The 111,085-nt window shown below is 40.3% G+C and overlaps 4 protein-coding genes and 2 long non-coding RNA genes across 16 annotated transcripts; 2 read left to right on the top strand and 4 right to left on the bottom strand.

Moving 5' to 3' along the window:
* Positions 1 to 19,395: 19,395 nt before the first annotated feature.
* LOC120433153 lies at positions 19,396 to 21,233 on the bottom strand. Its single transcript, XR_005608366.1, has 2 exons — positions 21,115 to 21,233; positions 19,396 to 19,977 (listed from the first exon to the last, which is right to left on the bottom strand). It is a non-coding gene; the product is annotated as an uncharacterized LOC120433153 (long non-coding RNA).
* Positions 21,234 to 29,718: 8,485 nt separating this feature from the next.
* LOC116309563 (cAMP-specific 3',5'-cyclic phosphodiesterase 7B) lies at positions 29,719 to 56,601 on the bottom strand. 6 transcript variants are annotated; one of them, XM_039598883.1, is made up of 15 exons: positions 56,292 to 56,601; positions 52,809 to 52,869; positions 50,468 to 50,530; positions 46,556 to 46,939; positions 42,872 to 42,961; positions 39,653 to 39,816; positions 39,494 to 39,557; positions 39,185 to 39,280; positions 37,600 to 37,700; positions 35,753 to 35,884; positions 35,563 to 35,654; positions 34,987 to 35,131; positions 34,756 to 34,852; positions 34,205 to 34,285; positions 29,719 to 33,167 (listed from the first exon to the last, which is right to left on the bottom strand). In XM_039598883.1, exons 4-15 carry the CDS (start codon positions 46,869 to 46,871, stop codon positions 32,956 to 32,958), a joined length of 1,590 nt encoding a protein of 529 aa, XP_039454817.1. In that variant the 5' UTR covers positions 46,872 to 46,939; positions 50,468 to 50,530; positions 52,809 to 52,869; positions 56,292 to 56,601; the 3' UTR covers positions 29,719 to 32,955. The 6 variants fall into 6 exon arrangements, with proteins under 6 accessions (XP_039454817.1, XP_031582068.1, XP_031582066.1 ...); XM_031726208.2 differs by lacking the exon at positions 46,556 to 46,939; XM_031726206.2 differs by lacking the exon at positions 50,468 to 50,530.
* A 2,208-nt stretch (positions 56,602 to 58,809) lies between these two features.
* Positions 58,810 to 65,268, top strand: LOC116309543. 2 transcript variants are annotated; one of them, XR_005608365.1, is made up of 6 exons: positions 58,810 to 58,916; positions 59,842 to 59,967; positions 61,171 to 61,245; positions 61,375 to 61,421; positions 61,979 to 62,059; positions 63,811 to 65,268. It is a non-coding gene; the product is annotated as an uncharacterized LOC116309543 (long non-coding RNA). The 2 variants fall into 2 exon arrangements; XR_004198635.2 differs by having other exon boundaries at positions 58,821 to 58,916; positions 59,746 to 59,967.
* Positions 65,269 to 69,055: 3,787 nt separating this feature from the next.
* mtfr2 (mitochondrial fission regulator 2) lies at positions 69,056 to 72,962 on the bottom strand. The gene is made up of 8 exons (XM_031726176.2): positions 72,817 to 72,962; positions 71,957 to 72,139; positions 71,713 to 71,817; positions 70,946 to 71,070; positions 70,497 to 70,705; positions 70,074 to 70,380; positions 69,712 to 69,895; positions 69,056 to 69,599 (listed from the first exon to the last, which is right to left on the bottom strand). The coding sequence occupies exons 2-8, from the start codon at positions 72,026 to 72,028 to the stop codon at positions 69,546 to 69,548; spliced, it is 1,056 nt and encodes a 351-aa protein (XP_031582036.1). The 5' UTR covers positions 72,029 to 72,139; positions 72,817 to 72,962; the 3' UTR covers positions 69,056 to 69,545.
* Positions 72,963 to 73,055: 93 nt separating this feature from the next.
* Positions 73,056 to 76,677, top strand: armc1l (armadillo repeat containing 1, like). 2 transcript variants are annotated; one of them, XM_031726178.2, is made up of 7 exons: positions 73,056 to 73,131; positions 73,581 to 73,759; positions 74,934 to 75,025; positions 75,248 to 75,416; positions 75,505 to 75,618; positions 75,976 to 76,050; positions 76,152 to 76,677. In XM_031726178.2, the coding sequence occupies exons 2-7, from the start codon at positions 73,607 to 73,609 to the stop codon at positions 76,344 to 76,346; spliced, it is 798 nt and encodes a 265-aa protein (XP_031582038.1). In that variant the 5' UTR covers positions 73,056 to 73,131; positions 73,581 to 73,606; the 3' UTR covers positions 76,347 to 76,677. The 2 variants fall into 2 exon arrangements, with proteins under 2 accessions (XP_031582038.1, XP_031582037.1); XM_031726177.2 differs by lacking the exon at positions 73,056 to 73,131 and adding an exon at positions 73,149 to 73,254.
* A 1,029-nt stretch (positions 76,678 to 77,706) lies between these two features.
* On the bottom strand, positions 77,707 to 100,729 carry map7b (microtubule-associated protein 7b). 4 transcript variants are annotated; one of them, XM_039598971.1, is made up of 19 exons: positions 100,560 to 100,729; positions 89,727 to 89,897; positions 89,534 to 89,611; positions 88,828 to 88,991; positions 87,694 to 87,811; positions 86,599 to 86,709; positions 85,377 to 85,472; positions 84,150 to 84,269; positions 82,854 to 83,026; positions 81,812 to 81,954; positions 81,437 to 81,663; positions 81,208 to 81,358; positions 80,942 to 81,113; positions 80,174 to 80,278; positions 80,041 to 80,091; positions 79,919 to 79,943; positions 79,672 to 79,798; positions 79,385 to 79,569; positions 77,707 to 78,343 (listed from the first exon to the last, which is right to left on the bottom strand). In XM_039598971.1, exons 1-19 carry the CDS (start codon positions 100,603 to 100,605, stop codon positions 78,333 to 78,335), a joined length of 2,274 nt encoding a protein of 757 aa, XP_039454905.1. In that variant the 5' UTR covers positions 100,606 to 100,729; the 3' UTR covers positions 77,707 to 78,332. The 4 variants fall into 4 exon arrangements, with proteins under 4 accessions (XP_039454905.1, XP_039454906.1, XP_031582035.1 ...); XM_039598972.1 differs by having other exon boundaries at positions 82,854 to 83,002; positions 100,560 to 100,727; XM_031726175.2 differs by lacking the exon at positions 85,377 to 85,472 and having other exon boundaries at positions 100,560 to 100,728.
* Positions 100,730 to 111,085: the final 10,356 nt, after the last annotated feature.

Genomic DNA, 111,085 nt, shown 5'->3' with positions numbered 1-111,085 from the left:
AGGGGGCTTATCTGAGCTGATGGATCTTGAAAGTTAATCAGCATGGATACATGCTGGTGTGACTGATTTGTGTGTACACATTGCTAAGAAGATTATGCAATTTAGCACATTCAGTCGATTAGTCTATTTCTTTATGGGTTTAAAACTTTTAAAATTGAAATTTGGGCAATTTTCCCCACTAGGATCATTTTCTCATGTACGTCCACCTTGCTTTCAGCATTGCTGCTAGATTGTTCCCTGGACCTCTGTGAGCACTCTGCTCTTCTCTATTCACATAACTAAACTTTTGTGTAAAGTATTATTGCATGTGATGACACTATTTTCAAATGTATGCATTTTCGAGCGCGTTTTCAAAACGCTGCATCTTCAAACTAAAACGCATTAGTGTGGACGTAGCCTCTATTGATGCAGGCAGTGCTGTATATAAATCAGAAGCGACAAGAACTTTTCCAGAGACTTTCCTGAACTTGAAATAAAGCAGGTAAAACTGTAGACTTGAGAGCTTGAAAAGAAGGCACTTGACTTCTCAGGCTTCACCCAAGAGGCTTCAAACAACCACAACACATGGTGTAACATAAGAAAGCCACCTCAACAGGACAAGACTCAGCTGTATCCCTGGGAGAAAGGATACCCTTTTGAGAATGCCAAAGTGTTTACATTTTGAACCAAGAAGACAAATAGCTTGAGAGATGAGTAAAGGAGGTAATTTCTTCACTGAGAACGACCATCGTTGAACAGAAGTGGTGGTTTACGACACCGGCTATCAGCCATCTACAATGTAGTGCTGAGATCCCTTCCAGGCATTTTAACCCCCATTCACACCTTGCTTCAGGTGATCTCAACAGGTCACGTGACGGTGGGGTGGGCCAGCTCCTCCCAGAGGTGGTAATGCCCACACCAGAGATGGTAATGCCCACACCTTTTTCACAGCTTGGCTCATTTGATGACTCACATGCTTATTAGTGGATCATTTCCAAAGGGGAAAAACACCTACTAAGGTTTTATTACCTGGGACTCTCCACCAGTTCTGTAATGTCCACTTGATGTTAAAATTCCCACCTTTACAATATTGATTGGTGCAAAAGCAGTTTTAAACTCTTTTTGTCTTCCTTTTCAGTGGGACACTGTACATAGAGATCAGTTATTGTGCTGTAATTTAATAACTTATCCATTTAGATACTGCAAGTTGGACTTCCTGAAAGAAATGCTGACACAGACTTGCTGTATATTAGATTTAGCATCTATGAAAGTTTGTGTCCACTGGAGGTAGGTGGATTGATCCAAATATTGATAGTACTGGTATTGGGTCAATACTAGCACTATAATATTGATATTTTCAGTCTATCTTCTATCCTCTAAGTTCAGCCCACTGGATGGCGTTAAATAAATTGTGTTTTTGGAAATGAAACAATATAACTCACACATGCGCTATGAAAGTTGTCTGAAACTTTTTGTGCTGACCGTCACATGCTTCCAAGTCCAAAGTGGATCCTGTCACGTGATTCCATTTCTCCTTAACCATTGGGAACTCTCGCGTTAACTTTTATCGAGTGGAAAAACGTTAACGTTCATCTTCCAGCTTAACTGTGTTTATATTATTCTAACCATAGCTGCGTAGCTAGCCGTCATTATATACCAGCTAGTCCAACTTAGTTTCCTGTCTTCATTTATGTCAGAAGTGAGAGCAGAGCTGTACGTTTAAATTTTTAGCAGAGCTGTACATTTACATTTACATTTTTTCAGAAATCCCTCATTTAAAACATGGTATATTATGTTTACGTGGAAACTAGTGAGCTAATTATTTACTTGGTATGGGTTACTAAAATTCGCAGTATTGCACAGTACTAGTTTCCACCACTGGGGGGAAAAAACCACTAAATAGAGTTAAGTTGAAAATTTGAAAAGTTATTATTCAAGCATTTTATACCCAAACAAGTTACGCAGCTCAAAATTGCAAATTACTTCAGAGAAACTCAAAATTTTGACTTGCTGACTTTTTTTTCTTTACATTTTTCAGTGGCACAAATGAACTTCCATACTGATCCATTCGAGGATCTGAATTTAATCTCTTTATTGATTGTGCTGTTGGAGCTGACTATCCAGGAAGTTTGTGCTTCAGATTTGGTGAGTGAAATTTGATTAATTTATCACTATGTCATTTAAAGCTAATTGGCAGATACTTGTGCGTTGCATGCATGTACGCATGCATTATGTATCCAGCTTGCTAAGCATGTTTTCAAGTGTTAGCTCATAAATTAGCACTCCAGCCAGAGTAGAGCCACAAAGCTTACGCTGATGTTTCAAAGTGCTGAGTTCGGGTGACATCACTGTGGCTGTGACATTCTCCGGATTCTGCTGTTTTTGCTCCACTCAGAGAGAGTTTAAGTTTAAACAGAGAGTAAAATGTACAGTGCCTTAAAAGATCCAAAGTTTTACAGAATGAGGTATTATGACTTATTTTTGCTTCTTACAAAGGCAAACAGTGAGTGTGTGGGTTACAGTGAGTAATGTGTGGAGTTTTATATTTAATACTGCAGTTAACCTTGAAGAGCACACAACATCAGTGCTCTCATATATTAACTTCTGTGTCAACAGTGTCAGGCTATGTCCACACGTACCCGGGTATTTTTGAAAACGCAGATTTTTCTATGCGTTTGCACCTTTCGTCCACACGTAAACGGCGTTTTCGGTCACTGAAAACGGAGATTTCTAAAAACGCCTGCCAGGGTGGATATTTTCGAAAACTCCGTTTTTGCATTTAAGTGTGGACGAGGAAAACGAAGAAAACGCAGCGTCATAGGTGTGCGCCTTTTTTGACGTCACACTGTGCCTCACGTTATTGTTTAGGTGAAATGAATTTCTACAATACTGTTACTGTTAATTGTACTCTCTGCAGTGTTTAAATGCTTGCATATACACACACAGTTACTGTCCCTCCACACATACAACTCGGTTCTGCTTCTATGCCCCATCTTTGTTTACTATTTCCCACCAAGGCTTCTAGACTTCTGATTGGCCAACATTTCTACACGGTTAGGACTATATCGCCACCTGTTGCTTTGGCATGTTCCTAGCAGCGTTTTCCTTCATTTCTGCGTTTACGTGTGGACGGGATTATTTTTTAAAACGAAAACGGAAAATCTCCGTTTTCAAAAATACCCATGTACGTGTGGACATAGCCTCACTGTGGACAAACGTCTCCGGGTGTATTCCAACCAGAAACCCTGGATGACTTCCAGGTCCTGCTGAAGCAACGTGACGCCGCTTTTAGATCCGGTGATGGTATGCATTACAGTGCAGCCAGATCTGAGTTGAAAAGAGGCATCAGAGAAGCCAAGGCAGCGTACAAGAGAAGGATCAAGACCACTTCAGCAACAACAACAATCCACGACAGGTATGGCAGGGAGTTCAGCACTTAACCAACTACAAACCTTGCAATACCACATTGACTGAGGGTAACGCGGCGCTTGCGGAGGAGCTGAACCACTTCTTCGCACGCTTTGAGGTGAAGGGACCAGAGGCAGCAGCAGCAAAAACATTGGACAGCAGCAGCAGCCCAAGCCTCATAGTGCAGGAATATGAGGTGAGGCGCACACTGAGGGCAGTGAACCCCAGGAAGGCTGCCGGACCAGATGGGGTAACCGCAAGGGTCCTTAAAGAGTGTGCAGACCAGCTGGCTGGGGTCTTCACTAAGATCTTCAACACTTCACTGTCCCAGTCCTGCATCCCGCCGTGCCTAAAGTCAGCCACAATTGTCCCACTGCCAAAGCGTACTAACGTTAGCAGCCTCAACGACTACCGACTAGTTGCTCTAACACCTGTTATAATGAAGTGCTTCGAGAAACTGGTCCGACGTCACATCATGTCCTGCTTGCCACCCAACCTCGACTCGCTCCAGTTCGCATACAGAGCCAACAGATCAACTGAAGATGTCATTGATACAACGCTCCACACCACCATCTCTCACCTGGAAGTGCAGGGAAGTTACGCCAGGCTGCTCTTTGTTGACTTTAGCTCTGCTTTCAGTACGATACTCCTGGACAGACTAATAGTTAAACTGCTGGAAATCGGACTTCCTTCTACCACCTGCTGCTGGATCAGAGACTTCCTCTCAGACCGTGTACAGAGAGTTAGAGTGGGGCCTCATCTTTCCTCAGCCCTCAGCCTTAACACCGGCTCTCCACATGGCTGTGTACATGACTGTGTTAGTACCCACCCAGACAACGCAGTCATCAAGTTTGCAGATGATACCACCATGGTGGGGCTCATCTCTGGGGGAGATGAGACGGTGTACAGAGCTGAAGTTCAGAGGCTGTCAGATTGGTGTGTAGATAACAACCTGGACCTCAATACCAACAAGACAAAAGAACTGGTAGTTGATTTCAGAAGGAGGAAGTCTGAGCTGCAGCCTGTCAGCATCAACAGGGAGTGTGTGGAAAGGGTCTCCAGTTTCAGGTTTCTGGGTGTGCACATAGACACAGACCTCCAATGGAGCTCTAACACCTCTGCGGTTTTAAAGAAGGCCCAACAGCGTCTCCACTTTCTGAGAATCCTCAGAAAAAGCACACAGAAAGGCACTCCAGAGGGTCATCAATATGGCCCAAAAAATCATTGGACATCCTCTTCCCTCCCTGAAGGACCTGTACAGCACTCGCTGTCTCAAGAGGGCACGCAGCATGGGGTGTTTAAGCTGCTGCCGTCTGGCAGGAGGTTCAGGCTGCTGAGGTCCCGAACAAATAGACTAAAGGGCAGCTTTTACAACAGGGCAATAGCCCTGATCAACGCAGATAGCTGACCTGACTGGCTACCTACCTGGACTTACCGTTAACAACAGTAAAAACAGTAATAATAATAATATTTATATTTATAACAAGGTGCAATAATAATTAATGTGCAATAATAACAGTGTGCAATACACATATACTTCTTCTTCTTTTTTATTACTAAGTTATTATACTGTGTTGTGTTGTTTGTGTTGCCTTGTGATGTGTCGTATCGTGTCGTGTTGTGTTACATGTAGTGCCGACGTAGGACAGTTTTCCAATTTCATTGCACTATTGTACTATGTATGACTGTGCAATGACAATAAAGAGTTATCTTATCTTATCTTATCTTATCTTAACAGTATCCACCAGAGGAAAAAATCACATTACGTCTTACAGAAAAAAAGATGAAAAACTACAGTAATCACATTACATTTTTAGTAGCACTTTAATGTAACATGTTACTGTATTAAATTCAGTAGTTACAGTACGGTTACTGTTATGTACCGATGTTACTTGTGTTACAAAGGTTTTTCCGTTATCTCGATGCCGTCTGGATAGAAAAAATAAATAAATAATTTTTTTTTTTCTTCCTGCGCTCTACTATTAACTGATTTCAGTTTGTGTGCTAGCGAGAGAAAATGGTGGTATAGCCTTTGTTGAGTGGAGATATGGCCATTACTTTTAATTTTGTTTCACAAAAAGGACAAGAGTGTGATGTCAAACTGCGTCCAGGACAGAAAAAACTGCGGCTACCTCCAAGCATCTTGCGCAGACAGCATGCTAGCGCAAAGCTAGCGAGGAAGAAGCTGAGTGAATGTCGACGCCAGAAAAGCACCCAGAGCCTGAACTTCAGCAGGTAACAAAAGCAGTTATGAGCAGTCAGGCTTGCAGCAGTGTAGCCCCTATTACTACCTGTTCGTGTTTCCACAGTTGAATTTTCATCTTCAGTTTGTATTGTGGGTTTTGTCCCCCTATGTAAAAACTCAAACAAATATTTTATGTGTGTCCTCATTAGGATAGTGTTGGTGTGTGGAACTTAGCTTAATTTTAAAGAGTAACATGAAAGTAATGTAATGAGTAGCGTAACGAATTACTTTTAAGAAAACTAGCACGCAATGTCCAAAACATTACTTTGTTTGAGTAACCACCCCAACACTGGCTTATAATGCAACAAGAACATTAAGTAGAATTCGTGGTTTGACACCGAGCGGCTCATTATCCTGCTCTCTCCCCCCACATTTCCTGTTACCATCCAATAAAGGTGACACCCCCCCCAGTATAAAGTAGTGCTGTAAGTAGTGCTTTGGTATCAATCCAAAACCCATTAAATAGAAACAAATAGAGGGGGCGGTATTGCCGATATTAGTAACGATACTTTTAACTTACAAAGGCAGCATATGAAGGGGAGAGCAGTGTGTTTTTAACTGTCTCTGACTTCTCTAACTGACTTTGGGTCAGCTTCTGTTCTTTATATGCACTATAGGCTATAAGTAATATAAGTGTGACAGTCAACACAAAAAAAGTTGGAGGATAGAAATAGAATGTGGATCCTTTTGGGCTAGTATTGATCCAAAACCAATACCAGCATTGGTATCGATACTATTGTCATTTGGATCGTTTTTAATATAATCACTGATGAACCAGCTAAGTCTATATAATGTGTTCTTGATCCGAGACGTACCACGATAAAGGTCGATGGGACTTTAAGTAAGTCACTATAGAGTTTAAGGTTATTACAGGTTAACTCATTTGCTTTTTCATTTTATTGAGCTCCAAAGCTAGCTGTACACGCATGCACACTCCGCTTTACTAACATGTGCTGTGTGCAACTGGTGAAGGCAGAAGGTTTAAAATGTAGCCGCAGTGCGTGTTTTAGTTTTTTTTTTTTTTTTTTACATCACAAACTACTCAGTAACAATGTGAGCCTGACACCCAGGGCACGCCTTTAAATATAACAATATAAAATATTTACCTTACCCAGCAGGTATTTAAGTTGTAGAAGTCACACAAAAAAAGAAAAAGAAAGAAAACACAACAGTGCATTACATCCAAACCTTTTTATTTGATGAGTTACACCATCTGACAACAGCTCGAGTAAAACCGAGGGACATTATACACACCTTGAAAATTTGCTTCACTCACACACACACTCACAGTCAAAACCACAGGCTTCACAGTGTAGTTATCTGGATGCAACACTGGGGTAGTGTGACCAAACAACCAAGCAGAGGCGCCTTAGCTCATCAGCAGAAAAAGAGGGGGGGGGGGGGTGTTGAGGTGTATCTGTGTGTGTGTGTGTGAGGATGTGGAGAGTGTGTGTCTGGTGGTGGTGGAGGGGGGGCAGGATTCAGGGTGTTGGGAGCACAGCCGTGCAAAGAGATAAGAAGTTGTGGGATTGTCGAATCGAGAGACAGAAGCAGAGAGAACAGATGGATATGTAGACTGCGTGTGTGTGTGTGTATGTGTGTGTGTGTGAGAGAGAGAGGGTGAGAGGTTATGCTTTGTTTCAGTGTTGTCAGCATTAGGAGTTTTGAATTAGGGGCCCTACCACTAAAAAACAAGAACAACAACAAAGAAACAGCACAAAGATATTTATTGTTGGGATGCAGTTCAACACAATTCACACAAACCTTCAATTTTAATAGAGATGTCTCTTTTATACACCAAAAACAAGGCACAAAGCAAAACTACATAACAAAAACTAAGCTGTCACATTTCGGACTTTCATCTGATTTGCATACGTGTCATATTTTACATGCATAACAGCTTTACCACATAAAAGAGCGACACTCTAATGAGTTTTCCCCAGAAAGCAAGTTTATTACCTACATCTGTCGGGTTAAGCCCTTATCCACTCACCACGTACCATCTGCTGGGTGCAGCTCTCTACCTTACTTTTTTTTATCAAAGAAGCCGTTGGGGGTATTTCCAGTCCTTCCCGGTGTTTTATCCCTGAGAATTCCAGTACAAGCTGGGGAAGGGTTGAAGGTGAGAGGTCGGTGCTGGATAATATTCCTTGACAAAGACAAGAGTTTAGCGAGTAGGCCAGAGCCTGAGTGCTTCTCCTCATAAAACTGATATCCAAATACGTGGTACGGTTTTTAGTGTCCGCGTAGCGCATGCGTGTTAGCGCCATCGCATCGAATGCACGGACTCGAATTATTACAGGGAAACGCAACACTCAAGCTCCGTGGCTACTGCACATCCTGCTTGCAGTGTACTCACACATGCAAATAGGCAGATAAGTCTCGCACCTTTTCTTTTATGCACATGTACAGTGGTGCTGTACATGAAAAGAAAAAAAAAGATGGCGGGGTGAGAAACAACACAGCAAAAAACAAAAACAAAACTTCACAACATTTCGCACAGCTTCACACCCAAGGCTCTCTTCGAGCGGCCACTCGCGTATTCTCACCAAACACACCCGCAGCAGAGCTCAAGTAGCTGAAGTAAGCAAATTTTCCTGGTGTTGCTGAAACCAGCTGTGTGTCTTCCCTCACGCAATTACTCAGACACACACACGTGTGCGCAAGTACCTGTCACTTCCTGTCTTCGTGAGGTCACAGTCTCGATCTCACACCTGATGGATGTCGGGTGCGCTTGTTAGGAGTGGACACGGGGGCAGTGGAAGTAGAGGGAAGCATGACGGGAAAGGGAGAGAGAGAGAGAGAGGAAATGAGACACAGCCGCGTGGTTGGTTTTTTTTTTTTGTTGTTTTTTTATGCAAAAACAATCACGACTCAACCTGGTCGCTCTGCCAGTGCGGCGGTGAACAGATGAGCAGGGAGGCAATGCTGTCGTTCGGTTAAAACACTGCTCGGTTAAGAGTTTTGGCTGCTTTTATTACCGGTACCTGCCCGTGGAGAGCTTTCGAGAAAGTGTCTGAACGTAGGAAGACAAAATGATACTGCAAATCTCGGCGTGCGCTCTCGCGTCTGTCTCTTTGTGAGCGCGAGGCGGCTTTGTGAGGGTACATTTGGTTCAAATTATTTTCTGAGAATGTGAAGGGCCCACATCAGATGCATGTGCCACACGCTCCTACACATACACAGACACACACCCTGTCATAAACAAAGGGTCCTGTGGGAGGAAGTGTGAGAGAGGGAAAGTACCTCATCAAGACAACAACAACAGCAGAGGTGTAGGGAGTGACAGCTGCTCACTGAGACAGACATGAGGGATCACCTCTGTACCATAACAATAAACACAACAGGCCACAATATGATTGACTTGACTCTTGACTGACAGACCTGCACACACATCTGAAGGACACATCTGAGGGAGGGCTAAAATGCTACTGGGGGTCTTTTGCACAGTTTTGGACACCTGTTGTAATTCAATTGGATGCAGGGAGGTGTGTGCTGTCTGAGAGACAGTTTGCTTTTCTGTCCATGTTAAGCTGTTATTTTTCTATGGAAACTGACATGTTAGCACAGCAGACCACAATCAAATGATTATTTTCTAGTTATCCAGGGACTAAACCTGAAAAGAAAACTGAAGCCACAACAGGAAAGCCAAAAAACCTGCAGTCCCGTGATTGGCCACTGAGAGCTGAGGGTTGGGTAGCTCACATAGATGGTATAAAAGATGGATGTAGGTTATAGGTCTAAAAAAAATTCCTAACCCTGGATTGTTTTGATTGGCCATCCATCAGGGTGGCTGTGGCTGAACCCAGGATCCTCCAAACCTCATTTTAGAGTATCCTGGAGCAAGATACCGAGCCCCAAGTTGCTCTGATGCATTTATTAGAAACAAGCTTTATTGGTCACATACACAATGAACAAAAAGCATTTTTTACCAGTCCTTTTATCCCAGCAGGTCACAACCAGTTTAAAATTGCAATGATGACGACGGCAAAAGTGGTCAGTCCGAGGTTTCCTAGCACAATTCACTGATGACTAGCGATATGATGATGGCTCTGTCTATTTTTCTTTTAAATATACTTTATTTTTGCTGACAAACAGAGTATTAAGCAAAAAGGATTTAGTCATTTCCTACTGTCTGTTTCCAACAGTAGTTTGTTTCCTACATAACATAATATCTTTATAAAAGCAATCAAAAAAATAATAGTGAATCACTTTTGCATCACTTTATAAAGACGAGACATTGTTTTTTTTTCTCCCCCTCTGAATGTACTCTAAAAAAAAGTATTCTTTTATTTCATGTAAGCATTACTAGTATAAACAGACACCGCTCTCGGTCAGACACCAGATGTCTTCACAAAATAACAAAGGCTGGGACATGCTCAGTGCTGGAACTTGTAATTGTACAGGCGCAACACAATGCAAACACTTTTTGTTGCATAGAAATGTTGCTTTGACCTTTACTACTTTAATTTTTTTAGCTGAGGCCATGCTCTTTTGTGCATGAGCAAAAAAAAAAAAAAAGCCCTGCCCAACTCCACCCATCCTGAACACAAACCACACAGACACACACACACACAAACAAGCACACACACACACAGAACACCTGACCACAGTAGGTACCCCTCTTGACCACAATTCATTGCCACGACCACACCTAAAGCCCCTGACTTATTATCAAGACCTATGGCAGTGCTAATTTAGAATTAGCACTAATTTTGCTAATATAGACTGAATATAACTGCTTTGTTTTCATGGTTGGTATAGATCACTATCAGTCACCGGTTTAGTCATTCATCGATTACTAAATTGATAAGTGAAAGTTGTGCTTTTCCTCAGGGGAACTCCCACACTCACATATGCAAACAGGCACACACCTGTCAGCAGGGAAATCACCTCCATGGGCATGTCCAGAGATAAGTTGATTATTTATTTTAATGCACAAAAATGGGAGCAATAAAAATGGACAGGAAACCCCCGTCTGTTATGTGTTAGCACTTAAACGGCGTAGAGGTATGTGTCCCGATTAGGTGGTCTTAAGTGTTATTGTGTGGCACGTTAGTGAAGATAAGTTGTAAAGTACAGGTGTGCAACCCTTTAGAGAGATAATTTGCTGGGCGGGGAGGAGCTTTTCATATGCAAACGCACTCGCACACACATGAGTAAGAGCATCCAAGTAGATAACCTGGTGGCATTCAATTTAATCACCCAGAATGGCATTGTGTTTTTTGACCCACAAGATAAAAATACTTCCAACACACGCAGCGTGTTAAACCAAAATGTGTCTAATTCTCTTTGACAGAATCATCCTGTTAAATTGACTTTTCTAATAATCTAAAACCTGTTATCTTTTTTAGTCTGTATCAGTTGCTCATTGTCCATGCCGTTTTATTCCCACACTGTTTCGAAGCTGGTCCTGGAAGCAATCAAAATATAGGCTACCCCTGGGAATACATACGTTGTGTGCCTGTAACATCCCCTGTCCAATGAGGATTTCTTCTGTCCTTTCTTAGAGTTCAAATCACACAGAGCATTTAGTCAGCATGGGGAAATTTGACAAGTGTCTTGAGTGGGCGTCATCATCTCCGATAGCTGTGTCAGAACAGGAACAGTTGACAACAGGAAGTGCGGACTGGATCACTAAGAAGTTCAATGCTGGAACTAAAGGAGTGAAAATTCTGAAAATTTGAAAATTACCCTTCAAAGTCGTCTCCCTGTGAAAGTGGCTTAGTTGAAGTCCTCTTCTGACCTTGGACCTTTAAAGGCCTTATTTAGCCTTCTGTTTTGAGTCTTTGTAGCAACTAAGATGCAACCTACATAAGTAGCTGACATCACTGATGGCATTTGTGCTTGTGTGTGGTGCATTAAGTGTTTTAAATAACCTGGTGGTTGTGTTACTCTTCGGGGGCGAGCATATCTGTCTCTCAAGTTTTTCCGCTTCTTTGTACATTCATTCCCTCACATCCATTCCAATAGTTTCATCAGTCTCTGGCAGGGAACTTTCAGACTTTTGTGAATCCTTGGATAGATAAATTCAAAAACTGCAGCAACAAAGTAGCCTGAAATTCACAAGAGGAATTGACAGCACCAATTAGGCCAATCACAATAGCTGCAGCCTGCATAGGACTGATGTCAACATTCATCATGTAGTTACATTTCTCAGGAAAAGCACATCATGTTACATCGTAGGTTGTAAAGTGTAGATTTCCCAGTGAAGCATAAATCCTCAGAAAAACAAAAGAAAAACATCAACTTCTGTGTTATAATGACACAGTTTTTATGTTAATAACACTGCGTCTGCAGGCACAAAGATCAGTGAGTAGTTTTCAAAAGACCGGTCCAAAGTCATCTCATCATTTCAGAAATGCTATGGTTTTTGTTTTGTTTTGTTTAATTCTCTTTACAAGGGGTTGGGCTCATTGCATTCATCCGGTGGGGTTTCCAATGTGGAGCTCAACTATAATGTCCACTGAGCTGCCTGACTAAGAACATGTGGTGCAAATGACTTTAACTGTGGTGTCTGTCAGTGTGCCTGCTTGCAATTTATTTGTCTCTTTTTTTGGCCACGCAAACATAATTTTCACTCGCCAAATTGGAATCAGCAATCGCTTCTGGTTCATATCAGTAGTAGGCTGGAACTAGAGGACACATCATATTAGTTTTAGTTTTCAGTCACAGTTTGGTGATGTTAATATGACAAAATTACTTTTTAAGGCTTGTTTACAGGTTTTGTGGTTTAAACGAGTCTGCTGAAAGTCATACAGAAAGTACTCTTTGTTAATGTTAACGCTAAGTTACTTAGGTAGCAGCGGCTAAAAAAAAGAAAAAAAAATGAAATCAGGCAGCATGCAGTTTTGGCAAAACTAACAACTGTCTGCTAGAATGAGGAACTGGATTTTTCCCACCATGGTGTGAAATTAAGAGCCCTTTTTTTTTAGCCATATTTTTAACGTAATCATGCCACTGTTGTCATTTTAAACTATATGTTGTGTGCACAGAAACTGGCAGCGCTTACCCTCTTATGAATTGAGTGTCAAATGTGTTGTCAAAGCACAGCTTTACATGTTTACTTTGTGTTTTCACAGCTCCACTTCTACTTTGAGGGTTAAAAATTATGTTTATAAGTAGGGTAAAGCCACATCTGCTTAAAACAACATACAGACCCTTTAAGGTTTGGAAATTGTTCAATTAAACTTGAGATATTCAAACTGAAACATAGAATACATGAATATATACCTCAGAGTTAAATCCCCACTTCGAGGGGGTTGGGGCCAGAAACCAGGCTGTTCCTGAATCAGCCAGAGGCAGACGTTTTCTGGGAGGCCTTGGTGATGATTGCAAAACAGGAAACACGAGGCCTTGATAACTCACATATACAAGGGCAATACAAAAAATGTGTGGGCATGTTGCTTAGAACACTGAGAGATGGGGTAGAGTGAAAAACAGTGAGTATATGTGCCACAGCGACATGGCCCTATCTGATGCATTTGTCTACACACCTCAGTAAGTACAGGATATATACGGGTGTGTGTGTGTGTGTGTGTGTGTTTGTATGCAAGCTGTGAAGCTAAAGATGTATTTAGGGCTTCACATAGCTGCCAAAAATGATCATGTGTCATTAATGGTACGGGGGCTCTTAGCTGTCAGTCACACTCGAGGACTAAAAAAAAAGTGAGAAAAGAAAAAACAAACACATAAAAATGGAAAAACATTGAAAACAAAAGAAAGTGTCAGCAAAATGAAGGGCGCTTATTGAGAAGGATGTGTGCATTCCTGCTGTAATCTCTCTGTGTATGTATCTATTACTCTGTAATACACACACGCATTCAACACTCTGCCTTTTCCGTGAATGCGGGACAAGACAGAACTTGCACACTGGCCCGAGATGACTTGAACACGCACAATACACACGTGTTGAACCGGTCAGACAGCACTTATTAGCACTTCATCAGAAACATGATAGGGTTTTGTCATGAGGGAGCTATTCTTCTACATCCTTGAATATTATACTTATATGAGGGTAACACACAAAACTAACCCCTCACATCAGGAGGTTAAAAATTTCCACATTCTTACCACGACTACAAAGACAGGTGCACCTTTCTTTTTTTTCACCTGTACATTTATGGCTATTTATGGGGCTACTTGTGTGTTTAAGCTAATGGTTTACATCTTGCTTGCTATTCTGTCACACAAACAGCAACCTTAGGATTTTCTGCCTTCTCATTGCCTTTACTTCACTTGAAGCGTAACAAACATCTGGTGCCTTGTTGCAGTGTTTAGGAGCTTCAGTTATTGTAATCAATTGAAATAGCTCAGACAACCTCAGTGCATTTAAGTGTGTAGACTTGGTCGAAATGACATTGCCTTGTGGATGCCAGAGGTCAGAAGAGACCAACCAGACTCCTTCGTGTAATAGAATATCCATCCCTTTATGACCACAATGACCATAGTGGTCCCATCTTCTCACGGCTGCTTCCAGCATACTGCACCATAATACAAAGCTCAAATCATCTCAAACTGGTTTCTTGAACACAACAGTGAGTTCACTGTACTCAATGGCCTCCACAGTCCGATCTCAATCCAATAGAGCACCTTTGGGATGTGGTGGAACGGTAGAATTCCATCATGGATGCAGCAACTGTGTGATGCTATCATGCCAATATGGACCAAATTCTCTGAGGAATGTGTCCAGCAGCTTGTTCAATCTGTCCCATGAAGAATTAAGGCAGTTGTGATAACAAAAGGTACTAGCAATTTGGTACCAGCAAGGTGTACCTAATAAATAAACTACCCATGTATAATTGGGAGAGGTTACATCAGTTGTACTTAGTTCCAGCACATTTCAGATTTGAAGGCTGAACAAGAAAAGAATTGACAGAAAAACACTTCACAGTCTAAAAAAGCTAACAGGAAAAAGCTACAATAGTAAATTTGGTAGCGTCACTGCTGTCAAACAGAAGCTCAGGAGTTCACATTCCTGTCTGGGCAAGCTTGTTTAGGTCCCGGAATAACACATGTCAGGTGTTTTAACACAAGTGTTGTCAACTCAAGCAAAGAAGTAGATTTAAATAGTAATTTAATCATCAAGCATTACGTTGTGTTATTGCTATTTAAAAGGTCTTTGTGTTCGTCTTTTCACTGCAGCACTCGACTTATTTGGGTGTGAAATGGAACGCCTTTAACTTCTTTTCAAAAAGGCTTTTATTGTGAAACATTTGCAGGCATACCATATGCCACAACAGCTGTACAGAACTATATTTTCCCCCTACTCGTATTTGGAGATCGGCCTTTGTTTGTGCCAGCTATGCCCCCAGCTATCACCAGAGACGAGACTTGAATTGGCTACCTGTTTTTATCCGAGGTAGACAATTTATAGGATAAAAAGTCACTGCTGAAAAAGTCAAGAGTGTGAAGCTGCCGAAAAGAGATGAAGCTATGTTTTTTTGGGTGGCAAGTCAACAGGTTTTTTATATTTGTACTTGCATTGTCAAATCCTATATAAGTAATGCTGTTTCTTTATTATGATCACAGTACAGTAGTTAGAGTAATTATAAAATGCAGATATTGAAGATCCACTAGTCCAGTCCCGAGCAGACGCTGGATCTTCAGATAATATTGATCTAAAGCTGAAGATCTGGCATAATGGCAAGGTTTTGTTTTTGCAATAAGGGGAACTTACAGTAGACAAAATTCTGTGGTACTAGTGTTTGTGTGTGTGTGTGTGTGTGTGTGTGGATTGAGGGGGTTCTGTGAAACAGGATGTAGCCGTGCAAATGCCTAAAAACTTTTTTTTTAACTTGTGTTTGCACAAGAGATGAAGCAGCAAAAAAAAAAAGAGAGAGAGATCCTTTACTGTAACCCTTAGGTCCGTGTTGTGCTCATGACGGGGACTTTACCACAATTTGTCTTGCACCCCGTCGCTCAGAGGACCGAGAGAGCGCCCACACATAAAAATCTCAGTTTGAGATTTACTTTAACATAGTGTAATGTAATATTTTACAAACATGCAGCTGAAGGATAACTTGCCAAATCAACACAGTCAAATGCAAAACTATGCAAATAAGATGCAAACAGTGAGTCAGTCCCATAATGGAAATTTTTTTGGGGCACTATTGTGAGTGAGTAAATAATGTGAGCTTAGTCTTAAGGTTCCAGCTATGGTTACACAACAACCCAGGTTAAAATAATGAGATAGCAGACTGTTTTTTTTTCTTTTCTCCTAAGGGAAAAGAAAAAAAACACTGTGGTTCAATGGATACACCTAGAGATTGGACTTTCTGGATGGCATTTGCATGTTCTCTTTGTGCCTGTATGGGACCTTTCTGTGTACTCCGGCTTCCTCCCAATCCCACAGTCCAAAGACATGGGGAGATTATGATATTACAAGGAATGAATATGAACTTTGTCTCGTCTATGTTTTGTTCAGGGGTTAAGAAAAAGAATCCAGTTGGAAGGATTTTCCATATTTCGACCATTAATAAACAGCTTTTAAACATGAAAACAACTTTGTCAAGCTATGTTCAAGATTTTATCTTCCTTCGATGTTTACTGAAATCACTGTCCTAGGCACAACAAGGTTATTATTATAAGCAACTTCTACTAGTCATAGCACTGTGCAAACGTCTTTAGCTATTTGTGAATTCTTTGTATTTTCCTAGGAAAATGACAAATAGGTGTAGCAGTTTATTGAAGCAGAGTTTGCCCAATTCTAACAAGGTTGAAAGTCAATATATGGCGTGACCACTTTCATTCTTCAACACAGCCTGAGCTCTCTTAGACAGCTGTCTTGTAATGTCTTTAAGCATTCTTCAGGAATAGTTCTCCAGGTTTCCTGAAGGACATTCAAAGCTCTTCTTTGGATTTTGGCTGCCTTTTGTTCCCAGACCGTTCTCACTCCCGAGGCGTCACATACCGACGATTTCTCAGGTGTTCCATGGGAACCCGAAAGGCGACCTTCCGCGTTCCTATGCTACGCGCCGGGTTGTGGATGAAATCCAGTAGAACGATGGTCCTGCGGTAATAGACGTTCCAGCCATGTGTTCCAGCCCTAACCCTAACCTTGTAAAATTAACGTACATGTGTAGATTCATTCCAAACGGTTCTCATGTTTCCTCATTTTTCCAATCTTGTAATATAGGAAGTGCCTGGAAGCGTAATATACTGACGATTTGTCACCTAGTGTAAAATGATACGCTTTGGGAGTGAGAACATATTGCACTTGAATTCTCTGTCAAAATGATCCCACACTGCTTCAACAATATTAAAGTCCAGGCTCTGGGGAGGCCAATCCAGGACTGATGGTGTTTAATTGTGTGTTTTTGACAGCCGATCTTCCAAGAAACCATTTCTGATGATTTCTTAAGGGCTTAATTTCAGATGCTGTTCATCTGTTGTAGTTTTTTTTTTAGATCTACCACTTCTTCTTTTGTCCTCCACTTGCCCATTTTCTCAAAAAAAAAAATTTAGGCACGCACCCACAGTGTCGAGTTTCAACTAATAGCTCTTTGGGAATCACTTTGTTAGATCAAAATATTTTATGCCATCTAACTGTTTTATCTTTGGCATTTTTTACCGATTCAACCAAATAAATGTGAACAAATGATGTGTTTTTGTGACAGTCCGCTAGTAAACATACAGTTTAAATATTGATTCTTTGTTCAGTTGTTTTGTGTAGAGACAACACTGAATCATCCCTTGAGTTAGGAGCCTTTTTAAGAATGATTCATAATTAAGTGTCAAATTGCTTAACAAATAAAAACATCCCTCTCATGATGGTCAGTTCTAAGAACTGGGAATGAAAATGAGTGAAAAAGCAGTCAGTATCCAAAGAAAAACTTTGAAGGACATTTCTGTGGTCTTTTGTGGTTTTCATAGAAACTGTTGCTCAACTATTGCTCAAGATCACTTTAAGTGTGACTCCTCGGGAGAAAACATAAACAAAGAGGGGTTGCTTGAGAGTTTTGGAAATTTCTGGTGCTCTTTTTTTTTTCTTTGCAACTGGTGCTTTTAATATTTAATTAATATTTTATTATTTCAATTATGTAACACTGTTTTTCTTGTCACACAGAGGTTGGGTTGGGAGAGAGGGCAAAAGTTCAAAATCCAGGTCAGTCTCAGTTAGAAACAGTGCTGTGGGTGAGCGAGCACTTGTCACATCATCTTCAAGAAGAAGTCCCTCTGTCGATGTACCTAAGTTCTGTGGTACAAAAAGCATTTAGAGGGATTAAAGATATAATATACTACTCAGCGACAGACTTAGCTCAAAATAATTCCCAAGCGTGTTCCTTAAAAGAGCAGGAAGAGGTGGTGAATGAAAGAAATCCATCCAGATCCAGCTGATAAATGAAGACCAAGAACAGGTTTGACAGCTCTGACTCAGTCCTTCCAACAAAGGCAGCCATGGATGGAGGGAGGCAGAGGGAGAAAGAGAAAGAAAAAAAATGTCACATCACTGGCAATTCCAGGTATATTAGTGGGTCACATGGACATATAAACCACACCCAAGTGTTTTTCTTTTTTCTATGAACGCGTTTCTATTTGTCTTAATGGCAGTAGCAAAGATCACTTGATCATTAACATTTGATCATTTCTCCGGCAACTTGAGAAAACCACTTGGCATTAATGGCCCATGTCTGAGCTGCACACGCGTCACCAGACAGTTATGAAAACGTTGTGGTCCAGAGGTGGCCAGCTGATGCCTATCTAGCGGTTTTTCTCATGAATCTGGCTCCTAATCCGTCCGCCTGCCAATCTTGAAATGTCAGATGGTCTAATGTAAGTGCAGCACACTGAAACGTGCCCCCACGTTCTCCCTTGCAGCCCTATAGTATCTTACATCTACCACCACGTTGATTTCCTTTTTTTTTTCTTTTCTTTTTTTTCTACCTGGACCGAAAAACGCCTGAGGTTTTTCTCATGGGAAAATCTTGGAGAGGTATGTTGCTCCGTGAGCAGGGAGTGAGAGTGGAATCCCGTTCTTCAGGATTTAATCTCACTCCCCACTCATGATCCAATCCCAAAGTCTTCATGACGACCGGCATCGTGTCCGAACACGCCGCAGATGTTAGGAAATTCTTGCTCAGCCGGATTCAGAGGTTTTGGTTGCGCACAGCACCTTTCCACTACTTCTCGTCTTTTGACTTTTTCTTCTAGCTAATTCCATGACTCACATTTCTCTTTTAAACGCATCCATCTTTTTATCTGTCATTTTCCTCAACGCAGCAGATTTGGACTCTTCCATACAAAGAAGACACCTAAATTAAAGCAATCAAGACAACCCTGATTTCTTTGAATAAAATGCAGCGTGACAATGCAAAGTGTTTATCATGAAGCCTATAATGGTAAATTATTTACCAGCGTTTTTAGCTAAGAAGAAAAATAATTGAATTTAATTGGAATTAACTGGATAAACAGAAGAAAATGAAAGGATGGGAGTGGAATTAGTAATGGAAAGATCCACTATATCTACCTGTACATCTGCTGCTACACTATACTTATCAAACTCCCCAGTCAAGTCAAGTAAGTCACATGACTTTCAGTAAGTCGGATCACTTCAGGAAGAAAACAGCTTAGACAAGGAAGTAATGTTTCCCACCTATAAAATATATGATAAATGTATATTTGCATGTTTTAAAATGCAGAGAAAGACCGTCTGACGCACAGGGTTCAATTCTAGATGCATGCGAATCCTCATTGTGAAGAATGTAATTCTCGAACAAATAGGGGAAGAAAAAAAACAACAGGTAACACCCAGAGACCCACAATTTGTGCTTTTTTTTTACCCCTGTTTTATTACCATTAGAAAGTACATAAAAAGCATTTTATTTGTGACACACATACAGGTGCAGATTCATCAGGGCCAAGGACAAGGAGGACACAGCAGGATCGATCCATCTTTATATTAGTGGAAAAACTGTTTTAGAAGTAAATAATAAATGTGTATTTGTTATGAGAAAAAGTAAATAACAAATAGCCAGCAGGCCTTATGAAGGGAAAAAAATGAGATGTCACTTTTTGCCAAGCCAAATTAATCATTGGTGCACACTGGACTTTACTCTGAAAGCTGCATTTGCAACTTAAATTGACTTAATCTATTTAAATTAGACCCTGCACATGTGCTACATTTGAAAATCCAGTTGTTTTTCTTGTATTTTCTTTCCTGCACTGCTTATTGTGTATGCGCGAGTGCTTGCAATAATCTGATTGGCAGCTGGTTTGTTTTGCCTATCAAATGCTGTGCCCCCACTCCTGTCTCCATGAGATAAATAAAAGGGATTCTGGTGACCCCCTCTGCCACCATGAGGTCAAATGTTCCCCTTGACAAACACTGGCTCCTGACGAGGTATCTGAAAAACAGAGGAAAAAGTTTGGAACAATATGACTTTGCATGACATAGTGTCAATACATTAGATTATAGCGTTTACACCTGTTTAGATATATAGGGGGAAAAAGGGGTCTGCTGTGAAATAAGGAAGCTGGGAGTCTGCTCAAAGGCGCTGATGGTGTTTTTTTCTGTTTACACGCTCCGAAAATGAAGGAAGTAAGTGTCTGAAGAAACAGAGCTTGAGAGACAAGTTTAAGGAGTCAGGAGAATGCATTTGTGTGCACTGGAGGGGGCAGGTCACACAAATGCACGCACACAGATGAATAGTGTGTGACCTGCCCCGGGCGCACCTGAAACAAACCAGGATGTTTGTGGACTAGATAATATTTTCACTCACATCGGTGTTTTACAGGACAACACTTTTCCCCGAGAGGCAAAGATTAATGTCTAATTCATGTATGTGCGCATTTTTTTATGCTCCAATGCCCATGTGTCTTTGAAATCTCACATCAGACAACATGTGTCATAGTTGTCATAGTTTCACTTTTGTGTGTTAAAACAGATTTGTTTACAAGTAAGGTGAAGAATTTGGTATTAACTGAGAAAAATAAAACCTTTTTATTAGTGTGTCCCAAAGACTCGAAAGACATGAAAGATTTTTTCATATCAACTTCCTTATTCCACTTCTCCACATTTCCCAGAAAGAGAAAATGAAACATAACCAGCTAAACAATAAGGAAGATTCCTTGTGTGTGTGTAAAAAAAAAAAAAGCCACATGTGCTCACACACACACACACACACACACCCACACACACTAAAAATGCTGAATTACATTTCTTTTTTTGTGTCGTTTGTGTGTTTTGTGCATATTCTAACATTGCCTGGATTCTCTGATGCGCATTATAAAGAAGAATCGAGTCACTCGGCAGCTGTTGGACTTATTTTTGTCATGCTTTTAGTTCAAATTTTCAGCATGTGCAGCAAATTGTAAAAGAGGCAAAACACACTCAAATCCCTAGCCTACTTACAAACCCCCCTTCAAAAAAACAGGTTGGCAGGCGATTAGATTCAGCAGTCGTGTGTCCAGATGATTCCAAAGACGAGAGGCTGAAAGCAGGGAAAAGAACGAGGAGAAAACTAGTTGGTAAGCAGACTCACTTGGACATGGCACAACCGCCAGGGTCCTTCCTCCATCACACACAGAGGCAAACAGCAGGAGACCAAACGGTTCTCTCGACAAGTCAAGTTCGACTGAACGGACAGAAAGAGAGTGGACAAGGAGGAGACAGCAGGAAGTGAGCGAAGAGATGCATGCGCACATAAATAAATGCATGCGTGTTTGCAGACTAACATGTACGATGATGATGCAAGCAAAGCAGTGTTGCCATAGCCACAATTACACATCACATTTGTTTAGATGGTGTTTTCTGGTGTGTTTCAGTTAGGTTTTCTTCTTCAGAAAAACATAAATAACATATAAAGGAGCCGTCCCGTAGACAAGGCTCAGTCGACTCCACCGCAGCTTTACTCGTCGCAGGAGAGGGAGGTTTGTAGAGGTTCTATTAATAGTTTGGAAGCTGGGAAGTAGCTGGTGAAATTAAATAAATTTAAATGTTTTCAGGGAAGCAGTTGGATAAATGAGAGGGAAGCTTCTTTATTTTATGGTGTAATCATCTCACAGAGAACTTCACGGGAGGAAGTTCGACACAGGAGGAACAAAAGCAATATCAAGCTATTTTAGATGTGTCGCATAAAGTAATAGGTGTATCCCTCTTTGCACACACGGACACACACCTGCAAAAGCAACACACGCACACACACACAGACACAAACACACACACCCCATGGCACACGCACAGAAGCAAAAGAGGAAATTCTCGTTCAATGAGCTGAACAATACTTGACATATCTTGATATATTTTTACTACACACTTCCCTTCTTTGTGACAACTTCCCCACGGTTTTCACTACCAGGGAGGCTTACTACTGCACATGAATGAAGAAAGATGTACACACACACTCACACACGTGTGCGCGCGGAAGGAGAGAGAAGGAGAAGAGAGTTGTTTTGCAACTAGAAAGAGGAAGGTACATGTGTCCCTCATTCTTTTGTGATGCAACACGAGCACACTCAGTGAGCACACACACACACACAGCCCTTAGTTCTTATCCAGACTTGCATGCAAAATTTTGTAAAGCCAGTCCTATCGCTTGGGAACATTTTCATCGCTAAAAACAAAAACCAACATCATAATAAATAACCCAGGCAAGACCGCGCAGCCGGAGGGGGGCAAGACGGAGCATGAAGGCAATAATCCCTCTTTCGGTTCACGCTCATCTGCGCACACACTGACCCAGCTCAAGGTGTACACTCCCCCGCCCACTCCCTCGGTCCGCAGTGAAATTTGCATTGAAGTTTGCAAGTCAAATGAAATGCATGGGAAAGTAGCAGTGTTACTTTAGAGAGCAAACTTCCTCAGAATTCCCCCCTTTTCCTCAGGAGACTCCCAAATTACATCCAAGAAAAAAGGGGTCAAGTGAGATTAAAGAAAACTGCTAGAAAAGCATGTCATTCTTTGAGTGGCCGGGGGGAGGTGACTCCGATTTGTGCGGAGAAGACGCACTTGCGCGTATGTTAAAATGGCACAAAAGCGAGCCGTGTGTTATTTGGAATTGTTCAAGAGCAAAAACACTATATTGATGGTGAGAATGAACCTCGCCCAAGTTAGCCCAAGGCAGATTCTTGAAATTAAATTGCTGTCGCTGTCATTTGTTGCACATGCTGATGCATTGTGGATAACTGGAAATGTTTGCTGGAGGGGTCAAGACCTCCGTGTCCTTTGCTTTGTTTTGTTTCTGTACTCTGTCCACTACCAGTATGATGGAGACCCTCATTGCAGAGTGAGAGGTTTTATTGAACCCGATGTTTTCAGTGTGCACATTGGAGTGCGGGAGCTCATAAAGAGACTGTGATGTTTTTTTTTTAAGCAGTTGATTAGGTTGTATTAGTCAGGCTATGCTACTGTGCAAAAGTCTTGAGCCACCTCACTTTTCTTTATATTTTGCTTCCATGGAGCCAAAATGATCATTTTGCTCTTGAGTAGGAGTTTCCAGATTTTTCTGTGGACACTTGCTGCTTTTTCACTCATTCTCAGTTCAATCCTTGTACCTGACCATTTTCAGAGGATTGTTTTTTTGTTTGTTGAGCTACTTCACATTGATCTATGAATCATTAAAGCATAATAAAGGCTCCTAACTCAAGGGATAAACTGCAGTTGTGTCGACATGTAACAGACAACTTTGTTACTGTTGCAAAAACACATCATTTGTTCCCATTTTTCCTTTAGTTGGATCTGTGACAAATGCCAAAGATTACGCAAACTTAAAAAGTATCCTGAAAAATGAATCAGGACCTTCTGTGACTGGTGACTGTCAAGAAGCGATTCTTAAGGAAACGAAACAGAGAGAAAAGGCTGAAGTATGTCAAAGTATAAGAACTGGATGGAAAATCAGTGGCAAAAGGTCTGATGGAGTGATGAATTTGAGATTTTTGGTTCAAATTGTCAACAACAAGTGTCTACAGCCATCTGTAAAACACAGTGGAAGCTCTGCCATTTTTGGGGCTGTATTGCAGACAGTGGTGTTGGGGAACTTGTCAAACGTAATTGAATTACAAACATAGAAAAGTACAGTTAGGTTTAGATTCACCATGTAATACCATGTGAAAAGCATCTGATTCATTTATCAGCATGACAGTGATCCCAAACACAGAGTGGAACACTATCCGTCATGGATTGGTCTCCCAGAAACCTGATTTCATCGTTATTGAAGCAGTATGTGGGATCATTTTGACAGAGAACAGAACTAAAGGCAGCCAACATCCAAAGAAGAGCTTTAAATGTTCTTCAAGAAGCCTGGAGAACTATTCCTGAACACGACTAAAAGAAAGTTCAGGCTGTGTTGAAGAATAAAGCTTTTTATTTCTCTGTCACCATGACATAATCTGTCAACCAATTACAGCAAATGTGCAATCTTGTGGGACTTTTGTGTAATCTTTTACAACCAGTGTCAAACACACACAAATATAGTACTTTGTGCTGTTGAAACTGATGTTATGCCACACCAAAAAAAGAAGAAAAAAACAGGGTACTTTATTTTCTTTTGTCGTCTAAACCCGAGGCCTTGTTGACTGCAGAAATTACCTACGGAGTTTACAGTTATATTGGCAGGATGGCTAAGCATTTTGGTTATTTTGATCATAAACAATAACACACTTACATGATCGTTATTTACAAGTTAAATATTTACATTTAAGAGATAAGCTGGACATTTTTGAGCCACTAGAAGGCTTTAGCACGTAAAGGTGGCATCTAGTTGAGTCTAAATAATCTTGCCAGATATTTGTGATGATATCTAATGCAAATGTTAGTGATGATTTGATTATTTAACTGTTTTTCCATTATGTACAGCAAAGTATTTCAGCTTCATTTGCCGTTTGTTTTTTGTCTTTTAGTTTCACTTTGAGCCATTTTCTGGATAAGTGGGATAAAGGCTGCCCAGACAAGATATGCAGCATTGCAGTTAGTTCCCCCTTAAAATGAAACATGCCTACACTTTTTTTTTTTTTTCACACTGATTGAAGATTTCAGGTAAAGTGTTTAAACTGTATTTGTTTACATGCTTCAATACATTTAAAGAAAAGTGTGACGAACACATGCATTTTTTACATATCTGGTTATCTTATCTCTTTAGCAATTGTTTGGGTAACATACTGAAAATGGATGTCTGGTATGTCCTCAGTCAGCGTCAGTGCAGGAAGAACAGAGGAACAAACAAACAAAACGATAACAGCATCAAATCATTTATATTGTAAAATCTTGCTTTTGATGGGTTTATGGGGACAGTGCCAATTCTCTCTGACTAGGGTGTTTATATAAGAGATTATATTTGAACTTATAAAATGATTATAAACAGAAAAAAGGCTCTTTGTAAACTCACTCACAGGTTGCAGCAAGATTGTCAAAAGTAATGGCAACTTTACACGTGTAGCATCTTTATGCGCCTAACACAGAAGATATAAACGGATATAAACATAGAAACCTTTGTAGGTTTAAAAGGCTTTAGGACTTGCACAGCTATTGAGTGCAGGCCTGTGTGAATACAAGAGGTTAGAGAACACCTTCAGCTAAACCTAGATATAGGAACGCGATTGCAGATGATGACAGAGCAACTTAAACTTAACTTAAAAGTGAAGCCGACGTGATCGTCCTGAAATCTGCAGTTCCCTAAGTGGCCACTAGAGGCTGCTTCCAGACGTGAGTAAATCCTCATGACATGTTAAAATGCTCAAGTTTAGCTGTGAAATCGAGACGTTTACAGCAGTACAGAAAAATGTTTAGCTCTCTAAAGATAATTTTGCCCTTCTTAAAAACTGGGCTTAAAGTTGGAGCAAGTAGGGCATGCCCACTTTGATTGTACCCATACAGGCGGCTAAATTTGGCTAGGCTTCACCTGTTGAATCACTGAGCTGGACTTCTCCACTGTCCATTATCCAGCACCTCAGTGGTGCTGATGCACTGAAATCATATGAGAAATATTACAACTTTCTGGATGCACAGATGACTAAATAAGCTTTACTTTTAGCTTCTTAATCATTAGTTTATAGCTGCAGCTTGCTAACCAAGCTTGCTAGCATAGTAATTAATAAGTCACCTCTCCCAAAAAAACAGCATTTTAGCAGCCAGATGCTGATGTGAAGGGCTCACAAAGCAGCGGGTGATTTATTTTGGCACGTCTGTAGTTCATAGTGTATATATCACAATCAAGCTGACCTTTAATGAACTGCTGAGTCATGGAATCTGTAGTGTGACATCATGCCCGGTCTGATTAGAAAATGACAGCACACAAACAACGCTGTGGCTCATTGGGAGAGGGGAAGAAGGATCTAACGGATCAGAAGGAAGATCACGTTAACGTGGATTTGTGAGGTATTAAAAAATGTTTCAGGGTTAAAGATCATGGGGGAAAATCAGTCAGAAAATTGTTCTAAACTTGTATTTTCCGTGTTGCCAGCACAAGCAGGAAACACACACATACAACAAAACAACAACAACAAAAGAAAAGAAAAGTTGACTTGAGATTCTGGGGTGTGTTAAGAGGTTTGAAAACCTTTTACCCAATCGCACTACAGAACTTGACTGTGCAAACCCAAAACAAACATTACACATCCCCCAAAAACTAGACAAAATAAACACGGCCATGCATGGCTTAATCCACAACTAGACACCTTGTTTACAGGAGCAACAATATCACTGAGCCCGTGTAATTGTGACTTTGATAGCGATATGATTTGACTAATGATGCAGATCTGGAAGAACAGGCCGAGCAGGCTAAGCTGTACCTGCAATAACAAGAGGAGGCATGAGTCAGAGGAAGCTGCACGTCTTCCCTCAGCAGGCCACGGGTGGTGGATGCAGTAAAGGAGGGGGAAAAAAATCGCAATGATTTCGAGGGCTGTTAACAACACTTGAGTATAAATAGCGCCATAAAAACTTGTTGACTAAATATTTGAGCGTTTCCATGATGGTTGGTAAGGTTTTTTGTTGGGTTTTTTTTTTCTTTTTGAACTTTACAACCAGAAGATGGAAATGAATTGGGCCAGAAAAAAAAGGTAAAGGTCCAAGGTCAATACCAGGTTACAGAGGTGAACATCATACATGTCAACCAGCCAGGAAACCATACGCAGCCCACTTATACACAAAAACACTTTCACTGCACTCACTCACGAGCTTTCTGTGAGCAGACCCCTCATAGTGCAAATCGGGCTGCAGGCTCCTTGCGTGCCAATCCTCTGCTGAGACCTGCATTAAATTGTCTCAGAACAAAAACAACCAAATTACATTAACATGTACCGCTTAGTCTTCATTTGTTAAAAGCTTTTCATCCACCCACACGTTCTTACACATATTTGCAATATGCAAATGTTTAAAAAAAAAGAAAAAGAAAAAGAAAGAGGCCAACAAATCCAACTCCTGAAACACACACACACACATACTAAATAATAATAATAATGATAATTATAATGCTGAGCTCACTGTCCAGCATGCAAACACACAACAGGAGAGGGTAAAATGCGGCAGGTGTGTTCCCACTGTGCCTCCGGGTTGGGTATTATTTCATCAGATACACATATCTACACACACACACACACAAAGAAAGAGAGAGAGCACAGTCAGAGGTGCCAACAAGTTTGGCTCCTGGTTATTGATCATGTACTTATTTGTTTGCAGTGTGTTTTGGGGCCTGTGTGGGGGCGGCTCATGTGAGAGACGTAAATACTGCACAAAAAAAGAAGAAAAATGAACCCTTTACTCATTCCACTACACAGTATGTTTCATGGAAATCACCCACTGCACTGAGCTGCAGTTTAAGGACAGATGAAGTAGAGTGTAAACCCCCGAAAACATCGAGATTGCAGCAGATTTTAGCTATGACCTCAATGTGATAGCTGTTTTCTTTCAAATCATTGCAGGCAGATAAAGTGCATCGGTAGGTTTACATTCAGGTCTCATTGATTCACGCCCCGCGTATTATTTCATGCACATTTCACCACAGTGGAGCCCCCTTTGCAGCCACATTGTAGGGGTGCAGCGATCTGTTTATGGCATGCTCACAACGTGATTTAAACGAGAGAGGATGATACAGCCGTGCAAAGATATCTGATAGAAAGCGCGAGTGATAAAGTTCGAAAGGTTTCATTCGCGATAAAGCAAAGAAGGGGCACGATAGGCTGAACTACTGAAGTGACAACCGTGTTGGTCCTTTGTGAAGTGCTTCAGAGCTCTGAGGAGTGAGAGTGAGCACATACAGTAGTGTACAGTATACTTATTATGCTTCTGGTGTGTTTATGCAAACTGAGAACAGAGCAATATAAAGGGTATGCTGACCTTTCAACTGCCTTTACGGCGTGGCTTGAGGCAAAACTGAAGAATGAATGTGTCGTCTTTTGTCTTTCAGAGTAAATTTAAAAAGACAGCGTCGCATCACTCGTGTTGGGGTGGGGGTGACTAGAGGAGTTCCTCTTTTCATAAAAGTGAATATAGACTCATTTGGTCTGTATGATGATAAATATAGTACGTGAGTGAGTGTGACAGTGGGTCAGAGTGAAAGAGTGAGAAATGCTTCTTTTTTCTTTTCTTTTTTTTTACAAGTATGTGCTTCTCTCTGCTGCAGGTGGACAAAAACCAACAAATAAGCAAAAAGAATGCAGATGCAAAGGTTGGAAAAGATCACATGAACCTGACATAAAGTCTGTTTAAAGAAAGACACAAGGGAAACGTGGCAAAAAGAGCTTACGGTATATAAAAAGGTACTGACTAACAACAGGAGATTAACCCTTTCAGCAGCAGTCAGACACAAAGTGAGACAAGCGCTGAATCCGAACACCGGGTTTCATTTTTCACTTTCAGCACACACATCCTTCACTCTTTATCTTACAGCCGGGAGGCCAAGCAGGAGCTGACTTTACGTTTTTTTAGCTCAGCTTTTGCCTTTTCTTTTCTGTGTTTTTTTGAAAAGGCAAATGAAGGTGTATCCCATTTAAAGCGGCAATCACGCGCGAGTCCAGTCGCACACTTCGGTTGATGGACGCTTTTGCCAGCTTTGCATTTGGAGGTAGATGGTTATCAGCTCGATGAGGTAATGGAGGGGATGTTTTTACACAAGGAGGGGTAGAATTTAAGGGGCAAAGAGGGTCTCTGTTTGCAGTGTCAATATTTACAGTGACACACACAGAGGAGGAGCACTGACTGTGGCAAACTGTCTGTGTGTGTATGTGTGTGTGAAAGAGAGAAAGAGAGGGAAACACTCAGAGGAAAATACCAGCATGAATGGGTGCCTGATGTCATGCTCTAGTGAACAGATCATGTCAGAAACACAGCCTCTATCAGCATGTCACCCAGGCCCGGGCCACTCTGGAGTGTGGCGTTGGATAAAGATAAAGTTTAGAGAAGTGAGCCAGGACGGCGTAGTGTGACTGGCACCGACTGACCAGTGGACTCTGTGTGTGCGCTTGTTTTGCTTTGCAAATTTGAGATATGCAAATGAGGAGAACACAGGCCGCCTGTAGCACCTCTCTGCTGCTCATTACTCTTGGTACATTTCCGTCCTTTCCCCTGTTGTTCCAGCCCGTATTTACAGCACTCTCGTTACTCTTCCCTTTTGAATACTAAACCCCCCACATTCATTTTCTTAAGGCTTGTTCGCCCTCCTCACACATTGCATAGCTCACGTTCTCCCGCCCCCTCTCCCTCGTTTTTCTATTGTGCGAAATTCACAAGAAAATAAGCTCGATTATGCGGTAAACACACCACAATATCACATTTTAAAAGTCTAGGCTCTTTCATCTTCTGTCTTTGTCGTGCAACTGCGATAAACACGACTCCATGCTGCTTGATTCTGCCCCATCTTTTTTCTTCTATTTATTTATGTTTTACATAAGAGCTCATAACCCCGAGCCATACCTACATCCCATAAATCATCATGTTGGTTGTCTGGTTAACAACTGTAGTCATACTGTAAACAAAGCAGCAGACAAAGGTGCCCTCATGTCATTGAAGACTAATGGCATCGCATCACAACCAGTGAAATTGATTTGTCACCATCTAGTGGTCAACTGTCATTATTACAGCTGCTAAAACTCCATTTAGTCCTCCCTTTTTCTTTTTAGAGCACAAATACACATACAGAAAAACTGATACCTCGTATGGTTATTGAAAATCTTTTATTATATTGTTCACAGTGCTCAGAGGGTGGTTGTCAGAACACAAATGTACAGTCGAGCAGTCAGAGGACCCATCAGACACCCCACCCTTCCATATAGAGACTCTTGTTTAGACTGCATGACAGACATAGTGCAAACAGCTCTTTCATTTCCAGTTCCCTCTATTAGTGATACAGGATATCGAGAGCGTTATGTGAAAGGTTTCATTCAAAAAATATCCTGTTAAAATTAGCTGCTGTGCTAATAATTATGCGCTGTAGTAATAATAATTAGCGTCCAAAAGGTAGCTCACACAGAAATATGAACAATTAAAACTGAGAAGACTCCTTTTGCAGATGAAGAGCATGCAATAGAAAAAGATCCAGATTTCACAGTCAGAAACTGACCGGGAACTTTAAGCTAAAGAATGAGGAGTACTAGAAGAACTGAGAATGGAGCTTATATATTGAAGTCTTAAGCACTGCATTCACTTTCTCTAGAAATCATTAGGTTACTGCACTATACGCAATGAAGGACATTCGATTATTGGAGAGATTAAAATCTGTGGCGGCATTATATTTCTTTTTTATTTGCAAACAGTTAATCGGTTATTGCTGATTGCGGAATACCCTCAGAGGATGTAAATCAGAGGATTCACAGGACACGTCACAGAAAACGTCCTGTAACATGTTGCTCTACAAGTATATGCTATATATAAAGTATAAAAAACAGCTGGGTGTGACTGTTATTTTAGAGAATCAAAATATAAATTCACAGACTTCCTTTTCGTGAGATATATTTATGGTACTATCGATACTATAATTACTCTGGCATATAGACATACAGTACATATAATAGTAAGTAAAGTTAGTATGGCTCAGTTACCCTGTATCAGTGCTAATTCTGAGAGGTATTCGAATACAAGGCAGTCTGAGGCCTTCTGTCTGGACTGGGTCTACAGTATGGCAGTAACGTGTGACTTAAAAAGAATTCAATACTGTTCAGGTAGCATATTTATATGTTTTTTCACTCTGTATTCATGGTAAAAAAAAACAGGTTTGCTCTCGGCAAAGGGAGCTAAACTCACAAATGAAAACGAGGCTGAATTAGTCGGTAAACTTTCTCTGCTGTCACTTCATGCAATCAAACAGGCCAGTGTGCACCAATGCAGTAATTAAACCTTTTCACAGGTGATAACAGTGACATAGGAGCGCACGCCAAACAACAGTGCGAGTCTGAGCAAAGCCAACAGAGTGCTACAGTGAAGACACGTTAATAATTTACCCATTAATAACCAGAGCTACAGATATGAATACGGCCTTTTTCATACAACTCGGCCAGTGACTTTTAACTTTATTGCACATTAAAACACAGCTAGCGCAGCTTTAGAAAAAAAAAAAGACATCATAGAAATGTCATTAATCTTACACTTTCTGTGAACATGTGATTACTGGAGCTTTAATTATGTTGTACAACACATTGTGTACAGAATATACTGCGTGTCGGCTGGGTCGATGGAATTGTAAAGCTCCTTTGTAGCTCAGGAAAACCTGGGCATCTGTAAACACTGCATACATGTGACAACCCAAACTGTATAGAACCAGAGCAGAGTGCTAAAAAATAGACTGTTTAACAGCAGTGTGTTTGGTACTTGGACCAACCAGTATTTACACACATTTTAATTTTTATGGATGACTTTCACCATTGACATAATACATATTATAAACACTATTTAAACCATATAGATTTTTAATAACTATGGCATATACTTCTCTGTAACACTGCAGAATAAATTAGAATTAAGAGGTATTTGCAGTTACTAATTGGCCCAAGTCTCTTCATGGCATACACTAAGACAGGATACTGTACCAATTACTAAAGTCTGAGAGAGGTAACAAAGCAGTGAGATGATGTGTCATAACGGTATATGGGCACCTTGGCCTTGTTTATCCGTTGTACGACCTAATCTGACCCCGATAGCGGGTGAAAGATCAATCAGGAAACAAGCTGCTACAGCACTGTGCGTGTGTTTCAGTATATGCTGGTATGGCTGAAGAAAAACAGGCATACACTGTAAGAAAACTTCTCCAAAAAACAAAAACAAAACTCCTTACACAATATGCTTCACAGACAGACCAAGTTGCTGTTAAGGCTTTGTTGTATATGAGCTTATAAAGTGAGGTTAGAAATAAATGCACCTATAAAGTTGTTACAAAGAGTGACCGTACCCTGTAAGTAGATGAACACATTGCTGAGATTTTGGCATGTGAAGTGCTGAGGTTGTATACCACAGTATTTACACAGCGTAACATTGCATGAAGACAAACTGGTTGTTTTTTGTTAAAAAATGGCTCTCGTTTGCGTTCGGCGAGTGAGCTCGAGTCCCAAAAAAAAAGCATCCACCTGACGGTCGGTGTTCAGCATCTAGCGCCTGATGCCACTTTTGTGTATGTGTGTGTGTGCGTGCGTATAAGTCAGAAAGTGTATTTATCATCTGGGTCACTCTTACAGGTTAAAACAGAATACATGTTACAGTTTACAGTACCTCGACATACCAACTTAGTGCTTTTAGTTAAAAACGCACTTCAGTGAAAAGTAGACAAGTGAGACACTTGATTGAAAAAGCATCCAACAGGAGTGCAAGCAGTACAAAAAGAGGAAAAAGTGTAAAGAGCTTAATATATACCGTCTAAATGTTTAAAAAGCATAGTATATTTGATATATTTATATATTCCACCTATTTTTTCATCGATTTTACATCATGACTCCAGCACAGTCCAGCTGATTTGTATATAATTTGGGCTTTTTAAAAATTCTTCCAGTAGCATTGCACAATCACAAACTAACATTTGTCTTCACTCATCCTCTTCTGCCAGACTTTTCATTCTGTTCCCACTTTCCTCGGTTAATTTGAAGCACATATTATCAACAGGTTATTAAGCAAGGCATGACTTTGTCAAAATTTGCATTAATTTACTAAGATCATCCATCCTGACTGCGTAACTGTGAAAATCTCCCTCCATTTTCATCATTCCTGCAGCGCTACAATTCTCTGCTCCAGCAGAGGGACCCATTTCTCACGTATCCAAGCCAAACTCTCATCCAGTGCTCCCACTTTCAGAGCCGTGGACAAAAGGCTGTGGGAGCAAACACCCTGGAGGACACAACAGGGGAGTTGAAAATACTCCTTTCCTCCATTTATAAAGGAAGATGAAACACCCCGTGAAACAGGAGGGAGATTAAGGGATGTCCGATCCCTCTCCAACTTCTCCTTCAGGCTCCTCAGCTTGGGAGTGGCTTTGCACGTCTGAAGGTGTGTGAGCGCATCGTAAGCTGCTCCAGTTAGCTTTGTTCTTGTGCAGGTGATCCAGCATTGTTTGGCTGAGCAGGCTGGGCTCAGTGAAGCGGTGCCACTCCTCAAATAAGGGCTCCACAATGTAGGAAATAAAACCTTAAAACACACAGACATCTTCTGTTAGGTACACACAGTATGGCATTAGCAAACAGGGCGAAAAGAAAGCGCACTCCCTTTGGTTCTAAGTTTTTCCGTATCAGTACACAATAAAAGAAAAATCTAGCCATCACCAGGTCTTAAATGTAGGTAAATACAACCTGAGATGAAAAAAAAAAAAAAACATGACATATTACACCATCATTATTGTTTTAACAAAGCTAAGCCAAAATGCAAACGTAGGGTGATTCAGTATCTTATAGAACCATCTTCAGCAACAATAACTCCAGTAATTTTTTTTCTGTGTGACTTTATCAGTCTGTCACATCACTGTGGAGGAATTTTGGCTCGCTCTTCTTTACAATGGTGCTTCTGGCTATTGAGGTTTGTGGCCATTCATTTATTAAGGTCCTGCCACAGGTCTGGACTTTTACTGGGTAACATCTTGATTCTTTTCTTTTTCAGCCATTCTGTTGTAGATTTGCTGCTGAGCTTGGGATCACTGAAAAGTTGCACGACTCAGTTTTAGCCCAGCTTTAGCTGACTATAGAATTGGTCGTCTCAGTGACTCCAAGGTGCCCGAGTCCTGTTGCTGGAAAAACAAGCCCAAATGATCACTCCTCCACCACCTTGCTGATATGAGTGTGCTGTGTTTCATTTTCTCCTGGCAACCTTTCCAAACAAGCCAAACTTGTTTAGTCTTTTTCTGACTGAACTGTCATGAACTTTAACATCTCACATGCTAACTGAGGCCTGTAGAGTCTGAGATGTAGCTCTTGGGTTTTTTGGCGGTTTTCTGTGGAAGCAGTAAAGATATACTTAGCCCTTTACAAACCGCTTCTTCCTTTTTGGCTTAGTTTTTGTTTAACAATTGATGACACAGTGAAATATTTGATGTTTTGTAGTTGATCAGATAAACTGTATTAACTCCTGATATATAAAACCTTAGAATTAAAGGGGTTGTGCTTTCATTTATTGTACATAGAGAGCCCCTGTGAAGTGCAGTTGTGTGTCTGTGAGTGCACTCTAGAGCTCACCTATCTGAATGGCTGGGACAGAGTCAGACTGTTGGTTGCAGAGAGGACTGATCTCTAGGTCAAACTTCTTCTCCAGGTCACCTGCAGGTTAAATGCCAGAACTCAGAAAACAGATACAAGACATAATGAAGAGAGATACAGATGTTAATCTCTGTATTGACTGCTTGAAATTGTTAAAAAGCAAAATACTGTGTATAGACTTCAGACACAGTGATGTCTTTGCTTGCAAAAATGACATCCCTGCATAACTAGTAGGCTGTGGTGGCTAAATTGAGTACATTTATGATAAAACAACATATATTTAATTTATCCCACATTTAGAGATGTCCTATTTCTTTTCTTTTTTACATCAATATGAAGTTTTGCTAGAATTTTTTAATTGCTTTGCAAGACAGAAAGAGTATTGCTGTTATTAAACAATGAAATGATATTATGAAGAAATGCAAATTTGGTTTTTAACACTGAATAATAGTGAAAGTATGAAAATACTCAAAGAGTCACTGATAATTTGAGAAAGCCTTGACATAAATTGAGATAAGACATCTTCTCACCCTGTCTGTAGAATTCCTCACACACCCTCTCGCTCCACTGCCTGCTCAGCTCCCAAACCCGACACGGATTACAGATATCTGCACACTTGAGCGCAATCTGCAGATTTGCAAATTGAAAGAAATGCACATATACGGTAAATGTAGACTAGGTTTTCATTCAAATTCAGCTTATATAATGAAGCTGAAGTCACAGGAAGAATTGCTGTGAGAAATGGAGACGGTGCACTATACCTGCAGTATAAAGTGTCTGTGTGAAGCCAGCTGAAGATCCAGGTCCTGGTTGTCCAGATGTTCTCTGAAGGTCATTAGGAACTCATTTTGTCTGTTTATGTCTGTAGCCAGGATGAGAGAGCCCAGCCGCTGTTCAATGTCCCGCCTGCAGAAAAGAGGGAAGCGTCACCAAGATGAAACAGCAAAACATGCACTTTCAACTCCACCTGTAACCGAGCAACAACTGTTTTTACAATAACTTCCTACATCAAGAGCTCCTTGGTTGGCGCTCACATACTGAGATTGACCTCTGACCTTCTTGTGAAGGCTCAAAGACTCATGGTACAAAGAAACAAGAGTAGCAAAAATGCTTTAATTGTATAAAGTAGTACTTCCCTCCAAAAAGACTTGCATAGTGGACTTGAGGCTCTCAGTCCAAACACAGATGGATATATATTTTAGAGCCATTATATTGTGCAAGTTAAAGTTTAAGTCTGCCTATTGTCCATTTAAACCAATGAAATTTTACAGTAGTTAACACTTAAAAAAATTTCCAAATCAGCCTGCTATGCTGTATTCGTGTTTGTGTGTTCTTACGACATGTCAGCAGGCAGGTGGGACAGCAGTCCCGACTCTCGCAGCATGCCCACAGTAGATCTCCAGTGGTGACTCTCCAGCACAGATGTGTTCTAGACAGGACAAATAAAAACCAAACTGTGTTTCAAACAGGCCGAGACACAAGGCCCTTCATCCACACGCTGACATCCATCTGCAAACTGGTGTGTACCTGGTAGAGTGATGCCAGGTGGTGTCTGGTCTTGATGAGGAAGGGCTGATTGACTCCAGGATGGTCCACGTCATGGGCAGCTGCTGCCATCAGACCCAGGAATACGTCCAGAGGACTCAGATGCTCTGCCAGCTACAACACAGCAATGTTTGTTCCTTACACAGGAGGAAGACTTGGACTCATTTTAAAGAAATTTTAAAGAAAGCTTCTTTGCTTGACGTACAAAGGTTGTGAAAAGACACATGTTCTTTGGAGAATAATACTAAGTCTGACGAGTGCCCAGTTTTCTTATTACAGCCACTTGTTGGGTCTGTTTTTACAGTTGGTACTTACAAAAGAGGTTCTGTGTATGAGATTTTAAACATTCATGCAGTGGCATAAAAAAAACAAAAAAAAAAACAGTATCTGCGTATTGAAGTAGCTACTGGCTACACCAGCTGTAGTTTAGGAGGTAGGGCAGATCATCCACTAGTTGGAAGCTCGGTAGTTTGATCTCTGGCTGCTCCAGTCTGCATGCCAAAGTATCACTGGGGTAAATACTGAACCCCAAGTTGCTGTCTGATACCTTCAATGAAGTGTGAATGTTGGATGGAAAGCACTTCGGTGTAGAAAAAACAATGCTTGCATGAGTGGATCTAAAGTTCATTTGTAATCTTTCCATAATACTCTTATTCTACAATATTTTGATTATTAAGATATGTTAGTTATTGTGTTGCTGTACCCTGTTTATTAGTAGGTTCTAAAATATATTTTACCTTTAAGAACTGTTATGCAATTTTTAAAACATTTGTAAAATGAATAAAACCTCTAATGTTAATCTTAAATACTTCTGTTACATTGAACTAGAATTAGGAAAAATTTAGTTGCCAAATTAAAGTTAACTTTTTTGACCTACGACTTCTCCTCCATTACTTCTGTTTTTTGCAGGATTGGGTCAAAATCGTCCTTTCAATACTAAAAATGGTATCAGGTATTTTCATAGGTATTGGTACGGAGTTGAAAATTCTAATATTGTGACAACCCTAGTCAGACGTTGACACAAATTTCCAAGAAACCAGGCTAAAATATGTGTTTTATAAATTCACTCAACTAGAATCATTCAAAAGAGAAGGCAACAAAGGAAATCCACTTGTTGGAAGCATTGTGTGGGCACTCTGTAATATGTTTTTTTTTTTTTTCTTCAATTTTTTATGTGGCCTGATGACTGTAGCACTTTTAAAAACAGCTTCTTAGACTGTAGATAAAATGCGTGTGTGTGTGCGTGTGTGTCTACACAACGTGAGTGTTTTGGTCTGTGATTCTTGTGCTTTACTGATTCAGTAGATCTGAATGTGGTGCTAACTTTCATAGCACCAGCCTAAAAATATTACCTGCTGGAGAAAACAAATTGTGGATCATGCCATTTAAAGTACTTGCAGTTAAAGCCTAGATGCATAGCATAAAGCATAGCCTGTAATCATACAATATTGACCTCCAGGCCTGTTCTTATACAGGGATGTTTGTTGTCTATGACACACCGGTGCACATGTGCTGACTGAATTTCATTCAGGGCTTTTAACGAAATAGAAGCATCACAAAGCACTTCGCAGAGCAAAAGAGGACACAAAAGCAATTACTGAAAAAGGGGAAAGATGCAGAGAAGCTTAATCTGGTCAGAGGGCTTTGGAGAGTTCTCAGGGCTATGGATTGATGTGTCGTTGAGTCTAAGTGAGCGGGAATTATCCCTGAGGGAACAAAGCTAATAGAATATGTCAAGGAGAAGCTTAGCCTGGTGAGGTCTTACAGTGTGAGTATGACAGACAGAGAGAGGCAGAGCGCGCGTGTGTGAATACAGTATTATTCATTACCTTGGGCTCCTTTAGGTAGCAGTACATGGCTTGAGTAACATCAGCAGCATGAACAGCATTGTGATAGGGATTTTGGGAGTGGTAGTCCTCCTGCACCATGCCTAGCAAAGAAAAACACAAGGCCAAACCCTGTGAAACACGACTTTCACACCACTGACCTGCACTACTGTTTTGACTGTTTCACTCTCTATTTGATTTTAAGGGTGTTTTCACACCAACAGTTTGTTTACCCTGGTCCAAGGGTGTCACGTCCGGCCTGCGATACAAATATATCTGCTAGATAGTTTCATATGTCAATTATTAATGGTCTCTTGGTATGTGGGAGCTGAATCCTCAGCCCAGTTGAGAATCCATGCAGCCAGCAGTAGGGCTTTATTTTGATGGGCACACCAAGCAGCCAATCACACGTTATGCTGCATCCCAGAATGCAAAGTGTACCTAGCTACAGAAAGATATTTAACTCAAATAGGCAGCATACCCCAGGTACTTGGCTTGGATCATAGTCACACCATGGTGTGGTAACCACATTCACACCTGCACAAGCAAACTGCACCGCGATAGAAAAAAAACAGAGTTTGATTTAGAAGGAGTGAACACAGTGGGTGATGTGTTTACTTCTTAGCAAGTCCTATAAATGGGTAATTAGTTTTTTTAAATTCTGATGACTTGCAATGTCTTTACTGCGATCGGTTTACGAACACAAAGTCCAGACAATGTCTGAATCGGGTCAGCTGGCATTGGAGATGATCAGCTTAAGACATAATCTCACTACAGGAAATGATAAATACTTGTTTGTTGTGATTTTACCACACTACTTCCTGCATTATCTTTACATTACACCCAGCAGAATCAGACATCACACTGACTTGGACAGTACTAGCAAGCTGGTTGGTTAAAGACTATCTGATGCCTGACAGGTTAGTCTGGTTTACTCCAGCAGAAGTCTACAAGTTTTCAGGGCTGCAGAGCACTCACGAAATTGTCTCCACAGTAAACAACAGTGCAGTAAGAATGTTGCAACATCAAACTTCTCACTTACTCTGTTGGATCTTATAATTAGATAAATAAATAAATGAGAGTGAAAAACTATATTTTGGCAGGGCATTAAATCTCATTTCCATTGTGCAAAAATTCATTTATACTTGAACCCATAGATTGTGTTTCTTTCCTCTGCTGTGTGAAATTACAAAACAATGTTGACTGTGTGCTCTGTTGCCATAACAACACGCAGCTCATTGTTACTCTGCAGTATCTATGAGGTACCATTTAGCTTGCTATGGTTACTGGGTTAATATTCACTTACTACAGGAATGTGAGGACTATCACTTTGCCCAGATTTGTTGCTGGTGCTCAGAATCTCTTTTGTAATGATTTACTGGTTGAGTAAAAGGCAATTGTGAGTTTTCCTTCTCAGCTTTCAGTCCCGCCAAAATGACATTGCAGGCGCACTTCATAGTAAGTAATGTTTCTATGGAGGCAGGAGAAATAATTATGTGTAAGGATAGCAGTGTTTTAAAGCTGAGAAAGTGTCGAATTCCTAAAGTCGGAAACTTAGAAAAACTATTAACACTTTATTGCAGCTTACCAAGAAACCTGTTAAGTTTGACCATGTCCAGCTGAAAGTGGTGAATGAGATCGTAGACATTGAAGAGATGGCACATCAGCGTCACCAGGCTGTTACCTAAAGCACACAACATTGATATTCAAAAGAATTCATATAGCTCAGATCAGTAAGTCCACCAAGTTAAAAAAAATCACCTTTTACATTTCATATGGAAAAACTTTATACAGAGTTTGTGCTGGAAGCATGCATAGAGTAATGGTGGATTGTATCCTGTACATGCAGGTCAAACAAGTTTAGGAAAATAACCAATTTAATATTAAATCATCTCACCGTTTGTAAGACGATCGAAGAGGAAAATGTCAAAGTTCCATGTGCCTACTTTTGATAGCATGTGCTAGAAAGAAAGAAAGAAAATTGTCAGACTTTATCTGTTGGGAATATGTGTATGGCTTTGACTACATATGAATATGTGTGTGTGTGTTTTCTCACAGCAGCTTGTCCCAGGTAGTCATCATCAAGTAAGTGTAAGGACCTGGGGGTGTGAGGAACTAACCCCCTCAGCAACCTAGAGGCGTGGCAGTATCTCTGGAAGCTCAGGAGACGCTTCACCTTTCTCCTGGTGACGGTCTCTACCTCCCCCTGTTGGGCACTGGCTTAAATTACAAAAAGAAAGAAAATGCGTGTTGTGTGAATAGCTGCAACACGTTTTCTACACAAATGGGTGACCTACAGGATTTAAATGGTATGCTGTTCTACAGAAACCAAGAAGAGAAATACATTAGGTAAAAACCCGTTATCACGAAGGGTGGGAATTTCAAAAATAATTTATTCACCAGGAGGTATTTGCCTACTCTTTGAAAATCCCCTCTTCCACCCCTGCTCAAATGACTGGGCATAGTTGTGGTAGACTTGTGATATGAGTTTGCACTCGGCCTCCTTCATGAAAGCTGTGGTTGTCTCTGGCTTTGCATGCTTTTCCTGTTTATACAGTAGCATCTAATTTCACAGTGGCACACGTTTTACTGCTTTGTTTTTTTCTTCTTGTTATTGTTTCATCATGCTCAGTAAACTGCTTACAGGCACATTGCTGCCACCATCTGGCAGTAGTAGCCTATCACATCCAACCTGATGCCAGTAAAACAAGAGAAATATATATATGTTAAAATGAGAAGCACTCATAAAAACTGTTTGTTTTTACCATGTGTTGTTAGTCATTAAATGTATTTATAGCTGAAATAAACAGCTTAGTAAAAAGCAAAAAAAAGTGTTCTGGGGGCCTCTGGATGTCTGGAGTTTTGATCTCCTCCATACCTGCTTCATGCCCTGGAGGACGGGGCAGTGGCCCCCACACCCTCTAGCAGATCATTACATGAAGGAACCTTTTAAAAACAAGCGCGTTCATGCTCACAGGTGTACACACAGGTGATCACACACACAAACTACACCCTTTTTGGCTCCTACCTCAAAGCACACACTGCGCTGTCGATCTCACGTGCTGCACCATAATGTTTAATATTTAGTATTTACTGTCATATTCCCATATATCATTGTGATCTTGTTTATTACTCTCGTTTTCTTCTGCTTGCTTTCTTTTTTCTTTCTCAACAGGTGATCCAGGTGATCGATATATGTATTTTTTGTCTGCTTATTCTGTTGGTTTTGTTTTTGCCCTTTTCCCCGTCCCTCTTCTCAGGTTTTTTTTTTTTTCCTTTCCTCTTTCTTTCTCCCTTTCTTTCCACCAGTCAAGTCTGTCCCGTATTCAGCAAGTGAAAATAAAATAAACAATAAAGGTGAATCAAATGGACCATTACGGCAAGGCTGGGATGGTCCATTTGGTAAAGTAAACCGTTGGGCATCTTTCTTCGCCTTTAGACAATAATTCTGATGGCAAAAGAACCAAACGGGACAGGTTAAAAAAAAAAAAAAAAAAAAAAAAAAAAAAAAAGGAGGGGGAATGTCAGACTGTTTAAAAATTAGGATAGCTGTGCCATTTTTAGACAGTCTTGTCTAGAAGGCCTTTGTGGTTTACAAGGACAGTATTTTGTAATTGTTATGTAACAAGAAAAAAAACCCTAAGAAATTTGAGCACTTTCTTAGGTTGACATGACTAACACTGCTTCACCCTGATGTACAGTTAGGTAATTTTTTTGAACAATAACATTGTTTGGCCTCTGTGAACAACATCAGCGGATTTTAAATCAAAGAACGAAAAAATAGATGTGATTAAAGTGCAGACTTTCTGCTCTAGTATAAGGGGGATAAAAAATTGTGCATTCATTGTTTATGACTTACAGCCATTCTTTAACACAATAATTTAATTCAATTCAATTCAATTTTATTTATACAGCGCCAAATCACAACAACAGTCGCCTCAAGGCACTTTATATTGTAAGGTAGACCCTACAATAATACATAACAATTGACTGACAAGCAGTTTCATGGACAGATGAGGCCTGTTCCCAAATGAAACAGACAATATCTGGAGTTGATTCAAAGAGATGTCAGGGCAAGTGAGAGAGGCCAACATTATGCTGATAAAACAAACTTATCACAGAAGGAGCAAAAAGTTTAGGAATGGCTAAATCTACAATCTGGGACATTCTTAAAACGAAGGAATACCAGTTAAGTAAAACTCGAAGGCCTGAAAGACCACAGAAGACAGTTAAAGTGGATGATGATACAATTATTTACATGGTTCAGAAAAACAACTTCACAACATCTAACCAAGTCATGAACACTCCTGTGGAGGAGGTGTATCATTGTTTACAACAAGGTGCAAACCACTGGTAAACACTCAAGAACAACAAGGCCAGATTAGACTTTGCCAGAAAACATCTAAAAGAGTATTCACAGTTTTGGAAAAGAAAAAAGAATCTTACAGGTGAAACCTTGGACCAGAATGATGGGAAGAGAAAAGTATGGAGAAGGAGAGGAACGGCTCATGATCCGGAGCATACCACATCATCTGTCAAACATGGTGGAGGTAATGTTATGGCATAGGCATGTATGGCTGGATGGTGTTTATTGATGATGTGTCTGCATAATAGAAGCGGCAGGATGAATTGTGAAGTGTACAAGGCTACACTCTCTGCTCAGATTAAGCCAAATGTTGCATAAATGATCAGACAGAGCTTCACAGTGCAAACAGATAATGACCTAAAGCAAACTCCAAAAACAACCCAAGAGTCTCTCAAGGCAACAAAATGAGATACTCTTCAATGGCCAAGTCAGCCACCTGATCTCAACACAACAGAGCAGCTTTTCAGTTACTAAATACAAACCTGAAGGCAGAAAAACCCACAAACAAGCAACAACTGAAGGTGGCTGCAATAAACGCCCGGAAGAGCATCCAAGTGATGAAACCGTATCTGATGATACTCATGGGTTCTACACTTCAGGCAGTCATGGGCTGATTTTCACCCAAGTATTAAAAATAATCCTTATATTGCGTGTGATCTGCAAACAATTAATGTTTTAATTGATTAACATTTGTTAAACCCTTTGAATGAAAACTGAAAGTCTGCCCTTCAATTAAATGTTTGACTTAAATTTCACTGTGTTGTACCTTTTGGTAGGTGTGAATATTAGACTGAAATACAGAAACAGTCAAATACACTTTATTGTTGTTCCAAGAAAATTTCATTTTCCAGTGAAGTATAAAGGAGAATAGTTTTTTACATGTATTTAAAAAAAAACGAGGAGCCTTACTTTTTAAGATTCGCAGATCGATCAACGGGTAGGAGCCTCGTCTCTCAGCCAGCAGCACACCAGCATGACCAGTGTTCAGCCTGCCATCAGCTAGATGGAGAGAAGAAAGAAAGAAAGAGGGGGGTGTAAACGAGAAACATGAATAAAGAAACAGAAAGATTTGGGATTATGTTTTCGTGCTGGCTTTTAGTGGCACACATACCCCATGAATAATAAGTCAACGTTTCAAGAGGAAGCGCGGAGACGGAATGAGAGCAAACAAGGGGCTGACGGCAATGGCAATTTTATTTATATAAGACATTTCATTGTAAGTACACTCAATGTGCTTAGCAGAGATGATACAAACAAAAACCTGTGTGGGTTTACAATGCCTCAAAGCAGTGAAAACGGCAAAATAAAACTTTACAAAAAACAAAAAACAGAGCAGCCAGAAGGGTTTTGGGAACAGTGTTGTACTTAAAGTAGATAGTCAAGATAATCAGCCTCATGGATTCAGATTCAGATGTTCTTAGATTAGCCCCCATGAAACAAGAGGATCCTTGATGACACAGAAGAACCAGGACATTGTGCATCTCATTTGGGTTTGCCAGAGGAAAATGGATTTCATGCCACCTTGCAGCTGTAATGGTTCACACTAACACTTTGCCTTTATCAGATTATTATTGCCTTAACTTTGTGTGTGTGTGTGTGTGTGTGTGTGTGTGTGTGTGTGTGTGTGTGTGTGTGTAGTTGAAACTGATGGTTTCAACTGGTTTAAACATTAATTTGATTTAATCTGAATCAAATTTCAGGTTTGTCTTACAACCAAAGACTAATTGAACCAAAGACTAATTGAAAGACCTGAACTTTTTTCTTTTCTGGTATAAAACAAATTGATTTCTTTGAAGAGCCCAAGTCGTTGTCTTGATTGCCACTGTTTACACAGCTGACAAATGTTTTCTGGGGAACATATTGATAAATGCCAATGGATTTCAAACAGCAAATTTTCTCCTGAAAGGACATCAAGTGTTTCAGCATACTGTGTGAGCGCTCATCCACAGTCTTGAATAGCCTGAGAGGTCCCCTTCTGGGTTTTCCTTGTGGTGTGAGCATCTATCTGATGGAGAAGGAGCACAAAAGCTAAACAGAGACTCCTAATACTTCCTCTGTTTAGCACTTTGCAATTCACACACTCTGAGGCCAGACAGGAGACACAAAAGAACTAGGTCCTAAGTCACAGCCAACATGCACACAGATAAAATTTGCACTTGAATAAGCTAAGGGTAAACTGAATAATTTACACATCAGTTGTGGGGAACTGGAGCGTATTATATCCCTAAGGTTGCCAAATCACATCACCTCTTTGAGTCTTGCTTAGGAGATGCTAAAAGCAACTGAACTACCTGTTAATGGGGTTTCAGTCACTGTGGTAACGCCCTCAAGTTGCCAGATCTTGCTATGCAAGTTTAAGCTGCCGAAGCGTTGGAGTTTGCAGGTAGATGCTGTGTTTGCATGTGTGTGTGTGTGTGTGCTTTGCAGGAAAAAAATATATGGCGCAAATGTTATAAATCCTGATTTATACATGTAAAAAAAACAAAAACAAAGTGCTGCGGGGAAGTGACTCAGCCTGCTAAAGCAAGGCAGAGGAGTCCCACTGGCCTAGTTTTTGCAATAACAGGAGAATAAGGGGAAGGCCTCTTTGCTCTTAATCCTGTGTTCTGATGCGCGAGGAAAGGAGGAAATACATCTTCTGGAAAAACACCGCAGTCACAGATCATCCTCCTTCTAACTCAGACAAACACAATCACACCAATTCCACCCCCACCCCTCTCTCCCTCTATTCAAGCTGCAGTATTTTTCATTCACATCATTCCAAGTTTTCATTTTCTCCCCTAATTTTTGGCATCTTTCTCCACATCCTCCTCCCTCTCCATTAGTGCCCTCATCCTTCGTTCCCGTTCAACAACTACACCCCATCCCTTCTCAATATGAGCCATAATTTCCATCACCACCCGCTCCTCTTCTCCATCCCCCTTTCTCCCCCTTTTCCTTTAACTCTGTGTGGTAAAATAGGTCATTGTTTCCACTATGCGCAAAACTGGGTCAGTTCAGATGAAAACGTGAATCAGTCGAGAAGTGTTTTAAAAAAGCGGCGACGCACATGCGCCTCGTCATGCAGACCGTGCTGTTGTGCGCATGCACGCTTGCAAATGAGGTTAAATCCCTGATTCCAAATACAAAAACAAGATCGCACACTTGGCACATATCGCCCACTCACGCGAGCAGACACAGGGGAACTGACAGGAATACATTCACTTGGCTTCCATGAATCTGTGGGTGTTTAGGGCACAAACTGTACTTTGGGGCTGTTCTCAAATTTTAACAGATGCGTTGCTGTCATATGCAGTGCCAGCATTAAACCCCCCCAAAAAACAACAACAAAAGGAAAAGCACGTTTTAAACACATGAGATGATGATGATGTTTTCTTCCACCAACAGCTGCTGCTTTATCTGAATACACAGATAAATACATTGAATACACAGAGCAGATACAGTAAAAACCGACTGGTAATGCTACCATTTTTCCTATTTTGTGAGTATGTGCACTTCTACTTCATTGTCTTGCTAAGACCAACATCCAAATCCACAGGATCAAAGTTTATTGTGTATTTTTAAAACTATCCATCTGTGCTTTGTGACACTTTCTTTAAGCCCTTGCTACAGTAAATGTCACAATGACTCACAATCACCACTGACAACTTATCAGCAGTGTCTCCACACATTTGTATGTGCTGTGATCAAACAGTGCGCAGATAGCCATTCACCCTCATTAAGAAATCGTCGCATGCATGAGGTCATCACAGGGAAAGTCACCGACAGAAAACAGTATTTCTCCATTTCCCCCTTGCTTGAGTCAGCAAAGGTAATTCCCCACATTATGAATCATCGATTCATTATTAAAAATCCACGCTGTTCCAATTTTAATCATCAGATTATTATGAAAATATTTTCCAGTTGCCATCAGACTTCAAACCTGTTAATTTTCCTTAAAAGGTCAAGTCTCACTAAACACTGATAAGACAAACTGAAGATATCGTAGAAAAAGCCAGAAATTAAGCCGAAAACACTTCTAAATGTCAAAAATAAATATTCAATACATAAATACTCAGTCAACGTAAGTTTTTTGAATCACATCCTATGTGATACTGATGCTATGCAACTTTCCAATGCTTTATTACTGTGATTGTTAAATATAAAACACATTGTCCTTAATTGCTGGTGATGCTGAACTTCGTTAGTAAGAGACATAGGCTTGATTGATGATGTCACACAGACAGCTGCAGCTCAGCAGATGGTAACACAGCTTTATTTAATGGACGCTCTGGCTTTACAGCCCAAATCCCTCATTTCACTGTCTACTCTACTCAGCTGTCTGAACTACTCTGAACCGCATTTCGACCTGCGTGGCGTACGACCACACGCGCATGTAAGCATACGGCCTGAGGAGTGCTTGTCAGAGACAATCTGTCAAATCTGTCTTGTTAACAGTGAAAACATGGCACGGACTCAGAAGCTGAATATTTAAATAAAAAAATGAAATGCATTTGCAAAACCACAAAAAAACAAGACCTTAAACTAATTTCAGTGCTAATGTGTGAAACTGAGACGTATGAAATTTGGCTCTCTCAAACTTGGACGCATTACCTTCCACATGTGCGCTCCTGTTTTCTGTGTCCAGCTTTATCTCTTCTTCCTGCTCCTTTCCTGATTCCATCCAAGGACTTGCTTGATTTCTCTCTGGCCCCTGAGAGCCTCCCTTGCGTGCTCTCCACGCTGCTCTGAGTTGCCGTATAAGAGCTGGTAGCTCCAGGGCTAGCGAGAGGCCACCACATGTAACAGGAGGAGTCCTGAGAGGACCCCAAACTGGAGAATGAGGAGGCTCCTCTGGACAGACCCCAACATCAAGACCGGTGTCCCGCATCCTGAGATCTGGGCCCCAGAGTCCCTCTAGGACAGGCATTCTGATACCACGCAGGGATGGAAGGATGGATGACAGGTGCACCAAAAAAGATCAAACTAAAGCAGAGGCTGAAACAGAGGACAGGGTGAGAAAATATGGTGGTGTTGACAAATAAAGAGGGTGAAGAAGAGAGAAGGTAGAAGGAGAAGCTCACTGTCAGGTAGCCATGGGTGAGGAGGAAGGAGTTGTCTAGATGTAGGACAGTGTAACAGAGACTGCAGGGAGACACGGTATCAGTAAAAGGAAAGTCAGTCGAACAGAAAGAATGAGAGCATAGAGGTGAGGCCTGACAAAAAAGAAACAAAAAGTGAGGTGCCGTGAAAAGCCAAAAGACAAGAGAAGAGAATCGTTGCGTATCCCTCTGTCCCAGAGCCACTGACAGTCTGCTCCTTCCTTCTGCCGCATTCTCTCTTCCCTCTTCAATCTCACTCGCGCCAACCTTGTTGTGGAGTCTAAAAGCCCCTCCTTCCCCCTCTCTAAGCTCGCTCACAAACCGTCTCTCTCTGCCTACTAGCCCAATGACAGACCAATAGGATTGTGGGAAACACCGTCGAGCTTCGGTTCACAGCTTCTGTCACACGGTGAGAATAGTGAGACCAAAGCTGTTTGAGGTGAACGCAGGATATATACACAGAGGCATCAGTCCCCCGAATTCATTTTCACAATAACAGTAGTTCAAAATGTTAAGTCTATTTTTACAAATTTAGCATTTAAAGGCAGACAAGACTATAAGAACTCACTGCGGGCCTACAGTGAATCATTTTTTTCAATTATTTGCATCATTGTTGGATGGAAACAATAGAAAATACTACTAATATTAGATAATGTCCATTCAACTTCCAATGCATCAAATTACTTTAAAAAAAATTAAAGCAAAGAGAGATATTGAAAATTACAATAACATAAATAGAGGTAGTAAACTCAACCAGACGGTGGACGTTAGTGGTGAAGTGAGCCATTAAGCTGAAGAAGGAATTCTATTGGGCTTGGTTAGCTTGTGGGTGTCTGAAGGCAGCTCTTTGGTACTTGCAGGCCAACTGTGGCTCTGGTAGTAGCTGAAGCAAAAACTCTGGAGCGGAGGTCTTTGGTGAGCATGACTTTTGGTCAGCCTTGAAGAAATTCGGACAAAACGCGAGGTGATGTCAACTTAGGCTATAGTCAGGATGTGGAAGGAATAATTTTAGGATTTCTCCAATCCCACTGACACAGATTCTACAAAGGAAGCAAAATTAGGGGGACGAGGGGGCACTGAGGTCACTCAGGGAGTTAAACAACTGTTTTGTGGCAAGGTGGGTGGATGAGATTCACCCTGAGTTCTTTAAGGTCCTGGATGTTGTAGGGCTGCCTTGATAGACATTCCTCGGCAACATTGTGTGGAGATCTATGGCAGTGTCTCTGGAATGGGTGATGGTTCACATGTTTAAGAAGGGGAACTTGAGAGTATGCTCCAACCACAGGTGGCAATCACAATGTTCAGCCTCCCTAAGAAGGTCTGGGGCAAGGTACCAGAGAGGAGTCCATCTGTTAGTTAAACCTGAGATCCAGGAGACACCATGCAGTGTTTGTCGTGGCCATGGAACGCTGCACCAGCTTTTTAACCACTCAAGGATCTTGAAATTCCCAGCTGGAAAAGGGTGGCATGCACACTCCAGATTGGACGGGTTGTTGCCGCAAGTGGAGTTTTGGGTATCTCAAACTTTTGTTCATAGGTGAGGGGAGAGGAGAGCAGGAAATTGAGAGGCCAATTGGTACTGGTCTGTTGTAATGAAGCGAGAGCTGAGCATTAAGGCAAAGATGCCAATTTACTGGTCTTTTTACATCCCTCACCATTACCTATGGTCAGGAGCTCTGGGTAGTGAATGAAACTATGAGACAGTGGAAATGCACTTTCTCCAAAGGATGGCTGGCCTCTATCTTACAGATAGGATACAGAGTTCATTGTGTTGAATCTCGACAGAGCATATGGAGTAATTTTTGTGTCATTTTACAAGGTTCTGTCTCCAGAGTGGGAGATCTTTCTTTAAATCATCAACTCTGACATTAAAATTTTTTTTAATTATTTATTTATTTACTTTGGGCAAACTTAAGAAGTTGGGGATGGGATTTGTATGGCACAGGACTTGGTGCTAATAAATATTCAAACACAGACAAGAGGGAAGTTGTCACTGATTACTTTAGCAGAATATTGTTTAATGGTGTTACCACAAAAAGCAAGCCACCTATCACTGCAGCCTATTACATATTGTGTTTTCTAATCAGCACACTGTGTTGACAGTGAATATTACAACTAAGTGGACCGATCACCTGAAAGAGTTTGCAATCTGCGTCATCAGCATATCAGGAGCTATTTTAAGATTCCCACCCCTACGTGCGCATAGTTTATTTAACTCTTATGCATACAAGCTCTTTTTTACTAATGCCTTGTTCCCAGGTGCACTGACTCAGTAACAATGCCACAGGAGCAGGATTCAACAGAATAAAATTATAAACTTCTTCTGCTCGGGGGTAAAACGGGGTGCACGCTGTGAGTCACCACTCATTAAGGCCTCACTGGCACAGGAACACTTGGGTGGATTTGCTGTGATTTATTGGCTCTGAATTCTTCAGTCCAGGTGACTAACCAGCCCTGGGCCAAAACACAGCAAGGATTTTTGACAGTGGCAGAAGAAGATTTGGAAAAAAAACCCCACTTAATTTCTTAGAAGATTTTCTGTTTTAGAAATGTTAAAAGAAAATGGAGAGTTTTCAAAATTAAAATGAAGTCATTCAAATTCGCTACCTAATGTCCCTAAACTAAAGCTAACTATCTGGAATCCTTATGTCTTTTCAACCATTATAGACCTGGATTTACACTGCAAATTGCCTGTGCTGGACCTAAGAAGCTGGCAATGGCAAAATTGCTGGGGCCAAATCTAGAAACATTGTTGTCATTGCCTTTGGAAAGACTTCTTGCATGAAATTCACTGATGACTCACAAGTGCAGCCTATAAATTCTGCCTGTCACGACTTTCTTTTACTAAATAACAGAATATTCAGTTCTCAAACCTACTGAAATGTAGCCTGGTTCTCATAAGGAACCAAGGCTGATGAGGCTCCTCAGCATTGAAGCCCAACACTGGGCATCCTTGATAAATTAGATCACAAGGTTGCTGGTTATCAGTTGTCTCTGTTAACTCTGAGTTTATCCATCCAGCTTTTCAGAACCATAATAGTGAGATAAAAATGTGCTAAAAGCAGAAAACTAGATCATAATGACAGCTAAAATGATGTAGATATTGTTGTTAGTATTTTAGTGTGACTAGCTCCCTAAGATGTTAGAAGCTCTGTTTCTGCAGGAAAAATGAACTTTCACATGGAAGTATCTGTTACTCGTTATCACCTGCTACATTACTGAAAACATATGTATTTCTGTGGCTGCTGAAATCTATTAATCTGAATAAATTTCAGTGAATGTAAGCCAGTTAGATATAGCATGTGCTCCTCTTTACATGCACTTCATTTGGAGGATGCACTACTAACAGTTTTGGTTTTTCCAGTGGAATTGTTTCCTTGAGAAACGGTCACATGCAGACAAAAGTTTCAACACACACACTCACCCTCACACACACATGACAGGAACATAGCCTTGAACGCCACGTATCACTTGCAGGGAGTTCATTCTAAGAAATCACGAGACAAAGAGCATTAAGATAAAAGATACATACTGTGAGAAACTGTGTGAAGCAGACAGTGAGAGTAAATGCAGAACAGAGTAATTCATTGAAAATGTATCATTGTTATGTGCAGAGCATATAGTTGTTTCATTGTAGCTTAGATCAGCATTTGGTATTTTGTGTAAAATGTATTTTCTTGTTGGCTGCATTTGTAGTTTTTCTCTGTGCTTGCACCAAGAATCTAACTATATTCACACCAGAAACAAATTTTCCCTTAAATATGGAACATTATTATGCTGAGACTAGTGACAGCCTTTTTCAGAGGATTGAACCCTTGACTGTCTATATGTTCACACCATTCATTCATGCAACGGCCTTAAGGAAAATTCTGCAATTTTGGCAAATATGAAATGTAATTACCTGGACTTTAGCATAAACTGATTATATCTGAGTACTCAAAGGTCAAGGTCACAGTGACCTTATGTGCATTCCATCGTTGTGGAAAAGGATACATTTACATTACATCTGGCACAAATGTCTGTGTCTTGCTGCCATAAACATTGCACTAGTTGAATTAATATTTAATTAAGCTTGAATTAATTTTTAATTAAAGGTTACCTTGTACCAGATAAGAAAATCTGTGCCTTGGGTTACTCTTTTTAGCTCGGTTGATTGGAACGCTAAATCTCTGTAGCCTAAGGAGAACAGTAGAAATGCCTCTTTTACTTAAACCACCAGCAAATAAAAACATATCTGTGTGTGATAACTCTCTGTTCAAGTCTGAGGTGTTCCTTTTAAGGCAGAATGCTATATCAACATTAATAATACATACTTTAGATTTTTATTCAACTCATATTTGAAATCATTTGTAATTCGTACAGTGAATTTTAGCAGGTTGCTCACTCTCCACATATGGCTTCAGTCTGTATTATTGTAATGCATTTCCAGATCTCTGCACGACATGTAAACAGCTTTAACCAGAGTGCCATGGTTTAACCAGTCATTATCTATCAGATAGACACAGCTCATACACAACATGTGCACATGTAAAAAAAATAAAATAAGGGGAAAAAAAGATGTGAACAGTGTACGTTTCGTAGGTTTTCTAATAAAGATCACTTTATATGGCTGGACACCACTGACTCTCTGTCCTTTAGATTTTTGAAGGAGACTTGAAGACTGGGTCTTCTTTAATTTAATATGATTTATTTTCAAGCCTGCGCTCATTGAAGCAGCAATGTCCCCCACATGTTGTCACCAACAGACTTAAAAAAAAGAATAGCTGATCACACTACAGTCACACGGTCAGAGCAGCATGCAATAATCGACAAACGTCTCCTACATTTTCTGAGAAAGACAAAGATAAAATCTTCTCTAAATGATTTTATTGATCTCAGGCAAACTACTGAAACAAACAGCGACCTATAAAGATATCAGATAAATTTTTTCAAGCATTTCTCCGTAAAATTCAAGCATTGTCAAGGATTTCCCGCACAAACCATGTGAAGCTAAAGGGGGTCAAAGTCAGAGCTGTGAACAAAAATCACCTCGGCTGATTCACTGACTTCTTTCAGGTGTCTTATTTTCTTTAATGGGAACCCCTTTCTAATTTTGAGTTTCAGTTTCCCTAAGAGTACTGTCATCACAGTGTCTATCTTCTGCCTACTTATAGCCTACAGTCATTAAACCAGCCTGTACCCACTACCCATCATTTAGATAGATAAATCGATAGATATAAGGATAGATGTATTTTAAAAATGTTAAATAATACAGTGAGTCTTAACAGGAGACAACAGTGAAAGTGTCACATTTAGCAGCTTTCAAGAAATAGTGCTAGTTGTGTTTTTATAACAGTTACAATGACATTCATGGTGTAAGGGGTTAAACGACATCAGCATTTGTATTTTTAGACACACTGTTGTGGCTACACTTCATCGTCTCATCCCCAAGGTCTAAGACTGTAGTTATGATTAACAGCTATATCTCCTCTCAAGACAAAGCCTTAAAAAACATGGCCTGAGCAGGCTAAGTCCTGCATATGTTGGACTTTTTCACATTGTGTATTGAAACCTACAGAGCTGAACAATGTAGACAGTTTACAGAGATAGCGGAAATATGCATCCCTGTTTGACATAGAGATTATTCTCGGCCAAAGGTCAGTGAAAGCCTGAAACACTATTACCAAATATCTGAAAACACTATCTTCTACCAGAATACAGCTGACTACATATGCTGTATTTACAGCCTTTTGCATTGATGGAATCGGGTCAATGATCGTTCTTACCCAGCATGCGAACCTGTATGGCATTCTGCTCCCAACTTTTGAAGGCTACAGCTCCACACCTCTGTGACAGAGAGGAATAGGGAAAAGGGGAAAGGGAAAGAAAGGCTGACATTAATATTACAAAGGCCAAAAATATGCACACTGCTATCAATGAACTGTGTTTGGTGAGAAAGGAAACTGTGCTAAAAGCCGCAGTGACCCTACGTGTGAAGCCACAGACGGTTTTCACACTGGTGTGCCACCCCTGCACTCTTTTCCCACAAGCCCTCACTTAAAAGTAGGAGAAATTCTAAATGAACAGTTATAAATTGAAATTGAAATTAAACTAAAAATGAACCAAAAATTATCTATCTATCCAACCATAGCAAATAGCAAATATTTCAAGAGATTTTGGTCTACTTTCATCACATCAGGACACTTCCTGTGTTGGGTGCTTTGTCAAACTGAAAAAGTAATTTAGGGAAGGAAGAAGGGTATTTATTTAAAGATTATTATTCATCATAGTGAGTAAGAGAGGGTAGGGGCAATCAGTGACACTGGCATGTGTGCTTCCAGTAGCGACATGTCTGTGTTTTGGCCAACAACGCTAAAAAGTGGGTCAGGCGGCATACTGGCATACACTGGCAATGATTTTCGCATTAATCACATGCTTCCACATGGTTGGCCCTCACGGCCAGGGGTCTTTAGTCATCTTTTTTAGTCATTTTCTATCAAAGGTGTACTTGTCTCTAATTTAAATCACATGTTTTGTTTGTTTGTTTGTTTGTTTAATAGTGAAAGATGGAGCAGATAAGACTCACAGTACTGTTCTTCTCAACTCTCACCCTCCAATACCTGATACTATTACACTGTTAGTATCGTCATTGGTACAATGGCAAGTTAACATTAAGTTTACAGTTAAGAATTATTTTCACAAAAATGTCACAACCCTGAGTTTGTGTAATTGTTTTCAATTATATATTCAGAAAACTTTACTCTCACCCTCCAATTGAACTTAGGCCTGAGCTGAGAGTTTATGACTCTCAGCTCAGATTCTACTGTCCCACTGGAAGTTTTTTTTTTTTTAATTTTGTTTTGTACTACAAAATGTCAAAGAGTCCCTTCAAAGTAATATGAATGTCAAAAGATTAAAATACCATGACTGTCTTATGAGTCAAAATTGATAAAGCCTGCTAGCAGTGCCACATCTGCCTGTGTACCCTGATCTGATGTCAGCTCTTGAGTATAATTAAAACCCAGAGTCCTGTGCTGTAGATCAGTCAGACACAGCTCGGTACATTTCCCAATTGAGGTCATCTATTTATAATAGCCAGTAATGGCTATAATAGTTATAATGGCTTGACATCTATGTGCATTTTGGAAACGGGTGAGAGGGGACTGGGTACAATGTGGGAACAAACTACATACACACACACATATATATTTTTGTGTATATATATATATATATATATATATATATATATATATATATATATATATATATATATATATATATATATATATATATATATATATATATATATATATATATATATATATATATATATATATATATATATATATATATATATATATATATATATATATATATATATATATATACACATACATACATATATATATATATATATTTATATATATATATATAGATATATATATAGATATATATATATGACTGCTTTCAGTCATATATATATATGACTGTAAGCAGGTACCCTAGCTGACCTGACAAATCATCTGTTATCCATTATTAAACATGTTCTTTCTTTGTTACTCCTTTAGAGGAAGACAGTCATAAACATGTACCTTGAGTAGGAGGATTTACATCTGATTTAGCGCACATTGTTTACCGTCAAGCAGGAAACGGGTGGAAGGAGGCAAACCAGAGGCAGTGACTGTTCGCTCATTCAGCCCACGTGGTTATGGCATGTTTACAGGACATGTCTTGTCATTTTTTTCCATGATCTCTATGCTCACATCATTACTCATTTCATCTGGCCAGCTTTCTAGTTTAAGTCTCTCTCTCTCTCAAATGCTTATGACTAACACAGCTTTTCACTCTCCTGTACATAGCGGGGAGTCAATGTTTTGTTTTTGTTGATATTTATCCCCCATCCGTTTTGTGCTAGGGAAACAAATGGCAATTTGAAGTGTTTTAAATTTTCGTTACACTATGTTTATGTTTGAATATTTAGCCAGTACAAAATGGATGTGGTACAACATATGAATGGTTGCATCTGTAGCTAAATGTCCACATGGGTACTAACAGATCAGTGACAGTCATGGATACAGATGTTGGATACAGATGTTTAAAACTTTTCATATATACATCTGACAAATTTCATTAAACCCTGAAGTGGAACATGGTCAAAGAAAAAAACATATTGAATGTTAATGTTATGGAGCAGTTTCTTCAAAAGTTTTTATGGGCAGGGTCTGTGCAGGCATCACTTGTACTAAGTGATGCATGTAATAAAAGAAATAAGCAGTGTGCATAATGTACTGTGAGGTCTATCAACAATCAAATCAGCACCTATTCAAAATAACAGAGGGCAGACAATAGTAAACATCAAATCAGGGAATTAATTTTAACAATGGCAATTTAACAGAAACTAACCCAAATTCACCAATTACTCAATAATATCATCTACCAGACACTTGCTGGTAGAACTACAATGCCACACAATCAAGAAGTGGGAACAGCTAAACCATCTTCCCCACAACTGAGTAAGCTCCACGCTTCATGGAAAACCATGAGGTGGGTTACAATGTTCCTGAAATAACTTTTATTGTAAAACTACCCTCTCTAATAGGCTACAGACCCTTTAGTTAGGGTTAGAGTTATTTATTTATAAGGTTAATAAGGTTAAGGTTAATAATTTTCATGCACCTCTTTACCCATACCTTATGTAAATAATTTATGCATATTCAATTCAAGTATCTGATTAGACATTTATAACTGAACATCTTATACTTAACATACATGCTGTGGCATGTCAGCAAACACCACAAGCAAACCCAGCCAAAAACAAGTCCACTTCACATCTTTCCCCTGCTTGCGTGTGGTCTGCAGTGTCCAGGCTGCAGATTGACTGCTGTAAATCTGTCAGTACACTGACGTGACACATGGCAATAATACACAAGGCCGAACACTGCAGCAAACACGGCGTACAAGAACAAGCCTGCACCAATAAGTCTTTACCACAAAAAAAACACACAAGGTCATTATTGGCTTGCTACATGTCGTGAAAACATTTAGCCCATATGAGAATACTAGCACGCTCATCCGGTATTAATGCAACGCCACAGCATGCACCATAAACAGTATTCGCTCACTACAAAAACTCATTTTAGCGCCAAAGACTGTTCACAGGTCGTTACGGTGTAACGGCTTTCTGTCGTTAAGGCCTATTACAAAACAAGTCTGTCTGTTTAGAGGTACGCAGCCGACACAGCTGGAAAAAAAAATCACAGTCTACGTACCTCGACCATTAAACAGGACATTTAACCATCGTGGCAGCTCGCAGATGACAAGTGAACGCTACGGAATCAGGCGCGTGCGGACTGTTTTCATGTCACGGGGGAGCTCAGGAGTTAACCGCGTACAGCAGGACGAAAGGTGACTGAGTCCGAGCTGACACCTGTTTTAAAGCAACTATTTCATCCTCCTCTCGCCGTTGCCCCTCATCATACTCGCGTGGTAAAGACACTGTGGGCTTTTTAAAAGGTGAAACCCAAGTTGCTGTTTTCCCTCTCCGCCCCTGCCCGCGTGCTGCTGCTATGTGTGTGTGTGTGTATGTGCTTGGTGAGCCGCAGAGGGAAAGGAGGGGAGGGGGGACGGGGCGGGTCTTATTGGGAAAGATCCAATCAGGACTAGGATACAAAACTTGCTCTAATTACGATTGGTCGTTATCAAATAAACAGTGTTTTTAATTTGGAAAAATGAGGGTGAGTACTACTACAGGATACTACACAACACAATAAAGCAATGCAGCCCAACCTTTAGTTGTTTACTGGAAAAAATAAGAGTATATATATTTTAAACTAACAGAGATTTAATAATTGCTACACTACAACTACCACATTATTTCACTTTTATAAGTAAATGGATGTCGTTTCTGTGTTAACTCTATAAAACAAACGTCCCCGTGTAGTTCGCACATGTTGGTAATCTTAAAGAACAAACAATCTGGTTGTTGCCATTCAGGCCACGTTTAAACACATCAGTCAAAGTATATTTCAGCATGCTGAATGCTGACATCTAGTGGCAATAAATCTCATGCCACTGTAAAACTTGTTTATTTCCCCTTAAATGGTGGAAGATTTGTAGGAAAAATACATTTGTGGGTTGAGCAGCAGAGTTGAGTATGTGAGCTGCATCCATTAAAAATTTGGCAAAATTTTCCCTGCCATTGCCAAACAGCTTATTCTGCTATTGAGTCTTGTTTTGAGTTTCTTTTTGAGCTTCAGCTGCCTGACTAGCAGCACCTGTGAGCATGGACCCTGCTATAGCGGTCACTTGTTGTCTGCTCCAAGCATGCCATATTTGACTGATCTGGATAGGTCCCGTGCCATAGGACAACTTCAAGCTGGTGTTCTGTGAACACAAGTTGCAGCATTGCTTGGAGTGAGAGCAAGTACCATCTCCAAATTGAAGACCAAGTTCCAGATAATGGGAGATGTCAGAGGCAAGCTGCAAAATTGGTGTTCTAAAAAGATGACACCACAGGTTGACTGTTTCAACTGTTGGCACTTAGGAGCAGTAGGCAGTCTTTTACAGATTTTCAGGATGAGATACTGAGACAATCTGGAACAGACTGCACACAGCCAGACTCATAGGGCTGCAAGGAGGCCTACCATGACTACTCTTCACCGCCAGGACTGTTTGCACTAGTGTCAGCAACATATGGAGGAAAGTTATGAATCTGGACTCTGCCTACAGCAGCTAGATCGTACAGTCAGACTGTGGAGAAGACCAGAGATTGCAATGATAGGGTCATAGCTTTTGGTGGAGAGAGTGTGATCATGTTTGGCAGCATCTCCCTCACTGAAGAAACAAGGCTTGTCGTCATTGGAGGCAATCTCAATGAAGAAAGATATCGAGATGAGATTCTGCAACCAGTGGCAATCCCATGGCTGCACGGTCTGGGACTGAAGGTGACACTCCAAGATGACAAAGTTCGGTTTATCACAGACTACCTCCAGAATTTGGAAGTTGAGAGGATGGAATGGCCTGCCTGCTGTCCTGACCTCAAACCTCCCACACATTTGTGGGATACTGTGCTATTCACCTCAGAGTGACAAACAGAAACACATTGGCTGACTTGTGAAAAATTCTGGTTGAAGAACAGGATGCCATGCAACTGGGAAAGCTAGGAAAACGAACCTGAAATCATAACACGCAGGGTAAAACACAGGGGAGACATGCAGATGTAACACAGACGGACCAGTGACAAGCAAAGGAAAACACACACAAGCACAGAGGGAAATGAGGAAACTGCACACAGGAGGGAGACATGGCTAGACCTAATTAACATGTCGAGACAGGGAGGCAGCAAAACTGAATACATTGACATAAGACACAGACCTTCAAAGTAAAACAAGAAACACACAGACGTGGGACACAGAGTACACAACACAGAGCACAGGGAAGCCAAATAACAAAACCTAAGAACTAGAACTCAGGAAATACCACAAAACTAGGGAGCTAGATATACTAGGACAGAAACAAAACTGAAACCTAACAACCAGGAACTATAAAATATAATAGAAACAGAAAACCATAATTCACAGACTCAAACACACCCCAAAACACAAAAAACTGGGTCAAATGATCCAGGACCATGACAGTTTGTGTCCTGTGTCACTAGTAAGGCTGCTTACTAGTGAATTTCTATTTTGTCTTTCCTATTAGCCAAGAAGTTACATAACAAGAAAACAAAACAAAACAGAAGAGTAAATTTATCTGTGCTGTTTCCATTTGTATTTCTGCCTTATTTTAGCAGAGCTGTCCTCCTCATCCACAAACACCCACATGACATTGGCAAATGAAGGGATGGCTATGATTCTACAGCGGGGTCGACATATTAAAGGGCACAATTGGACAAGGTGGGATTACACACTATGACACAGCACACAAGAGAAACGGGAGACATAAGTTAATAATAATTAATAGTTATGAGTACCTCAAAGAGTTTCCCATTTTGTGAGCTGTCAGCTGTCTGTTGTTTACAGCAGAAACAGAAGTTACTAAAGAATCCAAAAAGGGGTAATGTGTGACAAAGGACCCATTGTTTAAACCAACAGCACAGTCAATGATAAAATTAACAACAATATTCATGAGTTGTTGAAATATAACAGCTGAGTTGAACAAACCAAAAGGTATGATTTGAAGGCCAGAAGGAGCGATAAAGGCTGACAGACCAATAACTTTGTCTATTAGCCAGACAGGCCACCTACTCGATTTTCCTTTTCACTCTTCCATGAACTTAGTAGAAAACATCATGAGTTTAAGGAAGACTGTGTAGGAGAATTAACTATCATTCACAGTTAACTTGTTGTCGAAAATTCAACATGTATCAGCAGGATATGGAAACACACTTCTAAAGAACATTTCATGATCTGCAACACTTTGGCATATTTATTGATTGTCTTCACAAACAGTGTGAGGGTGCATGGCTATGAATTGTGGAACAGAATTATCTTCTTTCCTTTCATAAAGAATGTTTTCATGTGTCCTCTGTTAAAGAAGTTAATAAAGAAAGCATTTAAGCACTTTTCCTAAAAATTTAGGGAATTTGACCAGCTCTTTTTATGGACTACCATGCAGATACTTCTGGGTCACTTTACTTAGAAATAGAAACTTTCATGATATCCTTTTGTGTCGAGCTGACATTTTCTCCTGCGCCTCCCATAACCATCTGCAAAACTCTGACAGTTTGTTTCAAAGGCAGGGTTCTTCCTGTTTACCTGGCTGACACACCTGGAAGCTACTGGTAATCAGCTCACCTCTGTGCAACTGGTTGCTTTACAGCTGAAGAAATCCCTCACTTCTGGGAAAAGGAGCATAACCTGGAACATTAATGGAGACATGGAGCAAACATGAGGAGACAGGCTGAGGAAACAAGGATGAAACACAAGGAGAGGAACAAAAGAACAGGTAAGTGAGACACACACACAGAGAGGGAGTGAGACACATAGGGAGATCACAGACAGGAAAGAAAAAATCAGACAGAGAGGGAATAAACAAAGACATGACTGGGGAAACATAAACTCAGAGAACACGACAAACTCTCACAGGAAACACAAGGTTGATACAAAGGTACAAAAGGAACCTGACTGAAGTAGAAATACAAATAAGCTCAAAGACACAGACTCAAAGAACCAAACTCAAGATTAAACTGTATAAAGCTTGAACTTAAATCATCTTCATAATGTAAAGGAAAGAATCATGAATTCAAAAATAATAACCCAGCACTCTGACACTTCCTAAACAATTTGACTTATCAACTACACCCTACTTGTGAGACCAAAAAAAAAAAAAACATGCTACAGATGCAAAAATACATGCAAATACATACTGAAGTCAGCTGGCTTCTTCCTGAACTTTGAAGTTGCTATTGATAATTACAAAATGACTCTTTGAAGCTAATATATACATCTAATCCTGCCAGTGACGAAGGCTATCTTCTTTTTCTCTTATTTGAGATACTGTGCTAGTGTGGACCTCAAACCACATTCATCGTACTGTACACTGTTTAGACAAAAAGAAGACGTGCGTTTTGAGCTAAACTAAAGTGAGAGTGAGAGACTGTGTACACTTCATTTGAGAGCACATGTTAAATAGTGCATCTTCAGCATAGAGGGAATACCTAGTTAAAAATCTTGTTAAAAGTTAATAATTTTCATAAAAAGAAAATAAGTGCTTTTATATTTTTCAGTATTTAAACATAAATTGTGTTTATTTTGTAAAATACAAATATATGCTTTCAATAGAAACAGAAAACTAAAACATAAATTAAAAAAATATTAGGAATTAAATGGTTTTAAAAATACTAAAATACAATAACTAATAGTTTTGCATGACGAGCATTCATGTACATATATGTCTGTGAATAGCATTCATTTGTGTCATGAATAGTTAGAAATGATAGCGCGTCAAGTATGTACATGCTGACGTACTTCCGGTACGTCAACGTGAAAAAACCAACGCCAAAATGGATGCCATCGAAGTTTCTGTTGCTGTTCCACATGGCTCACATGTATGGTTGAATTTTAGCCTAAAAAAGTATTTGGTATTATAATATAACCATTATATAATATATTTAACTCCATAAAGCTTTTTGTTGTTGTTTAATTGCAGGTTGAGTTTATCCTTTTGATCAACAGCAAACGATCACCCGTTACGCCAAATATGTTTACTGACGCAGCCCACGAAGTAAGATTTCATAGGGTTTAGCAACAAACAGACAACATGCTTTTCATAGCAGTATAATAGCACTACAATGCGACACAATGTGATATGAATCATTTGTTTTTTGTTTGTTTTCCTTTTCTTGCATTCCAGGAACCGGAACCGATGGACTGGACTGCTTACGGTGAACAACCAGGCCGGTAACTTACACACTTTTCTACTTACATTGTCAGTTTGTGGACTTCCTTTTATTAACAATAATAATAATAATAATGATAATGGATTGGATTTATGTAGCGCTTTTCAAGGCACCCAAAGCGCTTTACAATTCCATTATTCATTCACTCTCGCATTCACACACTGGTGGAGGCAAGCTACAGTTGTAGCCACAGCTGCCCTGGGGCAGACTGACAGAAGCGAGGCTGCCATATAGATCAACAATATTACATTATTGTTGATCTATATTCAGTATCTGTTTGTATACATGCTAGATGTATAACCTTTTTGTTGAACTAGCATAAACTAGTAGAAAAGTAGAAAACTAGTAAGCTTAAAATACTCTGCAGAATTAAGCAGAATTAACAGCTTACAATAAGCTTTTAATTCTGCTTTGTAGAATAGACTAGACATTTAATTTTTAATTTTAAGCAAGTTCCATTATGTACTGTTTAAAAATTAATATACAACAAACTGTTATTGCCACTGCTTAAATAAACAGGTGTTGTGGTTTATGCATTTGCCTTTATTTCCCATTCAGTGCTGCCGGACCATCTGTCTCCTCCATGGATGACGACATCACCCCAATGGAGATAGACTAAAAGGTTCAGCATACCAAAAGGTAAAACATTTTTTAAAACAAGCAAAATTTCAGTTGTTTTTCTTGCAATGCCCTTTTTAAAATTCAGACTCAAAACAAATTCACCCGTAAACATACTTAAAGAACTTCATTATGACAGTTGTGGAATGTCGGATCCATGTTTTTGCATAAATATAACGGACAGTGACACCTTTTGCTTAGTTTCAACTTTGTAAACTCATGGATATGAAGTTAAGTCATAAAGATGTGACTGAAGTAGGCTTTGCAAATTTGGATTTGGAAGCTGTTAATGAGAATTCTTGACCTGAGTAGAAACTTTCAGGAGTGTCTAAATCAAAAATGTAATAACAAAGAAAAATCCTATACCAACATTCACAACATGTGGAATATTTTTGTTGAGTCTATAATCACTAGACAACTTAGTGAATGTGATGCTGTATGAGGGTTTACCCCAAGATATTTTTCCTAACCCTCATGAACAAAAGGACCAGATTAGACTTTGCTGAAAAACATCTCAAGAAAGATTGCCCAGTTTTGAAATAACACTGTTTAGACAGATGAAACCAACATTTGTAAAAGCTTGTAAAAGGAAGATTAGATTGCAAAATTATAAATCCAGCTAGGTACAGTACGTATTTGTACAATGACACAATCTCCACCAAAAAGTCATTGGTAATACATATCAGACTACATAAATTATTTTAGAATTATTTCAAGAAATCCTATAGCTACTTTTGGGTACTCCCTGATTCATCAGAGGGTGCTGCATTTTTTATTTCACAGATTTTTATGCTAGATAGCCTTCCTGATGCAACCCCAAAGGAATTTGTGTCTCATATTATCTAGCCATCTTTAGTTGCTGCTTGTTTGTGGGTCTCTCTGCCTTCAGTTTTGTCTTCAGTAACTGAAAAGCTACTCTGTTAGGTTGAGATCAGGTTCACTTGCCCATTAAAGAATATATAATTTCTTTGCCTTTAGAAAATCTTTGGCAGCTGTTGCAGTTGCTTTGGATCGCTATCCAATGGCACCATTAAGCACTGCTCCATCAGTTTTGCTGCATTTGGCTTAATAAATCAATATAAATTAGTGGCTGGGTTCCACTGAGAACCACGCATACCATAACACTGCCTCAACCATGTTTCATAGGCAAACATCCTTTGGAGAATATCACCTTGCTTCTTAGTAATTCCGGTACAGATTATTATTGGTTTCATCTCCCCAAACACGTTTTTTTTCTTTTTCTTTTTTTCAGAACTGTGCAGGCCCATATAAATGTTTCCTGGCAAAGTCTAATCTGGTCTACCTGTTCTTTATTGTAACCACAGATTCCTTCCTTGTTATAAACTGTCTCTATTTTACTTCATGAAGGTGTCGCATGATTGTAGTTTTTGACAGTGATACATGTAACTCCTAAAGAGTGTTCTTCACTTAGTTCAATGTTGTTTTTCTTAACCACAGAAATAATTCTGTGATCACCCACTTGTATTCTGTGGTCTTCCAGGCCTTTGGGTGTTACTGACTGGGTCAGTGCACATCTTTTTTTAAGAATGAACCAGACTGATTTGGCCACTCCTTTGGGTTGTGTATAAATGGCTTTAATTTCTACAAAAGTTAATGCAATACTTTAGCTGTGAATTAAAGCTATGGATGAATGGATGTATGGAATAAGGGATGCTCCTGATTGTATTTGGTGGCTTTTCAAATATTTATGTATCTGACTATATATAAACAATGTTATGATGTTTCTTTTTTCTGTTTTGTATTTCTCACAGTGAAAGAGGAGGATGGCAATCATAACATTTCTACTTGGGCTGTTACAGTTGATCCTGCAACAATTTTGTTGTTTTTTTGTTTTTTTTTAGATAATTTAGTAATAATTTTTAACTTTAATAAGTTAAAAATAACTTTAATAAGCTGATGTAATCAAGTGTTACTATAAAAGCAAGTAGAAGTCAATTTTTTTTTTAAATGCAGCAGCTGATTTCTTCCTGTTGGCTTTCACTGGATGTCTGCCTCTGCTGTATTTCCTGTCTACTCGTCAAACATTTCTTGGCTGTTCGCATAAAAATGTTATGTTCCAAAGTTTGAGTATAGAGTAAATAACATTTGGTGATAATTTTAGCTACATATATATCAACTAGTTTGCAAGATAGTTTATTAAAAAGGCAGTCAACCCACTTTAATGCCATTTTTCCTGCAGATTGAAATGTGAGGCAATGTTTCAACATGACTATCTCAAAAACTATTACAGATAAATGCCTGATGAACACCTTTTTACTGTCTCATTATCATAAAAAAAATCTGGATTTTAAATTTGGTCTGGATACATCAAAAAATTATGAAATTTAAGCAGCCTATTTCAGTGCACACTAATGAAAAAATACATTGGAACAATTAGAAGAAGACAGTGACAATTTCTGAATTATATGTAGTTGAATTTACTGCAAAATAAAGCAAATATCTGAAAAAATAATTTTGCTAAATATGAAACTGATTTTACCTACTTAATATTTTAAGGCAACACATGCATATATTTTACATCACATCTAGAATTGTTATAACAGTGTGTGGAAAAAATGGTGTGAAAGTGGGTCAACTGACCTTTTTTATTAAAAAATGTTTTGATCAAATTTATCAGTAATCATTATAAATGTAATTGCCCTAGATTTTGAAAAAAAAAGTTTTAAAGTGGATTGACGAACCTTTTTTCACAAGAATATATCTTGAAAAGTACTTGTTATATGAACCTAAAATTACATAGTACACATTACATATTTTGTACATATTTTTTCTCCAAAGACATTACACAGATTTGGGACCAATCAGGAAAAATAATCTTAAACCCAGCTCAAATTAATTATGTTTTTTATGCTATTTTATAAACCCCTTTATAAATCTGGATCACAGTATTAAAACTCAAATAAAATACTTTTCTTTGGGGAACTTAAGCTTACCAAGGGTATAGGCCAATGGTAATAAGAAATTAGATGATCCAATATATATGTCCAAACTGAACTATATGTCTATTCCAAATTGGAGAATGTTCTAGAAATTTAAATAGATTATTATTTTTATTCTAATTTGAGTACAGTTTTTGAGATGTTCATTTTCAAGCATTGCCATATATAGTATCTGATATGCATTTTTTTCCCCTTTTTTTGTGACAAGTATTCTATATGGTTTATTTTTCGGTATTGTAAAATTCAACTACATATCATTCAGAAATTAAATTGCTGTGAACAAACATTGGACTTTTTTTTCATATTTTAACTCGCCAAAACTTGATGGTAAAACACGACAAGAGAAAATACAGATTTTTATCTTTAATGGAGTTTGAAATATTCATGTTCAAACACTGAACATTGATGTGTTCTTAAAGAAGACCTGAAAGTGGGTCAGTGGAAAGTTTTTCCAAAAAAATAAAACTGATAGGATATTATTGATGTGAACCTGAAATTTCACAGTACTGATTATGTTCAAACACCAAAAAATCTTTATGCAAATTAGAAATGGTCAAGCAGGAAATTTTCTTAAAATTGGCTGATTTGAGATTGAAACACCACCTTAAACAATATTTATTGGTCTATAGGCAAGCTGACTTCTGTCAATGATAAAGGGATTTTGTAAATCCTTGTACTTTAAACAAAAATATCTAAAATATTGAAACATTTTAAAAGCGGTAGGGCAATAAACAAAACCATCCTTCTTTAAATCAATTTTTTTTTTTAGCATTGCACAATTACAAACGTGCACTTCCACTTCACACAGAAAGTTTGTAACACACTTGTTTAAACTGTAATTTAAGGCAAAACTCAAAAACATAATTCTGTAATTCTAGTACAACACCACAAGCATGTTAAGGTGTAACAGAAAAATTACTAAAATGTTTCATAGCAAAGTAGTAAAGCTCAATGACCAGACAGCAGCTATAGTCCCTCAAAAGTATCCTTCAACTCAGGAGAGTATCCAGAGGAGCACAGTTAGCAGTTATTCCAGTGTTTACTGACTCTTGTAAGACCAAAGGATAGTTCTGATGCCCTCTACTCATTGGCATCTGTGTTTTGTGTGTTCACCATTCTCAATATGGTCTCCCTAGTGGATCCTTGGGTTAGTGTAATGAACCTGTGTTTCACAACGTTCTCCTTTGCATCAGCTGAAAACTGAGGAACATATAAGATTCTGGGTCAAAACGTAATTTAGTTGGCTGAGCTGAATGTCTCAGATTCTAGGGAAGTCAGGATACCACTACAAGTATCAGATTATATGAAAAGTATCAAAATTATGCATTTTCACCACAGAGAGAAATATCATTCAGCACATTTCTTTCTTATCTCCAAAAATAAACAGACATCCAACCCGCTGGTGAAATATGAAATATGTTTGCGTAATTCAGTTTTTTGTTTTTTTGAACAGGTGTAATTTTATTTCAGGTGTCCATAATATCTAAGGCAGCGCATCAAAATGTCAAGAGGTAGATTAACATAAATTCAATGAGAAGAATGAAGTCTTTTGAGATATACTCACCAGATCTTTTGGGATCCTACGTAGAACAGTCAGAGCAAATACTGCATAATACTGACAAGAGGATCGCACTTAAAGCAAGAAGGAACATGGCATGGCAGGATCTACAGCAGGTACAGTGGCTTGCAAAAGTATTCGGCCCCCTTGAACTTTTCCACATTTTGTCACATTACAGCCACAAACATGAATCAATTTTATTGGAATTCCACGTGAAAGACCAATACAAAGTGGTGTATACGTGAGAAGTGGAACGAAAATCATACATGATTCCAAACATTTTTTACAAATAAATAACTGCAAAGTGGGGTGTGCGTAATTATTCAGCCCCCTGAGTCAATACTTTGTAGAACCACCTTTTACTGCAATTACAGCTGCCAGTCTTTTAGGGTATGTCTCTACCAGCTTTGCACATCTAGAGACTGAAATCCTTGCTCATTCTTCTTTGCAAAACAGCTCCAGCTCAGTCAGATTACATGGACGGCAATTGTGAACAGCAGTTTTCAGATCTTGCCACAGATTCTCGATTGGATTTAGATCTGGACTTTGACTGGGCCATTCTAACACATGGATATGTTTGGTTTTAAACCATTCCATTGTTGCCCTGGCTTTATGTTTAGGGTCGTTGTCCTGCTGGAAGGTGAACCTCCGCCCCAGTCTCATGTCTTTTGCAGACTCCAAGAGGTTTTCTTCCAAGATTGCCCTGTATTTGGCTCCATCCATCTTCCCATCAACTCTGACCAGCTTCCCTGTCCCTGCTGAAGAGAAGCACCCCCAGAGCATGATGCTGCCACCACCATATTTGACAGTGGGGATGGTGTGTTCAGAGTGATGTGCAGTGTTAGTTTTCCGCCACACATAGCGTTTTGCATTTTGGCCAAAAGTTCCATTTTGGTCTCATCTGACCAGAGCACCTTCTTCCACATGTTTGCTGTGTCCCCACATGGCTTGTGGCAAACTGCAAACGGGACTTCTTATGGTTTTCTGTTAACAATGGCTTTCTTCTTGCCACTCTTCCATAAAGGCCAACTTTGTGCAGTGCACGACTAATAGTTGTTCTATGGACAGATTCCCCCACCTGAGCTGTAGATCTCTGCAGCTCGTCCAGAGTCACCATGGGCCTCTTGGCTGCATTTCTGATCAGCGCTCTCCTTGTTCGGCCTGTGAGTTTAGGTGGACGGCCTTGTCTTGGTAGGTTTACAGTTGTGCCATACTCCTTCCATTTCTGAATGATCGCTTGAACAGTGCTCCGTGGGATGTTCAAGGCTTGGGAAATCTTTTTGTAGCCTAAGCCTGCTTTAAATTTCTCAATAACTTTATCCCTGACCTGTCTGGTGTCTAAATCCAATTGAGAATCTGTGGCAAGATCTGAAAACTGCTGTTCACAAACGCTGTCCATCTAATCTGACTGAGCTGAAGCTGTTTTGCAAAGAAGAATGAGCAAGGATTTCAGTCTCTAGATGTGCAAAGCTGGTAGAGACATACCCTAAAAGACTGGCAGCTGGAATTGCAGCAAAAGGTGGTTCTACAAAGTATTGACTCAGGGGGCTGAATAATTACGCACACCCCACTTTGCAGTTATTTATTTGTAAAAAATGTTTGGAATCATGTATGGTTTTCGTTCCACTTCTCACGTGTACACCACTTTGTGTTGGTCTTTCACGTGGAATTCCAATAAAATTGATTCATGTTTGTGGCTGTAATGTGACAAAATGTGGAAAAGTTCAAGGGGGCCGAATACTTTTGCAAGCCACTGTATCAATAGCAACATGAAATGAAATTTTGATTAAGAAAGTGAGAAAAGAGAAGAAAATAACAAGGCATCCTAAATAAATGACAGTAAAAGTGACTATAAGCTGACAATTACTAGCAGGATTTCTATTGTAATGAACATTTTTTTGTGTTAGACTGTTATTATTGGTCAACCAGTGTCACTGTGTGTAACCTGTGGAAGATGCAGTGCCAGAAAAAAGTAAGCAGCTTCCTCTTATGAGTGTGTGAGAGGTACCCTTTCCAACATATTGCTACAGCCCTTGTCAAATGCATGCCAGTAGAAACCTAAAGAGGACGAAATTGTAGTGTACAGTTGTCCCTCACTATAACGTGGTTCACCTTTCGCGGCCTCACTGTTTTGCGGATTTTTTTTTTTTTGTGCAATATTGCATAATTTATTTATTTTTTTTACTGTGCATTGTGTTCTGCGTCCTGATTGGCTGTAGACCATTTTAATCAATGTCAAGTTACATTAATCTTCGATCGCTAGCAGTGTGACTCTGAAGTGCTGTACTGTATGTTTGTAAGTTTTCTCCACAACAAAGTCGACTAAACGTTGTCACCTGCGGGTGCCTTCAGTTTCATTCTATAACACTGCACTGATTTTTCAACAAGGTTTGAACTTTGAGATGGCTTAAACAAGAGAGAAAAGTGTGAAAATGTTCATGCCTGTCTGAGAAAACTGTATAAAGTGTGTTATAAATTGAAAAATTAAGATAACAACACTTTCATCAGTGCACTTTAACTCTTTAATAAAATAGAAATATCCCGCTAACAGTTGCATAGAACAGAGCTATATGAATCTCAGAATCCACTCTTACAGATTTCACTTGGTTGAGGTAAGAAGGTAGGGCTCACAAAGTGAAACATTAATGCAGGCAAGCTGCACCGCGTACCTGAAACTCATTATATTATTTGCTTTAAAAGGTGGTTTGCACAAACATATTGCTAAGAACAGTTAAAACAGTTAAGACTCCAATGACAAAAAAAGGCCTTTGTGTACAAACCCCTTTGTTTACAGCAGCTTATAAACATACACATTTTAACATAGTTAGCACATTTAAAATCCCAACAGACACAGAAACAAGCACATTGTAGTCCATAATAAGACAAAGTAAGGACAAGCAAAAACACAAGTCAGTAGCTGCAGTAGTAATCCGCTGTGAGGCACAACTGTAGGAGCTGTTGATGCTGATGGCATGTCTGATGTCACTCTTCAATGATGTAAGAGGTGGCGGTGTCCCCGACTACGCCGAAGGGGGTGAGGAACCTGCAACAGAAGAGGTGTCGGGTTAGGAACTCTGCTTTGAGCACATCATCACAGGGGGTGGACAACATTTTTAAACTACTCAAAGATCTCAGCGCATCTGTGGAAAACAAACCTTAGGTGACTCAGGACTGCCGAAAGGTGAGAGCTCAAGGGAGTTCTCTTTGTCAGAGGAAGTGTTGTGGCGGAGATGGGTGAACTTTTTCTTCAGTGCTTCAGCAATAAGAGCTGCCGGGTCATTAAGCAATGCCGCACCTCCTTTACTGCGCCTCCTCTTAACTGGTGTGCCCCCTGGAGATCTGCAAAACAGAATGAATATGCTTTGTCATGGGGGAAAAGAAATTAGCTTCAAATTGGAGGAAAACAAGCAGGGAAACACCAGGATGCAGAACTACAATGAAAAAAAGCATTCTGCAGCTTCAGATATAAAGGGTCGCATTTTTTAATGATTAGTTTTCTCTAAATCTGCATGCTTACCTCTTCACTGAGCGCAGTTTAACATGATTTAAGTCCTTTAGAACATCCAGCATAGAGGGCATCCCTTTATTTTCAGAACCCTTGCTGGAGCCTGACTCCTTGGTCCTGTGGTGACCCTTATCGAGATCTTTCTCATCCTTCCTTTCCTTTGACCCAGTGAAAATGCTAGGGCAGGGAGGAGGAGGGGGTGGTGGTGGTGGTGGTGGAGGAGGAGGAGCCACATGGCGAGGTGTGGAGGTGAGCGCTGGAAGTGGATGGGAAAGGGAAATCCCAGGTGAGGCAGGCTCATTTGGGGATTCAACCAGACCTAAAACACGATGAAAGATAAAAAAAAGAAAAAGAAAGAAAGAAACACACATGGTTGGTGTTCTGAGAAGATGAAAGCATCTTGAAAAATGGGACAAAGACAAACATATCGTGTACCTGAGGCTGGAGGAGCAGTAACTATCAAAGCAATCTGAGCTTGCAGTTTCAGCAGCTCGCTCTCCAGCGCTGTGATCTTCTTCAGAGCTTCTGGATCAGGCGTCTGTCTTACAGGTGGCCCTCCTCTCTGAGCTCGTATGAATGCTGGTTCTGGACATTTCATCACATCTTGATTTACAGTACTTCGCCTTACTGGAGGTAGATGGTTCCTACGGAGACCCCACATCATTCGTATACAATTTTAGCATCTTACAGTTGTCTGGACAGAATGGTGAATGCTGTCTTTTCATCTTCTTAAACATAGTCAAAGTAAGTTTCTTGTGTAAATGCAATGGCATTAATCACGTCCAACAAGACTGCCTAATGAGTGAATTTGTATTTTTACTTTTATGAAATTCAGGGATCCAGGGAGGGTGATTTTATCTGTGCTGTGTCAAATTTGGTTTTACCTCGTTTTAGCACAGCTGTCACCCTCATCCTCAAACACCCACATGACATCAGCAAAGGAAGGGATGGCTGGTGTGTCCACAATGGGCTCGACATATTCATGGTGCCTATAGCCAAGTAAAGCGACCTGAGGTGACAAGGACAAGGAGGGATTACACTCTGTGACCGAGTACACATGAGAAATGAGGGTCAACAGATTCTAAAAATAGTTATGACAATATTAACTTCTTTCATAGTGAATCCCTGATTATATTCTATTGCAGACACAGACAGGTGCTTATATATCAGCCTATGTAACCCAAACCTATGTCAGCTCGAGTAACCCAAACAACAACAACAAAAAAAACCCAACACTGATGATTTAAAATTGATTTAAAAACCAAAGGGTGATGTCACTGTGGCTTTTTAAATCTCTTATATAGTGTATGGCAGTAATGCATAAGTGTAAGGACAGAAAATAAGTCTTTAGTGTGGGGGCACAGACTGCTATTATTGTTATTATCAACAACATGGACAACTGTAGACTGTGCAAATCAAAAAAAATAAAAGAAATAGTTTTCGCTTGTCAACATGTCAAATGTTACATTGATCAACTGCAGCTCTTGATTGTTTTATGCATGTACAAGAGAAATGTATTGTTTTCATTTCAAATGGCCCTTTGTGTTGTATATTATATGCAACAGTGCATGCAAGTGTATGTACTCATTTAGCCAGCAGTGCTGACTGGGTAAAGTCAAACATCTTTCGTAAAACACAGATTGTACAATACCTGAAACTGGACTCGTGGTGTCGGTGCCAGTGGGAGATTTGATCCAATCATCCGCACAATGCTGCGATACTGACCGCACATCGGACTATTCCACACTGGAACCAGCTAAAATGCACGATGCCACACACAAGACAGAAACATAACGTCAGATTTAAAAGTTCACTGATTCAAGCAACCCGCAGATACTTCAGGCGTTTGAGTATTGCAAAACAAAAGAATGACACAAGTGCGTCTGTGCACATACCACGTCTGGAGGAACACCAAAGTACTCCAGGACGAAGCGCAGCACATAAAGAACATCCTCTGCTAGGGACATTGGAAGGACGTTTTCTTGCACCAGCTGATGACTGCAAAGCTCTGCTTTCTGCCGAGTGTCTTGGTGGGAGGCCAACACAGAAAGGATGTGTCTAAGTCACATGCTTGAAACCTGAAGCAAAACAACAAGAACAAAAAAACCCCCAAAATAACACATATGTAAAGTAAAATAATCCCTTACAGTAAAAATCACATATGAAACCAACAATCTTAGTAAACAAATAATGTTTCAAATATTCATACTAGGAAAAATAATAACAATAATAATGACTATAGTAATCTGATAATCAGTGACCACCCATTCCTTCATGTGCCCCTTCTCTGCAGAGGAAACACCACGACTCTCAAACTTTTAGACTTACAGAGTTTAAAATATAACGAACGCATGGGTTTGTATTGATAACAAAGTAGCTTGGGACAGTTAGAGTTAAATAGTGGGATTATCAAGGTAAGAAAAACGTTAAACCCATACGAGAATGACCAGGACACAACCCACCGGAGCAAAATGAAAGTGCAGCCAACGGTCGGTTGCTGCCATCACTGATGCTCAGAGACAAATGTCGGTCTCTACTACTGGATGCTGATTCGGCAGCAAACTCTCAGTGTACCCGCACACTGGAGAGAGCATGGCTGACTTTAGGTGTAAGTTACACAGTGTTCTACCGTTCTGAGGAGTGGGGGTAGAGAGGCACCGCAGTGGAAAAGCTGCGTGGATCATCAAAATTAACGTGCGTGACACCTCCGGGATTTTACACGATAAAAAGAAAAAAAACATATAGTTGCACTTACCGTCAAAACGTGAATTAGCAACTACATTTCTCCCAAGCCATGTTCCCAGACGGTACTGTAAACTAAATGATATTCACCGAGAATCTGCACCTTCCCTTTTTTCACTCACGCGTTCACATTAAAAGGAGTCTGTAAAGTCAAATAACGCTGCAGCAGCGAGACGTCTTCTGGTTGGCTGTGGATACAGAAGTAGCAAGCGCAGCCAATAGGGGTGGGCGACTTTGCAGCGTAAGCGGAGGCTAGTCGACCAATCGGGTGACACGAAAAGCCTATCACCAAATTTGTATTTTTGTGCACGAGCTGCTTCTGCCCTGGGTAAGAAAACATTTAGCTACAAAACTACAGTTTAATTATATCTGTGATATATTTTTAATAGGATAACAGTTAAAGCGATTCCCCAATATCTGGTTATGAAGATGGAGCGAAAAAAGAGGAAATGTATTTTTTGTGAAGTTTATTTAGCTTCTTCTCCGAAAGTAGTTAGCTAGCTTCTTCGGCTATCCACATTCTTAACGGCAGCGCAGCTGCTTGACGTGTTAACATTAATCCGGCCTGTATGAACTAGCGTCGGCTAGGTTTGACAATGTTGGTAGTTTTGAAACATTCATTAGGAATTGTAGTATGACCTCACACCGGACAGTTATGGGATAGGAAAAGCTATTTAACAGCCGCACGTTCTTTACCTAACACTCTCAAGTAGATATTTTGGCCACCACATGCCAAACGTTGAGAATGGCTAACTCCTTTTTAAATGTATTTCCCAGTTGCAGGTCCGATAAAGTTGTTAAAGATGATGGATGCACTGTCGGTGGTGAGTCAGCTCCGGGACCTGGCTTCTGAGCCCCAGAACCGCGAGGTGATAGTCCAGGATCAGGGCTGTCTCCCTGGGTTGGTTCTCTTCCTGGACCACCAGAACCCAGATGTCCTTTTTGCAACTCTGCAGGTACCTTATTGGAAGGGATTCAGATTATTTCTGAATTTCAATTATTTACATAGTTTTAATAAAATTTGGTTGCTTTTTGTTTTTAAGAGAGAGACCCGTGAAAGTGAAGGCTTTCATAATTGGGTACAGGGTCAAGGCTGGGCTGGAGCCTGTCCCAGCTGTCATAAGACTAAAGGCAGGGTACACCCTGGACACATCTATTGTGTGGCAGAACTAAACATAGTGACAAATGTTCATGCTCACATTCACAGCCACAGCCAGTTTAGGATCGCTTATTAATTAGAACCCCAATTAGATGTAGGATTTGTAAGACCGAATATTTGGAGATTTAAAAGTCTGATATTCTGTTATAGCAACCAATTTTCTTTCTTTCAAACAAACAAACACAATGTTATGGGCAGCTATTTGTTAACTTCTTTACGCTCTACTTCAACTCTGCTCAGATCCAACTGGCTCATGTTTGTGATATTGTGATGCAAACATTATGTTCACTGTTAACATATTGCTAAAAGGGAACTTTCCTTTGAGCAGAGTGCCATCTAATGGACGAACGATGCAATGTCAGCCCTGAAAACAAAGTTGTAGGGTTTGTTTCTTCTGCCGCTTTACATTGTCATTTTTAAATGCCAGTGCATCAGCAAATAGCTAATGCACACTCCACACAGAAAGGCCCCAAGCTGACAGGGGGATTTGAACCTAGGACCTTCTATCTGTGAGATGCGGCGCTAATTACTACACGACTGTGCATCACTTAACAGACATATTTTCCATTGTTTCCAGACATATTGCCCATAATGTGATTTTTACAGTGGTTGATCATCCTGATACAGCCCTCTCAGGGATTTGTCTCCTCATGGTCCCAAAGAAGGAATCTTTGATGTGCTATGTGAAGGTTTAAACCCCTACACTGTGAGCCTCTCTGAAAGCAAAACATAAATGTGATTACGTAGAGGCGACCCATCCATGCAATAAGTATACTTACTTAATTCCTTGGGGGAGAAAAGTCTCCTGTAATCTATATTAGGTGCAGGTTATATGAAGCATGTAAATGAGTGATATGATACTTAATCTAAAGTTGATGTGCACTGGTAATACCACTGTTGTGTATTATGTGTATTGTGTGTGTTGTGTAAGCATGGCTGTACATGAATCCTTTGTGTTATTTTGTCTTCAGACCCTACGTTACTTGGCTGAGTTATCTGCCAACATCCCCACCATGAAGAATGAATTGGGTATGATGGTGAGCTTGGAGAATCTTATGGCAAGGTGACATACCCGTGATTACTTTTACCTGTGGATGAACACATTATTTCCTTTGCATTTTCATGTGGCTGTATGTAAAATTTACAGTGATACTTGGCAGCTTTTTCACTGCATAAATTCTGTGCCCTTTTTTTTTTTTCATAATAACATAGTTATAAGTTTGTAATGAAGGTGAGGGTTCAGCACCCCAAAGCACATGATTAAATATAACCTTTCTCCATACAGAGATGGTCTGTCTGTTGATATCACCTCTTTGGCCAAGGAGGTTTACGATATTCTCAATGCACCTGCTAATCCTCCACCTGAGAGAAAGAAAAAACCCCAGTTCTTTCTCAATTCTTCCAACAAGAAGGCCAAGTCCATCACTCTGCATATCCAGGGCTTGGACAGCTCTGTAAGTCGACTGCTTTTTATATACAGTTCATTTATGTAGCTGTTATAATTGCCAGTAAGTTTACTTATGTAATCTCTCTGTCATCAAGCATCGAGGTTTGTGCGAGGAAGCTCTTCTGAAGGTCAAAGGAGTGATAAGCTTCACTTTCCAAATGGCATCCAAGAGATGTACTGTTCGCATCCGCTCAGACCTGCCCACTGAGGTAACAAGCAAAGACAAACATTTACAACCCAACATTTTACCAACAAAGTTGGGATGCTGTGTAAAATGGAAATAAAATAAAAGCCACATTTTATTCACAATAGAACATATCAAATGTTTAAAATGAGAAATTGTACCATTTTTAAGAAAAGGTAATTTTTCATTTAATGGCAGTGTATCCAAGTTTGTGTGGGTGGGGGCATGTTTGGGTACAAACAGTCTGTTTTATTAGTTTATATGTCTGTTATTCTGTCAAAGCTGCTGAGAAATGCCAAATGCAGAAATTTGTGACAATGAAAAAAAATCCTTTTCTGAAGGATCATTAGCCTCACACTCCTCCCTGATGTCCCATTTGCAGAGTCTGGCAACAGCCATCGCTGGCACTAAGGTGTTGTCGGCCCAACAAGTGATAAAGAATGAGGCAGGAGAAGAGGTGCTTGGACACTTGAATATACTTTCAGTAAAGAATATTAAGATATGGAAGTGTAAGTTAAAATTTAACTATAATTTTTTTTTTAATAACATTGTCTTCAGGTTTATATTCCTTTAAAATCATCTGGAGTGGATGTGCCGCAAAACTCAGCCCTGCCGGATTACCTCCCAGAAGAAGAGGAGAGCCCTGTGAGGGAGGTCGATCGAGCAATTTCCCGCACTACAGCCAAGGAAGATTCCAGCGGTAGCTGGCTCAACGCTGCTGCCAGTTTCCTTACAAAAACATTTTACTGGTGAATCAGTCACAGGGAGGTGCTTTTAAGACTCATTCCAGTCTATTTAACTTGGATGGACATTGTTGTGAGAAACCACAGGTCTGAGTCCTGGCTTCTACTGTATAGTCAGCGTTTTGGGCTAGATCTTTTATTGTTTGAGCTGACTGGAAACTAAAATGCTTGAATCATCTGTCCTCATTCAGTGTAAATATTTCTTTCAAATCTGTTTTTAAAATTTCCATTTCCTCCTAAAATGTACAGAAACTGTTAACAATCCCGACTGCTTCTTTCTGTCCTGTTTTTAATTGTTGCTGGTTTATTCTACAGAATATAAATGTTGTGCTGTCACTGTACTCTGTTCTGTTTTCTTTCTTGGCTAAAGAGTTTGAAAAACAAAATAAGGCAAAAATAGGTAACCAGTTCAAAAAGTTTAATTCATTTGAAGCAGTACAGCTGCAGCAGTTGTAGAGAGATTTTAGTTTTACAATGATTCAGAGAGCTCACCTCATGCTCCCTCTCAAGTAAAGGGCTATATTCAAATCTTTGTGGTAGTAATAAAATATACATTTTTAGCATCAAATATAAACGGCATGCCATGTGTACTGCTGGTAATGTCCTGCAGTACATAATCAAGACATCTGAAGTTTATTCTTTAGTGGTACTGTTAGTGCTCAAGTCTGAGGACCCTAATGCAGATCATTTGTAGGAGCTGAGTGAAAATGAAGTGTAATGGCCTGGATCTAGAAATTTAGTAATTTCCACCTTTTGTCTTGCCATAGTGAGAAGTGGTATGAATTATGAGTTGTGTTATTTATAACTGTGTGACACACAAATATTTGACGATTCATACTGAATTCAAGAAAAGCCACTGGAGAGTTTGGGCAAAGGGCCAAAGCAGTTGAGCTCATGAAGCAAAGTGACATCATTCCTTCTACACTATGTTAAGGCCAAGGAATGTCATAATTAGCAGCATCTGTCAAATCCGATTATTTTAACAATATCAGTAAATTCATTCAATCCAGTTTGGATTTACTTGGCCAAAAAAGTGGCTTACAGGCTGTGACAGGGTTAAAATGTGAATGAATGAAAGGGCAGAACTTTATAATGAAGCACATGTTTTTGTAAATTTGAACATAAAGACAATGACGACAAATCATTTTATCTGTACAGCAATTTAAAGAAAAATCTGAAGTTTATACCCTAAATTCTCAGTTTTCAGAGGACAGTATGTTCATTTTTGTCATTATTAAACCTAAAGTCATAATACTCCAGCACCTGTTCCACCCCAGTAATAACCTAGTTTAAACACTGTAGAAACAGCAAAATATATTACATGACATACCTTTTTTCCATTAGTCTTAATACAACTTCATGCACTGATATCATTCCTGTAGCACACTTTATTTCTCACATTTCTGTAGAAATATTACCTTGTAAGAACCATAAGGTTCCAGTTAGAGACAAAAATTCATAAACAAAGCTAGATTGGAGCCTGAGCTAAAGTCACATCACTGATCACAATCTGTCTACAGAAAAATAGTTCAAAAAAGTTCAAGTATCACAGCTGCTGACTGACAGCTGATCTTAGTTTTTACATTTTTGTCAGTTTCTCATTCACGCTCTCAATCACGCACATCACAAGACTATACAAACTCAATGCCCTCCTGTGATTTCAGGACATTCATTTAAGAATCAGGGAAACCTGTGGCTATACACAGAACATACATGATGACCAAGTGTAATCATGTTCAGATACAGAAAAACAAGCTTTGCCTCAAAGAGTGCAGGATGAGGGAAGAGTAATCTCTCTCAGGGATGCCCTTGCAAGATGTTTGGAGACACCATCTTTGGGAACAGTGCTATTCTGTCACAGGAGAGGAAGAAAGGAAGAATCTAGTGCTGAGAGTTGTCCTACTGATTCAGTCCAACAGCTCTGTACTTCTCCACCTCTCTGTTTGACCTCTCCTTCATGTCTGTGGGTGTGGAATCGTCATGTTGCATCAGGGCATCAGGCAACATCTGCAAATCAAAGGAACAAAGAATTTAAAGCACAGGACACATAATACATTTTCTTTATTCACTTCCTTGTAAATAAAATATGATCTTTCAACTTGCAATGCTTGAGCTACTATATTGAAATTTCTACAGTCATGAAAGTGCACTACTAGGTCTTCATAATTGAAATGAGCTTCTTGGTATGAAACAAAAATGAATAAACAAAAACAAACTGAAAAACAGAGCAGTCTGTAGCAGGGATGAAGCCATGTGAGAAACTTGGACTGTTGTGGAGGACTGCACCAATAAGCTGTACTCAGGTCTGCTCAATCAATTCTGTGCCAATAGCTTATTGATGTCCTTGTTTCTCTTAAGCCTAATGGGAAAATTAATTGCTCAGTGATGCTCGAAACAGTTCTTCTTCTTCTTGTTAATTTTTTTTTTAATTTAAAAAAAGGTGAATATCTTCAGAAGCTTATTGGTGCTCTCCACAAATGTCCCAGTTTCTCATTTGGCCCCATGGGAAAATTACACTTCTACTTCAACATAACTGCTTAGATACTTTGAAAGGCCACAGTGATGTCTCTGTACATGCTTTAATTTACAAGAATTGATTGAAGAGTTACTCTGTAAGACTAGTGTTACACATAAAGAAGAAATATTTGAGAAGATGCATCCCGCCCTGGGTGTCCCTTCCCGGTCTGTAAGACACCCTCACCTTTCAAAGTCCATGCGAAAACTCAATTTTTTGGTAAAATGTGATGCCTCAATCTGAGATACCCCTGATGACATCACTCTGACACTGCTGAGGTTTTTTCATAGAGCTTGCAAAGAGCCCACCAGAGCCCCCGAAGACATGTCACAGAGGTTTATAGAGGACATTATTCATCAAGTCAGGTTTGTAAGAGACAAGATGCACACACACCAAGAAGTGACCAGAATGAATGACAGTCTCTGTAATTTTATCAAAAGGAAACTAAGAGAGGAAGAAGAAGAAGGGGGTGGGGAGTAATGGGATACAAATGTAGGACCTAGTGGCCAATCAGAGAGTGGATGCCTTCTCACCTGCTCCCTGCTGGGCTGATATATCATCTACTCTGCTTAGAGGTTTCAGTAGACCATTCTCTGAGAAGGCTAGGACAGGAACTCTGTCATCCTCCTGCTGTTGCTGTTGCTCCTCCTCTCCTTCAGGAGGAGACAACCTGGAATGTGAAGGCAGTACAAGCACCTCTTCAAACTCCCCATTCTCCCTAAAAAACAAAAAACAAACAATTTAAAAAAAAAATAACAGTGTCAGATCTGATGACATCACAAGCAGTATGGCTGTTGTATTTCGTGGCTGTTGACTGTACCTCTGGTCAGGATGGCTCAGTGCTGTGTTGCTGGGGTTTGGGGTGGGATCTGGTTGGCTTAAGTTGCCGTTACTATTGTGTGTTGGCGTCTCAGTCGCTGCTGACGCAGCAGGAGAGGCTGGGTTCACTGATGGTGAAAGAAAATCAATCTGGTGTCAGGAACAACAACTGCAGAGGATATCTTTTGACGAAAATCTGAAAGATATATTACTGCAAAGGTAATTATAAAAACGGTATATTAAATTACCTGCATTGTCTCCATTTCTGACCTTCTGTAAATGAAATGAAAAAAAGGAATTAATACTCAAAGATTGTTCAGTTGGATAGTTGTTACACTTTTGTTTACTCCATTTTCCCTCCGGTCTTTACCTTTTCTGTTGTCTCTGAACGCCGTGTTCTCTTCATGATCTCCTCAAGACGCTGGAGGGTTAGAAAAAAGGAAAAATACTTTAATGTACACTCCACCTTGCAATTTATGCGTGTATATGTTAGGTCATGTTACCTTCTTTCTCTCCAGACGTTCAGCCTCCTCTTTCTGGAAGTGCCTCTCTCTCTCCTGCCTCAGTCGCTCCGCCTCCTCTCTCTGTCGAGCCTCTTCCTCCTCTTTCTAATGTACAAAAAAGACTTTCATCTTATTATTAGGTCCATAATGCTCCAACGTGTTCTTGCCCTCGGGTGTGTAGCAGACATATCAGAGATATACATAGGATGTACTCTCGCATTAAAGCCTGGATGCACCTGGAGCTGCAATGATGGGCTCTCAGATATAAGAGGCCTGTTTTAAAGAGCTTCAAAGTGTGATTTAGGAGGCTGGAATTGGGGCGAATACATAAGCAGTACATTTTTTTAGCCTGGAAAGTACAGTTCATCTTCCCTTTGAGAGCTTAGGGCAGCACAATATATTTGGTTAGGTTTAAAAACAGACTTTTCCCTTTTGACAAAATTAACTCTGCACATTGAAAAATTGTGATTCCTGCCAATCAGTGCCTTTACATTGCCAAGAAGCCTTTTACAAGCATCCATATGAAGTTTGGGAGTGAGACATGTCTCATAATTTGCCATAACCTGGTGCATCATTGTAGTTATGCTAAAGAGAACATCTGTGTGTGTCTCTGCATCACCATCAGGTCTGTATTTGACACCCTGGGAATGAGAACAGGCTGAAAGTTCCAACAGCAGACCTGCTGATCTTTGTAGTTAGCTCAAAATGCCATTTGTGGCAACCACATAAAAACAAAACAAGTCAACATAAACATCTGTAATCTCAGACCTGTTTCTGTAGTCTCTCCGCCTCTTCTCGCTCTTTCCGAAGTCTTTCTTCCTCTGCCTTTCTCTCCTCTTCCTCCTCCTTCTTCCTCCTCTCCTCGGCCTGGCGCTGAGCCTCCTCTTCTCTCCTTGCTCTCTCCTCTGCCTTTCGGCGAGCCAACTCCTCCTTCGCTAATCTGGTGAGACACAACCAAGTCAAAAATGATGCAGCCTTTCAGCACTACACATTCCCTCTCATGCACATGGTCACGCACAGCCCAGCCTGCACACCTTGCCTGCTCCTCTTGTTGCCTGCGCTCCTCTTCCTCCCTCTCTCTCTGCTCGCGGGCCAGCCGTCGTTTCTCGGCCAGGATACGACTCGCCTCCTCCGGGTCTGTGGTGCCCGCTGAAGGCTTGTGAGCTGGTGGACTGCTTACACTCTCTAGAAGGCATCATAAGAGTTATGCTGACCAGTGTAATAAACTGTAGCTGTGAAACAGGTTAGAGATTCATAACTCACCACTGGTTGCCGTTTGCTCATTCGAGCTCTTGTTCTGACCCAGTGGCTGAGGTCGAGGCTGAGGAGGGCTGAGGACCTGCTCATCATCCTCCTCTCCTCTGGTGGGGGTTGAAGGGTGGGAACTCTCAGGTGTGATCCTGACAGGACGAAGATTTCCAGGATCTTCCGCCCCTGGAGACTTTAGTAACTTGGGGGTTGGAGGGCGCCCCACTGGTTTCTGTGGAGGTCTGTGAGCAAAGGAAGTGTATTTTGAATGAAATAGTCTTCATTCAAGTATATTAGTAAAATAACTGCCACATTACATTTCAAATAAAACTGTAAAACTCAATTTCAGCTCCAAATATTCCCCATTTATCAAATGTAATATCCACTGACCTGCCAGGAGAGGGTGCTGTCACTTTACCGCTCTTCTTGATCGGGGAAGAGGAGCGCTTGCTTGGGGGCAATGAGAGAACAGGAGCAAATGGAAGTGTCAGGTTGCTCCATGACTTCCTGACATTGTCACGGTCTTTTTGCCGCTGTTGGTTCAGGAGATACGGTAAAAACAAAAGACAACATGGACGAGTCAAAACAGGCAGTTTTTTTAAAACCCCACCAAGTAAGGACCCAGGTAAGCAAGCAACACATTATCACCAAAACTTCTCTTCAAGAAGAATGTCCTATAATGCAATACAAAAGTAACTGGATGGTTTAGAAGATACCCTATAGATAGTAGCCACACAATATGATGAGTAACAGGATTAGGCTTAGATTACCTCTGGCACCAAGCTCAGAAACAAAGTAAGAAAAAACAAAACACACTTAACAGGTCACAAAATGAAAAACAGTCTTTTTAATTTGGAGGAAAAAAAAAAAAAAATTACACTGCATCCATTATCTGTACATTCTCACTGACCTTGTATGAATGGCACACCAGCGCTATTCTGGAGCGGGTGAGAGTTATCAGTTCACATGCACAGTGATATGTTAGTGTGTGGGATGCACGGCATACAAGGGGCTTTCTTTCTCAGAACTTAATGGCATAATAAGCTGTCACGAAGCAGATGAACAGTGGATGCAAGTGTGTGATGACAGATACTCTAATCTATTGTTTATATTGTTTGATCAGAAACATAATCAATTTGAAAATGACAAAGTTGAAGAAGTAGAAGAATTAAATGGCTCATGTTACTCGGTGCTTGAAAAAATTGATTTAAAAAGTTGATTCACGTCAATACTTTCTGTAATAGCAGTAGCAGGAAATAATGATATGTTATCTAATGTCAAAAAATAAACTATCATATGACCTAATTTTTTAAGAAACAGACAATCAGTGTAACCGTCTCAAATGGTCTTTCCCTTCAAACAATAATCTGAGTTGCTTTTTGTTCACAAATATTATTTCCCAGATATTTTCTCATGGGCTGATGAAATCTACCTGTGTTGTTCCGGTTGTCCTCCTGCGCGGGGTGTTTAAAGACGAGGAAGCTGCGTCTCTGCTGAGGTTCCTCTCCTGGCTGCGACAGTGAGGCAGTGGCTGTGCCTGCAGGGCCTTGAAGGACATTGAGCCCATGGGGTGGCAGGACACTGAGCGAGGACACACAGGCATGGCTAGGGTGATGTATAAGGTGGGAGTATACAGTGTTTTTGAAGAAGGTATTGATCGGGGTAGTGTGAGAATTGGTAGGACACCAATAAGTGTTGGATAAAATGGATCACGGAGGAAAAAAGATCAGGAAACAAAGACAGGAATGAGAAGGAATCAAGATGAATAAAAAAAATAAATAAATAAAAAAGGAAAGCCATGGGTTTGAAGAAGCCAGCGCAGGATTGAGAGGAATGAGGAGAATATTTATGGTAGGAACAGAGAAGAAAGAAAGAAAGAAAGTATTAGTGCTACTAAACAAAAGTGCAAACAGCTGCGAATGTACTGCAACCATCACTTGGCACTGTCTGACAAAGACTGTCTATGTGATATAAAAATAAGGATTTGGTTGGTTGATTAGGGTTAGAAAAAAATTAACAGAATCACCGTAAAAAACTTAACACAATACACTTAAAGATATTTAGATCAGGAATGGTTTGCCAGACCATTACTTGCTGTAAACAGTCCCAGTGTTGGAAGCATTTCTACTTTGTCACCCAGTTAGAACAAACTATAGATAACCACACATTAGACCCATAACCACACAAAGCAAGCAAGCACACGGAAACAACAACATCTAAATACATGTAAGAAATGCACTTCACCAACTGAAGATGATGCTGAATGTATAAAAGAGGGCAGAATAGAAAAGAGTGAGTGAATTCAAGTAGTTCACCTAGACGTTATTTCTTTCCCTTAATATAAACAATGATGGGACACACACAAATGATCTAAAATTCCCTGCTGCTGTGACAAGGCATGGCATCAGCAGAGGAATATTTCCTGAACAGATCACTTTATTTGTTTTGGGGGACATATGTGCATGTGTGTCTGTGTGCGTGAGCTTTGGGTGCCTGATACACGTTGTTAAAGGAAGTTTCAGACAGTGTAATGCTTTAAGTCCACGCAAATCTGATTAGCATCCGAAACTGCTTGGGTCAAGAGACCAAAACATAAAAGAGTATATATACTCTAAAAGTAGAGGCAGTCTGTTTTAATAAAACCTCTGCCTTAGATCAAGATTCTCTTGATCTAAAGAGCCAAAGGGGCTTAAATGTTTTGTTTTATAAAATCAGTGTTGTGTGTTACCTGATTGGTCTCCTGACAGACTCACTGCACTGCGGCTGCGGGCCAGGTAGGAGTGTGTTGGCTGCTGCAGGCGGTTCACCATGTTGCTCTCCCATGGCGTCAGTGGAAGGCGGCGCAATCCTGAATAGACGCATGTGACATGTGAGCTTTGATAAGAGCTACAACTACAGACTACCCACTTATTTGCCTAAGCAACCACTCAAAGCAGATTATAAATTATGCATATTTACTGCATTTTTCCCCTCTCCCAACACTGTCAAGCACTGCAGCTTAGAAAGAAAGGGAATTTGTAAGCATGCACAGACTGCCGTGTCACACCTACACCTTCATGCACCTGTTTAATTATGAGAGGAAGCAAACACCGTGGTATGAAGAGCAAACAAAAGGGCAAAGACAAACAGTGTGAGATAAGAGGACACATTGCATTTTTAAGAAAATGATCTTTAAGAAATTTCAATTTATCTGGGAAATCATTCAAGCAAAAAGCTTTTAGTTTACCTCAGGTAGTTCAGAGAAAAAGGCTATTTTAATTAATTAATCTCCACGACAACCTGATAAGTAAGCCAATTAAAGGAGATCCAGCACAGTATGAGACAAAACGTGCAGTGCTTTGCAGGTGTCAGCATGCAGGTCAAAGATACAGCTGGGCTGAAAACTGTACCAATAAATGAGTTTTTACATTTCTATCACTTTATATCTAAAAACGTTCGCGTTAGAATTCACTGAGTGATGCTTCACAGTGCCTCAGTGTACAGTGTCTTCTGATAATATAATAATGGGAACAAGAGCATAATTATAATTTTCTGACTAATGTGGGTGCCAATTTTTCGGCCAGGATAAAAACAGCATACAGTGTTCCCACAAAAACAAAAAGATTATCCTACTGAGGATTAGAGAAAAGGGTCACGTTAGAGGGGGGAAAAAATCTTGATCCCTCAGATGAAATGCACAAATGCCAACACGTGCGTGCTGGACTTCGGGCATTTGTTTCAATAATCATACTATATATTTATACATAAAAAGATATTAGATCAGCTTGTCATGTCATGTCACGGTAGGCTTTCCAAATCAAAGTTTCTCTTGTCAGAATATTACATTTAAAATTTTACACTGACAAATTTCTACAAAAGTAACAGATTATTTTACAGTTTCCAGCCCAAGATCTTTTTTGTTGCTTGCAACACAGTCGGCACAGTATAAGAGACCAAAAAAATTCCCACAAGAAACCTGTGTTTTTCTGTTGGCTGGTCTTTCCCTGATGTAGGTGGGGTTTGGACTGAGCTTTGCATATGACAGGGGAGGAGACTGTTCTCATCTGTAAGCCTGTCAGCAGCATACAAACATCAAATGATGCATGATCCGATGGTTAGACTTCAACAATGACTTAAGTAAAAGCTCAAAGTCAGAAATTTGTGGGTTTTTTTGCTGATTACTTCATGCAAGGATTCATTTAGGTCTGATAACATCTGAAAAATAGACCAAGTCAGTAGTTTGTTAGCTTAGCATAAGGCTAATTTTTTTTTTTTTTAAAAAAGCTCAGTTTTTTTTCAGTTTTATTGTTCTTTTTGTCTTCATTTTAATCAAATAACTTCTTATTTTATTTTGTTTATATGTCACATTGTGTTGGGCGTGTTTAATGGTTTCTGTTTTGAAGTGTAGCTTTATTGTATATTTGGGAAAAATTTGATTTCTTTTCTTCACCTAAAAAGTATGTGTCCAATTAAAGATACAGTTATTGATGTTTTTAGGTTATTTCATAGAAAGAAATGATACAGTACTCATAAATATACATTCATTAGTGTGTAATTACATCTTCTAAGAAATTGATGCATTCTCGTGAACTTAGAATTAATCCATTTAAAATATACTGGCTACTGGTTTGTGGAACCCTCCATATTTCCCCACCATATTGGATACAGTGACCAAGAAGGACACCTCCCTTCTGACTAATCACACTTTACCTATCTGGCTAGAGACCGACCACATATGTAGCATGCCAAAGGCAGAAGAGAAGCTGCAGACATTCATGTCATGGAAGGACAATGGAGGAATAAGAAAACAGAAGTCTTCTGACATCTAGCAGTGAAAATTTTTCCGCATTGTAATAATATTTCATCTTCTTCTGTTAAGAGTGTTAACTGATTTAAGTTTGGATTCTAGTGTTTCTCTTCCATTCTTTAACTAAGCTATGCTAACTTCCTGCTGGATTTAGCATCATATTAGCCAAATGGGAATGATATGCTACATAATACATAGTTTTAACATAAAAAGTGTGTTTCAGTCGGGTAAACATCCCAAATCTAATTAACTAATCACAAGAAAACAATGAGTGCTTTACAGCCTGACTACCTCATAACAATGGCAAATTATACAAGATGGAGTCAAAGGCAGACCATTGCCAGTGGATGTAATGAACTGTATTTGTGTGTGTAATGGTTATATTTATTACCTCGATCTGGTGAGTGCAGGAGTGTGGCAGAGGAGGAAGAGAGGCGCTTGGTAATGACAGGGTCTGTATGCTTGGATAAATTCATTGTGGACACTGAGCGCCTGTCAGCATCTAGAATAAAAATTTAAAAAAAAAAAACAACCATGAGAAATGCATATCAGTTTTATACTGAATTGGTGAAATTTAAGGAGCGAAAAAGGGAAGAAAGAGAGCTGAAGTCAGTCATCTCTCTGGGTTTCTCTATTTTGGTTAATTCAGGTTAGATATGAAAAACTACCAACTTGTTGCTAAAACAGGAAAGATATTTAAAAACAGATTAGTGCTAAATGGGTCTTATGTCCTCTAAAATAAAACTAAAATGGCTTGAGTAAATGATCCTGTGCCTGGGGATATAACTTTACGTCACACGTGAACTGCTACATGCGAGTGAAATAGCAAAACTACATGTCGTGCCATTCACACTGGCCTACATGAACACTAATGAGAATGAGCTAACACAGTGCTGAACAGTTACAGTGCTAAAGCCAGCGTTCTAACGCCAGGCAGCTAACCCACACGGTGCTTTTATATTCACATTGGGATGTCATTCCGTATCTGTAGTAGAGACTGAAAGCACTCTGCATGTGCTCCAGTCCAGCAAGGTCGAGTGGATAGAGGAAAGCTGACTCGACAAAACCTGGGCCAGGAGGGGAAAGGACAATGGCAGAGAAAACAAAGAGTGCAGAGCAGGTAGAGAGCGAGCCGAGAGTGGGAGGAAGAGAGAGAGAGAGAGTAAGTCAGGGAGAGAGAGAGAGAGAGATTGAATTTGAGAGCAAGGGGGGGAGAGAGAGAGAGGCAGAGAAGGGTGTGAATACGCAGTAACAACAGAGGGCAGCGGATCTGAAAAGTTCAAATATAAACATGGCAGAACAATACTGACACGCAGAGGCAGGCAGACATATTTATACAAGAGAGGCACTGACAGAGACACGCATCAGGTGTATGAGCACCAATGCAGAGGGGAAAAAAAATGACTGTACAAATGACTATGTCTATGGTGTGTTGTGCTGTGTGTTAACAGGTATTGTGTTATATATGTGATATAGGTAAGAGTACCAGCTGTTGTGCAGGGAGTGTTTGTCTGCAGAGTTCCTCCCCAAGACCAACGGTTGGGCTTCTGTCTGGTTTTCTGGCCCTTCTCCATAGTCCTGCGAATCACTGCCTCATGACGAGCCTACAGTCAAAACAACGAGAACATCAATGCCAAAAAAACAAACAGCCACCCGACATACCAAGTGCTAAGCAAATTCTCTTTCTTCATTTCTTCTGAATGAATAGTGTTTTGACTGCACCCAAAGTAGCAATACATGGCAGATAGGTTGGCATTTCTCTCATTCTATATGCTGGTGCTAAAGCTAATGCTGAGGAACCATAGACACTTTCTAGGCTGTAGAAATTGGAGTCCACTGAAAGTTGAGGTACGGTGGGCATCTGGTGGCCCAGTAGCAGTAGTAGTAGTTTCCCTGTTCTCCTACAGTCCTTGTTTCTAAATTTATACCATTCCCATAAAATGAAGACTTAGATCCAAACCTAATTTCCTACTAAGACTTAACTCTACTCGTTGAAAGCCTACAGAGAGTAACCATTGAAGCGGTTTGAACTGAGTGCTTTCTGTCATATTTCAGGCCTGCTTAGAGAATAAAATGACTGAGTGCATCAAAAGTTAGCTACCCTTGGAGAAAACCAAACACATTTTATTGCTATATACTGAGATGTCAAAACTCATACAGGTGAGGTTGTCAAATATCATCTTTATGGAGTAAAAAGTTAAAAACCTACTGTATCAATAGAAAAAAAACTATCCAGATTTATTATTACTATTTATGCAAAGTCATCAACATGTGCTGCTACAGTGTCATGTTACAGATCTTTGACACATCAATGTTCTAGTTCACTAAATCAACAACTTAATTAGAACGTCAACTAGCTGTAAAGTTAATTACTAACTGCTGGACAGGAAATCTATGACTACTTGACAGATGTGCAATTTTTCTTTACATTTTTTTATACAAGAAAAGAAGTGGTTAAACACACAAATGCAGTATCCATGTTGCCCCATCCTCCCTGGATGGGTGTTTCAGAAAAAACTTGGAAGCAGGTAGCAGGTAGGAGGTTAGCCTTTGTGTGTTCGCGAGTGTAACAAGTAAAACACTCAGGATGCACAGTTGTGAACGAGGCGAGCGTCAGTACCCTGTCTTCCTCTATTTTTTGCCGACGTTTCTCCTCCACGGCAGCCCGTCTCTTTTCCTCCTTTACCCGCTGCTCCTCCAGCTTTTTCTTTCTCTCCTCCACGTGTTTCTCATAGTGCTGCCTGGCTCGTTCCTCACGGGCCTGCCACTGGGCCTCCTTGGCAGCTGGCGCATGTAAACATAATAAACAATGTGTTTGAAAAAAGAAAACAAAAACAGGCAACTTGCACACACACGAAAAGCCTTACAGCAGTAATGTGATGTGTCAGCTATGGATCATATGACAAAGCTTTAGCTCTCGACACAACGCAAACGCCTCAGCCCCTTACTTGGGACCAGAGGTACGACCAGTGTACAACAGCGTGAACAAAAACACACTTAAAACATGAACAAATCGGCAATGACTTCCTAAAAACCATCTGCTGTATTATATTGGTTATACTGACACACACACACACCCCCTCTAATATCCAAAACACCAGCCTTTCTGAAAGCTGTCCCATGGACTGTCCCATTATGTAACACTGAATCCATGGCAACAGGCCGCCTGGCTTGAACCTAGCCTTTATGTAACAGCCAGAGAAACTGGCACTTCACCACAGCTACCAACCAAGTTCAGTCACAATATGTTGTGGGAAAGACAAAAAAATAAAACCCCAAAAGATAACTTTTATTCTACTCTCTGTCAAATGCACAAGAACGCTCACCATTCTGTTTCTCACGCTCCTCCCGGCGCTCACGGGCCAACCTAAGTCTCTCGTCAATCTTGTTGAAGAGCAGCGAGTCTGCGGCACAAACAACAGTGAAGAATGTTAAAGGCCTGACAGATAAAACAGTCAATGCTGAGACACGGTACAAACTAATTTCACTGAAATATATGTTAATGTATGTGGGACTCACCTGTTTTGGTGCCAGCATTGTTACTGGGGCTGTTGCTGTTGGTGGTGCGACTAGGTGTAGGAGTGGGTGTAGGGGTCAGGGTGGGAGTGTAGGTCTGCCCAGAGCCCGCAGAGCTGGGACGGGTAGTTGAAGACACGGTGCCATCCTCCGACTTAAAGTGAGAGTACGATGCTGCAAAGAAGGACAAACAAGTGTCACATGATAAAACAACAAAAGAAGAGACAAAGTGGGAGAAAACACAAGAGATACAGAAAAATACAAGATAATAATTGCACATTAGGAAGCACCATCAGAAAGACTTTCTACAGCTCCTCACCCAGAGCTGTAATAAATGTTTTCCCACTAAATAAAACCCATTCACCAAGACTTCAGCTGAACAAACTGCTGCTTAAAATTAAAATGAATATATCTGACCAAATGCTTAAGAAATAGCAGTTTACCATCAAAAAATTTCAAATGCATCAAAAATCCATCTCCAGAGAAAAACTACCAGAGCTACGGTTAAAGTTTACATCTCACCTCTGTACCTGTATCTACATCCAGACAACATTTAGCACAGCAGAAAATGCCTACAGTAAACCAATGGCACAGAACAGATCAATGAAAGTCAATGGTGCACTGTAGAAGGACATGAAATGATTTGGGTTTATTTTTTGTAAATTATATATGCAACTCATATACAAATAACAGAAATATTCTGTTATCTGAGACCACACATGAAAATACTAATTTACTCCATGTGCTCTAAAAATTATGATGTGATCATCAAAGACAGATTGTATGAATTGAAAAGTGAAGTTGAACATGTTACGTAAAAGAAAGGCGTGTTTTATAGGAGGTATGAAGGGGACAAGCACGGTGGAGAAAAAAAAATGTCTGCAGGTGGTCTACGCGGCATTTTCAAGCTTTCCCGAGTCGCTTAACAGAAAAACAAAATGCAATAAAACAATATGCACTTCACTGTCTTCCTGCTATTCATAGATGTGGCCATGAAGTTGCAGTGTTTCCACCAAGCTCACAGCTAGGCTACTGATTAATTGCACCATAGGGTGACTCAGCGCTTTCAGGTTAGCTTCCTGGACACAGAGCGTTATACTGGCTCTGATGCAGAAACAGATGAACCAGCTGCATAAATTTACACGGGTAGGATTAGAAAAATTGTATACTATTCATAAATACTGTAGGTGTACTAAGCAAGCATTCAACACAGTCCTTTCCTGTCTGTGGTGATAAGAGAGAGACTCGTCAGTCTCCACAGAGACCAATCTGTCCCACAAACCCAAAGACCAAAATAAATCATCCCCCCTGACTAATCTGACAAACTGAAAAAGATGGACTCCACTTTAAATATCACACCCATCATGCCCTATTAGACATGAGTCTCTCTCACTCACCTATTTATTTTCTTTACAGAAAGAGGACAGGATGGAGTACAAGTTTCATATCTAGAGTTACAGATGGAAATCTGTGTCTTAATGAATTTTATAGTTACATGAAATTCACAGTAAACACTGAATCATTTCTCAACATCCTGGCTTTTTGATTGATTTCATGCTACTAATTCCTTCCAGGCTTGTTTACAGTACTGTGAAAGTGTCTCATTTCTTTATATTTTGTTTCCAAGCAGCCAAACTTGTCAATTTTAAAATGGTCTTGAAGTGGTTTTCTCCAGACTTTCAAAAAAGTTGTGTTTTGCTTTTTTGTTTTGGGTTTTTCCACTTATGTTCACTCCAATTCTATTACCTGGTCATTTTAGAGGTTTGTTTGTTTGCTTGTTCAGCCACTTAACACTGAACTATGAATCGTTCAGTTTTAAAATCAATTTAAAACTGTATCTTTGGGGACTTTTTACTACCAGCTGGTAATAAAAAACACAGCCTGTTCCTCTTTATTTGAATCTATAAAAAAAAAATAAAAGATCATACCAGTCTGACAGGCATAAATGAATATGTTTGCACTAATAAAACTGCTATTAGCCAAAAAGCTTCGCATATCCCAGCTTTTTGTGCAGTGAGAACAAAAGAAGTGGCAGTCCTAAAAACAAAACAAAACAAAACAAAAAACTACACCAGATTAATAACAGATGAAAATTACAAGAAAGCTTGCACAAACCTAATACTGTATTTCCATTTATGTTTGCATGTGTTCTATTGACTCACTGCAACAATTTCCCATTTTCCTAGCAAAATGTAAGGACTTGAGGTGTGGCTTAAGATTTGATAAAGACCAAGGACTGAGTAAAAATTTGAACCTTCTTCCTCCTAAAAGGTAAAAGAGAACATCAGTCTGAACACAAGTTCCACTAACTGCTACTTTCAAATGCCTTTTTTCATTTGCAAGCTGATCAGTTTTAATTTATTAGAAACAGTTTCCTCCTTTCACTTTATTCTCACTACACTTGGTAATTTATGATATTTTGTTTTGCAGAAAGTCTTATGAATCTAAACTGTCACTAACGTCTCCACCCAAACACCTCAAGAGGTTTTTAGGACCAAGGATGTGAGAGCATAGCTGCAGACGGATTGTATGTCACAGTCTATGGAACATCTACAAAGGTGTGTACACAAGCATTCATAGGTCTGCCCTGCCTCGGGTAGACTGGCATTGGAAGTGGTTTAATATAGGCTATTGTCATGAGAGGAAAGGCTGGACTGGGCCACGTAAAAACAAGTCTGGTCTGTCTATTCCCTTCCCCTGAAATCCTTTTCCTCAAACAAAAGATTCAGTTCATTGAATGATGAGGATAATACACTGAAGTCAGATACTTAACGAGACATACGTGAATGGGCTTTTGGGTAAACAAAAAAGATGGCTTAAATGAGATGAAGTCTGAATGAAAGGCCAGGAGCCCCTGCATATGCATTAAAAGGCAAAGTAATGAGCTTTTTCATTTATACAAGTTGACTTCAAGTTGACATGTTGTGATGGAGTGGGCGTTTTAATGATCCGAGTGGACTACCGCACAATGAGCCAGTAGGTGACTGTCAAAGACCACAACCAATTTCTTTAATTTGACAGCTTAAATTGATGCACTTCACTTTATTCAGCTGGGAATACTTAAAACTACATAATAAGAAATAATGCTTCCTAAAAAAGTCAAGACAAGAGAGAGACACTTTCATCCCATGTGAAATTACACAACACTGGCAACCCGTCCAGGGTGTACTGCGCCTCTCGCACCCAAACTGTAATTAGAACAGTCATCTGTAGGAATCTAAGTATGAAAAGATTAAAAATTGGTCGGTTTAATCAATGAACCACACTCTCACAGAAACATTCAGAATAATAAACAAGAAGCAGAAAAGAGGATTGCCTGTTAAAGCATAAAAATGACTGGACTAAAAGCACTGAAAATGTGACATTTACAATGTGGCCCATATTTACACAACTTGATTTACCTCATAAATATTTACTGTAACTCCTAGCTAGATGTCCTTCAGAGCATTTGCAGATAAAAGTAAATGGAGAACGAATGCATTCCTTCAATTCCTATACTTTGAAAAAGGTGCATGCATGTTGTACAATATAGTTACGAAAAGGAGTTAAAGCCTTTTACTTATAACAATCAGTGGAATTTGATAACAAGCCTAAATTTATCTCCACATCTCTGGTTCATACGTCTTCTCATTGTTTCCTTTGTTCAAAACATTTTTCCAGATGACGCAGTCTCATCATAACATCGCAAATCTGCACTGTCTGTGTTTTTTCAGCTGAAAATATTACAGAAAAAATACTAATATGTTGGACTTGTGCAGCTTATATCCTCTTACTGCGTCTCACAGACTCACCCATCTGTTGTAGAGGTCATAAACCAACAAACCTCAAATAACACCGAGCATATTTGCTTGTGAGCAATAGACAGCAGCTTAACAGCCTTCGCAAACACACCAAAGTCAGTTTCATGTGTGACATAATTCCACTTCCCAGTAATAAATGTCTGGCTACACTCATGTCCACCACCTTTTGCTACACTTTTATATAAGATTCTTTCATATTTTCAACCAACTGTCAACCAGGAACATAAGAATCTACACATACTAAACCTGAAGTCCTAAAAAAGTCAAAAGAAATCCATCCAGATGTACAACATATTTTGGTTTCACTCCACCTGACTGGATTTTAAGCAATGTCTTCATGAGTATGAGTTGTTGGTGTTTAAACCCATATTAGGTTAACACATATCCTTTTGGATGTTTGAAGCCCATTTAGAAAAAAGAACATGGCTCATCTGAAGTGACAGCAAACACTTGTATTAAAACTAACAGCATGGCAACATTTTGACCTCAAATTAAATATTCTAGGACAAAGCCAAATCAAAAGCATACTGATGCTGGTGCATTTGTAGCCCTGTTTGTTCCCAATCAAGTACCTTGCACTATATGAGCGTGCCAGCAAAACTTTAGGACACAGTGGTTATGGTGCTGACCAAAAGGGCTAACCCCCCCCAAAACTTGCAGCTAAGTCCACAATTTCAACTCCTAGCAGATAGGACCTTTGATGCAAGTCATCCTTGTCACTTTTTTCTTTTCTGTGCCGCTCAGTTTAAATAAAGGCAAAACAAAATTCTGGGTTTAAAGCACAAGGCTTTACCTGGATTGTGGTTCATAATTCCAAGACTGCACCTGCTGAGCTCTTGGCAAGCATCCCACTCTGACTAGTCGAATTGGAGGACCAGAAACCACATTCCTACTTCTTGAAAGCATCTTTCACTGAAAAGAGTGACCCAATGAAATCCATGTTGCAATGGCGTGGAGGGGGGGCAAAGAAGGCAGTCAAAAGAAATCCATCCAAAACTCAACTGTTTCCAGAGTAAGAAAAAATGGGAAGTGAAAACGAGAGGGTGAGAGAAAGAGTGAGAGGTCAGCTGTGGTCGGTGTCACTGCTGCTGAGAGCCAGTGTGTGAGACAGGTTGTGGCAGCTCTCCAACCCCCATCCTTTTGTCCATGTGTATGCATGTATATTTGTGTAACAAGAGTATGTGTGTAACAGAGAGTGAGACGTGAGAGTGTCACCGTTTAATCTGCCCGCCCCTCCCTCCGTTCTTTTGCTTGCATGTATGTGTGTATGTGCATGCACGCTCCCCACCCCCAATCTATCTGCATTCATTGCCAGTCAGATTAAATGGTCAGAGTTAGCGATTAATGCTCCGCTGTCCAGGCCAGTGGATAGCACGATGTACGGCTCCTTTCCTTCCCTTCCCTTCAGCCTGAGAGGATTAGCTGCTGCTAATGCTAAGCTAAACTGTAAGCCCCAACCACCAGAGAAAAAAAAAAGGGGGGCAGGGATGGGAGTGTTCCTTTATAGCTCTAGGAGAGGCACTCAGGCCTGGGTAACAGGTGCAAGAACGCTGGCTTCTGCTTTTTAGTACAAAAAGCTACACTCACTGCACGCTGCAGGGACAAGCTGCAAATCGGATCATGAGAGGAAAACTATCATCCAATATTGGAAAATTTTACACGTTCCCTTTCTAAAAAGTTTTGTTAGTACAAATTTTTGCTCGACAAATTTTCACTGACACTAGAGTATGCATACAAACCAATGCTCTCAAATAATCTTGTTTACTATTAACAATCAATGGCAAATGAAAATCCACACACTTCTTATAGCTCCATCAACCATTTGACTTGTACATGAGTAATGAAGCCTGTACCATTACTGAGAAATTACAGGCTAAGGCCAAAGTAGAAGGAACTATCTGAGACAAAACAAATCAGTTTAGTCTAACAGTCATGTGTTGCATCAGTCCAATCAACAGCACCCACCATGTCTTCATAATAAAGATAACTGTGAAAAAAAGCAGCTACTTCACAATTTCAGACTTCACAGTAAACCCAGCAGTTTGCTCTCCTTCCACCTGGTTTCAGTCATATCTTACATGCATGTTTGCTCCATGATGCAACTACACATCCCTCAGCATAAGATGGTTGGATTCAAACAGGAAATGCAATTATCTAGAAATGATACTAGCTACTTTTTCTTGTTCCTTATATATAATGTGGCATATGCGAGATTTGTAGAGTCAGTCTGTAATACTACACTACCTGAAAGAAAACATCTAGCTTTGTTCTTTCTACTAAAAAACACTGGTCACAGCATCATCTAAACATTAGATAAGGCACAAAATTAAATCTAACACTATATCTTTCTGAATTGTGTGAAAGAGGAAAGCTAACGTGCGGCACATTTATGCCTGCTCTAACTGTAAACAGCATCCCGACTGCTCTGCTTACTAATGCATTTAGATCACATGTACAGTGAGCCGCACCTCCATTCTCATCTGCAGTCCTTGAGTCAATCTTGCCCTGTCAGCTGATTTTCACTCACACAAACAGTAAAACTGTGCTTCCTCATCACACCTGTCAGGCGCCTGTCTCTGGATGGCTGCGCTTCACAGTTTTAGAGGAGTTTTCCTTTGTAAAAGCAAACTGTGCACAAATCAAACACTTACTACATATTGCTAGGGGTATCAACTCCTACCTCGTTATTAAACATCATTAGCGTTGCTTGTAGACACATTTGTCTTTAATGGACCACATTTTCAGATCTTTCTTTAAACTGCTGCTGTGACTCTCTGGAGTCTGGTTAAACATCTCTGTGCCCCAAGAGCTTCTCTGCCCCAGATAATGCTCTCTCTCACTCACACACACACACACACACACACTTTAACATTTTAAGTCAGCTCAAACATCACAGTATTTAAGGGAGAAAATGTAGTTTACACTGCTCTCGTTTTCTTTACTCATTTTCATCCATACCTTTTTTCTTTCTCTTGCAAGCATCTCTTCGTCTCTGTACCTCCTCCTCCTCAGTGATGGTGAAAAGTGCCGGGATAGCTGAACGGTTACTTCGCTTCCTCAGCCTCCACTTCCCTTGCAAACACCCACCTCCACCTCCTCTTTCCCCACGTCCTTTACTATCTGGCATTGCCTACCCTGTTGCTAACCCTTGAGCCCCAGCCTAACTCACCCAACCCCGTCCCATCCCACCCTGTGATGCTGGGTGAGGATGGGAGGTGGGGGAAGAGGTCTGTCCTGAATGCCAGAGGATGGTGATGGACGAGGTCACCCCCAAAAGCCACCTTCTCTAAGACGTAGGTAGCTAATAGCTAGTGCTAACAGCCATTTTCTTCAGGTTGCTGCTCTGTCTTTAAGACAGCAGGAAGAAGAGACAGAGAGAAGAAGAAACATGAGTAAGGTGATTGGGGAAAAAAGGCAGTGTAGATGGAGGAAAGTAAATGTGGTGGATGAGGGAGAGCGTGGAAGAGACAAACAGAGCAGCTCACTGTGCCAAGTCCATACTCCCTGCGATGGCATAGAGAGAGTAAAACAGAGTGAGAGAGTCTCTTGTAGGATGAGCTCTTGCAGTCTGGCTTAGAAAAGAAGACTTAATCCACAAGACTGGCTTGGTCGAGAGCTGTAAGGATTGTGTTTCTTTTGACTCCCGAGATGCCGCCTCTGCTGTCACTACTTTTACTGCATTCCTTTTTCTCCTGCTTCAGCTCTCCCTTGCTAGGTCTATTGTGTGAATGCAAACTTGTCAGAAGAATCATATCACCCAGGCAGTGACTGCACAGAGCACACACACACACAAACACAGAGTAACTGAGGAGAGCGGGGTTTGTTAAAATATTCAGTGCGAATCCAGTGGTGGAAGTTGAGCCGGTGCCGGCAAAGGGTTTCCCTGACAACAGCAGCACATGGACCAGTGACGCAGTGGAAGTGAGAGAGCAGAGGACGGACACGCTTTAATGTGCTGTACACGGTCACACACACAACTAGGGATGCACACACCAAATCAAATATTGCAGTACAGGAGCTGCTTCTGTGGAAAGGGTGTGTACAGAGAGCACATGGTATATAGCCCCACCCCACCATCCACTTAAAGAGCCATCAGTCATTTAGGATGCTACGGCGATGTACGATGAGTGAGAACATTCATATTTTGCTGCAGCTTCACAAGGATGCAGAAGGAACAACATGCAGCACATCAATATTTAACCAAGGAGCATTATTGTAGTTGCACTGCATCTACAATAATGTTGCAGTGCAACTTTATTGTTGCTTGGCTCTGAAGCCAAATTCAAAGGTGACACAATATGGCAGATGCAATGAAAGGGAGGGTGAAATAAAAGGGGGAGTATTTCAGTCTTTGAAGGCCTGCATAGTAACAGTACAAACACCAGGCTCAACATGTATTACTGTTAATGCATCCTTGAGCTAAACTAATATGGAGATTAGAGAAACAAGTGCGATAGCTTGCATGCTGTGAAAAGCAAAGCAACGTAGCCACTAAAGTTACAACTCCACTGCTTCTTTTACTTTATATGTACATAAGCAAAAGCATTAAGTGTTTCCTAAAACAATTCCAAACCACTACCTTTTCCACTATTCCTTTACTATATAAAGGAATTCAGGACAAGTCCTGCTGTGTCATCTCCTCAGAGAGCTCACACTTCACAAATGCACACATTCACGAAAGAGCAATCTGATCTTTGTCCCTGCAGGACTGAGCATTGCTGTAATCCTACACTCAGACTTTAACCTGATAGGATGGGTAACACACCCTTCTCACACCTAGTGAATGTGTGTGTTAGACACAGACATTTGAAGAGAATGAACATTTGAATACAGTAAAATGAAAGCAAGCAAGTGAAAAAAAAAGATTTAGTTTATTGTTAAGTTTAATTGCTAACCCTGGGTCTGACATGTTGGGGGTCCTGAATGACATAATGTTTGACATAGTCTACAATTAAAGTAAAACAGCCGAGTTGTATGCAAATTAACCCAGAAATATTGAGTTAAATTTCTAGAAAATCCCATAATGTGTGGTGGATGGCCAAACTGAGAGCGAATCTCTGGGAAAACACCGCAATCACCCACAGAAGTAACTTTTTGTGCAGGCAGAATGCAGGGCAACTCATGAACAAAGCAGCAAAAAGGATGATTTGGGAGCAGGTAGTAATGACAGGAGATAAACCACATCTTAGGAACTTACTTTCTGATTGGATCAAAGCTGCAGTACCTATTTATAAATACAGAGTTAACAGCATGTATTAATGAATCTGTGAGTTGCAAAATAAATTTAAAATATTAATTCTTTCTTTTAGTGTCTCATCCTCTTTATGTCACTGACTCTTGGTGGCTTTAGTTGCTGTCTAACTGCAGGTCAAGCTAGGTCAAAGCAGGGGACATTTGTGGAACAGCTGAGCTTAATGCTATGTAATCCTGAAGCAAATAATCTCAACTCATTCAAATCAATAAAAGGTCATGCCCACTGTGCACCCATTCTGCCTACGATATAGTTGTCAGGGCTGCTTGTATCGCAGTACGTGAACATAATCACTCTTACTGTAATTCATGCAGCAACAATTCTTTGAATACTTAACTGGGTTCCAGGTCTTTATAAAAGCACTGGAATACTGTTTATGTAACTTTCTGTGTGCTATAAAGGACTCTCACACCTATCCAAACCCTTCATCTAAACTAGTCTGCTTTGTATACATTTTCAAGGAAAACTGAGTGAAGGTGCCGACCTTTGCCTGGATGCACTGTGGATTAACATCAACAGATACTTTTAACTTCTGAAGGCAGCTTTATGTAAGGGACACACATTTTAATAAACACTGGGATTTTTGCTTTCCACAATAATTAATTAATAATACACCACACATCTTTCAGCTTTTCATGGATTTTGAAATTTTCTTTTTTGAGACCTGGAAAGTAAATGTACCCATCTCTAAAGCACTTTGGTCAGCTTCTGTTTTTTCAGTGCACTATTGCCTTGAAATAAAATAGATGCAATAGTCAACAGAAAAAAGTTCAAACATTTTGCATAGTGCATAATTAACTTTTTTTTATTTCCAATTCACTGGACAGAAAAAAGTATCGATCTTTTCACGCTAGTATCGATCTGATACCAACACCAGGGTTGGTCCAGATACTATCGATATTTGGGTCGATCCGCCCACCTCTAGTTATTACGGCTCTGCCATTAGGAGTGAATGGGAATCACCTGCTATATCGTTACTATTTGGGGAGTGGTTAAAAGTGAAGCGAAGGGGTGTAAGATACGGTAGATCTCTGCCCTTTGGCAGCCAAAAAACCCAACACACTTTACATATTTTTTCAAGATCACAGATAGGTGACATTTCCGGAACTGACAGACGTACAGTTTGTTTGTTTGTATGTTTGTAACTTTTATTTCTCCAAAGACATTATACACACATAGACCAACAAGAGACCTAGACCTACCTACAAGCCAAAAATGCACTTACAAGGCGACGTGGCCATTTTAAGTTGTAAAAATGAATAACGAAAGTACAAATTATTATGTTTGGGGTATTAATAAGCCAACTCAAAGTGCAGAAAAAAAAAAATCCACCTGCGAGAGCCAGAGAACAAAGCTGTAGCCTAAAGACATCAAAACAACCCGCGGCTCACTTTCATTAATTCACCTGTCACGTCAGCTGAAGGTGGATTTCGACGAAGTGACAAATTGTAAGCAACAGGTGTCTGCCGAAGCTCATAATGTCTACCAGCCACAGGAACACACAGACACACACAAAAAAGGGTAAAACAAAAAATATTGCAGCAGCTTACGTAACAAGTCGTGTTTGGTAAACGTAAAGTAACCGGTTGGGTGAGTTGGTTGATAGTTAATCCCACTCCCGTGACCGACCGGCTCCGTACTCGAGTCTCTCTGTAACTCAGAGTCAGTGTTCAAAAGCAGACCCACTCAAGCACCCTTCAGTACTTCACACAACTGTTATTCCCCCTTAAGAAGAAGAAAAAAAAAGTTTTGTCAAAGTAAAGTTTCCTGTTGGTGACAACTCACCTTGGGACTCCGGAGGAGATGTGTCGCTGCCATCCTGGTCCGCCATTTCTCCTGACGTCAGCTGAGAGGGATCAGCGGCAGGAACCCGAGGGAATGATCCTGAGACACACCGGGACCGGGGCCCCTCCCACGGACAGGTGGAGGGGACAACGAAGACCAGTATCAGATCAGCAAAACAAACTAGAAACTAGTAAAAGTTACATGAATGTGTAATGAGTAAACTTTAAACTGCGTGATTTAATTTAATTCGGACTGCATAAACCTCACTTAGATCCTGAGCAACATATAAATAAACTTTTAATTGAAAAACTTTTTTTTTTTTTTTTTTTTTTTAGTAAATCCACCTAAAATTACCCTGAGTTTGAAAGGGGAGGTTTAGAAGGCTGAAAGAGGCGCAAGCGAAACAGGGTGCTTAAGATGAAGTTATACTGACATCTGGTGGCAGTAAGGCAAAGTGTAGCTCGATAAATGTTGAAGATAAAGCACATGCTGTTATTCCAGACCTGTCATAGCTGGTCAACGTAGAATTTACGTTTTCAGTCAAACTTACACCATAATACTTTTCACATGTCTAATCAGTCATTTGACTAATCAGAAGATACCATATTAAGAGTTGGTATGGAGAAAAAATAATGAAATCTGAGGCGTTTTGGTCCGCTTTTCTACGTTGTAGAACAAAGAAATGAAAGATATGACAAAAATGACTTTAATAGCTGAAGATTCTGGCTTCCTGCATTTTGAATGTGGGTTTATTTACCTTATTTTTGTTACAGCCTAATTTAGTCTTTCAGGTTAAGAAAATAACTAAAAGTTGGATTCTGTTCATTACAAACAGTTTTATATATGTACCACACATCTGGAAATAGCTATGCCTTTTAAACTGGCAAAACACAAATCCAGCGTTTTCTTCTTCAGTGCACAACAAATATACGGCACTGCCAGCAGAGGGAGGCCTCGTCTTACATTACAAATATTTGATTCATTAAAATTCTGTGCTTTTGTAGGGGTTTAGATCTCTCTCGTTAGGTTTTACTGATATATCAATAAATAATTACTATAAATCACAAGGTCAAACTAACTGCAAATTTATGTCTGGATAATTATACCTGAACATTAGTAGATTTTTTTCAATTAAGCCACAAATTTTTTGAGTCATTAAAAAAATTAAACAAAAAAAAAAAAAATGCAAAAAAAACGCAGACTCATTTCATAATCACAACATGAATAAAACACTTCTAACCAGCCCCGCTCTATTTGAGGATGGCTTTACTGTTCCTGGCTGAATCCATGCCAGTCTCTGCTCATATCGCTGCTATTTACCAGACTGTGCCGGCTTAGCCCCCTCTCTGGACCCTCAGTAAAGTGCCTGCTGATTGGTGCGCAGAAAACAGCAACCATGGCAACCAGCTGTTTGGCAGTTTCTCTGTTGGAGGAGATGTGGAGGGGGGGAGTGGGGGGGGGGCACGTTAGCCTATAGGTATACTCACATACTGACAGACAGACATATAAACACACACTTCTGGCCGCTTCTGTGGTGTCTGTGAGGGTGAGAGCTGCAGCATCATTTTTTCCAGCTATCTGGTAGCTATATTTATCCAAAAGGTTTGACCCAAGACGCTCAACACCCTGTTTTTGTTTTCAGTCTACCACACAAAGGCACCACACGCATCTCTTAAATTACTGTTTAAGTCATGATGACTGATTTATTTAGCTTGTGTCCTGCTTTTCTCAGAGCCCTGAAAACTCAGTATGGGATGGGTGGTGTTCAGGGTCATGTGTGTTCACATGTATATGACAAAAGCACCTCAAATTGTTTAACCTTCAGATTCTCACTACGTAGAAAAATGACTCTGATTGCTCATTCACATGCATCCCACTTCCCTAAAGAGCGGGGGACATAAAGGATTGGGTATGTATGTCTGCGTGACCTAAATGTGGACAAGATTTGAAGCGACTGGTTCATTCTAGACGTTCACACTTAGAGATGCTGATCCTCTGCTGATTAATTCTCATGGCTCTTCATCCACGGCTGTAATCAGCTAAGGGTGGCTGCTGGGAAATAAGTAGATCGAGGAACCGATTAATGTTGAGGACAAGCTTTTGCCTGTCATTTTGATTCATTTGTGGTCCTATGGGTTTGTGTGTGGATATAGAGCCAGTAACATCAGGCTGGCAGTAAGTTCACTTTCTTGATTAAGAAGGTTGATTTAAGAGGAAGGATCAACAATCCAGAACAAACGGAAGACCCATGAAGACCCATGGTTTTTGATATTTCTTTATTTTCTGCCACATAAGCAACAGTCAGCATAAAATCTGAAAAACACATCATCTACTGCTTTTGTTCAAGTTTCAAAATTGACTTTGCCTAATTAAAATTATGTAACCCGGTGAAACCAGCACACACAAGTCCTTACACTGACCTTGAATGTTCAACATTTGACAGAACGGTTTGACTTATAGTGACGATATATGTTTTTGATGGTCCTTTGACAAGGACAACTCACTTAACCCAAGCTGCTTTGAATTAGCCATCATGCCACAACACTGTGCTACTTTTCCATTTGTATTTATAACCGAATGAGTCACTAAATAATGAGGTACCGGTAACTGCAGTTCTGAGTACAGGAGAAGTTAGTGTTGCACTTCTACGAAGTGCTGAGAATCTGGGATGTTATGAGGTAAACAATGCAAAAGCTGCATAAGTTTATTTCAAACCAGTTGGCAGAGAAATGCTCCTGTGTTGAGGATAGTAACACATCACAACCTAAAAAACACATAACAGATGAGCAATGGACACTCACAGTTTAACTGTGAATTTCCACACAGCTCCCATATTTATTTTCTTGTTTGTAGCACCGCTGCAATTTTTTTAAAGGTTATTGTTTGTAAACTGTTGGTTGTAAAGTGACAGACAGGAAATCCATTATCACAGAGAGGGGCTATGATGTCATATATATATTGGTTGTGCTTGAAACAACTACTTTATGTGGTATGTATTTACCTGTTTAACACAGATAATACATAATGTATAAACATTTCTTCATTTAAGCGAGAAGGATCTTATGCGATGTTTATAGAAACATCCCTGGAAAGGCTCTTACAACACTAAATGAACATTTTAAAAATGTAAATAAAAACAGAATACAGTAAACTGAATATCTCACAAACCCATATTTTATTTGCAACAGAACATAGAAAACATATTAAATATTTAAACTGAGAAAATGCACTATTTTAAGAGAAGAATAGGTTCATTTTGAATTTGATGGCAGGAGCACGTCTCAAAAAATTTTGGACAGGCTCATGGTTACCTCTGTGTAGCATCACCTCTTCCTTGAACAACAGTCAAAAATCATCTGGGAACCGAGGAGAGCAGCTGCTAGACCTTTGAGAGAGGAATAACATCCCATTCTTGTCTGATAGAGGATTCTCAGCAGTCCTGGCTCTGCGTTTTCATATATTTCATTTTATGATTGCAGGCAAGTAATTTTAGCACCCAGACTCTTCTACTGTGAAGCCATGTTCTTATAATAGATACAGTATGCTGCTCAGCATTGTCTTGCTGAAATATGCAAAGCCTTCCCTGAAAAAGACATCGTCTGGACCTGCATATACTTTGCAGCTTTCATAGCGCCCTTTCAGATGTGCAAGTTGCCAATTCCGTAAGCACTGATGCACCTCCATGGAAAATAAGGACTTTCAAAGTAATAACAGGAATTAACTAAAAAAAACCCCCTGAAAACTGAGACAGGGCAATACAGTTGGCATGAAGAAATGGATAACCTAGTGTCAGAGTCCAGCTTGACAAATAATAAAAGAGACACCACTTGGACCAAAACGTACAAAATTATTGACCAAATAAAGCAGAAAACTGTAGTACTCCATGAGGTTTGCTAATCGGGGTTCTTGGTGTGTCAGTATCTGGGTGGGTGATTGCATGCTAAGAATGCCTAGTGTTGCATAGAATAAAATCTAAAACAACCAGGCCAAAGCTAACCAAACAAATAACACAATGAATTGTCCCCCTGAATGGAGAAGAGCTGAAACAATCAGCTCTTAAATGCTTCAAGGAGACTGGTCAGGTGCTTTCAGTTGCACTGATTAACCCCGCCTACCAGGAACCTGCAAGACAACACAGAGGGACATACGGGGAAAAACGGGAACAACAAAGCCAACCGATATAACAAGGACCTCATGTGTGTGTGTGTGTGTGTGTGTGTCTGTGCACTCCTTGCACTCCTGGATTTTTAACTCATGCCTTTTGTAGTTGTTTGTAGATGATAGTGAGGTCATGCACACCTTTGCAACAAAGCACATTACTGTAGCGGTGTAATTGATGTTTTATTGGAACATACTTTGATTATGCTGGAGTTTCATAACTGACATGAAAGCACATGATTAACCATTAATTACTTCTACTCGCATATCTGTGTTACCTTTGACTTGTTTTTTTTTTTCTTTCACTTTTGGCTCTTGTGACTTTTAAGTCACCATCTGCCTCTTTGTGTCTGGCGCTGCTTTTTCTTCTGTCACTCTCACTTTATTCTCATTACTTTTGTAGAAGCGGGCAGAGAGACAGGACCATCTCTATATAGTAATAAACTATTTATGACACTTGCAAAACAAATGAAACCAGCAGGTTTAAGTAGCTCTGCTGGTTTAACTTGCCATGGGACAACTATGCTGTTGTTTGTTGGCCATTGTCTGAATTATGAGGAAATGTGGGTCAATCTTATTTTTTTCCCTTTGATTAAATATTTGTCTTTTATTGTTTATTCTAATATTACTCTTTCGGATTAAATTCTATTGCTGTTATTTGTGCACTTGTAATGATGCACTAAGCATGTATTCTACCTGGTTTGCTTAATGAAAATAACCTCTTTATTTATCTCCATCTCTACATAATTCACTAGAAACAGATGGCATCATGAAGAATGATCTGTCCTCCCTCCTGTGGATAGACAGATCACCCACCAGGATTCCCCCCATGTTGTCTAAATAGACTTGGCCTGCCTAAGCGTGCGCACACACACACACACACACACACACACACACACACACACACACACACACACACACACACACACACACACACACACACACACACACGTTCACTCGGCTGTAGAGTACATTGGGGGTGTGTGTTTGTGTTCTCATATGTTTATGAGAACTTTTACAGCTGACCAATCCCAGCCCACTGAATGAAAGGGCCAATCACAACAAAGAAAACAAGCCTAAAAAAACAAGTAGTTCATGCACAAACAGGCCAGCAGACATACGGCTTCTAAATAGTGCAATTAAATCTAAATCCTTGAGTTAATCCCCTGGGTAGTCGCAGAAGTATTGTCTATACTGTGTTTATCATTAAATATTCATAATACTCATCCATGATGATAATATCTAGCGGTTTACATTCTAATGAATTGCAGAAGATGCACAAATGAGCATAAATGGTCTCTATAATTATGTCAGACATCTTAAGAGTCTGTCTGCTAAGTTATTATTAATGCACAATAACATTTTGACTCTCATCATTCTACAAATGAGTATACACTTATCAATGTCATTGCAAGTAGCAAGTGTGACCTCCTTTTAGCTCCAGAACTGCCTTAATTCTTCATAGCACAGATTCAACACGGTGGTGGACACATTCCTCACAGATTTTGGTCCATATTGACCTGATAGCATTACACAGTTGTTGCAGATTTGTTAGCTGCACATTCAGGATGTGAATCGATATCTGAGCTCATTTGAGTATGCATGCTGCAGCAGAAACTGAGAATCATCATTCATTTTCAAAACAGGCTCATTTCTTTAGGTTTAATGAACTTGAGAGGTGTTATTTCACATAACAGACATCAAACTGATTTGAACCTAAATGGGGGGAATGATAACTCATAAGACAGCTCAAACATAGTCCATCCATCCATCCTCATCCGCTTTATCCGAGATCGGGTCGCGGGGGCAGCAGCCTAAGCAGAGAAGCCCAGACCTCCCTCTCCCCAGCCACCTCCTCCAGCTCATCCGGGGAACACCAAAGGCGTTCCCAGGCCAGCCGAGAGATATAATCTCTCCAGCGGCCCTGGGTCTGCCCTGGGCCTCCTCCCCGGTGGGACATGCCCGAACACCCCACCCAGGAGGCGCCCAGGGGCATCCTTGTCAGATGCCCGAACCACCTCAACTGGCTCCTTTCGATGTGGAGGAGCAGCGGCTCTACTCTGAGCCCCTCCCGGATGGCCGAACTTCTCACCCTATCTCTAAGGGAGAGGCCAGCCACCCCGGAGGAAGCTCATTTCTGCCGCTTGTATCCGCGATCTCGTTCTTTCGGTCACTACCCACAGCTCGTGGCCATAGGTGAGGGTCGGGACGAGATCGACCGGTAAATTGAGAGCTTCGCTTTTACACTCAGCTCCCTCTTCACCACGACGGACCGGTGCAGCGTCCGCATCACGGCAGCCGCAGCACCAATCCGTCTGTCGATCTCGGCTCCCTTCTCCCATCACTCGCGAACAAGACCCCGAGATACTTAAACTCCTCCACTTGGGGCAAGAACTCATCCCGACCCGGAGTGGGCACTCCACCCTTTTCCGGCTGAGAACCATGGCCTCAGATTTGGAGGTGCTGATCCTCATTCCCGCTGCTTCACACTCGGCTGTGAACCGTTCCAGTGCGAGCTGGAGGCCCTCACCCGATGAAGCCAACAGAACCACATCATCCGCAAAAAGCAGAGATGAGATTCTGAGGCCACCAAGTGAAAGCCCTCCGCCACTTGGCTGCGCCTAGAAATCCTGTCCACAAAAATTATGAACAGAATCGGTGATAAAGGGCAGCCCTGGCGGAGCCCATCACCCACCGGAACGAGTCCGACTTATTGCCGGCAATGCGAACCAAACTCTTACAACGGTTGTATAGGGATCGAATGGCCCGTAGCAATGGGCCAGACACCCCATACTCCTGCAACACCTCCCACAGGACACCCGAGGGACACGGTCGAATGCCTTCTCCAAGTCCACAAAACACATGTAGACTGGTTGGGCAAACTCCCATGCACCCTCAAGTATCCCTGAGAGGATAAAGAGCTGGTCCAGTGTTCCGCGACCAGGACGAAAACCGCATTGTTCCTCCTGTATCCGAGGTTCGACTAACGGACGAACTCTCCTTTCCAGCACCCTGGCATAGACTTTCCCAGGAGGCTGAGGAGTGTGATCCCCTGTAGTTGGAACACACCCTCCGGTCCCCCTTCTTAAAGATGGGGACCACCACCCCGGTCTGCCAGTCCAGGGGTACTGCCCCTGATCTCCACGCAACATTGCAGAGGCGTGTCAACCAGGACAGCCCTACAACGTCCAGAGCCTTCAGGAACTCGGGCGGACCTCATCAACACCAGGGGCTCTGCCACCGAGGAGTTGTTTAACTGCCTCAGTGACCTCGACCCCAGAAATTGGCGGGTCATTCCCTCATCCCCAGACTCTGCTTCCTCCTCGGAAGGCGTGTCAGTGGGATTAAGGAGGTCCTCAGTATTCCTTCCACCGTCTGACAATTTTCTCAGTCGGCGTCAGCAGCGCACCGCCAGCACTATACACAGTGCAGGTAGAGCACCGCTTTCCCCTCCTGAGACGCCTGACGGTTTGCCAGAATCTCTTGAGGCAGTCCGAAAGTCTTTTTCCATGGCCTCTCCGAACTCCTCCCACACCCGAGTTTTTGCTTCAGCCACTGCCCGAGCCGCATTCCGCTTGGCCTGTCGATACCTGTCAGCTGCCTCTGGAGTCCCACAGGCTAACCAAGCCCGATGGGACTCCTTCTTCAGCCTGGTGGCTCCCTTCACCTCTGGTGTCCACCATTTGGTTCGGGATTCCCACCACGGCAGGCACCAACCACCTTGCGGCCGTAGCTCAATGCAGCAGCCCGGCAATGGAGACACTGAACATGGTCCATTCGGACTCAATGTCCCCAGTCTCCCTCGGAATGTTGTTGAAGCTCTGCCGGAGGTGTGCGTTGAAGATCTCGCGGACTGGGGCCTCTGCTAGACGTTCCCAGCACACCCTCACTACGCGTTTAGGTGCACCGGGTCTGTCCAGCGTCCTCCCCACCACCTGATCCAACTCACCACCAGGTGGTGATCAGTTGACAGCTCAGCCCCTCTCTTTACCCGAGTGTCCAGAACATATGGTCGCAGGTCTGGTGATACGATTACAAAATCGATCATCGACCTGCGGCCTAGAGCATCCTGGTGCCACGTGCACTTATGCACTTATGGACACTCTTATGTTCGAACAAGGTGTTCGTCAAACATAGTGTTTTTTTAAATTCCCCCTTTCTCTGCTTGTGTTCTATGTCAGTTCATTCAGAATTACAGTTAATTATATTAAGTATACCCTTAATATTATTTTATTTACAGTGATGTTCAGTTAGCTAAGTTACATCAGAGGAACATCTTCCAAATAGCTGCTTTTTACGTTGATACTATGAGTACATTTCAAAGCCTGTACTTTTTTTTAAAACTTTTTCTCAAGTAAAGGCGTTGAATCAATATTTTAAGTTTTATCAGAGTATTTTTAACGCAACTATTTCTGCTTGTAATAACGTGTTAGAGATGTTCTTCTGCATGCCTTGGTTGTAATGAGTGCTTATTTGAGCTGCTGTTGCCTTCCTATCAGCTCCAAGCAGTCTGGTCAGTCTCCTCTGACCTCTGGCACAACTTCTGCTTCTTCAGAACGTCTGCTCACTGGATGTTTTCTCTTTTTTGGACCTTTCTCTGAGACGGATGTGTGGGAAAATCCCAAAAGATTAACAGTTTCTGAAATACTCAGACCAGCCTCTCTGGCATCAACAACCATGCTGTATTGAAAGTCTCTTAAATCACCTTTCTTCCTCATTCTGACAGCTTGATTTGAACTTCAGCAGGTCATATTGATCATGTCAACATATCTAAATGCATTTGGTTGCTGCCATGTGATGGGCTGATCAGATATTTGGGTTAATGAGCAGTTGAAAAGATGAATATAATAAAATGGCTGGTGGTTATTTTTAAATGTCTTTCCTGCAAAAGCATTCATCATTACAATTAACACCACTTTTTCTATGTTAGATATATTTAGATATTGCATGTTTAACACAGCCGTAAACCTTAAATTAAAATATACTTATTACTCATACAAATTGGCCACTTTGGAAACCATGTTTATTTTTTAAAATATACGTGGGCAAAATAGTGAACCACAACAAAACTGCTCTTGTGTGTAATCTGAAAAAATGTGATCGAGAAGGCACTGTATGTATAACACAAACCAACAAAACACTGTATGAATTTCTGCTCATTTGACCTGTAGGTCAAAGTGGGAAGTGCAAAGCAAGAAATAAGGCATGGGAAGGTCACAAGAACTTCTTCATCCATTAAGTACGTCTGACTGATAATGCTTCTGTACATATATTGAATTTTAACTACTTTTCAGTACTTTTTTAAGTATTTCAGACTGTTGCATTATTTCTTCTAAAACATATTGTGTAAGCATTACAGTGGTGCAGTTATTAGCACTGTTGCATTGATGCATGATTTTGAGTTTGAACCTCTTGCTGGCTACACTTGCGGGGCTTTCCTTTGGGTACTCCAGCTTCCTCCAACCAAAGATGCATCTTCATTTAGCAGTTAGAAAATGGATGAATGACTCTCCTGCCATTCCCTAACATACAGTGGATACTATTTTTCTTTATACTAATCTCATCCATACCAGCTAATATATTTTGAACCTATTCTTAGTAAAACTGGTGCACATGTACAACAGCAGGTCATACTCATTCAGCCAAATCAGCTCTTGGTATTTGCCTTGAGCCATAGTAGTAGTAATAGTAGTCAAATGCGCAACATTAATATTTCAAACAAAGTCTGTGTGCGTTTGTGCACACTCACATTTTTTATGCTTAAACAACAAGAGTTGTAACATTTTTCTGGAGTGGAAAGTCGAATGGACTCGGTGTAGTGAAATTAAAGAGTTTTCCCATAACATGCATTGCAGGATTTACCACGCACACACATGCAGACTGTGTAAGTGGAACACGTGCGTGTGTGTGATGTAGTATTTATAAAGTGCAGAAAGGAGGTTGTTCCGAGAGATTTGGTTGTACTTACTGTTGAAGAAGAATAAAATATTCAGTAAGCATCCAAAAGTTACTCAGATTGAGGCATCACTATCTAAGCCTCTTCATGCATTTCTTCTTTTTAACAGGGTTGTTGTCACTGTGCATCAGTTAATCACAGTAATGAAAACAAAAGAAACCTGCATGCTGTGCCCTCTTTGCACAGAATGTTGGTCTAGTGTGCAAAGGATGACAGAGAGTCATGAGGGTAACAGAAGAAAACACCAACCCCCCATTTTTGTACTCCCATTCGGTGGAATAAATGATGCTGTATGACTGAATTGCCTGTCATGTGAATGAATGAACAGGCTACAGCGGCGTTACTCCCTGCCCCAGCATTTCTCTGATGGTGCTGTTAGGTTCCACAGCAGTGGGTACACGATGGGATCTAT

This window comes from Oreochromis aureus, linkage group 15 (genome assembly GCF_013358895.1).
Source record: "Oreochromis aureus strain Israel breed Guangdong linkage group 15, ZZ_aureus, whole genome shotgun sequence".
Taxonomy (NCBI): domain Eukaryota; kingdom Metazoa; phylum Chordata; class Actinopteri; order Cichliformes; family Cichlidae; genus Oreochromis; species Oreochromis aureus.
Note: the sequence above shows the minus strand (reverse complement) of the source record. Positions and strands in the feature narration are given on the sequence as shown.

Coding starts and splice junctions, on each gene's coding strand:
- LOC116309563 (XM_039598883.1), bottom strand. CDS start 46,871: ATGCCTGTCCTAGAGGGACTCTGGGGCCCAGATCTCAGGATGCGGGAC. Junction 39,817..42,871: donor CGATCTGCGAATCTTAAAAA/GTAAGGCTCCTC, acceptor TTGTAATTTAAG/CCAGTGCCCAACAGGGGGAG. Junction 34,853..34,986: donor ACAGACACTTTATACTGCAG/GTATAGTGCACC, acceptor GCAAATCTGCAG/ATTGCGCTCAAGTGTGCAGA.
- mtfr2 (XM_031726176.2), bottom strand. CDS start 72,028: ATGTCCCTAGCAGAGGATGTTCTTTATGTGCTGCGCTTCGTCCTGGAG. Junction 70,706..70,945: donor GACAGCTGTGCTAAAACGAG/GTAAAACCAAAT, acceptor GGGTCTCCGTAG/GAACCATCTACCTCCAGTAA. Junction 69,896..70,073: donor AAACTGCGCTCAGTGAAGAG/GTAAGCATGCAG, acceptor TCTGTTTTGCAG/ATCTCCAGGGGGCACACCAG.
- armc1l (XM_031726177.2), top strand. CDS start 73,227: ATGAAGATGGAGCGAAAAAAGAGGAAAT. Junction 73,760..74,933: donor TCCTTTTTGCAACTCTGCAG/GTACCTTATTGG, acceptor TTTTGTCTTCAG/ACCCTACGTTACTTGGCTGA. Junction 75,619..75,975: donor GCTCAGACCTGCCCACTGAG/GTAACAAGCAAA, acceptor TCCCATTTGCAG/AGTCTGGCAACAGCCATCGC.
- map7b (XM_039598971.1), bottom strand. CDS start 100,605: ATGGCGGACCAGGATGGCAGCGACACATCTCCTCCGGAGTCCCAAG. Junction 88,992..89,533: donor GGAGCGTGAGAAACAGAATG/GTGAGCGTTCTT, acceptor TACATGCGCCAG/CTGCCAAGGAGGCCCAGTGG. Junction 81,359..81,436: donor TGAGCAAACGGCAACCAGTG/GTGAGTTATGAA, acceptor GATGCCTTCTAG/AGAGTGTAAGCAGTCCACCA.